Genomic DNA, 144179 nt, shown 5'->3' with positions numbered 1-144179 from the left:
GCAGACAGGCTGGGAAAGAGCTGGGTAACATGAGGACATGCAGGGGGCCGAAGGAGCACACATAAGGCAGAGGAGGAGGACACAGAGTGGGGCCGGAGGAGGACACAGGGAACAGCCGGGGACGATCGGTGTGGTGGGAAGGACAGCTGTGAGCACCGATCCTGCTGCATGAAGGAGAAGAAGCAGCTGTCAAGCCATGCAGGGAGATCAGTGCTCGTAGTTGTCTTTCACGCCGCACTGATCATCTCCGGCTTTAAACCAGGGGACCATCCATGTGTGCAGTGTTGGTCACAGTGCCCCCCCCCCCCCCCGAGACCCCAAGTGAACACCTTGCACATATGGATGATACGCCACTGGCTGCATTATACTGCTGCCATTAACGTTTGAGCTCAAACTTTAATGGCAGCAGTTAATTCCCAGATGTACAAAATAAAGGTGTAGCATGACCCCCTTGGGGACTGGTTGGATTTACCTGCTCATTTGCATCACCATGACCCTGTAAACATTCCAACCCACCAGACACTCTGGGTTCAGACATCTTTACTCCACCTTTAAGTAATAAATATTACAACTCAGTGCATTTATCTTCTATTAACGTTTACTGTAATACTTGTTGCACAGAGGAGGTAATAGATCAACTGAGCCTTAACAATCCTAGCTCAGCAGAAGAATTCCTCAATAATAATACAATTTAATGCAGTTTGGCAATAACAAAATATTATATACACGTATGTACAAGGAAATACCACTTAAACATGACCTGAAAGGATAAGCAAGAGTTAAGCATTAATTTTGCAATATTTCTAAAGGGAAACCCAGGCCAGCCTATTTAACCTTTAATCCTAATGAGAGATCAAGCAAAACAAGAATGGTATGAGGGCCCTTTAAGCAGTACTGACAGCAATGTCCCAGTTGCAGGCATGATGGTCTTCACCGGCAGTTGGAGCTCGTTAACTATAGCCAACAGGGTAATGGTATTTCTTGGAATGGTTGAAGTTAAAGGTGTCTATGTACAGCCTTCAAATTGAAGTGCAGTGAAGTGTTCCCAAAGTAAAGCTGCCTGTACACAGTCTCCCAGTGAAGCAACAAAAAAGGTTTGCAAAGGTGGGCAATTGCCCTCTCACCAACGACCAGGCCGACTCAATGCCTTCTGAACAATGATTCCCGGAGAGGTGTCCGCTTGTGACGACCACCGGCTGCAAAGCACAAAGAATGGGTTGCCGGGCTGCTGAGTTGATGCTGGATAAATGTCTGAGGAACATTAAGCAGCGCTGGGCCCTTCTCAGCTGGGTTGGAATGTTGTACACCGCGTGGTAGGCCACAACCTCTCTCTCCCTGTACAGAGAGGTACGTCACACACAAGGCCCAGGAAGATGAGAGCATGGGGCGGGTTTCTGGCTTCTTTTTTCCCAGCAACGTCCCTGATAGTAGCAAAGATCCCTGAAATATGTAGTCTGGGGGTATAATTATGTGGAGAATTAGCCATTCTGAAAAACTACTAATCCCACAATCCCTTTGGATTGTCTCACAAATATGATGTCAGTTAGTGACACTGGGCACTAGAAGGACAATAGAATATATATAGAAATAATGGGGAATCAATTTTCAATTGTAGTCCACATTGCTACAAAAGCTATAGGACTGCACGAGGAAGAAACCATCAACATAGACCAATGATGCAGTCAACACTCTAGTTGAGCCCAAAGTAGAATTCTCTGAGCTCTTTTGCTTTAAGATGTAGTGTTCTTTCCATATGCTAGACTTCATAGAGATTACCAATGGGTACCCTAAGCTTTCTATTGGTGCCCATGTGCACCATGTTTTAGATATAAATACATTTGAGGTTAACAAGGTTTTAAAAGGATTATTTTAATATGGCTGTTTCACATTCCAGTAACTGTTTATTGATGAGTTGGTTAATGCACTTAGCAGTAAAGTATTAAAAAATCCATAAATCTCTTACATTCTGGCACATTGTATGACTTCAAACAATCTGAATAAATAAATAAATAAATAAATAAAAAATACTTTATTTTATCTTGAAAGCAGAACTCCAGTCAAAAATAACAAGACAACAACGAACAGCCCCTTTACACATAAAAAACAAAGATAGCTTTTGTTACAATGTTCATCTTTATTCCAGATACATTCTCTGCCTTTGTTTTTCATTTTTTATTTTTTTTTGCTATAAGATGTCCTCAGTTTGGTGGTCAGCATCATTCAACCCGCTTCCTCCGAGCCCAGGTCACCTTGGACCTCCATCTACCAGCAACTAGACTAGCACAGTAATGAGCTCATCTGTCACTCACACTTCTTTGTCCTCCTATTAGCATTCTTCATGTGTCAGCACATGAACTGGTTCCATGATCCATGTGGTTCCATGTTCCATAGTGATTGTTTTTTGCACTGACATTTACTACTTCCTCCCAAAATCCTGCTCTGTTGTACAGGGACCGTAAGGGGCTTGTAGCAGGTCAAATGTATGTATTGTATTAAAAAAAATACTTGTAATGGTGTGTTAATGATTACAGAGCTGCATTTATTTGTGTCTTTTATATCTGCCTATAGTTCAGCTTTAAGCCATTGTTTCTCTGTGAACTAAAAAATCTGCAGATTGCTGTAACTGCTTTGATCTAAAGTAATAAAGTTTTTTGTGTCCAATAATACAGCACGAAGACTTCTGCCCTGGAGCTGGTCAAGTCTTGCTCTCTGTGAGCGAATGAGGCGGAGAGAATTTCACAGCGTGATATGAGCAATGAGATGTCCTTTAAATGGAGATCAGAACTGGCAGTGATCAGTAGCACAGCTGTCCTGCTTACCAAGTCAGCAATTTGCTAAGATAACATCATTTCTAATTATGCAGAAAAAGAAACTCAATTGGCACATATAATTGTTATTTATATGTGTTTGCTGCTACATCGAGTCTGCAGAAGTCATACCAAAAGTTCATTTTAATCTAAACTGGGTCATTCATTTGGTTTTCATTCTGAAATAATAAAAAAAAATGTTTTTTTTTTAAAATCATCTAAAGGTTGGGGTTATATTTTCCATTTCAATTTTTTTCCGATGAACTGTTTGTCAAATGGATTGCGATATTTAGAAGTAAATAAAATGAAATCAAATATTAATTTTTGTTTGCATATTTCGTTGTGATCTACTGAATGCATTTTACATTTTATATTAGCCAGGATTATGTGATGAGCTGAATGTACCTGGGTTTGGTTTGAAGCTGGTTTGGGCAAAGCTGCCAAGGAGTCCATTCAGGAATCTTAGATGAGAGTCAAAAAAGCTAATGGGAACCCCCCACAAAAAACAAATTGGACTGATATAGATTTTTAGAGGACATATCACATAAAAAAAAAATCAAGAAAAAAAAAATACTGTACATTCCAGACCATTATTTGAGCATGCAGGACAGGGTGGACATGCATGCATCCCACTCACTAAATCATACCAGGCAACATGCCCTGAATGTGGGGGGTACCCCCTAAGAAAGCACCTTGTCTCTGTGTTGATGAGGACTAGGGACCAATGGTTGTAAAGGAATGCGGTTGGAGGGCTTATTAGAATCTGGGAGCCCCCTTTAAAAATATAGGAACCCCCAGATACGTCCACTCCCCCATTTGAATGAGTAAGGAGTACCCCTACCCATTCCAAAAAAGGTAAGGTGTAAATAAAGACAGAGACAATTTTGACAAGTCCTTTAATAAAAATGTCCAATGATGTACATCCAATCACATCATCCAACTATGCAATCAATGCCATTTATAATGCCCGATGCATTCCAAAGGAAAAAAAAAAACAGGTATACAGTAGGTACAGGTTCTCTCTTGTTGATTTTCTCTAGCCAGAAGACAAAATGAAAGCTGATAAAAACAAAGGGGTGGAATCTCCCATAATCCACTTTTTTCACTTTCAAGAAACCTGCCCTGAGAAATGCCATGCAGCCATGTAGGCATAAAGCGACTGCTAGGAGTATGTATTAGGTCCAGCAGCATGGCAATGCAACAAAGAATAAAAAAAACAAAAAAACAAGTGTTTTATTTAATAAAATACATGATACACAGTGTGTTAGCAAACTTAAAGTGTAAGTCCAACTTAGCACTTAAATGTTCCCCCTGCAATCAATATTGTGAGCTAAGTTCAGACTTATGAATAAAAATGAAAAAAAATCAGTTTTTCTACCTTTATTTTGCAGTATCCAGTGCCATCACATGGCTTCAATTCTACTTCCTTTTGGAGTGTGGTCAATACACTTCCGGGGAGGGACACTGTGTGTAGCCAGTGGCCGTATACAGGATAGGAGGAGCTGATCATAGGTTCCTGCCCAGTGTTTTCTCATCAGTAAAGATGCATTGTACATCCTAATTGACGAGAAAATTAAGAAATAAAAAAAGACCCATCCACACAGGCCCCGGGGGGCCGGCGGAGGTGCAGTGCACATATACAGTGTAGGTGATGGGGGGAGGGTTCAGACATAGAGATAGCCAGTGTGGAATGTATTTCAGTGGGCAGCATTGGGGGCATTAGTGTTAGGTAGACTAAAACACCTAAACCCATAGTAAGTATAGTAACAAGTCCTATTTGCATCCTCAGAACATCCAATAAGGAGATAGTATGCGTCTGGACAAAAGTACGAGGAATGTTCACTAATAACAGGAGTCTGGCAGACAAGATGGGGGAACTAGAGCTGCTACTGTAGGAGTTTGATTTCATGGGAAATTTCAGAGACCTGGTTCAATAGCTCTCATGATTGGCTGGCAACCATTCAAGGGTATTCCCTATTTCTCAGGGACAGGGAGGGGAAAAAAGGGAAGGTTTTTCCTGTATATCAAAAATGATATACAGGTAAATGTGAGGGATGACATCACTAATGGAGCAAAGGAAGAGGTGGAATTCTTATGGGTAGAGTTACAAAGGGAGCAGAACAAGGAGAAAGTAATACCAGGAAAATGCTATAGGCTTAACCTGAGGGAGGGAGGGGGAGACGGACCTCCTATCCCAGTTTGGAATGGCGGCAAGGATGGGAAGTGTCATTATAAGGGAGGATTCTAATTATCCAGACATAGACTGTGTGGAAGGAACCGCGTATTCATCTAAGGCTCGCAATTTTCTAAATGTCTTACAGGACAGTTTCATGGGTGAGATGGTAAATGCACCAACAAGAAACAATGCGTTAATAGACCTATTGATTACTAACAATACAGACTTGATCCCGGATGCAAATACGGGGCTACTTAGGAAATGGCGATCACAGGTCACTTAGTTTTAGCATAAATCGCACAAATAGGAACACAAAAGGGGAATACAAAGACACTGAATTTCAAAAGAGCCAACTTGCAGAAACGACGCTCCTTGCTAGAAGATACTAAATGGAATAAAATCCTAGGAATGAATGAATGAATGAATGAAATACTTGTATAGCGCACAATGCGAACTGAATCGCCTCTAGGCGCTGTGGCGAGCTTTGATCATCTGCTAAAAGAGGAAGGTCTTGAGTTTTTTCCTAAAAGCCAGGTGATTTTCTTCCAGGCGGATGTTGATTGGTAGAGCATTCCATAGCCGAGGCCCTTGGACAGCGAATCTCCGATCACCCTTGGATTTATACCGGGCTTTGGGCACGAGGAGGAGGTTTTTGTTGGCTGATCGAAGACTGCGGTTTGGTGTGTAATGATTTATTTTCTCCATTAGGTATTGCGGAGCTTCTCTATGCACGCATTTGTGGGTGAGGCAAAGGGTCTTGAACGTGATCCGATTTTTTACGGTTAGCCAATGTAAGCTCCTCAGTGAAGGAGAAATGGATTCCCAGGGTTTTTTTCCTGTTATCAGCCTTGCCGCCGTGTTTTGGATCAGTTGTAATCGCGCAAGTTGATATTGTGGTAATCCTATGTAAAGCGAGTTTGCGTAGTCCAGTCGTGAATTAATGATTGTTCCAACTACCACTGCTTTGTCATTCTTTGGGATAAAAGGGATGAGTCTGCGAAGCATGCGCAGCAGATGGTGAGATCGACTGACTACAGATCCTATTTGCGCATCCATTGACATTTGTGTGTCTAAAATAACCCCGAGACTCTTCGCTTTGGTCTTTGGGGAGATAGTCTGCCCAAAGACGGTTGGTGGAGACCAGGAGGTTTTGGTTGTGGGCTTATGACTTGGGTGTAAGATAAGAAGCTCTGTCTTTGATTGGTTCAGCTGGAGGGAGTTGGTGGTCATCCAGTCCTCTATTGATTTGAGGCAGTTTTCAAGTTGTTGTTGGTGATCTTTTTTTCCATTGATCCGGAAATAAAGTTGCGTGTCGTCAGCGTAAGAGTGGAAGCAGAGATCTGAGCATCTGATGATTTGAAGGAGTGGGCGAATGTAAATGTTGAAGAGAACGGGTGACAACGGAGAGCCTTGAGGGACTCCGCAGGTGACTGCCCGAGTTTCGGAGAGGAATTTTCCTAGTTTCACTGTCTGTGACCGATTTCCTAGGAGGGACGCGAACCATTGGAGATCTATGTCTTGGACTCCGGCTACTTCTGTGAGGCGGACGAGTAGAGTATTGTGATCTACTGAACAAAGAACACTGAGGAAAAATGGGTGTGCTTCAGGAGCATATTAAATAAGGGTATTAGCCAGTGCATCCCAAAGGGTAATACATTTAACCAGTTCCCGACCAGCACACGCCGATGTACGTCGGCAGAATGGCACGGGCAGGCATATTGGCGTACAAGTACGTCCAATCTTTAATGCCCCCTGCCATCGCGAGCGCGCCGCCGGCTGGTCGGGACCCCCGTGAGTCCAGTCATGTGCAAGCTAAAATGCTGTTTTTTATTTTCCTTGCATGTCCCCCTCGGATCTACAGCGACTTTACTTCCAAGATTTTCCTTTAGTAAATAACCACCCCATGTTCTTTGAAGGGATGAGGGTGGTACTGGGCAGGAGTAAGCATGCCTGTCTAAGAACGATGACAACCTTTTCAGGAAGTGAAAGGAAGCTTAACAAATTCAGATAAAGGGAGATAGCATTGTCGTTGAAGAACAGGAAGTAGCTGATTGTCTGGCTTAGATAAAACTTTTTAAGCTGAACAATCAGCTAGCTAGAAAATATATAATATCAAAGATAACGATATTTTAGTAATAGGAAAAAAAAAATTTTGACTGGACTTCCACTTTAATGTTATTCAGCTTGTGTATATGTCTATTTAAATGTAAGTTTATAGACCTTTAGATCATCTCACAGCATCCACCTAATGTTTTGGGTGGACTTTCTCCCTACAGAGTAGTTATGCTGCAGTACCATTGCTATACTTTAACTTAACCTTCAAAATAAATTGTACATTTTGTTTTGGAGCTGTAGCCAATGCAACTACTCTTAAGCTGGTCATACATGTAAAGATCTCCTGCTGCCAGTTTTGAATTCTGACAACCAACACCCATGTCTTTCAGAATACCCAAACAGTGATCACAGCTGATTGGCTGCAATCACTGTACAGGCGATTTTTTTCTGGCTCCATTCGTTTGTCCATAAAAGTTTTTCCGCAGGAATTGGCTGAAATGTGAGCCATGTATGGCTAGCTATAATTCTTTGTAGAATATATCGAGTTCATATGGTAAGTAATGCCGTGTACACACGACCGAATTGTCCGACGGACCGCATTACGCCGGACAATTTGATAGTGTGTGGGCGCCAGCGGACCTTTTCATCATAAAGTCCGGTGGACTTAGAAAGTAGTTTTGACTCAAAATTTGTCCGCCGGACTTGGCTTTCAGCGGACAATCCGTTTGTCAGTGTGCTAGTCCGGCGGACTAAGAATGACGCATGCTCAGAAGCAAGTACGAGAAAGAAGCTATTGGCTACTGGCTATTGAACTTCCTTTTTCTAGTCCCGTCGTATGTGCTGTACGTAATCGCGTTAGAAATCTCCGGACTTTCGGAGTGTCCGTGTGTGGCCAAGTCCGTTCGTTAGAAAGTCTGGCGGTTTGTTTGCCGGATTGTTTGCCGGACTAAGTCTGCCGGACAATTCGGTCGTGTGTACGTGGCATAAGAGTGTAGTATTCTATGTACCAGTAAGAAAGGTAGATTTACTTCACTGTGACTGCAGTGGGAAATCAAAAACACCGTTCTACTGAATGGTGGCACGCACTAGCCCACACCAGTCAATATTTCTCTGTATAAATGTGCATTAGGTGGCTTTTTTAGTGTGATGTTGGTGGCTGCATATAAAAAATTACTATGGCACTTACTTGGAGCTTCAAAGTGATCAGTGAGTGGGGAGCTCAGGTGACCCAACAAACCTGGCACTAGGGAAATATAGAATGCATAGCTAAAACAAAAAGTGACTGCAGCTATGGGCTTCAGTGGCCATTTAGGGTAAGCCTGTGCCTTAATAGAATACAGTGATTTAAAATTTATGGAAAAAAAATAATACAGTGCTTTGGCAAGGATTTACCCATGATAATGGATTTTGGGACGGCTGTCATCAAGGAAAGTGAGAGAAACAGACTCATCTTCTTTTAAAGGATTGCCCCTTCCTGGACTAGATTTCTGAGCACCCCCAAGTACTTATTAGAGGCTGAAGCTGAGAGGTAGCATTATACTGCACTCCACAATGCAGATTCACATGCAGGGAATTAGCCATGATTAGGTTGTGCAAACCAAGCAGTGAATGTGTTTTTGTGATCTGGAATAGGAATGAGCTCAGGCGTGTTCGCATACTCCAGGTGCAGAACCTGCCAGGAAGTCGGCGCATCGCTGCGCTAATCACAGGCAGTGAGACATTGCCCCGATGTGCAGCTGCAGTGATCGGACAATGTCTCACTGCCTGTGATTAGCGCAGCGAAGTGCCGACTTCCTGGCGGGCTCTGCACGTGTTCCATGCAAACACGCCCGAGCTCATCCCTAATCTGGAAGATCAAGTTTTGCCTAAAGCACATAATGCACATTTAAACAAGACATCACTCTTGGCTGTGTGTGTGATAATTACTGAAAATTTTAATTATAGGGTTAATATCCTGGAGCACTGAACTTTTTAATATAAGAAAGTGTGGGATCTCTATTGTTAACTCGATTGTTACCTCAACCAAGTTTACTTTCCTGAGTTGTCTGTTAAACCCAAAAAGGTCTTACATATAAAGAACATTTTCCTACACAAGCTGGCACCTTTTTTTTATTGCAATGTAGTGCTGTATTCAGCCCCTTATGCAAATGTACGGGAGGCATGGGAGCCTATGATCACTGAGCTATGCAGTCACCAAATATCAAATCAAAGATCATAGAAAATCCTGTAGTATGCTGCAAAGCAGCTGGGAAACATATTGGGAAAGCCACATGAAAAATATTATAAACTATCAGTATTTATATTTATTTTTTATTATTATACATGATTTATATAGCGCCAACAGTTTATGCAGCGCTTTACAATGTATGGGAGAAAGGGGGGGGGGGGGGTAACAACACAATTACAGTACAGTTAAATACAAAAGGTACAAGAGGCCCTTGCTTGTAGAGCTTACATTCTTAAGGGAGGGGGTGGTGGTACAAAAGGTAATAGCTACAGAGAATGATTTGATGGGGGTGGCTCGGGACAGTAGTTGTTAGGTGGGTGTGGGATTGTGCCTTCAAATAGTAATGCAGACCTCTACAGCATTTGCTGTTTTTTGCTTATCAAAAATATATTGTCACCCCAAGTGGTGCATTTGAGGCAGGGTTCACACCTATGCGAATTAGATGCGGATTTCCTCGCGTACAATTTGCATAGCAGGAGAATGTGACTGGTTCCCTATGGAGCTGGTTCACATATCTCCGATGCGGCTCTGGGGCGCACTGCACAAAAACGCTGTGTGCCTCCGGCTAGGGCTGCATTCCAGCATAGAATCGGCCCTGATTCGTCCCTGAAATGGGGACCAGGGACGCACAGTGTACCTGTGCGATCCGCAGCGGGTTATAGTGTGAACCTGGCGTAAACTTTACATGTCTGCTTTAATTAATCGTGAGACACAATAATAGTAGAATTATACCAATAACAAGTTTGTATTAGTTCTTAGCATTAACCAACGGTAGGAACCAATTTTAAATTCAGAATTAGAAAAAAATAATTTCAGGCCACATGGGCAAAGGCTCTCTACCCCCACCAAAACAGGTGAACCCAGGGATATACTATAAACATTTGTGGTCCAGTGTAGGCAGCACCAGAAATCGTATTGGTATTTCTGCATGTGCTGATTTCTTTGTATGTGAACAAAGTACTGCACACATTATACCTATGAACAGATGTAACAGATACAATGCTGCTTGAAATCTTTGAAATTTAAACTTACAATCAAACCCTATTAAAGTCTATGGGAGGTGAATTGTGTTAGTAAGTTCTGCCAATTTTTAGGGCTAAAAGGCAAATCGCTGTAAAAAAAAAAGCATGGAAAGGGGGCATGGGGGGCATGTATCAATGGAAACACTTCATTTAAAAATACTGAGGGTCTTTGAGGGCAACATGAAAAATACACAAATCCTTTAGATAACATGCTTGGGAGATGGCTTAACTACTTAGTTACTACTGTATATCTATCAACAGTAGAACAGTAACCCTTTATTCTGTGACATTTATAAATGTCATTGGATAAACAGATCTCAGGTGGCCAGTCTACAGGGTGACCGCTGTGTACCAATCTGTCATCAGGATGCTGGGAACTTACAGACACTGTATGTTCCCAGCTGAACTGACTGGCTGGGTACCCTGTGATTGCTGTGATTGATCATTACAGTGATCACATGATTTTTTTTACTGTGCTGGCCTCTTTCATTACCCTCTCCACAGGAAAAAGAGAGAGATTAGTGCTTGTGAACGGACACAGATTGAACGAATCAGCAGCTAATGTTACAGTTACAGTTGATTCATTCATTCCATTGCTGTGACAAAGAGTCCCTAGTGACCAGTAAAATTAACCCCTTACCTCCCTTATCCTGTCAATCTGCACAATAGCCCATTTATTTCATGTATCTAGTGAGTGCACCTTTAACCCCCCAGTATGGGTATGGCTCCTCATTTCAAAAAAATGGTAACAATAAAGTAGATTACTTTGAGGTGTCTACTTTCCAAAAAAGGGTCATTTTGGCATTTTGGTACTAATCTGGCATTTTTATTTTAACAGAAAGCACTGTATTTATTGGAGTATAACACGTGTCGGCGTATAACACGCACCCCAAGTTTAGGAGGGAAGTTTAAGGAAAAAAACTTCCATTTAAATGCCCATTAATGCAGCCTTGTCAGTGTCATTTGCAGCCTTGCATTGCAGCCTTGTCAGTCATTTGCAGCCCTCCATTCAGGGCTGGTGCAAGGATTTTTGACACCCTAGGCGAAACCTCATTTTGCCGCCCCCCCCCCCGCTCCACCCCTGACTTCACCCCTTTGTCCTGCCCATGTATACCCCACCTTTTTAATGAAGCACCCATCAAATGCAGCCCACCAGTGCCCATCAAATGCAGCCTCAGCAGCGCCCATCAATGCCACCTCACCAGCACCCATCAATGCAGCCTCACCAGCGCTCATCAAAGCAGCCTCACCAGTGCCCATCAATGCAGCCTCGCCAGCACCCATCAATGCAACCTCGCCAGCACCCATCAATGCAGCCTCGCCAGCGCCCATCAATGCAGCCTCGCCAGCGCCCATCAATGCAGCCTCGCCAGCGCCCATCAAAGCAGCCTCACCAGCGCTCATCAAAGCAGCCTCACCAGCGCCCATCAATGCAGCCTCACCAGCACCAATCAATGCAGCCTCACCAGCGCCCATCAATGTAGCCTCACCAGTGCACATCAATGCAGCCTACTTGTGCCCATCAATGAATGTTTGCTTGCTTCCATTCATTCAGGAGTTGGGACACAGACACAGTCCTCCGCCGCCACTGCGCCTCCAACGCTATGTACGAACTGAGCGGTGGCTGCCTGCTGATGCTGAGACTTAGTTGCTTGTTGCAAAGAGAACAGAGTAGTAACACCAGTGGCCAGGCACCCCTAGGCAGCAGTGCGCACTAGGCGGCTTCCTAGTTTGCCTAGTGGTAGCACTGGCCCTGATGGGCAGACTGGTTGTACAGAATTTGAAAGATCAACTGACTTCAGTACAACCAGCGTGTCTTTTTTTTTTTTTGACGATCACTGCTGGCTGCTATAGCTGCCAGCAGTGATCACTGTATTCTGATGGCTCGGAAACCTTCACCTAAGAGCACACACCCACACACGGCTCTTACGGAAGCTTGATAAATCAAATGCCAGGCTTCCCTAGCATTACACCTGTGCAGCTGCGACTAAGTCTGGGCACAAGCCAGCACAGGCTCCTAGAGATGCAGCATGGTGCCTAGTAACAGGAGAGCTGGGATATGACGTTATTTACATCGTATCCCTGCCACTCCTAAACCTGCTTCACTGCTGCACCAGGCCCACAGTGCCCTTAATCTGACCCTGGGGACTGGTGCACTGGCCTTTACAGAGAGAGAGAGACTTCTCAACATTGCTTCCACAGAGAAAATGCAATATGGAGCAATCTCTCTCTCTGTGTGGGCAATGTGGAGCGATTTCTCTCTCTGTGTGGGCAATGTAAAGCGATTTCTCTCTTTCGATGTGCTTGCAATGTGGAGCGATTTCTCTCTCTGTGCGGGAAATGTGAAGCGATTTCTCTCTCTGTGTGGGCAATGTAAAGCGATTTCTCTCTCTCTGTGCGGGCAATGTAAAGCGATTTCTCTCTCTCTGTGTGGGCAATGTAAAGCGATTTCTCTCTCTCTGTGCGGGCAATGTAAAGCGATTTCTCTCTCTCTGTGCGGGCAATGTAAAGCGATTTCTCTCTCTCTGTGCGGGCAATGTAAAGCGATTTCTCTCTCTCTGTGCGGGCAATGTAAAGCGATTTCTCTCTCTCTGTGCGGGCAATGTAAAGCGATTTCTCTCTCTGTGTGGGCAATGCAAAGCGATTTCTCTCTCTGTGTGGGCAATGTGAAGTGATTTCTCTCTCTGTGTGGGCAACGTGAAGCGATTTTTCTCTCTCTGTGTGGGCAATGTGAAGGGATTTCTCTTTCTCTCTGCGTGGGCAATGTGAAGCGATTTCTCTCTCTCTCTGTGTGGGCAATGTCAAGCGATTTCTCTCTCTGTGCGAGCAACGTGAAGCGATTTCTCTCTGTGTGTGCAATGTGAAGCGATTTCTCTGTGTGGGCAATGTGAAGCGATTTTTCTGTGCGGGCAATGTGAAGCGATTTCTCTCTCTGTGTGGGCAATGTGAAGCGATTTCTCTCTCTGTGCGGGCAACGTGAAGCGATTTCTCTCTCTGTGTGGGCAATGTGAAGCGATTTCTCTGTGTGGGCAATGTGAAGCGATTTTTCTGTGCGGGCAATGTGAAGCGATTTCTCTCTCTGTGTGGGCAATGTAAAGCGATTTCTCTCTCTGTGTGGGCAATGTGAAGCGATTTCTCTCTCTGTGCAGGCAACGTGGAGCTAATTTGGTGGTTAAATGGGCTACTTGACTGGACTTGCCCCCCAGGCCTAAGGCTACCAGCCCTCCCCTGCCACCAGCGCCCTTCAATGCAGCCTCACCAGGGCCCAGCAATACTGCTTCACCAGCGCCCATCAATGTTGCTTCACCAGTGCCCATCAATGCCGCTTCCCCAGTGCCCATCAATACTGCTTCACCAGCGCCCATCAATACTGCTTCACCAGCGCCCATCAATACTGCTTCACCAGCGCCCATCAATACTGCTTCACCAGCGCCCATCAATACTGCTTCACCAGCGCCCATCAATATCGCTTCACCAGCGCCCATCAATATCGTTTCACCAGCGCCCATCAATATCGTTTCACCAGCGCCCATCAATATCGTTTCACCAGCGCCCATCAATACCTCCTCACCAGCGTCCATCAATACCTCCTCACCAGCGTCCATCAATACCTCCTCACCAGCGCCCATCAATACCTCCTCACCAGCGCCCATCAATACCTCTTCACCAGCGCTCAACAATGCCGCCTCACCAGCGCCCACCAATGCCCATAAATACTGCTTCACCAGCGCTCAACAATTCCGCCTCACCAGAGCGCATCAAAGCCACTTCACCAGCGTGCATAAATTACAGACTTGGGGGAACATTTGGCAGATCAGTCAACAGTCAATATAATAGATATATACACTCACATTTTAAAATTACATTTCATGGTCATCACATTCACATAATGTCATTCACATTAAGGCCCCTTTCACACTGGGGTGGTGCGGGCTTCAGCAGCAAAGCGCCGCTATTTTTAGCGGAGCTTTACTGTTGTTTTAGCGGCGTATGCGGGGGTTAAAACTGCCCCGCTAGCGGCCGAAAAAGTGTTAAAACCGCCCGCAAAGCGCTGCTGCAGTGGCACTTTGCCGGTGGTATAGCCACGCTGCCACATTGATTTAGATGGAGTGAAAGGGGCGTTTTTTTTCAGGCGCTATTTTTAGCGCTCTAGCGCCTGAAAACGCCCCAGTGTGAAAGGGGTGTAACAGAGAGAAAGCAACAGTTTTTTACTTACCTCACGGTCACACCAGTAAGGCTGCTTTTACACTGGGGCGGGAGCGGCGTCGGCGGTAAAGCGCCACTATTTTTAACGGCGCTTTACCGTCGTTTTAGCGGCGGTCTGCGGGCGCTAGCGGGGTGGTTTTAACCCCCGCTAGCGGCCGAAAAAGGGTTAAACCCACCCACAAAGCGCCGCTGCAGCGGCGCTTTGCCGGCGGTATTGCCGCGGTGTCCCATTGATTTCAATGGGTAGGAGCGGTTTAGGAGCAGTGAATACACCGCTCCTTCACCGCTCCAAAGATGCGGCTAGCAGGACTTTTTTCACCGTCCTGCCAGCGCATCGCTCCAGTGTGAAAGCCCTCCGGCTTTCACACTGGAGTTAAAGGGGCCGGTTTTTTTCAGGCGCTACACAGGCGCTATTTTTAGCGCTGTAACGCCTGAATACCGCCCCAGTGTGAAAGCAGCCTAACACCTGTTGCTGGCACCAACTCCACTGTATTTGCTACTAATTGCTAATTACTAATAGTAATTGCTAGCTTGTGTACCTGCCTCGTGTGGTGCGGTGCCTCTTCTCTTCCTGTTCCAGGCTGCACGTAGCTGACGCTGTATCCCATGATGCATGCATGCTGCCTCTGCCTGCATCCATCCATGATCCATCCTTCGTTCCAGGAACTTCCAGGAGAGCGTGGGGGCGGGGCCAGGGGCTCCGCCTCCATGCTATCAAAGCCTTCACAGAGGACTTACAGAGAGCGGAGGGGCGGAGCGGCTGCAACTGTGCCTGTGTGTGAGTCACACAGACAGACTGATCATCATTGCTAATGTCCATGTCCCTCTCCCAGACCGTCGGACTGACAGGTGGGGGTGGGGGGCGGGAGGGGGAGCGGCTGCAGTGTGCCGGCCTGTGTGTGAGTGAGTGTGGCATAACTGAGGCTGACAGCGTCTGACAGAGAGCGGAGGGGAGGAGGGGGGCGGCTTGCCTGAGACACTGAGAGGCGGTGCGGTGCCCTATAGAGGTCTGAACAGTGAGGAGGATTACTTTGGAAAGCCAGAGCGCGGCGAGGGGGAGGGCGGATGGCGCCGCTGCTTGACAAGTTGACATGGCACGGACAGCAAGGAGGACATTGTGCAGGCAGCCAGGAATAAACTAACCAGCGGCCGGGCGCCCTAGGCGGCAGTGCGCCCTAGGCGATTGCCTAGTCCGCCTAGTGGTAGCGCCGGCCCTGCCTCCATTGCAGACTTGTCAGTCATTTGCAGCCTTCCATTTACCCTTGCCAATCATTTGCAGCCTTGTCAGTGTCTTTGTCGGCTTGCCGTTTAAAAATGGCACCACCGAGATACAGAGCTCCTTTCCTGTGTGTCTCGGGCGGCGCTCGATAGCTCTCGGCCGTTCTCGGCGGCTTCCAGCTATTTTCGGCTGCACTCTGCCGACCTCGGCTATTTTCGGCAGCACTCGAGAGTAGCCGAGTGCAGCCGAAAATAACCGAAAGCCACCGAGAATGGCAGGGAAGCTGAGAAACGGTGGGGGATCGGCATATAACACGCACCCACGATTTCCCCCTGATTTTAAGGGGAAAAAAGTGTGTGTTATACGCCGATAAATACGGTATGGTTTTTTCTATATTTCAGGTTTTTTGTTCCTTTTACAGTAAAAAAATAAGTCATCAGTCATCAAATACCAGTTATTAAATTCCACCAAAATAAAACTCTCAAACAAAACTGTATAAAACTTATTTGTGTACAGCGTTGCATGTCTGAGTAATTATCAGTCAATGTGTAATAGGGCAGAAGACTGAAAAATGACCTGGTAATCAAGGGGTATTACAGGCTACTGGTATACTACTGGATAAAAAGATACTGGTGTTTTGGAACAGCATGATTTTTACAAGCAGTCACATGGATAACATACATTGGCAGTGCATTTGTGGCAGCGGAATTTATTTTTTTCTTTACAGTTAGCTTGGCTTATATGCAGCAGTAGCACCCAACCTTCATTTCTTTTTTCCCTTTTTTTCCTTATGAGATCACTGATGTGACTTGGGTGTTGGGTAGAGCAGAAGAGGAATGTGAGGGTCACCCAACCTTCATTTCAAGTTGAATGTAGAAATTAAAATAAAATAAAAGTATCATGGGAATCATCTTAATATTCCAACCAGACCCATATCAAGGCATGAAGACTTGGTAGCCAGGAATGGGAGGGCAGCAAACATGCAGTCTCTCTTTCTGTACCAGACTAGGTCACATGCTTTTCAACATTGAGGGTGGGGTACCATGCAAGGGGGCAGAAAAGTCTCTCCCCCTTGCAAAGTACCCCTGTCCCAATGTTGAAGGACAAGGGCATCTTCCCCATCTGTCATTCTGTGATTGGAGCGCAGCGTGTACACATTGACATGTGATGAGTCATTGCAATTGCTGCCTCCTTGCAAGGTACAGCTCAATGTTAAGGCATGGGGTTTGGTAATGTACAGGACAGGGGTTGTTTGCTTGCTTCCCTCACTTTCCTGGCCACCCAGGCTGCATGACTGGATAAGGGTTTGGTTGGAATATTAAGAGGACTTCTCTCACAGTTTTTTCCAGTGTGTTTTTTTTTTTTAATAAATGTGTGCAGTCACTGCCATTTTTAACCATATATAACTTTACGATTACACTTTATATTATTTGGTAAAAGGACCTCTTTGGCAAGCAGATGGAAATTGAGCAGTAGTTTAGTGAGGCTATGCCTGGCGCCGACCATTTTCTATCAAATTCTCTTCAAGAATTAGAAAATCACAGTTGTTAAATTGGCCAGCAGTAGGACATTTTATTAACAGCAAATTGGCAAAAAAATATATACTAGAAACAAAGTGTGCAGGGAGGTGTTTTATTACAAAAATTAGGAAACTACAGATGACACAGCAGTGTAAAATTACCCAGCAGAAGGACAATTTCAATGAGCAAAGGTAGATTGAAATTTACTAGAGACAAAGAGCACAAGTAAGGATTACACTACAAGAATAAAGATAGTGCTGAGGATACAGCAGTGTTGACCAGCAATAGGTTAGTTTTAAACAGAGATAATAGGCCTGACCAGTGTATGCCTAACTTTTATTTATCTATGGAGATGGAGGGTGCAGTGAATATGAGTTATGTAATGTGAGGTAGTTTGGCTGCACGCTGTTCTTGTACTTTTTTATTTTTTTATTTTAAGTGATGCAGTTGTATGCTGCAAACAAAACAGCTTCAAGAACAAATGTTCTGTAACAAGTGAATGTCCTCTTTTCAACAACCCAAACAAAAAGGTATCTATCAGCATTCCCAGAAAATACAATGCCTAAAGCAAAAGACTATTTTATTTTAGATTTGTAGCAAAGAAAAAAGTTTGCTATAGACAAAGCAGAGCCAACAGTGTCAGCTGACCTTAAATCAACCACAAAATATAATGAAAGACAAATAAGCCCACAATGACCATAATGCAATCTGTCAGACTTTTCTTATTCTTTTTCTGCGAGATTCCAATACACTGGCTGCTCTGTGCCCCCATTTTATATACCCGCTCCAACCCCTTTTGGGTTGGAGTGGGTACCTGGTTTTCGACAGGTACCCGCTCCCACTTCTGGCTCAGTTTGCTGCACCCCCCCCCCTTTCCTTCCTCAGCTGGGTCATTCACAAAGAGCAGTGTGATTCGCACATGCGCAGTAGGAAACTGACGGTTTCCCTTAGCCAAGATGATGGCTTAGGTGAGGACACTGCTAGATGCCTGGACAGGTAAGTGTGCTAATAGTAAACGTCAGTAGGTACTGTATTTGTAGCTGCTGACTTTTATTTTTTTTTCTTTTGGTTACAAAGAATTTAACCCAGTGAAATTCACCATAAATGTGCTGGGACAAGAAATCTTAAACCTGTAGAATTTGTCTTGAACCCATGGTAGCATCCAATCCAAACCCCATTTCTCGTTACCACAATGTGTGATATGTACTTTGAGAAAAGAAATATACCTGAGTAACTATAGGGATACAGAAGAAAGTTACTTTGTTCCTCAGGTGTGGGATAGGGTTGCCACCCTCTCTGTTATATTAGATTGCAATTTGTTCAAAACCTTTTTTGGGATTTTATCTGCAAGATAAAGTCCCAAAAAAGGTTGTGAACAAATTGCAGTCTACAGTGACACAGTATACGCTATATAGTATATGTAGAAATGCATGCATGAATGTACACCCCAAGAGACAGTGAACGCAAGGTGGAAACACAGGCAGCCTGAAGTTTTTAACACCCTGCAACTAGCTTTGTTGTATTCTCTACATCAAATGAACATGGCCAGCGTTTACAACTTCGAAAACAAATTAGTTACTCAACCTCCATGCAGGCCAGTTCCCCAAGGACTGAGGGAGCCTATTAAAGGTGGTTGCCTCTAATTTTAGTATATCTCTACCCAAAGTAAAAATAAATAAGTAAATATATATATATATATATATATATATATATATATACAGTATGTATAGTATAGTATGTATATATATATATATATATATATATATATATATATATATATATATATATATATATATATATATATATATATATTTACATACAGTATCTCACAAACGTGAATACACCCCTCATATTTTTGTAAATATTTTATTTTATCTTTTCATGTGACAACACTAAAGAAATTACACTATAATGTTAAGTAGTGAGTGTACAGCTTGTATAACAATGTCAGTTTGCTGCCCCCTCAAAATACCTCAACACACAGCCATTAATGTCTAAACCGCTGGCAACAAAAGTGAGTACGCCCCTAAGTGAAAATGTCCAAATTGGGTCCACTTAGCCATTTTCCGTTCCTGGTGTCATGTGACTGTGTAACACATGTGTAAATGGGGAGCAGGTGTGTTAAATTTGGTGTTATCACTCTCACTCTCTCATACTGGTCACTGGAAGTTCATCATGGCACCTCATGGAAAAAAACTCTCTGAGGATCTGAAAAAAAAATTGTTGCTCTACATAAATACAGCCTAGGCTATAAGAAAATTGCCAAGACCCTGATATTGAGCTGCAGCACAGTGTGCAAGACCATACAGCAGTTTAACAGGACAGGTTCCACTCAGAACAGGCCTCGCCATGGTCGACCACAGAAGTTGAGTCCACATGCTCAGCGTCATATCCAGAGGTTGTCTTTGGGAAATAGATATATGAGTGCTGCCAGCATTGCTGCAGAGGTTCAAGTGTGGGGGGACAGCCTATCAGTGCTCAGACCATACGTCACATGCTGCATCAAATTGGTCAGCATGACTGTCATCCCAGAAGGAAGCCTCTTCTAAAGATGATGCACAAGAAAGCCTACAAACCGTTTGCTGAAGACAAGCAGACTAAGGACCTGGATTACTGGAACCATGTTCTGTGGTCTGATGAGACCAAGATAAATGTATTTGGTTCAGATGGTGTCAAGTGTGTGTGGCGGCAACCAGGTGAGGAGTACAAAGCCAAGTGTGTCTTGCCTACAGTCAAGCATGGTAGTGGGAGTGTCATGGTCTGGAGCTGCATGAATGCTGCTGGCACTGGGGAGCTACAATTCATTGAGGAACCACCAATGCCCACATGTACTGTGACATACTGAAGCAAAGCATGATCCTCTCCCTTCGGAGACTGGGCTGCAGGGCAGTATTCTAACATTATGACGACCCCAAACACACCTCCAATACAACCACTGCCTTGCTAAAGAAGCTGAAGGTAAAGGTGATAGACTGGCCAAGCATATCTCCAGACCTAAACCCTATTGAGCATCTGTGGAGCATCCTCAAACATAAGGCGGAGGAGCACAAGGTCTTTAACATCCACCAACTCCGTGATGTCGCCAGGAAGACGTGGAAGAGGACTCCAGTGGCAACCTGTGAAGCTCTGGTGAACTCCATGCCCAAGAGGGTTAAGGAAGTGCTGGAAAATAATAGTGGCCACACAAAGTATTGACACTTTGGTCCCAATTTGGACATTTTCACTTAGGGGTGTGCTCACTTTTGTTGCCAGAAGTTTAGACATTAATGGCTGTGTGTTGAGTTATTTTGAGGGGACAGCAAATTTACACTGTTATAAAAGCTGTACACTCACTACTTTATATTGTAGCAAAGTGTCATTTCTTCAGTTTTGTCACATGCAAAGATATAATAAAATATTTACAAAAGTGTGAGGGGTGTACTCACTTTTATCAGATACTGAATACACACACACACACACACACACACATATATATATATATATATATATATATATATATATATATATAGTGGCAGCAAGCAGGTAAAGTCACCTGGTTGTATCCAGGATGGGAAATATGTGTGCCCTAGATTCAGGCTTTATGCAGACCTTTACAATTAGAGGGGAAGAGTTAATGAGCCCAGCTGAAGTAAGTGGGCTCATTAAGACCTCTACAAAAAAACCCAGCATGCTTAGGGAGATGCTCCATCCTGGAACCAGTTTTTGTGTTGTATAGACTGGGGAGTGTGACACCTGTTCTGTGCGGTGAGTTAACGCCTGTGTGGCAAACCTCTACAACAGGGACAGGGACAGGGACTGGGGCAGCACAAGGCTGCTCTCAGTTGTTAGACAGGGAATCTAAGTGTGTAGTTAGAGGTCAAGCTGACCAGGATTTATTTTCATGTTTTATTTTTGTTTGGCTGTTATATGTATCACTGCATGTAGCATAAATAAACCGCATCTTTTGTTTTTTTGCACCTACAACGCTGTCTGCTGTGCCTGATTTTGTGTTGTGAACCCATCCAGGGGGTCACACACACCTGCTGCCGAGCTAACCCCTCACAGTTGGTGGAGAATTTTGGCAGTTTTTTTTTTAAAAGGCCAGCATGAAGGAGATACTGAGACAGCTGGCTCTAGCAAATGCAAATCAGCAGCAAACAAATGTGGGTTTACAAAGGAGCCTTGCAGCCCAGCAGCAGACAAATGCAACTTTGCAGCAGAGTCTGGAAAATCAGCAGAAGGCTCACCAGCAGAGTTTGGAAGCTCAGCAACAAGCCCAGCAGCAATCTGAAGCCCGCTTTATAGACCTGTTGCAGAAGCAAGAGCAGAGTTTTCAACAGAAAATAGAGACATTAATACAGCAACGTCCGCAGACCAATGAAGCAGGTGGTTACAATAATACCGCATCTTTTGGTGTGAGCCGTTTATTGACAAAAATGACTGGAGAGGATGATCCGGAGGTGTTTTTGACCACATTTGAAAGGACTGCTGAAAGGGAAAAGTGGCCTAAGGAGCAATGGGCTGGACTGGTGGCCCCTCTGTTAACTGGGGAATCGCAGAAAGCTTATTATGACCTAGAGCCTGACCAAGCAAAAGACTATGTGGTGCTAAAAGCAGAAATATTGGCACGGCTGGGTGTCATCCTGGCCGTCCGGGCTCAGCGTGTGCATAATTGGACTTTTCAGGTTGGAGAACCCCCCAGGTCTCAAATGTATGATCTCATTCACCTGAGCAGGAAGTGGCTGCAGCCAGAGACTTTGACCGCACCAAACATTGTGGAACGTGTTGTTATGGATCGTTTCCTGAGAGCTCTTCCTACTGCCATCCAAAAATGGGTAAGCCATGGAGACCCAGAAAATGCAGATAAACTTGTGGATCTGGTTGAGAGGTACTTGGCTACAGAGAACTTGACCACCTCTTCCAGGGACTCACGGACTTTCCATCCTAAGACCAGATCATCCCCAGTGGCGGGTAAGATGACTCCAAGGGGTGAGGGTGGAGAGAGTGAGAGGGTGGGGGTTCTACCTAAGGTCTGGCAGGAGCAGCCCAGGAAGCCCATGCTGCAAGAGACAGTGAAAAAGATTATTTGCTACCGCTGCCGGCAAGAGGGACATATTGCAGCCAATTGCCCCGTTGTGGATGAGCCTATGCAATGTGACTTTGTAAGGGAGAGACGTCAGTCGCTGTTTGCGACAGTTGCATGCACTGCCATTCGGGGACCTGAGAAACATTTATGTAAAATGTGTATTAATGGTAGAAATGTTGATGTGTTGCTGGATTCAGGTAGCCTGGTAACATTGATAAAAGCTGAATTAGTTACTACAGAGGTCTCTGGGAAGAACAGGGTGGCTGTTATTTGTGTGCATGGGGACACCCGAGAGTATCCTGTAACTTCAGTGTTTTTTGAGACCCCCAAAGGTAACCTCTCTCATCAGGTGGGGTTAGTGTCTCACTTACCACATGATGCTATTGTGGGAAGGGATTTTCCAAAATTCTGGGAACTCTGGGATTGTCCTGAGCCCCCCACTGGTGCCCCTATAAACCAGGAAGATGACCAGAATTCCTCTGGGAGTGGTGAGGACTCTCCTGAATTTCCCTTGTCGGTATTGGCGGGGGAAACTCGAGAAACTGGGGAGGAGCCAACATCCTCAGATGAAAACATGCTGTCTGTGGAGTTTTCGGATCTTGAGGTTCACAGGGAAAATTTTGCCACAGAACAGTTAAAAGACCCCACCCTAAAAAAGGCACGGGAAAATGTGGTGAAAATAGATGGCGAGTTAGTGAACCCAGATAAGACTTGCCCTTATCCTTACTTCACTATGGAAAGGGACCTGCTGTATCGAGTGGCTCAAAGGGCAGAAGAAACCATTGAGCAACTTGTAGTGCCCAAACCTTACAGGAAGTTGGTGTTAGAATTGGCTCATGGGCACATTCTGGGAGGTCATCTGGGGACAGAGAAAACCAGAGAGAGGGTATTGCAGAGATTCTATTGGCCTGGGGTCATGAAGGAAATAGAAAATTATTGTTCCTCCTGCCCTGTGTGTCAGAAGTCGGCACCTATGCCACATTTCCGTAACCCGCTGGTACCTCTTCCTATCATTGAGGTCCCCTTTGAAAGGATCGCAATGGATTTGGTAGGTCCGATAATGAAGTCCGCCAGGGGCCATCAGTACATTTTGGTTATATTGGACTATGCCACCCATTATCCGGAAGCAATTCCTCTCCGAAATACCTCAGCCAAAACCATAGCCAAAGAGCTATCTCTTGTTTTTAGCCGCGTGGGTATTTGTAAGGAACTGCTTACGGACCAAGGTACACCCTTTATGTCCCGGGTTATGAAAGAATTATGCAAGTTGTACAAAGTGAAGCAATTGCGTACATCTGTGTATCACCCCCAAACAGATGGGTTGGTTGAAAGATTCAACAAAACCCTAAAACAAATGTTAAAGAAGGTGGTGGATAGAGATGGAAAGAATTGGGACTGTCTAATACCCTATCTGATGTTTGCCATTAGGGAGGTACCCCAATCCTCTACGGGTTTCTCACCCTTCGAGTTGCTCTATGGGAGACACCCAAGAGGGCTGCTGGATATCGCCAAGGAAACTTGGGAAAATGAGAGTTCTCCTCACAGGAGTGTGATTGAGCATGTCGCCCTGATGCAAGATAGAATTGCACAGGTAATGCCAATTGTAAAGGAACATTTAACCCAAGCGCAGTTAGCACAGCAGAGAGTGTACAACCGTGGGGCCAAGACCCGTACTTTTTCCCCGGGGGATAGGGTCTTGGTGCTAGTCCCTACGGTTGAAAGCAAATTTCTGGCGAAATGGCAAGGTCTATATGAAGTAATTGAAAAAATTTGTGAGGTGAACTACAGGGTTAGACAGCCAGGAAGGCGAAAGCCGGAGCAGATCTATCACGTCAATCTGCTGAAAGCCTGGAGGGATAGGGAATCCCTAGTCGCAGAGACTTTGTCACAAGTACAGCCTGATTGCTTAGTTCCTGAGGTTGGAATAGCAGACACCTTATCGAAAGCCCAACAACAGGAGGTTAAAGAGTTTGTACTTCGTAACAAAGAGATTTTCTCTGAGCTTCCGAGACAAACATCTGGCGTAGAGCATGACATTATCACCCCGCCAGGAGAAAGGGTAAAACTAAAACCTTATAGAATACCAGAGGCCCGACGGGAGGCAATACATGGGGAGGTTCAGAGGATGCTGGAATTGGGTGTGATAGAGGAGTCCCAGAGTGACTGGTCCAGTCCTATCGTACTAGTGCCCAAACCTGATGGGAGCTGGCGGTTTTGTAACGATTTTCGACAATTAAATAAAGTTACAAAATTTGACACCTACCCCATGCCGCGTATAGATGAGTTGATTGACCGGCTGGGAACAGCCCGATATATGACAACTCTTGATCTCACCAAAGGGTATTGGCAAATTCCCCTGGCCGAGTCGGCCAAGGAGAAAACTGCGTTTGTAACCCCAGATGGGGCATTCCAATATAAGAGAATGCCGTTTGGGTTACAGAATGCACCCGCAACATTCCAGCGGAAAATGGATAAGATTCTAAGGCCCCATCAGAAATATGCTGCAGCTTACCTGGATGATGTGATTATCCATAGCACAGACTGGGTCTCACATTTGCCGAAAGTACAAGCAGTCCTAGACTCTATCCGGGAAGCTGGGTTTACGGCCAATCCAAAGAAGTGTACCATTGGACAGGAGGAGGCCAAATATCTTGGGTACACTATTGGGAGGGGGGTGATAAAACCCCAAGTCAATAAAGTCGAGGCCATACAGAGTTGGCCACGTCCCAACAGCAAGAAACAGGTACGAGCCTTTCTGGGAATCGCTGGCTATTATCGACGATTCATTCCCCATTTTGCTTCTCAGGCTGTGCCCCTTACCAACCTGACAAAAGGGAAAGAGTCTGTCATGGTTAAATGGTCCCCAGAGGCTGAAGAAGCATTTCAGTCCTTAAAAACAGCCTTATGTAGCCAGCCAGTGTTGTACTCACCAGACTTCTCTAAGGACTTCGTGGTACAAACTGATGCGTCAGACGTTGGGTTAGGAGCAGTGTTATCCCAGGTCTGGAACGGGGAAGAGCACCCAGTCATTTACCTCAGCAGGAAGTTGAAGTCCCATGAGGTAAATTACGCCACGATTGAGAAGGAATGTTTAGCAGTGAAGTGGGCTCTAGATTCCCTTCGGTACTATCTGCTAGGTAGGCACTTTGACCTGGTGACTGATCACGCTCCTTTAAAGTGGATGGCTCAAAACAAGGAGACCAATAGAAGGGTAAATAGGTGGTTCCTGGCCCTACAGGAATTTAACTTTACAGTTAAGCATCGCCCTGGTGTTAAAATGGGGAATGTGGATGCTTTGTCTCGGATACATGCGTGTCTGACTGCTTGTGTTACAACCCCAAGGTTGAAACAAGAGGGGGGGGTATGTGGCAGCAAGCAGGTAAAGTCACCTGGTTGTATCCAGGATGGGAAATATGTGTGCCCTAGATTCAGGCTTTATGCAGACCTTTACAATTAGAGGGGAAGAGTTAATGAGCCCAGCTGAAGTAAGTGGGCTCATTAAGACCTCTACAAAAAACCCCAGCATGCTTAGGGAGATGCTCCATCCTGGAACCAGTTTTTGTGTTGTATAGACTGGGGAGTGTGACACCTGTTCTGTGCGGTGAGTTAACGCCTGTGTGGCAAACCTCTACAACAGGGACAGGGACAGGGACTGGGGCAGCACAAGGCTGCTCTCAGTTGTTAGACCGGGAATCTAAGTGTGTAGTTAGAGGTCAAGCTGACCAGGATTTATTTTCATGTTTTATTTTTGTTTGGCTGTTATATGTATCACTGCATGTAGCATAAATAAACCGCATCTTTTGTTTTTTTGCACCTACAACGCTGTCTGCTGTGCCTGATTTTGTGTTGTGAACCCATCCAGGGGGTCACACACACCCGCTGCCGAGCTAACCCCTCACAATATATATATATATATATATATATATATATATATATATATATATATGTGTGACATATATACATATATAAGTGACAAATAAATAAAATAACTAAAGCTAAATGCTAAACATGCTCTGACAGCTCTATGGGGAGTTATTACGTCTTCTTTGTGGCCTTGGGCTTCATAAACAAGCTTTTTGTTTAATCATGCATTTTCTGGGAAAGCCTATATTGGTTTTTTTAAGATGCCAGTAAACAGCACATTTTCTGTTTCAGGGTTTCCAAGCTGTAGCTCTTTAATTACATTAAGGATGACATCAGAATTAAACATGCTATTATCCCGTGCATTAACTGTATGTTTTTGCACCTAGAGACAAGACAACATATAAAGGAACAATTTAATTGTAGATTGTCTGTTTATGTGAAACCTCCGCATTTAAATCCACAGAAAGGACTGAATCTATTCATCTCCTATGGCTCATTCAATAAGCAACATTATACCAACTTGACCTTTAGCACAAACACTCCAGTTTAGAGAAACACGTTCTGCTGATTGAAATCCTTAATGATCTAAGTGAGGTAAGTGTAGTTAAATCTGTTCTTTAGGCATGATTAGCCCCCAAAGACTGCATTAAACGTGCTTTTTACATGATTAACCATATCTTTTATATACACAAAGGCAAAAAGTCAACTGGTGTAAACATAAGAAAATAGAGCAATTCACACTGGAGCTACAACAGTATAATCATTTTCTCTGGAGACAAATGTAACATTCAGCACAAAACATTAATAGAATTCACAAAAGAAAAAAATCTGTCTGTGGTGTCTCACACATATTGGAACATAAATTAATCACTGGCATTTTTATATATTTACATCGCTGTAGCAGTTCTGTTATCACAATTACCAGTATTTTATTGTAAATTATAGGGCTTTTTTACAACTAGAAAGGCATGTTTATAAATGATTAAAGGTAAAGGTATAACACAACAATAGATAAGGCAACAGTTAAAGCAGACCTATAATTAAATATTAAATTGACACTAAACTCTAGTGTAAAGAGTTTAGGAGCCGCTCCACGAGGCTCCTCACACAGGGATACCTGATGATTCCTCCTGGCGGAACATGCTGCAGGCTGAGGTACGTGGGGGCACATCTACCACAACGCCACTCAGGGGCACAGCCTCTCCAGCATCTATGGAATCCCTTGTACAATAGACTCTGCATGAACTCCTAATGTTCCCATGGCTGCAACTTCTCCTAGGCACAGTGAGCCCCTGCACAGCACTGGCCATATCCCACCACAACCTCAGGATATCTATTTTATATTCCCCAAACTTGCTGAGATGCTGGACAAGGGTTTATCCCAGACAGCTGCCAAAATTACCTCAGACATTAAAGTGGACCTCTAGGCTCTGGGTTCTTGCATTGAGATCATTGAGACCAAAGTGAATGTCATGATTGCCCGGGCCAACCAAAATATGGACTGCATCCAAGACACAACTTGATGTTGCTATGGCCAAAATCGACGACCTTGAGAACAGGCCCGGACGATATAATTTTAGGATCAGGGGGGCTACCCAAATCCATACTGATGTACCAGAGGCCATTGTTCCTTCATTAAGGAACCCATTCCTGAGATTGGCTCACACAGGTTGGAACTGGATTGAGCTCATAGGGCTCTGGGCCCTCCGATCAGAAGGTCTCCCTCGAAACATTGTAGTCAAGCCATACTTCTACGCGGTCAAAGAGGAATGGATGAAAAAGGCCCGCTCCACCCCCCCCATCTGCAGATTTTGGGGCATCCTATCCAGATTGTTTCCAATATCTCTCCCTCCATGATCCAGAGCAGATGGGCCCTTAAACCATTACTGATGGCTTTCACCCAGAAGAACATTAAATATTGGTAGCTATTCCCCTTCAGCCTAAAATTTGAAAGTAACAAGCCATTCCGATTCGCTTCCTTCCCCAAAGGAGAGCACCTCCTACAGAAGTTGGACATATCTCTAGGGATCCTCCTTCCCCGATGCAGACTTCTTCTCTCAGCTCTTCTAAGCGGTCCCCTCCAGTTAGTCCACTTATCTCCATCTGTCAAGAACCCAAAAACAAAAAGGCTGAAGAGGGCCTTCCACCCTAAAATGATTCCTTGATACCTGTTCCACCACATCTGCTCTCTTTTTGAATGGACTCTGTTTCCTATTGATCCTGTTGCAAAAAAGCTGAATGTCTCTTGTTCCCTACCAATTTACTGAGCTTCTCATTAGGAATGGGCCGAACACCCCCCCCCCCCCACCCATTTGGTTCGCACCAGAACATGCAAACAAGAAAAAAATGTGTTCAAAAACGTGAACACCTTTAAAGTCTATGGGACACGAACATAAAAAATCAAAAGTGCTCGTGTTAAAGGCTTATATGCATGGTATTGTCTTAAAAAGTGTTTGGGGACCTGGGTCTTGCCCCAGGGGACATGTATCAATGCAAAAAAAGTTTTAAAAACTGCAGTTATTTCGGGAGCAGTGATTTTAATAATGTTTAAACTGAAGCAATAAAAGTGTAATATTCCTTTAAATTTCATACCTGGGAGGTGTCTATAGTATGCATGTAAACTGGCGCATGTTTCCCATGTTTAGAACAGTCTGACAGCAAAATGACATTTCTAAAGGAAAAAAGGTAATTTAAAACTACTCGTGGCTATAATGAATTGTCGGTCCCGTCAATACACATAAAAGTTCATTGTTAAAAATGGAATGGGATTACCTCACATGGGAACCCGGAACCAAATTTTTTTTTTTAAATGTGTGGGGGTCCCCCCAAATTCTATACCAGGACCTTCAGGTCTGGTATGGATATTAAGGGAAACCCCACACCAAAATAAAAAAAATGGCGTGGGGTCCCCCTCAAAATCCATACCAGAACCTTATCTGAGCACGCAACCTAACAGGCTGCAGGAAAAGAGGGAGGGGGGCGAGAGAGCACCCCCTCACTTCCTGAACTGTACCAGGCCTCATGCCCTCAACAATGGGAGGGTGCTTGGGGTAACTCTGCAAAGCACCGTGCCCCCATGTTGATGGGGAGAAGGGCCTCATCAAATGTACCCCTACCATTTCACAAAAAAAGTGTCAAAAATGCAAAAAAAGACAATAGATGGTTTTTGACAATTCCTTTATTCTTTAATCTTTAGTCTTCTTCTTCTTCTTCCATCTTCTTCTGGTCTTCCTTCTGTGTTCTTCTTCTTCCTCCAATTTGTTCTTCCCCTTCTTCATCCTCTATCTTCCTCTGGTTTTCTCGTACGGCATCTTCCTCTGGCTTCTTTTTCTCTGCTTCGTCCTGTGGATTATCCGCCTCAATGGAAGTCTCCCGCTGTGTGATACTTCTGGTGACAGCTCTTATATAATGGAGGGAGGGGCCACCCGGTGATCCTGCCCCCCCTCTGAGGCACCAGGGACTTTCCTATGGCTTTCCACGTGGTGTCAGAGGGGGGCAGGCTCACCAATTTACGTAAACTGATGACCCTGTATATTTATCTCCCCTACCCTCCCTCCCCTGCTTTGTCCCAACCCCCTCCCCCATACCCTTACCTGCCGAATCCTCTTGTTCTTAACTTGCTTAACCCACCTAGGCATGTCTTTCCTGTTTTCTGTTTTCAGGTGATGGCGATGATGCCAAAGTTCTTGCAGACTCTTGCAAACGTTTTCCACAAGGGAGTGCTGTGGTGGGAGTGGTACTCTTGCACCTCCTCCTGCCCTTGGAGACGCAGATTTTCCCCCCTCTCCTGGTCAGTATTCCCCCTCTTGTTAGGGGGGAATATTCTCACAAGTAAAGGGCAGGGTATGGTGGGTCTTTACCCCCTATACCTTTTAGGTTTTGATATGTTCTTCTTCTTTTGTCTCTTCCTTCTGGATCTATCCTTCTGTTCTATCTTTTCTTTTTTCCTAGTGGCCGAGATGTCCTCGCATCCCTTTTGGACTTCTACTGACACCGGTTTGTACAGGCTCATTTGCTTCCTCACTGGGACTCGCATCAGTTTGGGGGTAAGTGATTGGTATTCGCTGGCATTTTCCTCTAAACTGCTCCATGGCTGAGCCACCCATACCAAGCACTTCTTTGCACAATGTACAGGGAATGGATTCACTAATCAAACGATGGAAATTTTTTCAGTGCTATCACAATCAGAAAATAGATATATTATTTCTCCAAGAAACTCATCTTACCTGCTCTTACACCCTCTCGCACATCCATCCCAAATTCCACCTTGCTAATGCGGAAACCAAAACAAAAGGGGTAGCTATATTTTTTCCCCGTAATTTTACATTTTCACTCATCTCTGAATTTAAGGATCTGGAGGGTAGATTCTTACTTGTCAAGGGTCTTATAGATGACCGCCTCTACTCCTTAGTCTCATATTACGCTCCAAATAAGGGTCAGTCACATTTCTTCAATGCCCTTATTCGTAAGGACCTGACGGAAGGCACCGTAATCTACGGAGGAGATTTGATGCAGGGCTGGATAAAAACTGCCCTTTGGGAAGGGAACTGCTAGGCCACACCAGGCAGAGTCTTAATGTAGCTAGTCAAATCTATCATCAGGGATTAGTTGACCTCTGGAGAGAGGTCAAACCGACCCAGCGGGACTACACGCACCTCTCTCAACCCCACAATTCCTTTGTGAGAATTGACCACTTCTTCTTCACGGCAACTGACATCCCTACATTAGGGAAGTCCTACATTAGGGACTCGGTCTGGTCGGACCACTCACTCCTTTTTCTGATCATAGGCAGACCCACAGGACCTAAAAGGGGGAGGCTACTGGAGAATGAATGCTTCAATCCTCAGTAACCCAACCCATGTCAGTGAGATAGAAAAGAGTATCCAGGAATATTTCTTACTGAATGATCTGGCAAATGTCTCCTCAACTACGTTATGAGCAGCCCATAAGGCCACCATCAGGGGAAAGCTCATCCAAATTGCGTTGAGGATATGCAAAGCAAGACAGACAAACATAGAGAAGCTAGAAAAAAAATTCTTGCTACTTAACAAACAGCACAAACATAACCCCTCTTTGAAAGACTAGATGCTGTGCGTACAGCCCTGAACTTAGCCCTCACAGCTATTGCGGGAAAAAACTTGCGTTGGAGTGGGGCACACTATTATCACCAGAGAGATAAAACAGGTTCCCGTCTGGCTGCCAGATTGTCCCCTATAGTGCGATCACACACCTTACCTAAGGTTAAACTAAGGAATGGTAGTCTCTCACAAAATCCCAAAAGAATCATGGAGGCTTTTCATGATTTCTACAGAAAATTATACACTACAGGCAATCCGATCCTGGACGGCTTGGTGGAATCCTTCCTCGGCTCACTCAAACTTCCTAAGATTAAGGAACACCATAGGGAGAGACTAGAAGCACCCATATTGGTTGAAAAAATTGCACAGGTTTACAATGTGAAAAGCCACTCAGCCCCTGGTCCGGATGGCTTTTTGTCCCCATACTATAAGCATTTCTCTGCCTTAGCCGCCTACTTGGCCCGTTTCCCAACTGGATAAGACCCTAAATGCAGCCTTTATATCAGTGATTCCCAAGCAGGGCAAAGACCCTAGCTCAGTTGCCAACTACCGCCCCATATCCTTAATAGGGATGGGCGAATGGTTCAGCTCGAGCATACGTTCAGGCCGAACGTTGGTTGTTCGGATGTTCGGTGAACACCAAACAATATGCGGTGTTCAGACCAAATTCGAAAGCCACCGGAACACCATTAAAGTCTATGGAACACTAACATCAAAAGTGCTATTTTAAAGGCTTATATGCAAGTTATGGTCATAAACAGTGTTTGTGGACCTGGGTCATGCCCCAGGGGACATGTATCAATGCAAAACATTTTTTAAAAAAGGCTGTTTTTTTGGGAGCAGTGATTTTTTTAATGCTTAAATTGAAACAATAATAATTAAATATTCATTTAAATATCATGCCTGGGGGGGGGGGGGTCTATAGTATGCCTGTAAAGTGGCACATTTTTCCCGCGTTTAGAACAGTACCACAGCAAAATGACGATTCTAAAGGGAAAATTGTCATTTAAAACTGATCGCGACTGTAAAGAATTGTCAGGTCTCGGCAATATAGATAAAATTGAAAAAAAGAGCATGCCCCCCCCCCCCCAGTCCATTACCAGGCCCTTTGGGTCTGGTATAAATATTAAGGGGAACCCCGAACCAGAAATGTAAAAAAGAAATTGCGTGAGGGTCCTCCTAAAATCCATACCAGGACCTTCAGGTCTTGTATGGAAATTAAGGGGAACCCTGTGGCATAATGTTAAAAAAAATGGTGTAGGGGGTCCCCCACCAAAATCCATACCAGACCCTTCAGGTCTGATATGGATATTAAGGGGAATCCTGTGCCAAAATGTTAAAAAAATGGCATATGGGGTCCCCCCAAAATCCATACCAGAACCTTATCTTACATTATATATTTTTTTTTTCAGTCCGTTGGGTGGCATGAATTTACATCACTGGACTTTTTTTTTTTTTTTTTTTTTTTAATAAAGGACTTGTCCCAAGCTATCTATTGTCTTTTTTACACTTTTTTTGTGACATGTTAGCGGTACAATGTACCCCGTTACCAATTCACATGGGGGCAGGATCTGGGGTTTCCCCTTGTTAAAGGGGGCTCCCAGATGCCGATAAGCCCCTACTCGCATACCCCCACAGCCAATGGACAAGGGTTGCGGGGATGAGGCCCTTGTCCCCATCAACATGGGGACAAGGTGCTCTGGGGTCAGACCATGTTGAGGGCATGTGGCCTGATACAGTTCAGGGGGGTGTGCTCTCTCCCCCCCTCTTTTCCTGCGGCCTCCCAGGTTGCGTGCTCAGATAAGGGTCTGGTATGGATTTTGGGGGATCCCTACGGAATTTTTTTTATTTTGGAGCAGGGTTCACCTTAAAATCCATACCAGACCTGAGTCTGGTATGGATTTTGGGGGGACTCCATGCCATTTAAAAAAAATTTGGTGCAGGGTTCCCCTTAATTTCCATATCAGACTTGAAGGGCCTGGTATGGATTTTGGGGGACCCCCACACAATTTTGTTTTAAATTGTGGCGTACTCACGACAGGACTTTTCGACCTTTGCTGTCCAAAAATCAGATGGACTGTTTCAAATTTTTGAAACGGAACTCAGTTTTTCGTAACTCCGTCAGACCCAGTTCTATCGAGAAATCTGCTCGTCTGTATGCTAGTCCGATGGACGAAAACTGACTCTAGGGCAGCTATTGGCTACTGGCTATGAACTTCCTTATACTAGTCCGGTCGTACGTCATCATGTTCAAATCTGTCAGACTTTGGTGTGCTTGTGTGTGGCCAAGTCCATTCGTATCGGAAAGTCAGTTGGAACTCTGCCGAAAGTCAGTCGGGAAGACCGTCGGACCTAGTCTGTTGAAAATTCCGGTCGTTTGTACGCGGCTTTAGAAATGTCATTTTGTTGTGGTACTGTTTTAAACACAGGAAAAATGTGCCACTTTACAGGCATACTATAGACACCCCCCAGGCATGATATTTAAAGGAATATTTCACTTTTATTGTTTCACTTTAAGCATTAAAAAAAATCACTGCTCCTGAAAAAACAGTTTTTTAAAAGGTTTGCATTGATACATGTCCCCTAGGGCAGGACCCAGGCCCCCAAACACTTTTTATGACAATAACTTGCATATACGCCTTTAAAATGAGCACTTTTGATTTTTCATGTTTGTGTCCCATAGACTTTAATTTTTTGCCTGTTCGGATGTTCCGGGGGGGGGGTTCGGCTCATCCTTAATCCTTAATAAAAAATGATCTAAAAATCCTAACCAAAATTCTATCAGACTGTATTTCCTCTTTCATTAGCCTCCATGTCCACAAGGACCAGGTTGGCTTTATCCCAGGGAGACAAGGCTCTGATCAAATTAGAAGAACAATTGACATCATCTCCATTCTGCGTACTGGTTGGGATGGCAGTCCTCCATAAACAGGCTTCCTGCTCTCGTTGGACCTCCAGAAGGCATTTGATTCTGTCTCCTGGTCTTTCCTGATCCCGATCCTACACCAATGGGCCTTTGGCCACACCTTCATGAATCTGATAGGGGTCCTCTACTCTAACCCTGATGCACAAATACTTCTACAGGGATATCACTCTGACTCCTTTCCGATATGCAAGGGCACGAGGCAGGGTTGTCCCCTATCCCCACTGATTTTCGCTACCATCATTATCGAAACACTTGCTATTGCCATTAGGGTGTGATTATGTATCATTACTGCTAGATAAAACTGTGCTCATCATATGTAGCCTCACTGTGCCCATCATATGCAGCCTCACTGTGCCCATCATATGCAGCCTCACTGAGCCTGTCAATTACAATCTCACTGTGCCCATAAAATGCAGCCTCTCTGTGCCCATCAAATGCAACCTCACTACATTCTCTGCACTCATTTAAGGTGGCCATAGAATAGATGATTCCTTTTATTATTTCATCCTAGTATGACCACCTTAAATGAGTGCAGAGAATGAACTGAGCTGATGAACAGCTAAAAGAGATACAAAGTAATCTGGGGTGGAAAGGGTGTCAGTCAGTGATGGGAATGGTCAGATCTGAAACCAGAGGATGCAGGATGTGTGTGAGCTGTGAAGATAAATGTGAGGGGAGAGCAAACGGCAGAAAGTGAAGGGGGGGGGGGGGATGGGTTTGATAGGGAAGATATATAGACTTCCATTACATGGAGAGAGGGGGAAGTAAAGTTGGAGGTGAAAGGTGTTGCTGGGAGTCAGGACAGTGACAATGACAGCATAGCAGGTGCCTCTTCCTCCCCTCAGTCCTGGCCCTGCATGTATTGTACCTTCTCTGTGTGTTTCCAGGGATCCCTCTGGGTGCACTGCTGGCTGCTCAGTCTGTCACATAGAGATGGATGGAGGACATGGATAGCTGCATGGACCTGAGCCTGCCACCGTTCTTCTTCTCCTGCTGATTCCCTCAGCACTTACTTGCTGAAGGAGGCAGGAAGTGTGTGAGCCGATTCACTCCTCCACCAGCAGTACAGGGACTTTAAACATACTATCGGCAATTGCGGCCAGTGTAAATCTGCATAGGAGCTGAAATAGAAAAAATAGTCCCTCCAGTTACAGTCTCCCCGTCTCTCTCTGGATGAACTGATGCCCTTCCCCCCAGCATAGGGGTCCCTGGATAGAGCACTGGATGGATGGCCAGTTGTATGCAGGCTGAGAAGCAATTGACCTGGGCACTTCACTGTCCAATCCTGTGTTCTCCGGGCTAGGTGGCAGCAGGCTGGGAGGTGTACAGAAGTGTCTTATGGCCAGCCAGCCTACTCAGAGAGGCTCAATCCTTGTGTTGTGGAAATTTCATAAGATGTGTTTTAATATGTATTGTCATAAGTGTCTCCCAGTGTTAGCACTCCCGCTCGCCGCTCTAAAGAGCTGACTGAGGCAGACTGACACTGGCTGAGGTTGGTTAGGTAGTGGAAAACGTTCTGGAATTGGAGAGAGATGTTTGCAGAGTGGGGGTATGTTCACCAGCGGAAGGGCCCCTGTGCATTGCACAGACGATCGTCTGAAGGGATATGTTTGCTCTGCAAGGATCGGTTATGGGCAGATGTACGCTCTTTGTCTCTGCTGTGTCTGATCAGCACATGTCGAGATTCGCAGCATGCACCTGCGAATAGCCTTCCACCTACAAGGAAGGGTAGCATAATCCAGGTATGCATTGTTCTCTGGAACAATGCATAATAAGGATTCTTTCAGCGGAATTGTAGTCATTGTTTTTTGGTTATTGTATAAATGCATTTATTCAGTGTCATGTCTTTATTTGGTAATGTCCTGTGTTGACATCTACATCCTATATTGTTACATCCTTATTTGGTCATGTTCTTATTTGGTAATTTCCTGTGAGGTCACAAACTTTGTAGGATATGTTGAATAAAAGCAGATGCACGGCTCAGGGAGTCAGTGATGCCGATGGAGCTGAGAACGTAAGGAATGGTGGTGATGTCTCTTTACTGGGGAACTGGGAGACATTGAATGATAGGTATGGTACATTATATCATTAGATGGAAATGGGTACTAATGAGCACAGGAGATATGGCTGTGTGCATAGTGCACAGTTGAAATTTCTACTACATTAAGGTGGCCATGGGACTGGGATAAAATTGGCCAGTGAGGCCGGAAGTGAAACAGTTCAGCTAAAAGCACTGCCCTATGTCCTCCACAGCTCTGCCAATCACAAACAATAATTATATAGTGGGAGTGTTCGGGTGCACAGCTCTGCGCCCTGAGGAAACCCTACAGGAAGCCAATCAACTTTTTTTTTTCAGTTTTTTTTTATCATTAGCTTTGGGCCCTCTGCCCCCTATTGACGGGCCACCACTGCTTCCCAACATTTGCAAATTACTAGAAGGCTTTGGTAAAATCTCTGGCCTCCAAGTGAACTTCGATAAATCAATGGCACGTTATATTAACCCCTTTAGAACACCTAGTAACACGACTGAAGGGAAAATTCCAATTTGTATGGAGTGATACGGTCATCCCCTACTTAGGGGTAATCTGGCAGCCTCCATTGACCGGCTATATGCAGCCAACTTTTCTCCAATATACCGAGTCAATTCTGTGAAAAGGACCCTATTACCACCTCTTCAGGTCACTCCCCATTCCGATATCTAAAGACCTACTTATGAAAATTTCATTCAAATTTTTTTTTTAAATGGCGTAGGGGTCCCCCTCAAAATCCATACCAGAACCTTATTCTGAACACGCAACCTGGCAGGCCGCAGGAAAAGAGGGGGGGTTGAGAGAGCGCCCCCACTGAACCGTACCAGGCCACATACCCACATGCCCACATGCCCCCTCATCCCCACAACCCTTGCCCGGTGGTTGTGGGGAACGGCTGGTGTGGGGCTTATCAGAATCTGGAAGCCCCCTTTATCAAGGGGACCCCCAGATCCCACCCCCCTGTTTGAAATGGTAATGAGTACATTGTACCCCTACCATTTCATAAAAAAGTGTCAAAATGTTAAAAAACCCCAAGACACATCTTGAGACAAGTCCTTTATTAAAAAATCAAAAAATCAAAAAATAAAAATCTCCCACAAAGTCCATTAATCTTCTTCTCTCACACCGCCGACAGACCTGAAAAAAATAAAAAAGATTCGCCTCCATGGGAGGCACACACCCTATGACGCTTCAGCGTGATGACAGTTCTTTTATAACTTAGGGCGGGGCCACGCAGTTACATACCTGGGTGACCCCGCCCCCCCTCTGATGCACAGGGATTCCCAATGGCTTCCCTGTGGCATCTGAGGGGGGCAGGCCACCCGTTTACGTATTTGGGTGACTCCGTCCCCACTCTGACCCACTGGGACTTCCCAATGGCTTTTTATTTTTAATAAAGGACTTGTCCCAAGATTTGACACTTGGCACCCTCCCCATGTTGAAGGAATGTGGTCTGGTATGGTTCAGGAGGAGGGGCACTCTCTCGTCCCCACCTCTTTTCCTGCAGCATGCCAGGTTGCATCCTCAGATAAGGGTCTGGTATTGATATTTGGGGGGACCCCACGCCATTTTTTTTTATTTTGGCGTGGGGTTCCCCTTAATATCAATACCAGACCTGAAGGGCCTGGTATGGAATTTAGGGGGACCCCCACGCAATTATTTTTTATTTTGGTTCGGGGTTCCCTTTAATATTCATTCCAGAACCAAAGGGCCTGGTATGGATTTTTGGGGGGATCCCCATGATGTTTTTTTCAATGACTTGTATCTGTATTGCCCAGATCCGACAATTCATTATAGCCGCGAGTAGTTTTAAATGACTTTTTTTCCTTTAGAAATGTCATTTTGGCAGGGACTGTTCTAAACACAGAAAAACTTTAAGCATTATTAAAATCACTGCCCCCGAAAAAAATGCAATTTTTAAAACTTTTTTTGCATTGATACATGTCCCCTGTGGCAGGACCCAGGTCCCCAAACATTTTTTATGAAAATGACTTGCATATTAACCCTTAAAATTAGCACTTTTGTAACGGTGTTCGTGTGGTCGAACAAATTTTTTGCCTGTTCACATGTTCTGCTGCGAACTAAACCTCATCCCTAATTATGAGTACCTCATAATGCCTTTTGGCCTTTGTAACGCCCGGCAGTTTTCCAGGAATTTATTAACGATGTCCTCCGAGAATTGTTGCAGTTATGTATGGTGGTTTATCTTGATGATATCCTCATATTTTCCCTGGAGAGCCATCACGCAGATGTTTGTCGTGTGCTTCAGAAACGAAGAGAGAACAATTTATATTGTAAATTGGAGAAGTGCGAATTCCATCGTGAACAGGTTAAATTCCTGGGTTATGTAGTTATTTCCACAGCTGGTTTTTTGATGGACCCAGAGACACTTTCTCTTCAGATGAGGATGCTGGGACTGTGACATCATAATAGGCGGGGACATCATTCGGCGATGTCCCTATATAAGTCACCGCACGTCGCGTCCGTGCCATTGTGAGCGGAGGATGCGACGAGGCAACATCTGAAGAGAAGAAGAGAAGAACAGAAGAACAGAAGAACAGAAGAACAGAAGGCGGCGACGACGACAGCGGTGACAGAAGACCGGTCCATCGCCTGTAAAAGAGCTAGAAGAAGGCGCGGTGGCCCGGCAGAAGAACCGAAGAGGGGGACAAAACCCCCGAAGTCGGAAGAAGAGGGCGGCGGCGAGGAAGAAAACCGGCTCCTCCACTAGTAAAAGAGCTAGCAGAAGATAGCGGAGGAGTCCGGCGAGAAGACCCCCGAAGACGGAAGACCCCCGGAGCTGTGCAATAAACTATTTTATCTTGTGTGTTGTGTTTTTTTTTACTTTATTTTACAGGTGAATGGGTAGGGGTACATTGTACCCCATACTCATTCACATAGGGTGGGGGGCCGGTATCCGGGGGCCCCCTTATTAAAGGGGGCTCCCGGATTCCGATAAGCCCCCCGCCCGCAGACCCCGACAACCAACATCCAGGGTTGTCGGGAAGAGGCCCTTGTCCTCATCAACATGGGGACAAGGTGCTTTGGGGTGGGGGGCCGCGCGCCCCCCCCTTCCCCAAGGCACCCCCCATGTTGAGGGCATGCGGCCTGGTACGGCTCAGGATGGGGGGCGCTCGCTCGCCCCCCCCTTTCCTGGCCGGCCGGGTAGCATGCTCAGACAAGGGTCTGATGTGGACCTGGGGGGACCCCCACGCAGATTTTTCTCAGCGTTGGGGTTCCCCTTTAAGTCCATACCAGGTGACGGGGCCAGCGACGCATTCTTCACGGGCCCCGCCTACCTGGAGACGTGCTCAAAATGAGCGGACTTTCCTCCGGGCGGGGAAAAAGTCCGCTCATTTCAATAGTACGGTGGACTGGCATACGCATGGCCAGATTGTCCCCCGAAATGCAAGGCCGTCGGGAAGATTGGAGTTCAAAACTACTTTCTAAGTCCGCCGGAGGCTACACACGGGGGGATTGTCCGGCGGACTTGAGTTTTCTGGACTTTTCCACCCGATTGTTTGATCGTGTGTACGCGGCATTACTGTGGGCAGAGTTTGGTCACAATAATGCCTTGAATTCTGCTTCCCGATTGTCCCGATTTATGGTGAACTATGGTTTGCAACCTTCCATGTTGTCTGACTCTTTTGTTCTGCAAAGTATTCCTGCATTAGAGGGGCATTTTCGTAGTCTTCGTTCAACTTGGGCACAAGTCCAGGAAGCTTTGCGACAAGCTAATGATAGGTACAGACTCCATGCTGACTGCAGATGCCTGCCTGCGCCTTCCTACCAGGTTGGGGTCAGGGTCTGGCTGTCATCTCGCAACCTCTGACTACATGTTCCTTCTTTAAAGTTTGCACCTTGGTTTATTGGGCCTTTCCATATTCTTCGCAGGATTAACCCAGTGGCTTAAGCGTTTGACCTTCCTTCAAATATGCGTATCTCAAATGTATTTCATGTCTCTTTTTTAAAACCTTTGGTCTGCATCCTCTTTACCACCTCAGTGCCACGTCCTCACCCTGTTCAGGTTGAGAATCATAAGGAGTATGAAGTACAGTCCATTGTTGACTCCCGTAGGTTCTATGGGCGCATACAGTACTTGGTGCATTGGAAAGTATATATTTTGGAGGAACGCTCTTGGGTCCCATCCTTGGATGTACATGCCCCTGTTCTCCTCTGTGTTTTCCATAGACATTTTCCCTCAACCCTGGTGGTCCTCCAAGGGAGAGGGGTCATTGAGGAGGGGGTACTGTCAGGGCTGGACCCAACTCTTCCTTCTCTGAGCTGGTAGCTCAGCTGTCGACTAATTGCCAGCTCTTATCTCTCCACAGTGACTCACCTGTGGATGATCCTGCCCGTCTGTCCTGCCTACTTAAGCCATTCAGTCCAGATGATCTCTGCTTTCTCCTTGATCACTTCTCTAGAGACGATCTCCGGTGTTCCTGTTAAAGAATTGCTTGGCTAACATTCCTTTTGGCACCGGATCCTGCTTGCTGTTCTTCTACACTGTTGAACTTGGCTATGTTTTGACTATGTTTACTCTGTTTACCTTCTTTTATTATTATTAAACAAGTGTGATTTAACTGTACTTCTGTCTCAGTCTGATTCGTGGTTTCTGACACACTGGTCCCTTCACCCTCGCTCACTGTGTTAGCAAACTAGACATGCCCATCTCTGAAAGATACCAATTTCACTAAATCTCCCATTTTATCCATACCTTAGGGACCTCAAAAACCGACTTATCAATTACTATCACGGACTATGAGAAATGGTTTGGACAGGCCACGGCCCAGAGGGGGGAAATTTTGGTGATCTACCAGTCACTGGCTAAAGTGGATTCTAAGTTCCTCTTCATGCTGGGATGGGAGAGGGACCTGAGTCACACCTGGAGCTTAGCAGAATGGCACAGGGCCTCGACCTCCTCATTCAAAGGTACTTTAAATACAGTACTAGTGGAAGCGAACCTAAAAGTTTTCTGTTTCTGAAATTACGGACACGTTGGGTCAGTGATGCACGTATGGTGGGAATGTTCCAAACGATGAGGTTTCTGCAACAACGTTTTCCACATGAACAGGAAAATCATGGACCTTCCCATCTAGAAATCTCTCCACACCGATCCCAGGGCCCCCCAAACTGGTTAGATGTCTTATTATGTTTATTTATCTTGAAACTAAATTGACGATTGCTCGAGCCTGGAAGCAACTGCGCGTTTCCTTCACTTTGGTTAAAATGAAGGTCTCCTAGATAATGACCTAGGAGAAAATGGTGAGCATTTTACTGGACACCACCTCAAAATTTGAGGCCCCGTGGGAACCATGATCCCAATATATTTGACTAAAGCCCACCGCTTAAACCCTTCCAAGCTCCACTTGGGGAAGGGGCGGGTCTCTCTCTCTCTCCCGGTCGCTGTGCTTTCTTCTCTGTTCTCTTTTTCTTACTTTGCACTCTTCCTCTATTTTTCCTCTTTCCCCTTGTACCTTTAGATTTGTTAATTTGGTCTAGGGATTCTTACATAAGGACACAGTGATTTTTTCTCCTGTAATACTTAAAATTTAAAAGGCGCCTATGTGCTCTGGGAACCCTTGAGCCATGTAAAGGGGCTTCTAGAGCTTACATGAGTTATATCCCTGTTGTGAACACTCCCCACTATGGATATATGCAGAATTTCTTTTTTTTTTTCCTCTTCTCCTCCCTGACAACTTTATGGCTCGCCCTTCTGTATATCTGGTACTACAATAAGCAATAGTTTGAATGCATGTCCCGGTTGCATTGTTCCATGTTAATTTCTGAAGCAGTACATGTATATATATATATATATATTGTAGACATGTCACTGGAGAAGTGATCGAGGGGGTGTACATCTCACCTAGGTTGCTACACAGTGTGAGATGGTAAATCCAGGATGGATCAGTTTCTCAGCAGCGATATGCTGCTGAGTTGTTATTTAATTTTGCCGGGCCTGGGTTTATATGGAATGGCAGGTAGGTTTGGTAGAGGGACCTGTCATTCCACATCCCCCGATCCAGTTCTGGGTTTGGGATCAGGTGAGCTTGGATCCTAATTAGCCTGGGAAGCTAAAGGCTCTGTAGGGTCTGCAGGTGATTGCTTCTCAGCCAGGGAATGAACAATCTGTGTGTTGAAGGAAGCTGCAAGCACAGCCACTGCTGGAGCTAAAACTCACCCTGCGATATCCAGGCGAAAGACGCTGTGTTTGTAAGTGTCAGATAGGTGAGCAGAACCTGTTAGTAAGCGCCCAGCCGGGCTAGGACTTTTATTTTTGTTGTACTTAGAAAGCACGGTGTTGCTGTATATTTTGTTTGCTGGACTGTTTGTACCACGAATAAACGCCAAGATCTGCTTTATAAATTCCAAGTCTGCTGTGAACTGTGTCCAAACACACCCTACCCCGGGAAGATCCCTTACAATTGGTGGAGAATGCGGGCAACGCGGTTGCTAGGGGCAACGGTGTGGACAGACTTGGCTACAGCTGCTGATGTCCTGGGTAAAAGCTGCAACTACACTCCAAAAACAGTCCAGCAACATGGAGGAGATGCTGAAGCAGTTTATGCAAGTGAGTTTGCAACAACAGCAGGCTCAGACAGAGGCCAATAGACGACATGAACAGTCCATGGCTGAACAACAGCAGATGATCGCTGCACAACAGCAGGCTCAGATAGAGGCCAATAGACGACATGAACAGTCCATGGCTGCACAACAACAACTTATTGAGCACCTGATAGCAAATCGAGAGGCGCCTGTGGTGATGGGAGCCGCTCCAGAGATTTTTTCTGGGAGAAGGACTGTGCAGAAAGCGCTGCAAAAGATGACTGCTGAGGACGATGTTGAGGCCTATCTAACAGTATTTGAGCGCGTGGCTGAGCGAGAGAAGTTACCAGCCGCTGAGTGGGCAGAAGTAATTGCGCCCTATTTAACAGGTGAACCCCAAAAGGCCTACTATGACCTCAGTGAGCAAGAGGTTAAGGACTATACTCGGCTAAAAGAGGAGATACTTGCCCGACTAGGAGTTACTACTGCAGTCCGTGCCCGGAGGGTACGCAACTGGAGCTACAGTCTGGACAAATCAGCGAGGTCCCAGATGTATGACCTAATCCATTTGGCAAGAAAGTGGTTGGAGCCAGACACTTCTACTCCTGCACAAATCCTAGAGAAGGTCGTGATGGATCGCTACCTCCGAGCGCTTCCTACTGACCTGCAACGCTGGGTGGGACAAGGTGATCCTAAGAATGCAAACGAACTTGTCAACCTTGTGGAAAGGTTCCAGGCGACTGAGGACTACCTCCGTGATGTTCCTGCAGCATCTTCACCTCCCCGGAGCGCCAGATCTGTGCCGTCAGCTGGTAAGAGACTTCCATCTATTGGGGGAGTGTGGAGGGGTGCTGATGGGGGGAAAAGGGCTCAAGTGGTGTCTCAGGGACAAAAGACTGGTGATGGTCCCGGGTGGCTAAGGGGCTCTGAAAAGGACTCCTTGCCAAAGAGACCAGGCCCTATCCAGTGTTGGAGATGCCATGAGGCGGGACACGTGTCGGCCCATTGCCCTCTTACCTCTGAACCCATGGAATGTGACGCTAGCCGGCGTCAGTCGCTATTTGCGGAACCATCTTGTGCTGCAGTTCCTGGACTAGAGACTGAACCGCAAATCTGTAACATCACAATCAATGACTTTCCTGTTAAAGCGTTAATGGACTCAGGAAGCCTTGTAACCTTGGTGCATGCTAGCCTGGTGACTGGGGACTTAGAGTCTAAAAAGCATATGAGCGTTGTGTGTATACATGGTGATACAAAAGTGTACCCTATAGTGCTGGCTAAAGTCGGGACTGAACAAGGCACAGTACAATATGAAGTGGGTGTGGTTAAAAACCTCATGCATAATGTAATATTGGGGCGCGATTTTCCTTTATTCTGGGCTCTCTGGGAAAAAAGAAAAATCCCCAAAAGGAGTGAGGATACCTCTAAGGTGGTTGCCTTGTCCACTGTGAATGATAAAAGTGTACAGGATGAAAATGATTGTTTTCCTTTGCAGGTCCTGGCTGGGGAGGAGGAGGCTCCTCCCACTGAGCAAAATATACTAGACTTAGAGGTGTCTAGCGATAATTTTGGGACTGCACAATTACAGGACCCCACTCTCAAAAATGCGAGAGAGCAGGTTGCTGTTATGAACGGGGTACCTCAGGAACCAGATGCTGAAAAAAGATTTCCACATTTTTCGGTGACTAATGATCTTTTCTATAGAGTCAATAAGGTTAAAGATGAGATTGTGGAACAGCTTCTGGTACCTAAGCCGTACCGGCGTCAGGTGCTTGACATGGCACATAACCATGTTCTTGGGGGACACTTGGGGACTGACAAAACGCGAGAGAGGGTTCTCCAGAGGTTTTTTTGGCCGGCCATATATGATGACATTAAAAAATACTGTGAGTCATGCCCCACATGTCAGGTTAGTGCCCCAGTGTCACATTTTCGCAGTCCGTTGGTTTCGCTCCCTATTATAGAGGTGCCTTTTGAGCGTATTGCCATGGATTTAGTGGGTCCCATTGTAAAGTCAGCTAGAGGACACCAGTATATTTTGGTAGTCCTGGATTATGCGACCCGCTATCCTGAGGCTGTACCCTTAAGAAACACTGCATCTAAAACAATTGCACGTGAGTTGTTTTATATGTTCTCTAGGACTGGGATCCCCAAAGAAATCCTAACTGACCAAGGTACGCCATTTATGTCGAAAGTAATGAAGGAATTATGCAAACTATTTAAAATCTCACACATCCGTACCTCTGTGTACCACCCCCAGACGGACGGATTGGTGGAGAGATTTAATAAAACTTTGAAACATATGTTGAAGAAAGTGGTGGCAAAAGATGGTCGTGACTGGGATCATTTATTACCCTACCTCATGTTTGCTATTAGGGAGGTGCCCCAAGCGTCCACAGGGTTCTCACCATTCGAGTTGGTCTATGGTCATCACCCTAGGGGTCTACTAGACATTGCAAAAGAGACATGGGAGAATGAGTCCACCCCATACAAGAGTGTTATTGAGCATGTAGCACAAATGCAGGACCGTATAGCCACTGTAATGCCCCTGGTAAGGGAACACCTCCAGAGGGCTCAAGAGGCCCAAAGTAGAATTTACAACCGGTCCGCAAGAATCAGGACATTCAACCCAGGCGATAGGGTCCTTATACTAGTCCCCACTGTTGAGAGTAAATTCTTGGCGAAGTGGCAAGGTCCCTATGAAATTGTTGAAAAGGTCAGTGAGGTGAACTACAAGGTGCACCAACCAGGTAGAAGGAAGCCTTTCCAAGTTTATCACATAAACTTGATCAAGCCCTGGAAAGACAGGGAATCCTTGGTGGCGACAAATACTGTTAATAATTTGTCACCACCAATCCCTCCAGTCAAGGTAGGTGATACTCTATCAGTGTCACAGAAACAGGAGGCTCAGGAATTTTTACAGAAAAACAAAAACAAGTTCTCTGACCTCCCAGGGCGTACACACCTCATCCATCATCACATTGAAACTGAGCCTAGAAGCAGAGTAAACCTTAAGCCCTATAGGATACCCGAGGCACGTAGGGAAGCCGTATCTGCCGAGGTAAAACGTATGCTTGCTCTGGGGGTAATTGAGGTGTCACAGAGTGAATGGTCCAGCCCAATTGTGCTAATCCCAAAGCCCAATGGAACTTGGAGGTTCTGTAACGATTTCAGAAAGTTGAATGAGATCTCCAAGTTCGATGCGTATCCTATGCCCAGGGTAGATGAGTTGATTGAGAAGTTGGGTAACGCCAGGTACATAACCACCCTCGATCTCACAAAGGGCTATTGGCAGATTCCACTTTCTGACGAGGCTAAAGAGAAAACTGCTTTCTCCACCCCTGATGGGCTATTCCAGTATGTAGTGATGCCGTTCGGGTTACATGGAGCGCCTGCAACTTTCCAGAGGTTGATGGACTTGATTCTGCGACCACATCGTGATTACTCAGCCGCCTACCTCGATGATGTGGTCATTTTTAGCCCTGATTGGGAAAGTCACCTCTGTAAGGTACAGGCCGTGTTGGATGCCATAAGTGATGCAGGGTTGACCATAAATGCCGAGAAGTGTGCTCTAGCCCTAGAAGAGGCCAAATATCTGGGCTACATTGTTGGAAGAGGATTGGTTAGGCCACAGCTAAATAAAATTGAGGCAATACAGAATTGGCCTAGACCCCTGACAAGGAAACAGGTTAGAGCTTTCCTGGGTATTACGGGTTATTACCGTAGATTTGTGCCGAACTTTGCCTCAGTTGCTGCTCCGCTAACTGACTTGACAAAGGGCGGAAAGACAGCAATGGTCACGTGGACCCCAGAGGCCGAGGAGGCTTTCCAAAGCCTTAAGTCTGCCTTGTGCCAACCACCTGTGTTAGTCACCCCCGATTTCAGGCGAGAATTTCTGGTCCAGACAGATGCCTCTAGCACAGGCTTAGGTGCAGTACTCTCACAAGTAGTGAATGGTGAGGAGCATCCGGTGACGTACTTGAGTAGAAAACTAACCCCGGCCGAGAAAAATTATGCCATTGTGGAGCGAGAATGTTTGGCAGTGAAGTGGGCCCTAGAATCTTTAAAGTATTACTTGCTAGGCAGGAAATTCAAGTTGGTGACAGACCATGCCCCCCTAACATGGATGAAGTTAAACAAGGAGAGAAATGCAAGAGTGACTAGATGGTTTCTCTCCCTACAAAACTTTAATTTCACTGTGGAACACAGGCCAGGGAAATTACAGGCAAATGCTGACGCATTGTCAAGGGTAAGTTGTCTGTGGGGACAAAAGGCTCAGCCCTCCGGTCTGAAAAAGAGGGGGGGGATATGTAGACATGTCACTGGAGAAGTGATCGAGGGGGTGTACATCTCACCTAGGTTGCTACACAGTGTGAGATGGTAAATCCAGGATGGATCAGTTTCTCAGCAGCGATATGCTGCTGAGTTGTTATTTAATTTTGCCGGGCCTGGGTTTATATGGAATGGCAGGTAGGTTTGGTAGAGGGACCTGTCATTCCACATCCCCCGATCCAGTTCTGGGTTTGGGATCAGGTGAGCTTGGATCCTAATTAGCCTGGGAAGCTAAAGGCTCTGTAGGGTCTGCAGGTGATTGCTTCTCAGCCAGGGAATGAACAATCTGTGTGTTGAAGGAAGCTGCAAGCACAGCCACTGCTGGAGCTAAAACTCACCCTGCGATATCCAGGCGAAAGACGCTGTGTTTGTAAGTGTCAGATAGGTGAGCAGAACCTGTTAGTAAGCGCCCAGCCGGGCTAGGACTTTTATTTTTGTTGTACTTAGAAAGCACGGTGTTGCTGTATATTTTGTTTGCTGGACTGTTTGTACCACGAATAAACGCCAAGATCTGCTTTATAAATTCCAAGTCTGCTGTGAACTGTGTCCAAACACACCCTACCCCGGGAAGATCCCTTACAATATATATATATATATGTATATATATATATATATATATGTGTATATATATATATATATATATATGTATATATATATATATATATATATATATATATATATGTATATATATATATATATATATATATATATATATATATATATATATATATATATATATATATATATATATATATATATATATATAAAAGATGATGAAAATAAAAATTCCAAAACAAATGTGATTTAAAACATCATAGCAGCGCTTGTGTCACTATAAATTTCTTACAAAGGTATAGGATAAATTAATGAACGAAATAGTCTGTGGAAATGGTTTCAAGTGAGGAAAACACAATTCTCTTACGGTGGAGAAAAGGAGAACGTTCATCAATCCATGCACCAAACCCCAGGCCTGTCACCACGTGAACCAAAACTCTGCCCTTTGGGGGTAAACTCACCAGAAAACTGGTAAACTCAAGCATTCGGAATATATATCTTTGTGCTTCCACTTCTCAAGGACATCCAGTGGTTAGCTTTGTTTATGTGAGATAAGAACAGCTCCAAAAAATCTCCTTTTTTCCACCTCAATGCCACGTACACATGATAGGAATTTTGGTCGGAAAAAAGTTCTGATGGTTTTCCCGACTGAATTCTGACGGGATTTCGCTCAAGCTGTCTTGCATACGCAAGGTGACAGCAAATTCTGACCATCAAGAATGCGCTGATGTACAACATGTATGACGGGACTAAAAAAAGGAAGTTTAATAGCCAGTAGCCAATAGCTGAATCTTAGCATGTGTGAGTTTTTGCGCGGAATTGCATACACACAATTGAGAACATGCTCTCAATATTTTGCTGTCCAAAATTTGGCCAGCAAAAGTCCGATGGAGCATACAAATGATTGCATTTTATGACCAAAAGCTCTCATCTGTCTTTTGCTGGCCGAATTTCCAATCATGTGCATAACCTGTGTTTTCCTCACTTGAAACCACTTCCACGGACCATTTAGTTCATTGATTTATCCTATACCTTTGTGTAAAAGAAATAGTTTCTAAATGTCATAAGAAATTTATAGTGACATAAGCGCTGCTATTAATTTTTAAAATCACATTTGTTTTTTAATTTTTATTTTAATCATCTGTTTTATATATTTTGTTTTAGTTTAATTAGCTGCTATTTAGGATCAAAGGACTATAAGTTATAATATAGACATCTACACACTTAAGAGGATTAATCATCCATAGCGTTGAGCGGTACATTTTGGGCCTTATTGTATGCACCTGTGTGTTTGAGTATATATTTATACCCTACAGTTCTTTGGATTTACTATACTTTTATAGCGAATCCAAAGAACTTTAACTGTTGCTCTCATCTTGTTCTTTCTACATATCTAGCATGTATTTAGTAACCAAAGGCTGGGGTGTAACGGCCCCCACCCATTGACACAGCTTGAGCCCACTGGGGGTGTTGAGAGGTGGGGTTCGTTCCCCCCTTTATAGCTATAGAATTGTGGTACAATACCCCATTCCTTAGTCCATTTTCCAAAGGCTTCTAAGTTTCTTCACATGTCAAACGTTCTTAAACATGTACCCCTGCTTTGCATCTATTAGTACAATGTAATATGTTATGGACCAATGGTCGTTTTTTTTTTGTCCTTCTGTCTGAAATGTCCAATAAAAATCGATTGAAATTACAAAGAAAAAAAAATCTATTCAAGTATGTGTTTCTAACTTAAATAATACGTTCTATTGCTCTCCGCCTTATCCACTTCTCTAAATGCTTGTTTCTTGCTGCTGTGATCTGAATTCCCATTAGAGGGTACCGTAGCTCCTTTCGCTCTCTCCATGGTCCTACTGTATGTAGAAACGTAGCCAAACTCTCTTACTTTTCCTGACTCCTAGGGACTATGGACTATGGGCCTTGTAAACTGTATAGAGCAGTCCACATTGTCACATCTATTGTGTCGGGGCTGGATAGGAATGGGCTAAAATCTAATTATATAAAATTTCCTGTTTGGATAGCCAAACACATAAAATGGAAGGGCTTAAATACCTTTCCTGCTGCTTCAGATTGCCTTCAGCACTGGTGGTCGGCAGGACTAGGCACATGGTAATGTAATCATTGTCAAAGGGTGGATCAGAGGTCAGATTGGCTGATGTTGCCCTTCAACAGGGATCATGTGTCCAAGCAGCTAGGCTTTCAGGAATGTGGACACTGGCCAGCACTAGAAAGATCCTGAATCAGATAAGTATCTTGCAATATGGGATGGGTGGAGTCTGTACACAAAAGGCACCATGATTCATATCACTGTCCTATCCTCATGCGCTACTTTTTTACTTTGCATATATTTTACAAAATTTAGAATGGATCCAAACCCCAAAATAGACCTCTTTGCGTTGGAAGGCTAACGCAGATATGACTTTTACCAGTCACATTGTTGCTGGACACATGGCTACACTTTTCTTGTTTTAATGAGAGCAACAGAGAGATACAAAAATAACATCATAATGACGGTGTTTCACAAGGAAGAAACAATCACTAGGAAAAACACTACTACTGAATGACAGAACCACCAAACACAGTATAATATACAATGGTTGTTGGACCATTGCCTGTATAAACTGCATGCTAAAACCCCTACTCAACAACCCCCATCATTTGTCTTTTTTTGGAGCTCTTCAAATTGTTATTTTGATGATGGTTTACTTACACATCTGCACAAAAGTAACATGATGGCTCCTATATCTGGAGATGTAGTGGTTGCAATGTATTTATTTATTTATTACATGTACTTATTTAGTGCCATCAATTTATGCAGTGCTTTATTACAAATTTAAAGTCCTGAGCTACTAGCCAGGCCTCAAGGGTTATGTGCCACCAGTTGCCCCACCCAACCCCGCCCCACAACACACCCTGCCCTACCCCTAGACACTCCCCACTCCGCCCCTAAACATGCCCTCATAAATTATCTCATTAAATGACACTTAAATGTTTTATGCAGAATTAAGTTATAAAAATAAATATTAACAAGAACAACAACTTTATCTGTGCCCACAAATGCAAGCTGCCTGTGCCCACCAATGCAGCCTGTGCCCACCAATGCCACCTGTGCCCACTTTTTAGCCTGTGTCCACCATCCACCATGCAGCCTGTGCTCACTATCTACCATGCAGCCTGTGTCCATCATGCAGCCAGTGCCCACCATCCACCATGCAGCCCGTGCCCACCATGCAGCCTGTGTCCACCATGTAGCCTGTGTGCACCATGCAGCCTGTGTCCACCATGCAGCCTGTGTCCACTATGCAGCCTGTGCCCACCATGCACCATGCAGCCTGTGCTCACCATGCCCCATGCAGCCTGTGTCTACCATGCACCATGCACCCTGTGTCCACCATGCACCATGTAGCCTGTGTCCACCATCCACTGTGCAGCCTGTGCCCACCATCCACCATGCAGCCTTTGTCCACCATCCACCATGCAGCCTGTTTCCACCATCCACCATGCAGCCGGTGTCCACTAGGAGAGGAGAGGAACAGAAGAGCGTCCGGATGTTCAGAGCGCAGGGAACAAAGCGATAACAGCTTTCATTTCATGTTCCCCCAGCTCAACGTCATATACAGCCGGGGAACTTTGATTGACAGATCACCCGTTGGATGTGTAATCTGTCTATCAAAGTCCCGGGACCAGGGGGCAGGGATGTACCTGACAGCGAGGTGAAATGAAATGAAATGAAAGCTAATATCGCTGTGTTCCCTGCGCTGCGATCTGAACATCCGGGCCACTCTCTCTCTCTCTGCGATTGCTGGGAGAAGGACTCCCATTCCACCCAGGCTGCCGGCGGTGTCCCCCCCCCCCACTCCAGGCAGCCCTTCTTTGCCATCCCTCAAAATGCACTCGCAAAATGCGAGCAGGCGAGTGCAATTTTTGAGGGCTGCTTTATTATACATATAGTGTACATTCAGATCAGTCCCTGCCCTCAAGGAGCTTACAATCTAAGGTCCCTAACTCACATTCATACATACACATACTATGCCAATTTAGACACGTGACAATTATCCTAAAAGCATGTCTTTGGAGTATGGGAGGAAACCAGACAACACCCATGCAGGCACAGGGATAACATGAAAACTTCATACAGGTAGTGCCGTGGTTGGGATTCAAACGAATGACCCTAGTGGTAATAACCACTTAGCCACTGTGCTACCCCCACTACCTTCCATTTTTAGGTAGGAAATCTTCTCCTTCTAACTTTAGGTATTCTATCTACAAGGGTGTGCTGATACATTCACATTCTTTTAAATTCCTAAGTTTGGAGCTGATTGAGACCTGTCATCTCTTCATCTGCAGTTTTAAAGCGGTATTAAATCCAAAAGCAATCAGTTATTATATTACAGTTTAAAAATGACTAGATCTGATGGCTGCTTTAGCTTTCTTTATGAGATGTTTTACCTGGTACTTATACATCTAAGGCCGCGTACACACGGGCGGACTATCCGTCCAACTAAGTCCGTCAGACAATCCGACAGACAGTCCGTCCTACTTTTGAATGAACGGACTTGACCACACACGACGAACAGACAGTCCGCTGAAAGCTTGCGCGATGACGTGTACAGCACATACGACGGGACTAGAAATACGACGTCCAATACACTGCAATGTAACCTTCGGCCGTGTAAATCCTTTCTGAGCATGCACCATACTTAGTCCGTCCAACTTGCCTACTCACGAGCGGACTGTCCGCTGAAACCAAGTTTGGACGGACAATATTACGGAAATTCCAAAAGACTTAGTCCGCCAGACTGTCCGCTGAAAAAGTCCGCTGAAGCCCACACACGAGCGGATTGTCCGCTGAAACACGTTTCAGCGGACCAAGTCCGTCAGACAGTCCGCCCGTGTGTACGCGGCCTAACACTCCCCTCCCAAGGCTGACAATGCTGCTCCAGTGCTCCTTCATTCAAAGTGGGGCCACTCTAATATAGGAGCTGTGTTACTGGCCAGATCACCAGGTGGAAACAGAGGGGAAAAAGCCTAAAAAAAGAAAACAAATACAGCCACCACATCTAAGGATTGGTAAGCTGCAATATATTACATTGATTTTGGGTTTATTACTACTTTAAAGAAGAACTCCAGGAATTATCTTTTGGCAAGCTTACATCCATTATCACACGCATTGGTTCATAATGACAGATTTTCTGAAAGGGCATTTTTGCTTTGTGTTCTTGCTGTTTTTTTTTCACTTATTTATCCAGAAGTGTGCTTAAACATATTCATGAGTAAGCTCATTATCTGCATGAGCATCGAGTGCTGTAACAAGTGTCTCATAGCTGTCTGAGAGACCCCTGAGTAGCAGTGCTACTATATGAAAGTCATTGTAAACAATCACCTTTTAAAACCCATTCAGTTTAGCATAGAAATGAAAGGCAAAAAATGTTTGTATAGATATAAAAAAAAAAAGCATTATAAATACCTTTTTTCCCTCTGTTCTCAGGATATGCAGGTTATCCTGCTGTTCACATCATTGGGATTTGAGTGGATGTCCATGGATCCTTCTGGAGATGAATGCTGAGCTCTTCCATCAGCGAATCTTGGATTTCACTAAAAGTACTGTTTGACCCCCCTGAATAAGGGAGGTCGCAGGCTGTCTGGTAAGCCTTTTATCTTAATGAGGTGACGGGAAACACAGTGATGAGCACTCAATCTACGTTATATTCCGCACTGTGAAGTCACATATTGGATTTCAGCAATTTATGAACAATTTTTTTCATCTATATAGTTTTGCATTTTCGTCTGTTTTTTTATGTGACTTTGGTTTCCTTCTGCATTGTCGCATGGGACTGCACTAAATTAAATATTTTTTGTTATATATACCACAATCCATCACATTTGCACTGTATAGTTGCAGTTTATTTGAATTTATGCTACTTAAGATTATGGTCACATTACACATTTATTATTGTGTTATATTTTCATCACACATGTCCTCATGCACAGTCTTTTTGTGCCCAAACTTAGTTTTGCACTTTACAATTTGCACTTTGTTTGCACTTTTATACATTTTTTATGTGACTTGTGTTTTCATCTTGCATTTGTCACATGGGATCACAAAACGAAATAGTTTGGTTGAGTATAATACAATTCATCATATGTAGACTGTATGGTTGCACTTTATTTGAATTTATGCTATTTAATGTTTATGGTCATGTTGCACTTTAATAATACAGTGTTATATTTACTTTCATATATGTTTTTATGATATATGTTTTATTCATCTTATGCTTCAGTCTAGCGCTGCACTTTAGTTTGTGCATTTTTATGTTGTGCCCTGTATCTGGGTTATAGTGCTTAGCTGCAGGTCATTAATTGACAAATGTTTCACATTGTTTAATTCATCTATCACTTAGCGCAGATATACAATTTTTATTTCTATTCAGTTATTGGTTGAGGTGAGGGCCCCGGTTTGCCATGTTTTCCCTGTGCACTGAATGATCTTGTCCTACCACAGTCCATTTGATATGCTTGCTGACATTTTCTTTTTCAGAGACTGTTTTGATGTAACTCTGAGCTTCATCTATATCAATGTTTTGTACTTTTGGCTGATAACCTATCCGGCAGCTGCTGCAGATATAACTCTTACAAGTCTGTATGTTGCTGGACACAAGACCGAGCTCTGTTGAAGAATGATAGGAATAGAGATACAGAAAATTACATCATAACAATGTAGCTCCACAAGAAAGGAAAAAAAAGATTTAGCTATAAATCTATTACTTAATAGCCAGGCCACTAATCAATGTATAATATATGAAAATGGCACCTATGTCTGTGTAAACAGCATGCCATAACTGTGTTCTAAATTAAAAAAAAAAAAACGTCTTCACTAGTACCCCTTAACCTTCTTCTATCTGAACACATAACTATTGGCATAAATAGTATGCCTCCTCTCCTCCAAATCATTTGTCATAATAATAATAGGATGACGAGTCAGGAGAGCAATCCAATCAATAGCCTATTCTATATTGTTTGCACTCGGGGCAGATCACACCCACTACTCCGCTACACTTAAAGTGACCCTGTGCTTTGCACATGTAGAGCAAAACAGCATTAACACCTTTCCATTAGCAAATACTTACATTTCCTTTGCAGGCGGCACTCCTATGTGATCCAGCGATGGACTGTGCCTCCGTATCCTCAATTCTAGTGCAGGGCCATGGGTAGGGTTGCCGCCTTTTTGCCAAGCCAAATCCGAACACTTTAGCAGCGCACACTAACATGTTTTTTTTTCTGTAGTATGTTAAATTCATTACCTCTGTAGAAAGCAATATGCTGTAACTTTTTATGTGGTATACACTATACATATATTTTGTGATTAAATAACATTTCTAATCATATGGAGTTAATCACAAGAGTCCACCTTTACATCAGATTCAACAGAGTTTCCCTTTAGATATGAATCTGCAGAGTTCCCCTTTACATCTGAATGTACAGGATTTGTTCCCCTTTACATGTGATTCTGCAGTTTCCAAATACATATAAATCTGCAGGAGAGGAGTGTGGAGGGTATGATATGGGCAGTATGTATAGGAGAGGAGTGTGGAGGGTATGATAGGGGGCGGGGCAGTATGTATAGGAGAGAAGTGTGGAGGTTATGCTGGGGGACAGTATGTATAGGGGAGGAGTGTGGAGGGGATGATGGGAGCAGTATGTATAGGAGAGGAATGTGGAGGAGATGATGCAGGCAGTATGTATAGAAGAGGAGTGTGGAGGGGATGATGGTGCAGTTTGTATAAGAGAGGAGTGTGGAGGGGATGATGTGGGCAGTATGTATAGGAGAGAAGTGTGGAAGGTATGATGGGGCAGTATGTATAGGGGAGGAGTGTGGAGGGGATGATGGGGGCAGTATGTATAGGAGAGAAGTGTGGAGGGTATGATGGGGGCAGTATGTATAGGAGATAAGTGTGGAGGGTATGATGGGGGCAGTATGTATAGGAGAGGAGTGTGGAGGGGATGATGTGGGCAGTATGTATAGAAGAGGAATGTGGAGGGGATGATGGGGCAGTTTGTATAAGAGAGGAGTGTGAAGGGGATGACGTGGGCAGTATGTATAGGAGAGAAGTGTGGAAGGTATGATGGGGCAGTATGTGGAGGGGATGATGCGGGCAGTATGTTTAGAAGAGGAGTGTGGAGGGGATGATGTGGGCAGTATGTATAGGAGAGAAGTGTGGAGGGTATGATGGGGCAGTATGTATAGGGGAGGAGTGTGGAGGGGATGATGGGGGCAATATGTATAGGAGAGAAGTGTGGAGGGGATGATGGGGGCAGTATATATAGGAGAGGAGTGTGGAGGGTATGATGGGGCAGTATATATAGGAGAGGAGTGTGGAGGGTATGATGGGGCAGTATATATAGGAGAGAAGTGTGGAGGGTATGATGGGGCAGTATATATAGGAGAGGAGTGTGGAGGGTATGATGGGGGCAGTATGTATAGGAGAGGAATGTGGAGGAGATGATGCAGGCAGTATGTATAGAAGAGGAGTGTGGAGGGGATGATGGTGCAGTTTGTATAAGAGAGGAGTGTGGAGGGGATGATGTGGGCAGTATGTATAGGAGAGAAGTGTGGAAGGTATGATGGGGCAGTATGTATAGGGGAGGAGTGTGGAGGAGATGATGGGGGCAGTATGTATAGGAGAGAAGTGTGGAGGGTATGATGGGGGCAGTATGTATAGGAGATAAGTGTGGAGGGTATGATGGGGGCAGTATGTATAGGAGAGGAGTGTGGAGGGGATGATGTGGGCAGTATGTATAGAAGAGGAATGTGGAGGGGATGATGGGGCAGTTTGTATAAGAGAGGAGTGTGAAGGGGATGACGTGGGCAGTATGTATAGGAGAGAAGTGTGGAAGGTATGATGGGGCAGTATGTGGAGGGGATGATGCGGGCAGTATGTTTAGAAGAGGAGTGTGGAGGGGATGATGTGGGCAGTATGTATAGGAGAGAAGTGTGGAGGGTATGATGGGGCAGTATGTATAGGGGAGGAGTGTGGAGGGGATGATGGGGGCAATATGTATAGGAGAGAAGTGTGGAGGGGATGATGGGGGCAGTATATATAGGAGAGAAGTGTGGAGGGTATGATGGGGCAGTATATATAGGAGAGGAGTGTGGAGGGTATGATGGGGCAGTATATATAGGAGAGGAGTGTGGGGGGGATGATGTGGGCAGTATGTATAGGAGAGGAGTGTGGAGTGTATCATGGGGCCAATATGTATAGGAGAGGAGTGTGGAGGGTATGATGGGGGTAGTATGTATAGGGGAGGAGTGTGGAGGGGATGATGGGGGCAGTATATATAGGAGAGGAGTGTGGGGGGTATTATGGGGGCAGTTTGTAGAGGGGAGGAGTGTTGAGGGTATGATGGGGCAGTATGTATAGGAGAGGAGTGTGGAGGGTATGATGGGGGCAGTATGTAGAGTGGAGGAGTGTGGAGGGTATGATGGGGCAGTATATATAGAAGAGGAGTTAGGAGGGTATGATGGGGGCAGTATATATAGGAAAGGAGTGTGGAGGGTATGATGGGGGCAGTATGAATAGGGAAGGAGTGTGGAGGGGATGATGGGGGCTGAATGAGAAGGGATTTCTTGCAGTGTCTATGGGGTGACCAGGGAGGGATGTTGGGAAGATACGGGAAGGAAAGGGACTACAGAATGATGTCCCTCAGCTGGGATGTAAGAAGCATCTCGGAGTGATGTCTGTCAGCTGGATGTATGAAGTGGTCTGGGGGTGATGCAAGCTGAGGGGCATTGGGGGCAGAAAAGTGGTCAGCTGAGGGGCATTGGGGGCAGAAAAGTGGTCAGATAGTGATGTCTAATCAAAAAAAAGTTCTTGTGCTCATCCACTAATATATGCAACAATAAGAGCCCTTTCACACTGAGCCACCTGCCGTGTTAGTGGTAGAGTACCTCTAGTTTTAACAACGCTTTACCATAGTTTTAGTGGCGCTTTTCAGCTGCTAACGGAGCGCTTTTAACCCCTGCTAGCGGCTGAATAAAGGGTTAATAGCGCCAATGTAGTGCTACTGCTGAAGCGATTTTCAGGTGCTTCGGCAGCGGTGCCCATTTATTTCAATGGGCAGGGGTGGTCTGGTAGTGCTGTATACACCGCTCCCGCACTGCCCCAAAGACGCTGTATGCAGGACTGCTTGCAAGCGCACTGCCCCAGTGTATAAGCACTCATGCTTTTACAATGGGGAGCATTGAGAGACATTTTTCAGGCGCTTTACAGGCGCTATTTTTAGTGCTAAAACACCTGAAAGGTGTGAAAGTGGTCTTAATCACATAACAGTACTACTAGATTAAATCAATCTGTTAAAAACTAGTACAGATCTATATAATCCAGCCACAAGTGCTCTGTATGCCCAGATGATGTGAAGATAATTGATGACCATTCATATAACCCCGTGTTATCCAAGCTCTGAGTCTGTACAGAGGTGTAAACTCATCGCATATATACAGGGTTACATGAATGGTCATTAATTACTTCACATTATCTGGTCTGAACAATTGGGGGATGTTTGTATAGACAGACATGTGTGCTGCTTAGGAGTTATCTGTCAAATTTGATGGGGCTGCAGACTCCCCCACACACTCACTGTCTCCTCTGATTCTCCTATCACTTTAACCCTTCACTGCATCATCTAAAGAACACATCCTCCCGAAAGTTTACAACTTTCCACCCAAGGAGACTTCTCTCAGAAAAAAAACTCAGTTTGCCTCCTCCTGCTTGTAGTGTTTGAGCAGCAGTCTGCCCTACGGGAACTACAGTTAGCTCCGCCTCCAGGTCCTCTCAGCACACCACACTGGTGATTGGGGGGGGGGGGGGGGGTCAGAGATCAGAGAGACTCTGCAGGAGACTGGAGGGGGGGAGAGACGAAAAGGAGCTTCGGATGCCAACACACCACAGGCACAGTGCACAGTACTTATTGATAAGCAATGCCGCTGCTGCTGTCTCCATAGTGGCAGGTGTGCTGATGGTTCCCCCCAGCCTGAATGGTCTGTCCCTGGTCTGGACTGAATCATGTGCCCGGGTTACAGGCAGTACAAAACCCGGGCACATGATTCAAGACCCGTACTGTCTGGGTGAGTCCTGGACAGGTGGCAACCCTAGCTATGGGCCATGCTTTGGTTTGGATGACCTAGACAGGTGGAGCATGTTAGCACCAATGTTGTGGGGACTGGTCTAGCTGTGGGGGGGGGGGGGGATGGAGGATCGGGTAAGTAAAACTCCTTTTATTGTTCCCCTAGGCATAAACAAGTAGTTACCCAATAAAGTGCAAAGGATATTGTTTTTCTCTGAAAGTGTAAAATACAGGGTCACTTAACAACTAAAAGAACCCTTTAACATTTAACTTTTACTGTGCATGAAATTAAAGATATAGTCTAGATAACCAAATGTAACATTTCTATCACAAAAACAATGTGATATACATCTATACAAATGTGTTTTTTTAAGAGTGATATTAAAAGAAATTGCTTACAAAGCTTATTTCTCTTAGAACATTATTACACTTTATATTTAAAGTAAAAGTTGAGAAAACTTAAAATACAAGTGCTTACTAAGTCATTTCGCTGTCTGCTATAGAACAGAGCTATAGAAAGAAAAGAGTCACTAATGCCGCGTACACACGAGCGGACTTTTCAACGTCCAAAGTCCGACGGACTGAGTCCGTCAGACTATTCGATCGTGTGTGGGCTGCAACGGACTTTTGATTCACCAAAGTCTGACGGACTTTAGAATATGGAACATGCTTCAAATTTTCCCGAAGGAACTCCGCCGGACCCGGTCCCCTTCGAAAACTCCGCTCGTGTGTATGCTACTCCGACGGACTAAAACCGACGCTAGGGCAGCTATTGGCTACTGGCTATGAACTTCCTTATTCGAATCCAGTCGTACGTCATCACGTTCGAATCCGTCGGAGTTTAGTGTGATTGTGTGTGGCCAAGTCCGCTCCGCCGAAAAGTCCGTCAGAACTCCGTCGGAACTCCGTCAGAACTCCGACGGAACTCCTTCGGAAGTCTGTCGGACATAAGTCCTCTCGTGTGTACGCGGCATAAGAGCTACTTTTATCTTAACGACTTACCAACCAGCTCACGTAAATTTACTGTGGCAGGTCGGCCCTCCGTACCTGTACGGAGGTCCTTGCCAGGAGGATAGCGGGCACACACATCGTGCGCTGCAGGAGCATGCCCACAGATCCCACGGACTCGATCTCTGCAGAGGATCTACGATCTCTGTGTACAGAGGCAGAATGGGAAACTGCCTATATAAACAAAGTGATTGCCGGCTCTGTCTAATGACATGTCAGATCTTCTGTTCCCAGTGATCTCTGTCATGTCCCATTGAACCCATCCCCCTTACAGTTAGAACACGCCCAGGTAAAAAAAACGTAACCCCTTGATTGCCCTCTAGTGTTAACCCCTTCCCTGCTAGTGCTATTTATACATTGATCAGTGCATTATGTCCCTGGTCCCCAAAAAGTGTAATTTGGGGTCAGATTTGTCTGCCACAATGTTGCAGTCCCTCTAAAAAACGCAGATCGCCGCCATTACCAGTAAAAACAATAAAAAAATATAAAAGCCCCTAAATCTATCTTGTAGTTTGTAGATGCGATAACTTTTGCACAAACCAATCAATGTAAGCCCATTGCGATTTTTTTTTTTTTTTTTTTTACCAAAAATATGTAGAAGAATATTTTTTATATATTTTTTGGTGATATTTATTATAGCATAAAGTAAAAAAAAAATAGTTTTTTTTTTTAAATTGTTGTTTTTTTGTTTTTTTTGTTTATAGTGCAAAAAAATAAAAACCACAGAGGTGCTAAAATACCACCAAAAGAAAGCTCTATTTGTGCGTAAAAAATTACGTACATTTTGGTTGGGTACAGCGTTGCATGACCGCGCAATTGTCAGTTAAAAGGATGCAGTGTCGTATTGCGAAAAATGGCCTTCCAGGGCTAAAGTGGTTAAAGGTGCCAGCACAAAGAATAATTATGATGGATAAATAAGGCTGTTTTAGATTTGACACCAGGAATGATTATAATCAGCAGTGGTGTAAGAAAAGTGGTGGCAACTGCATATAGTTCTGTGACTGCTGTCACCCTGGAGATCAGCTATGGCCAACGCCACCCTTTCTATTCATTATCTCCTCCAATAATTTAATCCTTAAAGTGAACCCGTGCCCAGTGGATCTGTATTTTTGTTTGCTAGATACATTTAGCTTGCCTCACTGTAACCAGTGAACCAGTGTATTTATTGTGTTAGGTAAATGTAGTTGTGCTCACTGTAATTGGTGCAGCTGTATGTGATTAGTTAGGTCTAATCAGTGTTCCAGCTGCTGTTAATTTAAATTTTTTTCCTCTGCTTTACAGGGAACTGGAACACTCTTTTGAACATAGAAACATGAAACAATGCAAATAGCAGCATGAGAATTTATTCAGCTCTGGCCAATCCCAGAGAGGATGGCCCTGAAGGCTTCTGGGAGTCTGTATAAATAATCTGAGACACAGAGCTGTTGGGTCTTTGCCTGTATAAGGGAAGTCTAGCCTGGAGGGCTTGCTGCCCTTATTTATTGTATCAATATTTTTTAATTGAACAAAATAAAAATGTATATAGATTTTTAACATTTTGTGAAATATTTGTGGCCAGTGGAGGGAGGATTTAAAATCCTACCCTATATATTTTTCTCTATGTATCAAGTTATTGGGATGATACCCTTCACTGGCACTGTGATTCTGAGAGTCCCACTCTCACACACACCACAAATTTAAGCACCTTTGCCACATAACACTCACCGGATGACCATGACCCTTCACAATACGGGTCATATAGTGATTTCCCAGAGGGTCCCAGATCAGCAGCTCATTCTTTACCTTCTACAGTCTCCACTCAAGTCCAGACAAGGCCAAAAAGAAAATAAACGTGCACGGTGTAAAATCCTCAATTTATTTAAAATGATATTCTAAAACTATAAAAATTCTCACCCACATTCATTGGTGCACAGCCTTACACCAGGATAGCAGTGCTTGCATATTTTTTCCTAAATTGTAACTATTTAAGTATCTATTTTCATGAAACGCCTCAGAAACAGGACAGAGTACAAAGACATAAGCAAGGAATTATTTTGTACACATTGGCGTGGATTTACTAAAGGGAAATAGACAGTACACTCTTAGAAATTGAGGGGAAGCTCTGCTGACGGCCATAATTCCAAAAAATGCTTTTTCATTTTCCTTGCATATGATTGGGTATTCTTTGCAAAGTGAAGCTTCATCTCATTTACTAAGCTCTGGAGTAACTGCACTTGCAAACAGCACACTCCACTTGCCTTTAGAAAATCCACACAATTGTATGTCATGGGAATAAAGGTGAAGGGTGGGGCACAATGTCCCCATCACATCACCTATGGGATCATGACAGACAGATGAATAATAATTGAAATAAAGATTATTTAAAGCGGAGGTCCACCCTAAAGTGGACCTTCCGCTCATCGGAACCCTCCCCCCCTCCGGCGCCACAATTGGCACCTTTCAGGGGGGAGGGGGGTGCAGATACCTGTACAGTACAGGTATCTGCACCCACTTCCGGGATAGCTCTCTGCGGAAAGGGGCGTAAATTACGCCCCTTTCCGCAAGTGCCCGCCCCTTTCCGCAAGTGCCCCGCTGCCTGCTGGGAAACACACAGATCCCAGAGGCAGCGGGGACCGTCCTTATTGCACAGCGCGACTTGCGCATGCGCAGTATGGAAACCGGGAAATGAAGCCGAAAGGCTCCATTTCCTGATTCCCATACCCAAGATGGCGGCGGCAGCACCCGAGGGACGATCTAGAGATCGGCTTCGGGTGCCGACATCGTGGGCGCGCTGGACAGGTAAGTGTCACTATTTTAAAAGTCAGCAGCTGCAGTATTTGTAGCTGCTGACTTTAAAAAAAAAAAAACACGGAGTCCCGGCGGACTCCCGCTTTAACCACTAGAGATCCACGCTATAGCCGAATGACCGCAACAGCGCAGACCTGCTTTGCCGGGACTACGTCTATTGATGTTGTCCCGTGCACGAGCGGCCTGTGTCCCCTGAGGGGCGCGCGGGGCGCGCGAGGCGCGCTCTGTGACCAGCGAGTCTATGAGACTCGCCTGATCACGGATCGGAGCAAGGGGTCGATCCCGACCCCTTACCACGTGATCAGCTGTCAGCCAATGACAGCTGATCATGTGACAAAACAAAGCCGGTAATCGGCTATTCTGCGCGAGGAGAAAAAAAAGCCATCCCGATCACGGCCAGCTTATCAGTGCCCACCTGCCCCCTGCCAGTGCCACCTAACTAATAAAAAAGTGCCCCCCATCAGTGCCACCCATCAGTGCCCACAGTGCCACCTATCAGTGCCCAAAATCTGCCTCACCAACAGTGCTGCACCCCAGTGCCACATATCCGTGCCCATCAGTGTCATCTACCAGTGCCCATCAGTGCCCAGCAGTGCCACCTATCAGAGCCACCTATCAGTGCCACCTCTCAGTGCCCATCAGTCCCATCTATCAGTGGTACCTATCAGTGCCCCTTAGTGCCACCCATCCGTGCCACCCATCCGTGCCACCCATCTGTGCCACCCATTAGTGCCACCCATCAGTGCCCATCTTTGCCCATCAGTGCCGCCTTATCTGTGCCCATCAGTACAGCCTTAGCTGTGCCTATCGGTGCCACCTTATCTGTGCCTATTAGTGCCGCCCTAACTGTGCCTATCAGTGCCCACCAGTGCAGCCTATCAGAGCCCACCAGTGCAGCCTATCAGTGTCCACCAGTGCCGCCTCATCAGCGCATTTCAATGAAGGAGAAAAATGACCTATTTATTTATTTTTTGCATCTTTTTTTGTTTGTTTAGCAAAAAATAAAACTCCCAGCTGTAATTAAATACCACCAAAAGAAAGCTCTATTTGTGGGAAAAAAATGATAAAAATTTCATTTGGGTACAGTGTTGTATGGCTGCGCAATTGTCATTCAAAGTGCATCAGCGCTGAAAGCTGAAAATTGGTCTGGGCAGGAGGGGGGTTTAAGTGCCCAGTAAGCAAGTGGTTAATATATATATATATATATATATATATATATATATATATATATATATATATATATATATATATATACAGTACTTACATTGATTGGCAGTTGACCCAAAAGTTATCCAATTAATGGTCATTTATCACAAGCGGGATCTACAGTATAAAACAAAGAGGATGCGTCGTTACAACAGGCAGACAGCAAAAAGATGACTGAAGATAACTCGTCCCACCCTCACTCCCTTGTCATGGCCCTAGTTATGAGGTTTTGACCCTTTCATTGAAAGGGGATGTTTGGTTGGAGTTGATTATACTTGTATGTTTGCAGGGATGTTGTGTTTGAAATTATATATATTAGCTTGAGCTTATATAGCTGAGCTATATAAGAATTGAATTAGAATGATATAATATGATTAAAATAAGATATAAGTAGTTCTTGACTTATTTTACGTAAATTAATTAATTTATTGAAGCTATTGATAATAATATTAAATAATTTATTATACCTATAATAAAGAGCCACAGCCTATTACAAGCACAGGTTCTGCAGTAATGTGTATTTATTTTAGTTTTAAGAAGTTTTGTCTATGATCCCATCCAACTACCAGTCCACCTCAAAGTGTAAACCAAAAAGGGAAGCATTGCGGTCATGAGAAAATCTATGTGTCATTACTTACTTTCCTGCACCACCTGCAGTAAGGACACATGTTATAAATATGACTATTAATTTCCCATGAGCATGGTGCCTCCCATGTTGTTAAGTTTTTACTAGGTATGAGCCGAGCACCAACCGGTTTGGTTCGCAACAGAACATGCGAACAGGAAAAAAATTTGAACACGCGAACACCGTTAAAGTCTATGGGACACGAACATAAAAAATCAAAAATGCTAATTTTAAAGGCTTATATGTAAGTTATTGCCATAAAAAGTGTTTGGGGACATGGGCCCTGCCCCAGGGGACATATATCAATGCAAAATTACGTTTTTTCAGGAGCAGTGATTTTAATAATGCTTAATGTGAAACAATAAAAATGAAATATTCCTTTAAATATCTTGCCGGGTGGGGGGCGGGGTTTGGGGTGTCTTTAGTATGCCTGTAAAGTAGTGCATCTTTCCCATGTTTATAACAGTATCACAGCAAAATTACATTTATTTTTCTTTTTTTTTAATCAAATCCTTTTATTTTATCTTATATGAAAATAACATTGACACAATACAGACAAAACCACAAAAATAGAGATCACATCAAACCAAAACCCCCCAGAGAAAAAAAAAATATATATATATAAGTCCTAGACCACCCCACTTCAACAAATCCTCCCCCCCCCCCAACAGAGTATATATAACACACACAAAAAAAAGAATGCGGCTGTAATGTATTGTTGGATCCCGGCAATATAGATAACAAATACAAAAAAATGGTGTGGCCCTTCAGGTCTGGTATGGATATTAAGGGGAACCCTGCACCCAAATTTAAATACAAATGGCATGGGGGTCTCCCAGGCACTATATACTCAGCACAGGACAGCAGTGTTCTGTATATATTATACGGCCTGCCCTATATACTCTGCAGAAAATTGGGCCTTAGGTGTTGGTGGTACCACAACACTGGAAGCCCTCACAGTTACTCTTGGTGGGCGCTGAAACAGGCCCTGCTGTGAAATATTATATCAAGAATTGTAATTACATGCCCCTATTTAACAGGGGCAGAAAAATTGGGTCCTAGGTGGTGGTAGTGGTGCCACAACACTGTAACCCCTCACAGATACTTATGTTGGGCACAGGAACGGTGAAACATGACTGCCAGTTTCTTGTCCTTCTGTGGCACCCCCTCTCTCTAGGCTCACATTACTCCCTACAGTAGGTGAGCACGATATTGTGTCAATCTCACCGCTTTTATCTGCGAGATTGACACCTTGAGAGCCCCGTCGTGGGAGCCATTGCCAAGCTGGCTCACTCATCGGGAAAGGAAAAATGTGTTTTTTCCTTTCCCAATGAGCAACAAGCATTGCTGACATTGAGGCCGGGTTACACACTGGTGCGGGGATCCAACTTGGATCCCTGCCAATACCAGGTACTGTGTTTGGTATGAATCATGAGGGGAAACTCCACTCCAAATTTTAAATAAAAAACCGCTATGGATTCCCTTCCAAGAGCATACCAGGCCCTTAGGTCTGGTACGGGTTTTAAGGGGAACCCCCTACGCCGAAAAAACGACGTGGGAGTCCCCCCAAAATCCATACCAGACCCCTATCTGAGCACGCAGCCCAGCCAGTCAGGAAAGGGGGTGGGGACAAGCGAGCACCCGCCCCCTCCTGAACCGTACCAGGCAGCAAGCCCTCAACATGGGGGTTGGGTGCTTTGGGGAAGGGGGTGCCTTGCGGCCCCTACCCCAAATCACCTTGTACCCATGTTGATGAGGACAAGGGCCTCTTCCCAACAACCCTGGCAGCTGGTTGTTGGGGTCTGCTGGCAGGGGGCTTATATGAATCCTGGAGCCCCTTTTAATAAGGGGGCCACCCAGATCCTGTCTTCCCACCCTATGTGAATGAGTATGAGGTACCCCTACCCATTCACCTGGGGAAAAAGTGTCAATAAAAAAACACACTAGACAGGTTTTCAAAGTAAATTATTAGGCAGCTCCGGGGGTCTTCTTCCAACTTAGGGGGTCTGTACCAACTCCTCTGCGCTCTACGGCCTCTTCTCCCATTCTCTGACCTCTTCTCCCGGTCTTTTTTTTTATTTTATATGAAAATAACATTGACACAATACAGACAAAACCACAAAAATAGAGATTACATCAAACCAAAACCCCCCAGAGAAAAAAAAAAATATATAAGTCCTAGACCACCCCACTTCAACAAATCCTCCCCCCTCCCCCCCAACAGAGTATATATAACACACACAAAAAAAGAATGACATATCCAGTATTACAAAGTACTAAAGGAAAAAATGTATTTAAAACTGCTTGTGGCTGTAATGTATTGTTGGATCCCGGCAATATAGATAAAAAATACAAAAAAATGGTGTGGCCCTTCAGGTCTGGTATGGATATTAAGGGGAACCCTGCACCCAAATCACCTTGTACCGATGTTGATGAGGACAAGGGCCTCTTCCCAACAACCCTGGAAGCTGGTTGTCGGGGTCTGCTGGCAGGGGGCTTATATGAATCCTGGAGCCCCTTTTAATAAGGGGGCCACCCAGATCCTGTCCCCCCACCCTATGTGAATGAGTATGAGGTACCCCTACCCATTCACCTGGGGAAAAAAGTGTCAATAAAAAAACACACTAGACAGGTTTTCAAAGTAAATTATTAGGCAGCTCCGGGGGTCTTCTTCCAAATTTGGGGGTCTGTATCAACTCCTCCGCGCTCTACGGCCTCTTCTCCCACTCTCTGGCCTCTTCTCCCGGTCTCTGGTTCTTGCCCCGCTCTCCAGTTCTTCTGCCGGGCTCCTCCACTATCTTCTTCCAGCTCTTTTGCTGGCAGTGGCCTGGTCTTCTCCATCCTTCTTCCCTCTTCTCTCCTTCCCATGTTGACACGATGGTCTCTCATGCTGTAATACTGTGTGCGCGGTGACCCCACCCCTTATGATGGCACAGTCCCAGCATGCCCCACTCCATTTTTTCGGTGTAGGGGCTTCCCCTTAAAATCCATACCAGACATAAGGGTCTGGTATGCCCTTGGAGGGGAACCCATGCCAGTTTTACTATTAGAGAGGTAACATTGTTGCTTCTTTCTTGCACTCGCTGCAATAGAAAAATTTGACATTTTGATATTACAGCCAGTGCAAGAGGTACAGTACCCCTTTCCCAAGAACCAGCGCGATGGGATTGCGCTGGAAACACATTCTCACAGTCAGGTACTGTACCTCAACCTGGGAACCAACATCAGAGCCTTCAAATTGCTGTGAATCCTCAAGCAGCATATGACCGACACTGTGGTCGAATAATTCTGGGGACTCCTCCATGCATGATGGCGGGGCTATGGAAGGAGTTACCGTGGACAAGGAGCTGGTAGAATAGGAAGGCAAACTACCCTGAACCTGGGTGACAGAGGATGAGGACGGCTTTGTTATCCACTCCACCATCTCTTCTGCATGTTGTGGCTCAATAACACGGCCACCTGCAGAGGATGCACCATGTCCATGACCACCACTGTTGACTGTAGATACAGAGGCTGCTGGCCCTCTTTTAGTGGCCTGTGAGCATCTGGCTCTCCTTGGTTGCCTTCCGGACATGATGTATTTTTTGTCTTGCAACATTATACTACACTGTATCAGATACCATGTTCACTGCCTGAAGTGTATTAGAAAGTGTACAATGGCTGCACTGTATTGTATACTGTGTACACCACCAGAAGTGTAGTAGAAACTGTATGCACTGTATTAGATACTGTGTACATTGCCTGAAATCTATTAGAAACATTCCACCAGGGAATGCACTATATAGGCTACACCGAATGCAGATTTATAAATTTAAAAACTAGGGATGAGCCCATGGTTTGAGTCGAACATAAGTTTGATTTGAACATCGGGTGTTAGTTTGTTCTAAACTGAACCGAACATATGAGGCGTTTGTGGAAATTTTGAGTGTCGCGGAAGGCCTCATAATGCACTGCAAGATCACCTGCATGCTTTGGCCAATCACAGTGCGCTCTGCTGAGAGAGCCATAATTGGAAACTGTACACACTGTATTAGATACTGTGTACACTGCCTGCACTGTATTAGCAACTGTACACCATGAAATGCACTGTAGCTATAGGCTACACTGAATGCAGGATATGGATATATATATATATATATATATATATATATATATATATATATATATATATATATATATATATATATATATATATATATATATATATATCAAATACACTGCCCCTAGCTGAATAACCTGCCTGCTTAATCTAAGCTATCTCTCTGTCCATGCCAACAACACTACACGCGGCCACTCTGTAAGCAGCCTTATATAGTGCGGGGCATGGACTTAGTCCCCCTGAGCCATGATTGGCCAAAGGCACCCTGCGCTGTAGCAGGTCAGGTGCATGCTTTAACCAATCATCATACAGCAATGCACTGTGATCTTGCAGTGCATTATGGGGCCTTCCGCGATGCTCAAAATTTCCACGAACACCTCATATGTTTGGTTCATTTTAAACAAACTAACACCCGATGTTCGACTCGAACCATGGGCTCATCCCTAGTTTTTACATTTATAAATCTTTAAACTGTTTTATATCTGTAATTAGTGTATAAAATATTTATTTTACAATATACAGTATATATACTGTACATATACCCACAAGACGTATCTAGGACAGTAATTTTGCAGAGCCTTCTGAATTTTCTAAAGAAAGCACAGCAGAGGCTTTTTTCTTTAAAATGGGTCTAATTTAAACTCTGTATGATAGAAATAGATGAAGAGTGGGTATCAGTTACTCCTATTGCAGGCAGAATACAACAATGAGTATGCATATAACTAAAATCAGAGCCTGCTGACCATGGAATGAGGAAGATTGGAGGACAAACACTAGGTATTAAGCTGTGGACGCGGGAACTCAAAAGTGGTAGATTGATGTGTCATTCATTACACTTTTAGGACTTGTTTTCACCAGATATAGTGGAATGCTTTTTTAAACACAGTACAAAGGCATATATAGGATAAATTAATATATTTCAATGACCCTAGTTTACACCATTGTAGTGCTTTGATGTCCATTTAATCACTTCCCCCAGGTAGACATCATGTGACGTTGGGGACTTGAAATGTAGATATCTGGATGGTGCCTGCAATGTAAAAGCCATCATAGCAGCTGCTTAGCTGCTTGATTGCTTTTAGAGGCAGTGAGCGGGGATGTCCCCCCTCCTGCCACCCATCGGTGCTTCTCCGGGCTCACCCGTGCAATTGGGGAGCAGGAGAATGGATTCTGCCGGCTGTGACTGTCCATCTCTATGACCCTCGGAGGCCGTCATGATTACACTTCAGCAGATGTAAACACTGCTACTGGAAAGCCTGAGATCATTTTTTATTTTAATCTCAGGCTTTCCAGCATAGGGGAGAGATAGGGGGAATTATAGACCACCAGATCTCTCAGTAAAGAGGACCTGCCATGCCCTATTCCTATTACAAGGGGTGTTTACATATAGGAATAAAAGTGATCAAAAATTAATAAGGCGACTTCCATTGAAATCAATGGGTACAAGTCGCCTAGAAGTCAGATTGAAGTAGTACGGGAACCTTTTTTGAAGTCGGAGCGACTACTGTAGTGTACATTAAGACGGCTCCATTAACTAACATTGATTTTCTCAACGATGCGACTTGGGGCGACCTGAAGTCAGATCCCAAGTTGCCCCTGTGTGAACGGGCTCTAAAGGGAAAGTGTAAAAAAAAAAAAAAATACAAATAAACCATGAAAAAATTGTAAAGCGCCCCCATCCCCTCGTGCTTGCATGCAGAAGCAAACTCATATGTAGGTCACACCCGCATATGTAAATGGAATTGAAATCACGCATGCAAGCTATTGTCATGAACTCTATACTGGTAACCTGTAAAAAAGGTTTAAAATGTAGATATGGAGATTTTTAAGTACCAAAGTTTGGTGCCATTCCACGAGTGTGCACAATTTTAAAGCATGACATATTAGGTATCTATTTACTTGGCGTAATATATCATCTTTCACATTATACAACAAAAATTGGGTATATATTATTTATTTAATTTTTTTATTCATAAAAGTGTTTAAAAAATTGCTGCGTAAATACTGTGTGACAAAAAAAATTGCAACAACCTCAATTTTATTCCATAGGGTCTCTTTTAAAAAAAATATACTGTATATATAATAAAATCTTTTAAAAAAATATACTGTTTATATAATACAGACACCCCCCCCATGGCGAAAAATTGAGCGACATATAGGCCGTGGCTCAAAGGACTTAAAAGACTGAGATTACTTACATATTGTAGAATGTAGTCATGTTAAATAGGGAATGTACAGTGGGGAGTGTCCAGCGGTGGGTAGTATGTGCAGGAGAGGAGTATGAAGTGTATGGTGGTGGGTAGTATGTGCAGGAGAGGAGTATGGAGTGAATGGTGGTAGGTATTATGTACAAAAGAGGAGTGCAGAGTGTATGTAGGTGTGTGTATAATGTGGTGGTGAGGAGTAAGGCTTATACAGTGGTAGGTAGTATGTGGAGGATTGTGTCAGTAGATCAGTGGGCGGTGTCAGTAGTTCTTTTTTTTATTTTTTACAATTACATTTATAGTATTTTTATTTTTTATTTTTTCAAAATGCTTTTTGGGGGCCAGTGGACGTTGTCAGTAGAGCAGTGGATGGTGTCAATAGAACAGTGGACAGTGCCAGTAGAGCAATGGACAGTGTCAGAATTTTTTATACTTTGTTACAATTTTATTTTCTATTTATTTTTATCATTTATTTTAGTTTTTCACAATAATTGGTGGTGGGGGAGGGGGGTAGTGGACAGTGTCAGAAAAGTAGTAGATTGTGTGAGATTTTATTATTTTTTACAGTTTGTTGTTAATTATTTTTTTAATTCATTTTTTTAATATTTTTTTCACAGTGCTTCTGGGGAAGGGGGCAGGGGATATGTGGCAGTGGTCTGTGTCAGTAGGGCAGTGGACAGTGTAAGTAAGGCAGTGGTTACTGTTAGTAGCTTTTTATTTTTACGTATTTTTTTTTACAATTTAATTTTTTTTTTTTTCACAATGCTTTTTGGGGGGAGGGGATTGAGACAGTAGACAGAGACAGTGTTGGCAGGGTGGGGGGAAGTTGTGTCAGTCATTTTTTATTTTATATATTTTTTTGACAATTTAATTTTTTATGATTTTTTTACAATTTAATTTTTAATATTTATAATACTTTTTTTTCTTATCAGCCCTGTTGGGGGGCTTTGATGATATATTAGGGTCTAAACAAACTCCTGACATCTCCACTTTGAGACAGAGAAAGGGAATGATGACACAGATTCCCCAGTCCCTTTCTCAGCACTAAAGATTAATTTACTGTCCCCTTCCTCCCCTCTCCATCTTGACACATTCCCCGCAGCTGCTGGGAGAAGAGAGGAGGGGGCTGGCTGCGGGGGACAAGGGGGATGGAGGAGGAGGACAGCAGGCCAGAGGAGAATGGAGGGGGACTGGAGAAGGAGGACAGCGGGCCAGAGGGGAGTTGAGGGGGGCTGGAGAAGGAAGACAGCGGGCCAGAGGAGAATGGAGGGGAAGACATGAGTGACACAACTGCCACCCAGGATCAGCCCTGCAGCCAGCAGATCGCAGGGAACTTGCTGGTGTCCGGGAGCCCGCTACCAAAAGTGGGAGACTCCTGCACTTTGTGGGAGACTTGGGATGTCTGATAATGTTTTTGGTTCTGGCAAGTAGTTAAAAAGAGTATTGTGCATTTTTGCACAAACGTAAACTCACCTGAATGCACCATAAATATGTACCTGGAATTTGGTAAAAAGAAAGTCATAAACAAATACTGAAAAAATGCATGCATGTAAACACACCTGTGGAATTACAGAGTAAAATGAGGATTGTGGTGTAAACAAGCCCTAAAGCGATCAGGCTCCCCTCCTCGGTTCTAGCAGCTGGGCACACTTCTTCTGGGACATGTGCAACTGCTGATTTGAAAGTTCAACTATATATAAAAAAACAAAACAAAAAAAAAACATAAGAATGGTTAGGACCACAGGGCACAAATTTGGCAACAAGAACAAAGGCAGCAATGGAAGCACACTTTAATACAGTAGACATAAATGGATAGAATCCTTGTTTCTTTTGCTGTTTTTGTCTCCATTGATTACATTTTCCTCATTCACTGTGTGTTTTATTATGTGTTGCTGATCATACTAAAAATATTATATGCTCACCTGTAATGCTTTTTTTCAGAAATCGTTGCTGTGATGCCTACCTAGCACTGCATATCCTTCCTTCCAAAATCACTACAACCAAGCAATGTGTCTGTCATGCTTACAGAGCACAAACTTCATTCACAGCAATGGAAAAATTGCTGGTAGCCTGTGAACATGTTGTTGATCTGTCCACTGCAGTAAAATGCATTGTTTCCCTATCTGCCTGGTTCATACCATTGTGTTGTGGTGGTGTGTGATAAAAAAGTACATGTTTTCAGTGCTATGCAGTGCAAGGCAGTCCACTGCCTCACACCACAAGTACGGCAATTGAACTTTATGAGATGTGTAAGCAAAAAACTGGACACAGAGTGAGGCACCGAGATAGGGGCATCTTCACTGCACTGCACTCACCTGGACCACACCGCACACCAGCTTCTGTGTTTCAATGCAGCGGCTGGTGTGAATGAGCCCTAAATGTGAGATAGTCATAGAAAATCTGCCCCATTGTTTTTCAGCTTTTTTTTTTGTCTGTTTATAGATCTATGTTTGTTCCAAGCATGTTTGCATCCACTTATTGTTGATTAACTCACTACCTCAGCTGAAAGAGGTAATTCCAAGGAGAAACTACTCTTTGGGCAATTTCATATTGCTTTACACTGTTATAATATGGGTTTTCTTTGGCAGATAAGAAAGTGCCGGACATAAAAAGTAAAAGTTTGTCTACTGAGATGTGCAACCATGTACTTTAGGTCTGTCACCCTATACTTTAAAGTCTGGGGAGTTTGTGTTTTCAGAAACTTCTATTACCTAAAGGAAGAGAAGAATCAATAATGATCCAATTAATGGCAGCTATCTGATTCCTGACTCTGTGCTTGGATATCCAGTAAGTACTTTCTAGGTGGAAACGAAGTACCAAGATGGGTAAATATACACAGAGGGCAAGCGTCCCAGATCCTATTGGACAGTCCCATCATTTTTGACACTATGCCAAATCCGCGTACACATGTAGCCAACTATCCGGCGCACTTAGTCCGGCGGACTTCCCGCCGGACTGTCCACCGGACTTTCCGAACGGGCTACTTGCCCACACACGGCACTTTTTCAGCAGACTAATACGGCATACTAAGTCCGCCGTACTATTCGCCCTACTTTTGAAATGAACGGACTCACCCACACATGCGGAGGAAAGTACGCTCATTTTGAGCACATCTCCAGGTAGGCGGGGCCCGCAAAGGAGACGTCGCTGGCCCCGCCACCTGGTATGGACTTAAAGGGGAACCCCAACTCGGCGTGGGGATCCCCCCCAGGTCCACATCAGACCCTTGTCCGAGCACGCTACCCGGCCGGCCAGGAAAGGATGATGTCCCCACCGATTATGGTGTCACAGTCCCAGAGGATGCTGGGACTGTGACATCATAATAGGCGGGGACATCATCCGGTGATGTCCCTATATAAGTCGCCGTGCGTCGGCTCTGTGCCATTGTGAGCGGAGGATGTGACGAGGCAACATCTGAAGAGAAGAAGAGGAGAACAGAAGAACAGAAGGCAGCGACGACAGCGGCGACCGAAGACCGGGCCACCGCCTGTAAAAGAGCTAGAAGAAGGCGCGGTGGCCTGGCAAGAAGAACCGAAGAGGGGGACAAGACCCCCGAAGTCGGAAGAAGAGGGCGGCGGCGAGGAAGAAAGCCGAGCTCCTCCGCTAGTAAAAGAGCTAGAAGAAGATAGCGGAGGAGTCCGGCGAGAAGACCCCCGAAGACGGAAGACCCTCGGAGCTGTGCAATAAATGATTTTAACCCTTGTGTGTTGTGTTTTTTTGTACTTTATTTTACAGGTGAATGGGTAGGGGTATATTGTACCCCATACTAATTCACATAGGGTGGGGGGCCAGTATCCGGGGGCCCCCTTATTAAAGGGGGCTCCTGGATTCAGATAAGCCCCTGCCCGCAGACCCCGACAACCAACAGCCAGGGTTGTCGGGAAAAGGCCCTTCTCGTCATCATCATGGGGACAAGGTGCTTTGGGGTGGCGGGCCACGCGGCCCCCCTTCCCCAAGGCACCCCCCCATGTTGAGGGCACGCGGCCTGGTACGGCTCAGGAGGGGGGGCGCTCACTTGTCCCCCCTTTCCTGGCCGGCCGGGTTGCGTGCTCGGACAAGGGTCTGATGTGGACCTGGGGGGACCCCCACACCGACTTTTTTCAGAGTTGGGGTTTCCCTTTAAGTCCATACCAGGTGGCGGGGCCAGCGACGTCTCCTTCGCGGGCCCCGCCTACCTGGAGACGCGCTCAAAATGAGCGGACTTTTCTCCGGGCGGGAAAAGTCTGTTCATTTCAAAAGTACGGCGGACTGGCATACACACGGCCGGATTGTCCGCCGAAATGCAAGTCCGGTGGGAAGATTGGAGTGCAAAACTACTTTCTAAGTCCGCCGTACTTTTGGGTCAAAAATGTCCGCCGGAGGCTACACACGGGGGGATTGTCCGGCGGACTTGAGTTTGCCGGACTTTTCCACCCGATTGTTTGATCGTGTGTACGCGGCAAAAGTGTTCATGTGGACTGTCCCACAAGATTTATGTCACTGTGTAGATCAGGGTTTCTCAAACAGGGTTCCATGGAACCCTAGGGTTCCTCCAGAGGTCGCTAGGGGTTCCTTGAGCAATAAACAAACTCTGCCTATCGGATACGTTCCCACAGATAATATTGATCTTTTTAGCTGTCTGTAAGGGAGTAATTCTTCCCAATGAGCACAAGTTTAAGGAACATTCTTCCCACTGACCATCACAATAATGTATCATGAGTTGTACATATAGTAATTTTTAACAGGGGTTCCCTGAGACTGAAAAGTTATTTCAAGGGTTCCTCTGTGTTAAAAAGGTTGAGAAAGGCTGGTGTAGATTAACAGCAGATGCCAGGTGATTTGAATGCTGAGCAACCCTTTTTTGCCTTCCCTAGTTCCTTCTTTCTCCCCTCATAAACATTCTAATTAAATTCTTAAATTAAGCCTTTGAGCTTTTATTACATACCTTAGTTTAGATCCAGTGATGTCACAGCAGGGTGCTCTACCTAGCTTCCTGAAAACATCACTGCACCCTTGTGAGTGGGTACAGTGTACTGCAGAAGCCAAAACACACACTCAGTTCAGGTGTAAAAAATGTAACTTGTATCGAGGTAAGGGGAAAACAGTATACAACATGCCTGATGGAAGGAGGCCCAACCTGGAACACTCACTGATGCCAACAGTATGTAGCAGACCAGGCGTCAGCCGGACTGACAGAATCTGTCATGAAGGGTGGAATGCAGTCTGGCCGGTATGGGCCCAAACAGGAAGGTGTGCAAGGAGAGAGAGCCCTAAGCTTTCCCTACTCATCTGTAATCTTTCCCTACCGCTAATACTGTCCCTGACAAAGGGGTGATCTGTCCCTACAGTACCCACATGTAGAATGCGCCAAACCCAGGAGCCAGGGTCTTAAATAGACTCTGCCACACCTAATATGGCCACCAGTGTTACATGGTCGGCCAGCATCCAAACTTATAACTGCCCCAGTGACTCAAGAAACTATAGAAGAACCATGTTCCTTTTGACTTCCTCTCCCTCTGCACTGCTGCTTTTGGGTGAACACAGTGGAGGAAACAGACTGCACCTGCCTACACCCTGCTTTAGTATTTTTCTAATGAACTCTGATCCATGAAGCGAGCAGTGAACTTCCTCTTGGGAAGAGTTATACAAATGTAAAAATTCCTTGCTGGTTGGAGAAGTGGGTATTTCTAGCAGGCAGCTTTTGCATGAAGACTTCCCTACCCTAGATCAGTTGAAATTCAATGGACAGTGGACAGTAAGGCTGGGTAGTAACGGGCTAGATGATACTGAACATTCTCCACCCAGGAAACGAGGCAGACTCTCTCTGATTTACTTCAGATTTGAATGCACCCTGTAAAAAGCTCACACCATGCTGTGAAATCAGAACAAGCAAATTCATTACAGGAGAGGAGCCTGTACAACTGCTAGACTATAGGTAAGGGCGAAGCTCAGCTTTAAACATTTCTGCAAAAGGTTTAATAGAAGAACAATTTTTAAAAAACATTTTTGGATGTCTGCAAGGGTTGTGCTCCTAAGTTATCCGCAGTCGCTATCAATAAAATGTAAGATTTATGCTTGACAGCCAAATGTCAATAGAAATTGCTTCCATAAAAACAATGTAACATAAATCTATACAAACATATTTTTAAGAGTGATATTAAAGAAAACTGCTTACAAAGGTTATTTCTCTCATAACTTTAATACACTTTATATTTAAAGTACACGTTTAAACTACAGCTGTTTATTAAAACACTGCACTGTTGTAGAAGAACAGAACTATAGAATGAAAGGAGAAACTTAGACCTAATTCTACCCTTTGGTCCGGGCACCTGGATGGGATGGTGTGTGCATGCTAATAACTCGCTTAGTGAGGAAGGCAATATGGGAATAGAGATGGCCTTGCGGTTCGCCCGGCGGACGGTTCACGGCAAATTTTGGTAGTTCGCGATTCGCCAAACCAGCGGACTTCTGCCGCTGTTCGCGTGGCGGACATATGCGTTTACATTGTGAAGAACTTTGACCTATGACACATCCATCATGGGGTACAGGACAGCCAATTGAGACATTTCAGCACATGGACAATTGGCATACCCCCTACCTTATAAATAGACCTGATCTAGAGCTGTGTGGAGCAGGGACAGTCAGTTTAATCACTAGCTATTACTATTAGGTCCACAAAAGTCCTGTTAAGGACTGGTATAGGTGTACAGTATATAGGGTTGTAATACACTTAGAATATACCTTCTTTCAAATATACAACGTATATTATGGTGTACTGCTGACTGCTGTGCTGCTGACCGATTCTGCAGCTGTCTTTTGTCAGTGTAGGGAAAGGATGCTGTGTGGAGCAAGGGCAGTCAGTTTAATTACTAGCTATTACTATTAGGTCCACAAAAGTCCTTTTAAGGACTGGTATAGGTGTACAGTATATAGGTTTATACATGTATAATATACTTTATTTAAAATATACAAAGTATATTATGGTGCACTGCTGACTGCTGTGCTGCTGAGTGCTGACCGATTCTGCAGCTGTCTTTTATCAGTGTAGGGACTGAGGGACAGTTTGGTGTTTTGGAGCAGGGACAGTCTGCAAAGCACTAGCTACTAGGTCCACAAAGGTCCCTTTAAAGAGGAAGTAAACCCTGATGAGTTTACTTCCTCTTTCATTCCCTGCAAAGGTAAAGCATAATGGACTACTATGCATCGCATAGTAGTCCATTATGTGTCACTTACCTGACACAGGAGCCAGCGAAGTCACCGCTGTCCCCTGTAGTCCGGCGCATCCATCTTCTTGGTGGGTCTCGCTGCTCGGCCGCTGTCATTCGGCGAAGCCGCGATGACGTCACTCCCGCGCATGCGCACGGGAGCCACCACGCGCGGCATATCACCGTTGACGGCGACGCGCTCAGTGCGCCTGCGCGCAGCTATCTATGGCGCATGCGCCATAGACAGCGGTGCCTGTCTTTTGGCAAATATCTCCTAAACCGTGTAGGTTTAGGAGATATTTCTTGGACCTACAGGTAAGCCTTAATCTAGGCTTACCTGTAGGTCAAAGTGTGTTATAAGGGTTTACAACCACTTTAAGGACTGGTATAGGTGTACAGTATATAGGGTTTTACACGTATAATATACTTTCTTTCAAATATAGAAAGCATATTATAGTGCACTGCACTGCTGTGCTGCTGACCAATTCTGCAGCTGTCGTTTCTCAGTGTAGAGAGGGACAGTTTGGTGTTTGGAGCAGGAACAGTCTGCAATTCACTAGCTACTAGCTAGCTACTATTAGGTCCACAAAGGTCCTTTTAAGGACTGGTATAGGTGTACTATTTGGTGTGCAGTATATAGGGGTGTAATACACGTATAAAATACTTGCAAATATAGAAAGCATAGTATAGTGCATTTCCACTGTGCAGCATTGTGACTGCTGAGCGGTTCTGCAGCGATACCACAAAGAGTGACAAACGCAATTAAAAAAGAAGTATTATAACTGGTGTGATAGACCAGTGGCCCCCCAAAGCGACAGATTGCAGCGGGGTTCTTCCACATACATATTGCACTTCGCTAGAGACTTTTGTCACAGGGTCATTTAAAAAATGACAGGCAGAGGAAGAGGCAGGCCCTTCTGCAGGGGTGGTAGGGGTAGGGCAGGAGCAACAGGCTTGAGCCAAAGTGGCAAATTGCAGAAGGTGCGTTCGATTACGTCAAAAGACACATCAGACTTGGTTGAGTGGCTCACTCAGCCTTACTCTTCTGCACCCTCTTCTTCACTTTCTGCTGTGTGCACCCTCAAAGACACTACCACCAACACCACCACCATATACCCTCTGCTTGAGTCACAGGAATTATTTTCCGATCCATCACAAGACATTGCCGATGCGCAGCCACTCTTGGCACTGGAACAGGAAGAGGAGGTAGCAACAACCGCCACTCAGCAGTCTGACGACAGTACCCAGATCAGCCCAAGGAGGAGGTTGGTCCCCGGTTTTGCTGCCTACTCTGAGATCTCTAATTATAGCGGTGGGGAAGGTGACTTTGATGATTACGTGTCTAGTGATGCCACATGGGTGCCCACAAGAGAGGAAGAGAAAGGGAGTTCAGAGGGAGATATGGACCAGCAGATAGGGAGGAGAAGCAGGCGGAACTTACATTGCACAGTAGGGACAAACCAGACTGCTAATGTATCAGGAGCGAGGCATCAACCATGTAGGGTCACATCTGGCGCTCCCAGGACGCCGGAACACGGCTCCGCAGTGTGAGCTTTTTTTAACGTGTCCGCTGCTGACAGTAGTGTTGTCATCTGCAATCTTTGCAGTCAACGCATAAGTCGCGGTAAGCCCAACACTCACCTAGGGACGACCGCCTTAAGAAGGCACATGAGCTGCCATCACCGAACCCAGTGGGAACAACGGAACCCACAAAGCCACACTCCAGGCTCTCACCGTCCAGCCTCGTCTTCTACATCTCCTTCTCCTTTCTCCTCACAATTGTCCTCCACTCCACATTCCATCATGCCATCCTCACGTTTTTCTGGAAAAAGGCAGGCTTCTATGGGCCAAATGTTCGAGCGTAAAAAAAATGATGATGCCAGATAACCCTCTTGCCCAACGGTTGACGGCTGGCTTGTCAGAACTGATAGCCCACCAACTACTGCCATATAAACTGGTGGATTTGGAGGCCTTTTGAAAATTTACAAGATACATCTGACCACAGACACGTGGTCTAGCAAACAGGGCAGGGAAGGTATATGACTTTCACTGGGTGAACCTTATGACGGCCGTCAAGCATGTAACCCGTGACATCCATGTAGATTTGGTTATATTGCCATGGATTGCATGCAGGCCTGGATCTTCTTCTCCTCCTCCTACTCCATCCTCCTTCCTCTCCTCCTCGGCTGACTCCTCCTTTTCCACTGCTAGCGTCTCTTTCGCTGTGCCACCCAAGATCCCCAGTACCTAGTTGATATTCCAGGTGAGACGTTGCCATGCTGTGCTGCGTCTGTTGGGCCTGGAAGCCAAGAGCCACACTGGCCCTGCACTCCATTCAGCTTTGCATTCACAGGCAGATCAGTGGCTAACACGCTCAATTTGACAGTTGGTAAAGTTGTGTGTGACAATGGTGCCAATCTGCTTAGCGCATTGAAACAGGGCAACATTACACACGTGCTATGCATGGCACACGTCTTAAACTTGGTTGCGCAACGATTCGTTGTCAAATACCCTGGGGTCCAGGACATCTTGCGGCAGGCAAGGAAAATCTTGGCCCATTTCAGAAGATCTTACACGGCCATGGCTCGCCTTGCTGACATTCAGTGGCGACACAATCTGCCGGACAGACGTCTTATTTGCGATTGCCCAATGCGATGGAACTCAACCTTCTATATGCTTGATAGGCTGCTCCAGCAGAAACGTGCAGTTAACGACTACCTGTACGAACTCTGCAGCAGAACAGGTTCTGGGAGCTTGTTTTTTTTCACCACGCCAGTGGCTGCTCATGCACTATGCATGCAGACTTCTGCGCCCATTTGATGAGATCACCAAACTGGTCAGTCGCAGCCATGGCGCCATCAGTGACATTGTACCTTACGCTTTCTTTATGGAGAGCGCATTGCGTCATGTCATTGATCAAGACGTGGAGGAGCAGGGAGATGAGGAAGTCGCAATGCTGGATGAATTCCCAGGGGAGGCTACTCTATCTGAGACAAGTGAACAACAGGAGTCTGAAGAGGAGTCAGAGGAGGATGGTGCCGGGGCGGATGAGGAGGAGCAAAAAGAACATGCTTTAAACCTTTCTGGGATCCCTGTTGTTGTGCATGGATGGGGAGAGGAGAACAAGGAGGATGACATTATCCTGGATGATGAGCAGGAGCCAGGCCACCACACCGCTTCCAGTTTAGTGCAAATGGGGTGCCTTCATGCTCCAGTGTTTTAACAGGGACCCCGTATAAAAAGCATAAGGGTCAAGGACCAGTACTGGGTGGCAACGTACTTAGACCCCCGGTACAAACACAAAATGGTGGAAATGTTATCACCATCACAGAGGGCTGTCAGAATGGAGCACTTCCAGGCCTTGCTTTGAGAAATGCTGCATTCTGCTTTTGCGTGCGCTGGCAGTGGAGGAATTCCCACTCCCAGAGAAAGAGTTGCGGATACCAATCTAACAGCGCCTGCAAGAAGAGGGCGGTTTGAAGATGTGTTGGTGACTTCTGATATGAGGTCATTCTTTCAGCCGACCCATCGACAGGTGTCACCCGGATCCAGCATCAGGGAACGCCTAGACCAATAGGTGTCTGACTACATCCAGTTAACGGCCGATGTGGACGCTCTGAAAAGTGATGAACCCCTGGACTACTGGGTGGGCAGGCTTGACCCCTGGCCAGAGCTTGCCCAGTTTGCAGTGGAACTGTGTTCTTGCCCCTCGTTCAGTGTCCTGTCCGAAAGGACGTTCAGCGCAGCAGGGGGGATTGTGACCGATAAGCGCACTTGCCTAGCTCACGACAGTGTTGACCACCTCACATTTATAAAAATGAATGAGGCATGGATCTCGGAGGAATTCAACGCATGTGACCAGTAGACCATGTATATGCATAACTCTATAAACAATTTATTTAATCTAGCACACGGACATTTTTTCTACCTTTGGCTCACTTCCTTGTACAAAAAAAGCACACCGTACTATATGCCCATACCCTCCTGTTTGAAGAGGTTGAGCCGTGTCATATTTTTGGGTCGGCGAGTTGCTGGTATCAGTGCTGGTGTCAGTGCTCTCTATCTCGGTGCTGGTGTCAGTGCTCTCTATCTCGGTGCTGGTGTGGTCTCAGTGCTCTCTATCACGGTGCTGGTGTCAGTTCTCTCTATCACAGTGCTGGTGTCAGTGCTCTCTATCTTGGTGCTGGTGTCAGTGCTCTCTATCTCGGTGCTGGTGTCAGTGCTCTCTATCACGGTGCTGGAGTCAGTGCTCAGTCTCTATAGAGGTGCTGGTTTCAGACAGTGAGGGAGATAGCAGCAGAAAAGCAAATCAGCAGGCAGTGCCATCACCATGGCTGAGGATCAGCACTGGACTGGCACCTCCGGACCACCGCAGTAGAGCCCTGCATAAGTGGGGGTAAGGGCTGGGCAGAGGGAGGGGCTCAAGCACAGGTTAGCACACTGGGACACTGGCACAGGACTGTGCTGCCCCGACTGTGGCACTGATCATCTCCTGCACCCCCTTCATAGCCTGCCCTGACCTTGCCTCTCCTCCATTGCCTTCATGTGCTCCTGAATTGTCAAAATTTCACAGATAAAAAAAGAATGCTTGTTGTTGTTGATCCCAGATTCACTTAATACTTTTGTTATGTTAGTGTCCATGTTGTGGGACTATGTGTGCACAGCTAGTAAGTATTTTGTGGCTGAAAATTTGACCTGGAGCTTTTTAAGGTTCGTCTGCCATTAAAGTCAATGGAGTCCGCCGGGAACCTTGCGGTTCGCAAACTTTTGGCCTCGTTCACGGTTTGCGTTCGCAAAACATCCCGTCGGAAGTTTGTCCATCACTATATGGGAATATAGTAATGCATTCCTCTGCCTGTCTGCTCACCAATGCAGGACTTTTTCAACAGACCTTTATACAGGAAGCCACTATGGCAGCTCTGGGTCTTCATGGGTATTCTGGGCTTGGTAAACACATTGACATTGTAACTCCATGATCTAGCTGCTGCACATTTTTTTCAAATCCTTTTTGCCCCCTTCCATGGTATAAGAAAAGTACTGGCCTCCCTCCTTGGAGAGAAGTAAGTTTGAGGTGCCAGTGTTGGAAGCAAGCACAGTGTCCATACATGGATCAAAATTCAGCTAGTTCATAGGCAGGTGCAGGTGGCGCTCACCCACTACGGCTTTGCATGGTTCCTCAATGTTTTCCTAGGTCACTGGGGAAACTACCGGGTTGGATGCTGCCACTCCATGTCACTTTGGCAGCCCTTTTGGATTAGGCAGAGCCTATTTAAGGCCCTGACTCCCAGTTTTATTGCGCATTTGTGAGTTGCTAGAGTAGGAACAGGTAAAATTTATAATAAAAATACAGGATTTTTGTTTGCATATGACTAGATGAGGAAGACAGTAGAGATCCACCTCATACACTTAGCAAAGTGAAAATTAACATGCTCTACTTCATTAGCAAATCAACATGTATGTGTGTGTGTAAAAAAAAAAAAAGATTCAATTAAAAAAAAAAAGATATACAGTATTTCACAAAAGTGACTACACCCCTCACATTGTTGTAAATATGTTATTATATCTTTTCATGTGACAATACTGAAGAAATGTCACTTTGCTACAATGTAAAGTAGTGAGTGTACAGCTTGTATAACAGTGTAAATGTGTTGTCCGCTCAAAATAATTCAACACACAGCCTTTAATGTCTAAACCACTTGATACAAAAGTGACACCCTAAGTGAAAATGTCCAAATTGGGCACAAAGTCTCAATATTTTGTGTGGCCACCATTATTTTCCAGCACTGCCTTAACCCTCTTGGGCATGGTGTTCACCGGAGCTTCACAGGCTTGCAAATGGAGTCCTCTTTCACTCCTCCATGATGACATCACAGAGCTGGTGGATGTTAGAGTCCTTGCACTCCTCCACCTTCCGTTTGAGGATGCCCCACAGATCAATAGGGTTTAGGTCTGGAGACATGCTTGTTCCCTCAATGAACTATAGCTCCCCAGTGCCGGCAGCCCCAGTTCATGACACTCCCACCACCATGCTTGACTTGTAGGCAAGATACACTTTGTCTTTGTACTCCTCACCTGGTTGCTGCCACACACACTTGACACCATCTGAACCAAATACATTTATCTTGGTCTCATCAGACCACAGAACATGGTCCCAGTAAACCATGTCCTTAGTCTGCCTGTCTTCAGCAAACTGTTTGAGGGCTTTCTTGTGCATCATCTTTAGAAGAGGCTTCCTTCTGGGACTACAGCCATGCAGATCAATTTGATGCAGTGTGCAGCCATCGTATGGTCTGAGCACTGACAGGCTGAACCCCCATCCCTTCAACCTCTGCAGCAATACTGGCAGCACTCATATGTCCATTTGCCAAAGACAACCTCTGGATCACATGCACTCAATTTCTTTGGTCGACCATAGTGAGGCCTGCTTTGAGTGGAGCCTGTCCTGTTAACCCAGTATATGGTCTTGGCCCCTGTGCTGCAGCTCAGTTTCAGGGTCTTGGCAATCTTCTTATAGCCTAGGCCATCCTTATGTAGAGCAAGAATAATTTTTTTTCATATCCTCAGAGAGTTCTTTGCCATGAGGTGCCATGTTGAATTTCCAGTGACCAGTATGAGAGAGTGAGAGTGATAACACCAAATTTAACATGCCTGCTCCCCATTCACACCTGAGAACTGGTAATACTAACGAGTCACATGAAACCAGGGAGGGAAAATGGCTAATTTGGCCAAATTTGGACATTTTCACTTAGGGGTGTTCTCACTTTTGTTGCCAACAATTTAGACATTAGTGGCTGTGTGTTGAGTTATTTTGAAGGGACAGAAATGTTCACTGTTATACAAGCTGTACACTCACTACTTTACATTGTAGCAATGTGTAATTTCTTCAGTGTTGTCACATAAAAAGATATCATAAAATATTTACAAAAATGTGAAGGGTGTACTCACTTGTCAGATACTGTATATATATATATATATATATATATATATATATATATATATATATATATATATATAAATGCAGTGGGGGAAATAATTATTATTACAAATTTTGTAATTTGCCCACTAACAAAGAAATGAAGGGTCTATAAGTTTTATCATAGATGTATCATAGGTATATTTTAAATGACAGAGACAGAATATCAGCCAAAAATCCAGAAAAAAAAAACACAGACACGAATGTTATAAATTGTTGTTATAAATTAAAGTGGATGTAAACCTGATTCAATAAATTTGACCTAGGCACATCTATCTGTAGTGTTTACTTATCTCCCTCTAACACCCTAAGTCCCATGTCTTTCTGCTGCTCAGTTCTTCTGTTATTAGTATGATAACTTCTCATAAGTTCTCTGATAAAAGAGATAAAACCAGCCTGAAATTTTGTTCTAAAACTTATATTGGAAGATTGGTTTCATCCCTGTGTATCGACTGAGGCTGTTCATTTTACTGGGTATATGTGAGGGTTTACCCCCCCTTTGAGTTGCCGTTCAGTGGGTAAAATAAGTATTTGATCCCCAAGATCCCCCTTTGCTTGTTGGTAGGCTAGTTTTAAATAGGTTTTACTGTAGCCTCTGGCCAGAAACCTCTGTCTGAGTTTGTTAGCCTCTTCCTCCAAAGCCTCTAAGTCAGAACAACGTCTTCAAATATGGGCATATTGTCCTATTGGAATGTCCTTAATTACATGTCGAGGATGTGCACTCTGCACATGCAATAGGACATTGCTGGCCATAAACTTACAGTACAGTTGAGTAACCATTTTATTTTCCAGATCTCTCAGATCCAGAAAAAGGGAGGCTGAACCTGTCCCAAGTGAGTGTAACAAACAGATTAAATGTATTTACATTAAGAAAATTCACAAATTCCTGCAATAAAAGTACTCGTCCTGTCCAAAAATGTAAAATATCATCTATGTATCACAAAGGTCGATGTGGTGGAGATACACAGATGCTTCTTCACATGAAAATAGCTATCGCTCCCACCCCCATCCCCCCCAGGAATAGGTTGGCATATGATGGGTCACATTTACCGTAGTCCCATCACAACCTCTGCTGCTGGAGGTAGTGGGAGCCCAAAAGGTGAACACATTATGCGTAAGAATAAAACGTAAAGGTTGCAAAATAAATCCATTATAGCTATATTGATCGGTCCCATGTTCTCTCAAAAAAGATTCAATCACTGCTACGCATTTCTCGTGCAGAATGTTGGAATATAAAGATTTAACATCAATTGATGCAATAATGGTGTTTCCTGTTACATAAATGCCATCCAATAGAATAAGAACATGTATCATTTCTTACAGATACAAAGGCAAAGCCTCCTCGTACATTTGTTCATCCACCAGGGAGATAGCATTTTCGGTAAGACAGTTATTACCAGAAACATTAGGCCTCCCAGGTGGATCTTCTACACATTTGTGCACCTTAGGTAGTGCATAGTATATTAGGTGTCATAGTGTGTTCAGCCATCAAAAAATCAGACAGGTCTTTAGTGATGTGATACACATTGCATATCAGTTGGGAGAATTCACATTTATTCCTTTGCAGAATGTGGCTACCCACCTTTTTATACCAAGACCTATTACTAAAAATACGAGCAATGTTGAAACCAAGTAGGTTAGGTCTCGGTAGTTTGGTGGGATTGGTCACAGATAGACAGATGTTTATTTGGTAAGTGGCTAGTGTTGAGTGTTTGAGTTACCGCTAATATACAGTAGGTAGTGCTCTTTTTGGATAGCAGCTGCCATTCCTTGAGTACACACTGGCCTTGCTGGTGTAAATCCTGGACAGCGTACATGGAATATATCTATCTGATACAGCATGTGGAGACCCCTTATTATGCGATTAAGGAGACACTCTGTTGAAACAAAGTTTTAATTTGTGGGTCACATTTACCCCCCCCCCCAGTACCCCCAGTTTTTAGAGTTTTAGAGAAGTTTTTGTTTTAGTGAATAATAACAGATAGCGATACCAATTTGACCTACTCATATACGTATTATATACAGTAATTGTTTTTTTCTTGCCAGATTCATATATCTTTTTTGTCATTTATTACTGTGTCCCCTTTGATGTCATCTATCTTTGGGGGGGGGGGCTTTTTTCCTGCAACCGCTGCTCAAAGGTATTATTGATCAAATACTTTTCAGTGTGTACGATTGCTGAATGGGTAAATGTGGATTCAATCTGTTTTTATGGTGTCCTTAGCTTCCTTAGCTTAGCTTTGGCCCCTCTAGTCTTTTCTGGGGTCCCCCGTTGCCACTCCTGGCCCCTCCTCTTCCTCGAGTGCCCCCACGGAGAGCCGCTTTCCATGGAGGCACTCGTTCAGGTGCGCTCCCAAGTCCTGCTTTTGCACCCATTGACACAGACAGCAGGACTCGGCACTCCGGCTCCCGTGTCACTGGATTTGATTGACAGCAGCAGGAGTCAATGGCTCCTGCTGCTAAGAATCTATCCAATGAGAACCCGAGACAGTGGCTGGATCTGCCGGGCTCATCAATGCTGGAACAATTGGGTTCATGTAAAAAAAGGAGGGGTATGGGGGGTTGCTGCAGCACAGAAGCTTGCATTAAGGTGAAAAACCCAGAGACTTTACAAATCGTTTTAATACTAGATGTGTTTAGCGCTTGAGTGATCATTCATTTCAATGGTCAGAATAAATTAATATTCTGGCCAATGGAAAAAATGAAAGCCTAAATGCTTGATGTTTTTAAATGTGCTTAAATGCATTTGCAAAACTCAGCTTTAGAAACGTTTTTTATTCACTTTTTTCTTGCCAGGAGAAAAGGCTTTCAGAATAGCTGGGCAAACGCCCAATGTGCATGAGGCCCTATAATTCTCCTTCATTTATTTTATTCTGGAAACTTCCAGCTGACTGCTTGCGGCTTATGCTGCAGTAATGCTGCTACAAATGCAAAGGCAAATTGTTCAATAATTGTTTAATTGCATAGAGTGAAGTGGAGATTGTAAGAGAAAAGTAGAAGACCTTATTAGAATATTGTTCTAGAACAGAGAAATAAGTAATTGATGTGAAGTCCTGAACCTTGCCTCCCAATATCTCATAAAAATCCAACATACATTCATACAGAAAATACAATTATTAATTAATTATAAGGTTTGATTTAGAAAAAGAAATATATTACCGTACATTGTTTTTTTTCGTTTTGAATCTTTCTATGGCAATAAAGATATGTATTAGATTGATAGCCTGCTTGACAAATTCATGTACGTTTTTATAGATTTTTCTCAGCTTGTCTAGGGTGTATCACATAAAGTGACATTGGTTCATTTAAAAAAAAAAAAATAAATAACAAAGGTGTTATACTTACCTGCTCTGTGCAGTGGTTTTGCACAGAGCAGCCTCGATCACTCCCCCCCCCCCCCGACAGCTCTCCAGGCTCCTCCTCTTCAGCCAGTGCCTCTGTTAGCAAGTCACTTGCTCTCAGGGCACTGCTGTGTACTCACTCCCAAGCCCCGCTTTATGCATCTATAAGGTACACAGAGCTGTGGCTCGGCACGCCTCTGCTGTCTCCTCATTGGCTCACTGGCTGTGATTGACAGTAGCAGGAGTCAATGGCTTCAGCTGCTGTCTCAGCCAATGAGGAATGAGAGACCTGGGAGAAGCTTAGCTCTCATGCACATTACTGGATCAAGAGAGAGCTCAGGTGAGTATTGGAGGGGCACTGCACACAGAAGGTTTTTTACCTTCATGCATAGAAAGGTAAAATACCTTGAGCCTTTAAAACCGCTTTAAGACATGAAGCATGCAAAGTAAACTGACAGCCATTGCTCTAGGATTACTGCATTAGTGCTGCTGATCAGTTCTTTTAAACTGTTGTACCAAAAATGTACCTGTTTTGCTTCTGCCATCATAGGTATGCGCAGCCTATTGCATTAGGGTGTGCACCCCATAGCTCAAACACACATGACTTTTTCTGCTGCGTCAGTTGCACTGGACAGTAAATGAAAGGGAAGTACCCTGTGCGGAGCAGCTTCATGTTTATTCACAAAATGAAGCCTAGTAAACATAGTTTACTAGGCTTCTGTTATGATTGAACACAATGAGTGAGTGTGCTCACTGTGTTTGTTTAGAAAGGGAAGGGGCATATTGATTAGCCGCTTGCCCCACTCTCCATCCTGAAACATCCCCCGCAGCAGCCAGGGGAGGGGAGGGAAGCCAGCAGCACTGCGGTGAGGGGGCAACATGTGGGCAGTAGGGAGAATCGCCATTGCACAGAATATTTAGGGTGTGCCCAGGCATGCCTGACACACCCCCTGTGCACACCTATGTCTTCTATATAAGCATTTTTAGGGAATAAATTACATTTTTAAGGGGTTTATAATAAAAATAAATACTATATACAGTATAATAACTACTCAAATAAGATATCAAGTTCTAAATCTTTTCAACATTCAATAAAAACAACCATCTTTGCATAGCAAACCTGTAAAAGTGGGAGGAAAAACCTGATTGGACTTTGGAATCCTTTCCTGGCAAAGGGGACGGGTAAATGTTTCCACCATCCACCTACTGATGTAGCTGGGGTGAAATTGATGTGAACAGGTTAGCCTGATACTTTATTATTCCTTTTTACACTTTCCTAAGCATAAGCTGCATATGGTGCTTAGATTCTTCTTTCCTCTGTCTGGTTTGAGGTCTGTGGATATCCAGAAATATCTTGGCAGCTCTTGGCATCAAGAATGCAGTTGATAGGCAAAATACTTCTCACCCTTTGGACTACATCAGGGCACTGAAGTCTCTATATGCTTCCAATTCATACAAGCTGCTAATGTTCAGGGTCTTTGCCCTGAAATGAAGCTCTCAATCTGGTCTTGTGAGCTAAAGGTAAACCTTGCCCTGCAAATAATAAGTATTTTTTATAATAGGTGTTGCTTCCAAACCGACCAGTGATCAAAAATTCCTATGTTTTCCCTTCAATGACAGAAGAGACTATGAAAGGTAACCCTTTTGCATTTTCAGTAACATAAAATACATTGAAATTCTAACAATGAGACTGATGACTCCTGTGATCACTTCCACAGGTTTGCAGACCTAGGAATTAAAGTGCAGAGCCCCACTATGCATTACAACCTGATTGTACAATCGTTCAATTTAGCAACAGCTTCCTAATTTCCTGAATATTAGAACCAATTGCTGCAGCTAAGTGGCTTGTGGGTCAGTTCCTCCGCTTTCACTCACTTGCAGCCAGCTTTGTGCACATTTGAGGATGACCATGGCCAAATAGGAGAAGAAGCCGGGGGAAACTCTAAAACGAATGCCTCGTACACACGATCGGAATTCCGGCCAGAAAAAGACCGATGAGAGCTTTTCATCGGAAAATGCGACCATGTGTATGCTCCATCGGAATTTAGCTGTCCAAATTTCCACCAGCCAAAAATTGATAGCATGTTCTCAATTTTCCAGACGGAAAAACTTTCTATCGGTAATTCCGATCGTGTGTATGCAATTCCTACACGTCAAAAATCACGCATGCTCAGATTCAACTACGAGACAGAAGCTATTGGCTACTGACTATTGAACTTCCTTTTTATAGTCACGTCATACGTGGTGTACGTCACCGCGTTATAAATGATCGGAATTTGATGTAACCATGTGTAGGCAAGACAGCTCGAGCTGAATTCCGTCAGAATTCCGTCGGGAAAACCATCAGAGCTTTTTCTGGCTGGAATTCCGATCGCGTGTACGCGGCATAAGTAGTAAGTTGGCCTGTGCCATGCTGACAGTGCTGCACAGTTGTATAGCCCTATAACTGTTCCATGCTCAGCACAGGCATCAGACTTAATTAAGTGAATATGATTATCGACCAATGTCTGTTAAAATTACCTTTATCCTATTCAGTTTTTTTTTGTTATACAAAAATATAATAAAGTCATATACTGTAAATATAAAATATAATATTCAAAGTAATAAAGAATATGTTTTCATTAAAGTTACATTTTAGTTGCTAATGTAGAATGAACCGACTTTTTACTTTTATGTTTTTATTTTTTAACCACTTGCCACCCGCCCTATAACAAATAGACGGTGGCAAAGTGGTTGCATAATCCTGACCGGACGTCATATGATGTGATCAGGATTATGAGCCGCTGCGTGCCCCCGGGGGCGCGCATCGCAGCGATCGTTGTTGCGGGGTGTCAGTCTGACACCCGGCAACTACGATCTCGGTAAAGAGTCTCCGACGGAGACTCTTTACCACGTGATCAGCCGTGTCCAATCATGGCTGATCACAGTGTAAATAGGAAAAGCCAGTGATCGGCTTTTCCTCGCTCGCGTCTGTCAGACGCGAGTAGAGGAGAGCCGATCGGCTGCTCCTCTGACAGGGGGGGTCTGTGCTGATCGATTATCAGCACAGCCCCCCCAAAGATGCCCACACTGGACCACCAGGGACGCCACCAGACCACCAGGGATGCCCAGGACAAGGTATGCCACCCTAGACCACCATGGATTCCAGTCAGTGCCACAATGGATGCCAATCAGTGCCCATAATGGATGCCAATCAGTGCCCACAATGGGCATCACTGATTGGGATGCATTATTGATTGGCACTGATTGGCATCCATTAGTACAATATATTATAATACAATGCCGCCTATCAGTTCCCATCTGTGCCGCCTATCAGTGCCCACCCATGCCACCTATCAGTGCCCATCCATGCCCACCTGTGCCGCCTACCCATGCCCACCTGTGCTGCCTACCCATGCCCACCTGTGCCGCCTACCCATGCCCACCTGTGCCAACTAACCCATGCCCACCTGTGCCACCTATCCATGCCCATCCATGCCAATCCGTGCCAGCTATCAGTGCCAATTTGTGCCACCTATCAGTGCCCATCCGTGTCGCTCATCAGTGCCACCCATCAGTGCCGCCTATCAGTGCCACATATCGGTGTCCATCAATGCCACCTCATCAGTGCCACTTCATTGGTGCCACCTCATCGGTGCCTATCAGTGCCGCCTTATCATTGCCCATCAGTGTAACCCCATCAGTGCCCATCAGTGAAGGAGAAAACTTACTTATTTGCAAAGTTTTGAAATTGAAACAAAAAAAACATTTTTTTTTTCAAAATTTTCGGTATTTTTGTATTTGTTTAGCAAAAAATAAAAACCGCAGAGGTGATCAAATACCACCAAAAGAAAGCTCTATTTGTGGGAAAAAAATGATAAAAATTTAATTTGGGTACAGTGTAGCATGACCGCGCAATTGTCATTCAAAGTGCGACAGCGCTGAAAGCTCAAAATTGGTCTGGGCAGGAAGGTGTTTAAGTGCCTGGTATTGAAGTGGTTAATATATATCCGCAGAATAATAAGAGCTCCCAACTAACACTATGATTAACATGCAATGTAGGAACCAAAAAGTGTCAGCTTTCATTAGAGGCTTCTAACACAAATATGTTTGTCTCTATTTTTCTAAGCCTTGGATTTAGAGAAAGATTAGACATATGCTTTTCTCTCACTGGGAAATGAAGTAGCTCAACAAACATTGGTATAATAGCAGCTCAGTATAGCACACCTCAAACTGGCTTACAATGGAACTAAAGGGAACTAAATGTAACTTTCCTTCAATGATCCCTTCCCCTGAAGTATCATTGAATCCCCTATTCTTCTGGGTGCCAGGCTTTGGCTATCTTCATTGGCTGGTGTGGGATTACATCACTCATGTGCAGTACCCAGATAGTAAGAAATCAGGGGCGGACTGACCATTCACGCACTTGGGCAGTGCCCGAGGGCCCCGTACCACCAAGGGGCTCCATCAGGGTTGCCAGCCTCAATAAAACCAGGGACAGTATGTAAAAATCTGTGTTTTTTTAAAAATCCCAAGCTTATAGCTGCCCCGTCTCTCCAGTACCTTTTCAGGTGTGTATGTGTATTCTGCGTGTGTATATTGTGTGTCTGTGTGTGTATAATCTATTGCCTGGGGGCCCCATCATCTCCTATTGCCCGAGGGCCCCATAATCTTCTCCTATTGCCTGGGGGCCCCATAATCTCCTATTGCCCGGGGGCCCCATAAGTTGTCAGTCCGCCCCTGTAAGCAATTGTGCTGTAAGTTTGAAAATGACTTGCTAAGCTATTAATAGACTTTGCAGGCTTCACAAGTTTGTTGCACAATTGCAACAAGTCTACATTACATGGCTCCAAATCAACTTTCTTTGCAAACATTCTACAAGTCTGCTGCAAGCTCTGGTTTAGTTATGTTGTGCAATAGTCATCTCACCACAGGGGTCACTGTGGCTGAATTTTCATGCTGTAGACTTGCAGAGTTCTTGCTGTAAACTTACCACTGCAACTTTGCTTGTGCTAGCCGTTTCCTGACCACCTCCTGCACATATACGTTGGCAGAATGGCACGGCTGGGCAAAGTAACATACCCGTATGTTACTTTGAATTTCCCGCCGCCGCCGGTGCGCGGGCACCTGCCGAGAGCTCCGTGACCATAGTCGCAGGTCCCGCGGACTCCATCGCCATGGGGATACCCGCGATCATGTCACAGAGCTCAAGAACGGGGAGATGCCAAAGTAAACAGCATCTACCCATTCTGCCTAGTGACAGCACACTGATCGTCTGCTCCCTGTCATCGGGAGCAGCAATCAGTGTGGTGTCACACACAACCACGCCCCCATACAGTTAGAAACACGCCCCTAGGAACACTTAACCTCTACACTGCCACCTAGTGGTTAACCCCTTCACTGACAGTGACATTTTTACAGTAATCAATGCAATTTTATAGCATTGATCACTGTATTAATGTCAATGGTCCCAAAAATGTATCAAAATTGTCCGATGTGTCAGCCATGTTGCAAATGTTGCAGTCCCAATAAAAATCGCTGATTGTTTTTGATTAAATAAAAATTATTAATAAAAATGCCATAAAACTATCCCCTACTGTATATTGTAGACGCTATAACTTTTGCCCAAACCAATCAATAAATGCTTATTGTGATTTTCTTTACCAAAAATATGTAGAAGAATACGTATTGGCCTCAACTGAGGGAAAAAAAATAATTCATATCTTTTTGGGGGATATTTATTATAGCAAAAAGTAAAAAATAATGTGTTTTTTTTCAAAATTGACGCTCTTTTTTGTTTATACCACAAAAAATAAAAATCGCAGAGGTAATCAAATACCACCAAATAAAAGCTCTATTTGTGGGAAAAAGAGGACACCAATTTTTTTTGGGAGCCACGTCGTACGACCACGCAATTGTCAGTTAAAACGACAGACTTGTAATTCAACACTGCCACACATTTGTGGCAAGTTATCCTCGCTATCTGAGGAGTCAATCATCTTGACAAACAGGGATCATGCCGGTGATGTAAGCTGAGCTGCACCATAGCAGTTCAGGTTACATACTAGAGAAAGCTTTGAGCATGTAGACAGGTGTAAATGTTTGCAGAAGAGAAGACATTGCATGTCTCTTCTTCAATAAAGAGCCTGCCTGCTCACACATTTGTGACAGTGGAACTTTAGTTCCACTTTAAGTGACTACGACAGGAATTATCCATGTTGTGTGCTTGTGTGAAGGAAATGAGGGGGCGGTATTTATTGAAGTCAGAGCTACTTAATTTCCCTGCAAGTGAAATTTATATGTCTAACCTTTCTCCAAATCCAAGGCTTCGAAAAATTGAGACAAAAATAATTGTGTGAGAAGCCTCTAATGAAAGCTGACACTTTTTGGTGCCTACATTGCATGTTAATCATAGTGTTAGTTGGGAGCTCTTATTATTCCGTGGATATATATTAAAAAATAAAAACATAAAAGTAAAAAGTAGGTTCATGCCACATTAGCAACTAAAACGTAACTTTAATGAAAACATATCCTTTATTACTTTGCATATTATATTTTATATTTACAGTATATGACTATATTATAGTTTTGTATAAAAAAAAAATGTGAATAGGATAAAGGCTATTTTAACATACATTGAACAATAATCATATTCACTTAATCTTGTCTTTTTCATATACCTCTTGAATATCACTCAAATAATATGAACTCCTTTTAATGAAATGTAGAATACAATACATTGCTAAAGAAATTGACCCTTTTGACCCTACAAATGTGTGAATTTTCACTTCATTTATCCAATCATACGAAAAGCATTTGCACATGATTGGGCATTCAAACTGAACAGGAATTTACTTTTTATATGCAGTAACTGGATAATTACTGTAAAGTGAATAGTCACACCAAGATTCTTAACTATTCTAATAAAACAGGCTGAGTGGCTCTGCAAATAGCACATTATGGGGTAAATCCGCTAAGAGTTAAATAACGGAAAATAAAATGCAGTAAAATACCACATGTGGTAAATCAGTTGTGAGAGTTCAATATACTACTTTATTAAATACAGAATGTGGTATTTGTTTGATTTAGCAGTAATTACTAGTTAATGCAGAAATTTACCGCTTTGAGCTGGTTGTTAAGGAGCGGGTCATTGGTTGCTAAGGATGCGGTGGCTGGCTTCCCAGCCTGCTGCTTAGCAGCCAGCTATTTGTCAAAAAATAGCCTAGTGGTCCCCCGACCCCAGGCTGTTTTTTGAAAAATAACGCATGTGATACAGCCAGAAAAACCCTGGTGGTAATTATTGCATGTTTCTTTACACTCTGGTCCGTATTATGAATTGGACTTTTTATGCTATATTTATGCAATATTTGCCACACTATTTGTTAGGTAAATACTGCATAATTGTTTTTATTTTTTTAATTGGACATTTATCGCATGCAATAATTTATGCAAATGAGTAACATGATACTCTTATCGCATGCGGTAAGCGTTAGTGAATTGAACCCTCTGTTATAGCACCAAAGTACATTACAGTTTACTGTGGTCAAGTCAGTGAGGCTCCAGGTGACTAATCTAACTGGTTAGGGGGGTAGGTGTACTGGGTGTTACCTTTTTGGGCTTTATCCCATGAGTGAAGAAGTGAGCACTGACTGGTGTATTGTAACTGACGATTGCGCGGTCGTGCGACGTGGCTCCCAAACAAATTTGATGTCCTTTTTTTCCCACAAATAGAGCTTTCTTATGGTGGTATTTGATCACATCTGCAGTTTTTTTTGTTTGCGCTATAAACAAAAAAATAGCGACAATTTTGAAAAAAAGCATTATTTTTTCACTTTTTGCTATAATAAATATCCCCAAAAAATATTTTTTATTTTTTTCCTTGGTTTAGACCAATACATATTCTTCTACATATTTTTGGAAAAAAAAACATAATAAGCATGTATTGATTGGCTTGCATAAAAAAGTTATAGCGTCTACAAAATAGGGGATAGTTTTATGGCATTTTTATTGATAATTTTTTTTTTTTACTAGTAATGGCGGCGATCAGCAGTTTTTATCATGACTGTGACATTATGGCAGACACATCGGACAATTTTGACACATTTTTGGGACCATTGGCATTAATACAGCGATCAATGCTTAAACAAATTGCATAGATTACTGTAAAAATGTCACTGGCAGTAAAGGGGTTAACCACTAGGTGGCTCTGTAGGGGTTAAGTGTGTCCTAGGGAGTGATTCTAACTGCAGGGGGGAGGGGCTGTGTGTGACACATCACTGATCAGCGCTCCCGATCACAGGGAGAACTGATCAGTGACAGTGTCACTAGGTAGGACGGGGAGATGCTTGTTTACATTAGCATCTCCCCATTCTTCCTCACCGTGAGATGGGTTTTCCCACTAACATTGGGTCCGCGGGACCCGCGATCACCGTCATGGAGCTCCCGGCGGGCACAAGCCCGTGGACCGCCTCTTAAAGGGCAACATACAGGCAGGTTAATCTGCCTGTACATGCTCTTCTGCCACAGTATATCTGCGGGAGGCAGTCGGGAAGTGGTTAATGGAGAAATCCTGCCCCTTATAAGTCAGCAATGTTACGTACTAGACACTGGCATGAGCTTTTTAGGTGATATGTTTTAACTCTTAGGACCTTTCTTGTAATATTAACTTAATGTACAAAGAATGCTATAATTGACTTCTATTCTAAAGAAACATACTTTCATACATGGGATAATGAATTGGTAGTAATGGATTGGGACGCATGGGTGTAGGAGAATATCTAACACGTTTTGATATACTGTAGTGACAGAATTGAGTCATGTAGTTATCTTGGAAACTACCTAGCATGATGAGATACCAAACTTGTGCTGTGATTATATTATCAATATCATACCTAGTTTGATAGACATCATCTGAGGAAAGGTTGAGTCCTTGTGGTTCCCACGCCTGGGTGACTTGGTCCTCGTATACACAGAAGGTCTAACCAATATTTGAACAATTGACAAGTGTACTCTCACATAGATAAAGTGGTAGTAAATAACGCTTGGTGACTTGTGCCTACAGGTAAGCTTATAATAAAGGTTACCTGTAGGTACAAAGAATATCACCAAAACATTTACCTTTTAGGAGATATTCACTATTTCTGCAGCTGGTGACATCACTGGTATATGCACACTGTTCTCTAGAGCGACAACATACTGAGTATGCCATTCCTTCAGAGTGCTGTGTTTTGGCCATGACTCCTGTGCGCATGTATGGGAGCAACGTCATTGCAGCTCAGCCATTCAAATGACCAAAGCCCATGAACATGGAAGGAAAACTGGGTGAAGATGGAAGTACTGTCAGCAGTGGCAATGCACCACTGGAATGCTTAATTTTACTAGCACATTATGACATTAACTTCCAGGGAACCAGATTTTTTTTTTTCGCAGACTTTACTACCACTTTAATATCAAAGTAAGTGCAATTAGCTAAATATGTGGCTTATTTTTTATAACAAATGTAATGTAATATATCATGTTTATAATTGTCACTTAAATGTTTTCAGATTGTTTGCCCTTTAATACTCCTGAAGAAGTGGATCATTGTGTCCATAAAATGTATCTAGGCTAACCCCACCACCAAACACCAAAAAGTTGGACTTCTGCACAATTAAAATCAGGTACACTGTGCTGCTGATTGGCTTACAGAGGGGTTTGTGCAATAATGTGATATTAAGCAATACACCAGCCTAGATTTTATGGAGAAGGTTTTATTATTGTGTTAATAAAACACTGAAATGGTATTGTGTGTTGGTTGATGCTATATGTAGTACCTTTAAACTCACATGTAGCTTTGTGTATTTATATTCAAGTAACTAGCCCTCTTGCCTTGCAGTCCTGTTTTCATTACTACAAAGGACATTACCTGCCTGAAGTCTGTATGTTGTTCTTGTATTTGTATTAGTTCATTCCAACAAGGCAAAAACATGCTGTTAGTTTGATTGGCTTAATCCCAGATTGGCTCCAAAGGATGTGACTATAGAAGACGCATTCAATTATAAGTCCTTGGGTAAATGGGCTGGTATAAATGACTTAGATAAAAAGATAAAAAAATAAAATAAAAAGAGCTTTGTTATGTGTAGAATAAGCACCCGCTGACACCATTGTGGTCCAGTAATGCACACTTGTTAAAAAACATTATGTTTTTCCTCAATATGCTTTGCAGAGATTGTAACTTGCCTTATTGAATAATCCAAACAAATTATTCTGTATGTTTAATATGTTGGTTTTATAGACTATGCACATCTGATATATCCATCAGGCTCTTTGGTTTTAAATGAAGTAGGTTCACTTTATTGATAGCTTGAATTAAAGCCAGATCTCCAAAACCCCAAGTCTCAGGCAGCTAATAGAATTTTTGGAGAGAGTTCAAGTTATTCAATTTTTTTTAGGCTGCACACCCAGTAGTCAAAAGATTGTGAACTAAGAGCTTTGTCAGACATTGCTATGCCCATCTGTATGTTTTCCAGTTTGTTTTTTTAAAAGACCTATATTTAAAGTCATTTGTAATAGAACAATGATTTTTCCATCCTATTTATGATCATCTGGGAGGTAATCTTTAATTTCATACGTAATATAACATCAAAAGGGTCCGACGTTTCGTCCACCCACACTGAAGGTCCCACCACTGTGCCAGAATAATAACACTAGAGAAATAATGACGCTACCAAATGATAATAAATCTACTGTATACTACTAAAGTAAATAGTGGTGCTGTAAATAAACCAATAAATAAATGAATCACCCAGTGACAAATGATACATGACAAAAACAAAAAGTCCATTGACTAAATAAGTCCTTCAAAAGTAACGGTAAATAACCACTTCAGCCCCGGAAGAATTTATCCCTTTCCTGGCCAGAGCACATTTTGCGATTCGGCACTGCAATGCTTTAACTGACAATCAATTGCGTGCTCGGATAAGGGTCTGGTATGGATTTTTGGGCCAACCTGGTCTGGTATGGATTTTCAGGGGGACCCCCATGCCATTTTCTTTTTTACATTTTGGCGCAGGGTTCCCCTTAATATCCATACCAGATCTGAAGGGCCTAGTATGCAATTTGGGGGACTCCCAAGCATTTTTTTACATTTTGGTTCGGGGTTTCCCTGTGGGGGAATCCCATGCCATTTTTATCAATGAACTTTTATGTGTATTGCTGGACCGACAATTCATTATAGCCATGAGCAGTTTTAAATTACTTTGTTTTCCTTTAGAAATGTCATGTTGCTGTCGGACTGTTCTAAAAAACGGGAAACATGTGCCCCTTTACAGGCATACTATAGACACCCCCAGGCACGAAATTTAAAGGAATACACCAGGGGGTAAGAATGGACGGTTCGGATCGCACCAGAACTTGCGAACAGGCAAAAAATGTGTGCGAACACCGTTAAAGTCTATGGGACATGAACATGTAAAATCAATAGTACTCATTTTAAAGGCTTATATGCATGTTATTGCCATAAAAAGTGTTTGGGGACCTGTATCAATACAAAAAGAAGTTTTAAAAACAGACATTTTTTATCAGGAGCAGTGATTTTAATAATTCTTAATGTGAAACAATAAAAATGAAATATTGATTTAAATATCATGCACAGGGGGTGTCCTTAGTATGCATGTAAAGTAGCACATCTTTCCCATGTTTAGAACAGTACCACAGCAAAATTACATTTCTAAAGGAAATAAAAAAAAAATAATAATTTAAAACTGCTTGCAGCTGTAATGAATTGTCGGATCTCGGCAAAATAGATGAAAATCATTTAAAAAATGGCATGGATCCCCCCAGGTCCATTACTAGGCCCTTTGGGGCTGGTATGAATATTAAGGGAAACCCCGCACCGATTTAAAAAAAAAAAATTTGTGTGGGGTCCCCCCAAAATCCATACCAGGCCCTTCAGGTCTGGTATGGATATTAAAGGGAACCCTGCACCAATTGTTTTTTTTTTTAAATGGCATGGAGTCTCTCCAAAATCTATACCAGACCCTTATCTGAGCACACAACCTGGCAGGCCACAGGAAACCTTACCAGGCCACATTCCCTCAACACAGGGAGGGTGCTTTTGCGTCCCCCGCAAAGCACTTTGTCCCCATGTTGAAGGGGACAATGGCCTCATCCGTCTTATTGGAATCTGAAGTCCCCTTTAACAAGGGGACACTCAGATCCCACCCCCCTATGTTAATGAGTATCGAGTACATTGTACCCCTACTCATTCACTAAAGAAGTGTCCAAAAAAATGGCAGTAGACAGTTTGGGACAACTGGTAAGTAAAACTGCTTTTCCTAGTTCTCTAGATTTTAAATAAGCATTCAAATCTTGCAGTGCGGGGACAGCCCCACGGAAAAGGAGGATATTAACTTTCCCTGAAGCTCAACATTCCATGCATTACGATTAAAAACCTTCTGTGTGCAGCAGCCCCCCTAATACTTACCTCACGATCCAGCCATGTTGCATGAGAGTCTCAGCTGTCCGAGACTCTCCCTCCTGATTGGCTGAGACACAGAAGTGGGGGCCATTGGCTCCCGCAGCTGTCAATCAAAAATCAGTGAGCCAATGAAGAGAGAGAGAGGGGGCGGGTCCAAGCTCCATGAATGAATGAACAGACAGAGCTGTGATTTGACCTCCCTCCCCCCAAAAAAAAGGAGTTTAATATCACTTTAAGAGCATGGCAAATTAGATTAGGGTCTAAAGTTGATGTAAACCCAATTTCTTGTAAAGTTTAATATACTGGTGTAATTTCAAGAGTAATTTTCAATATACAGTATTTAAATCTATTTCTTTCACTAACATCATTTGTTAAAATAATATCTGGTGGTTCTGCCATGAAGGTCCTTGTTCATGTAGTTCCTACAATGAGATGAAAACACATTTTCTCTTACTATGATTGCTCCTCTGTGCCATCTTGTTACATGGGCTTCCAACGGTGGCTACAAATGGCTACTGTTGTCACCATCAGGAAATCCTTACTGAGAAAGATTATGTAGCCATTGTTGGTATTTCATGATGTAGAGTAGCTTGAAAATAGTCTGCAAGTAATCAACAACAGTGAGATACAACAGAGCATGAAAAAAGTTGAAAGCAATGTTCTATTTAAAAAAAAAAATGTGGCTGTTTATGTTTTCTTTTGCAAACCAAATGTCATTCATTTAAGTCATGGCTTACATTGGATAATAACAATGAAGCAGAATTCCATGCTGTATATAATACACATTGCTCATACAATTGTCGTAATGTCTGAGAACTAAATATCTGCATAGTTGTAATAAATTAATAGCATTTTACCTACACAGTAGGAATACTGCAGCTTTCTTAAAAATAGACAGCTGATTTAATTTATTTGTACATGCGGCTAATTATTTCTTTCTTTGTTCATTTTTGCTCATTAAAATTATTCAGTTTGAAGGGTCGATAACAGTTTTATCTTTTAATTACCTGTTAGTTATTTCATGCTATTCTAGTTTTATTATAGCAATATCTTTATCTATATCTGAGTGGCTAACATAAGCAACATGTATGATCTTTAAAAGTCTAATGACTAAAGTTTGGATGAGAAAAACAGGAAATTGTTTTTTTTGTAACTTGTAGTGGAGTTGTCTTTTCCTTTTGGACATGAAAAAGAAGACCAACATTGATATACTACAGTGTTTCAGTTTGGGAAAATCAATTTTTTTTCCCTGAGAACCATTAAGGTCTATGGGAGCCTTCCTCCTCCGTCTCTGTATCCAGCCCTTCTTTTCCTTGGCCTAATATTGGCCGAACTGGCGCACATATAGAAGCCATTGTTATCTCTAAACAGGGTCCAGGTAGGTTGGCGGTGTGGGCTTTTTAGTGTCTCTGCTGCCAACAGTACCCTTTTGATTATCAGCCTCTGCTTGCAAGTGTGATAAGCAGAAATTTTGCTATGGGGTCTATTTTTTAATAAACCATGCATGGACTCAGAACATGCTAAATATTTTTTTTCTTTTCAGGTGTCTCAGGGACACTGGCTGCTAGAAACTCACCACTTTTAGATAACTGTCTCTCAGGGAGTGATCTTACCAGGCATAAAGATTGCAGTGCAATATGAGTTCAGATTCATAGTTTCATAGTTAGTAAGGTTTAATAAAGACACCAGTCCATCCAGTTCAGTAAGTGAGTGTCTACCCCTATCCCTGTATATTGCACACTCACATTGGTCCCTACCCTCAAGGAGCTCACAATCTAAGGTCCCCATTCATATACTAGGGCCAGTTTTGGACAGAAGCCAATTAACCTACCTGCATGTCTTTGGAGTTAATTGGCATCAATTCAGAATTTCACAGAAACCGCAAAACTGCAAGGTTTGTCTCAAACCCAAGGTGGCTCCCAACTTGAACCTCATCCCTAATAACCTAGGAGGGAATTGTGTTACTTTTATGTATGAATTGTATTTATTCTTATCACGTGGAGGCTGAAACTGCCCCTTGTAAAATGGGTCCTCACAGAAAGTCTGTCCTAGTGACTTCACAATACAGAGAGTTACACTTGAGGTTGATTTAATAAAGGTAAATATACTGTGTACTGCAGAGCAGAGAGAATACTTACTGTATGGATGAGCATATAAATTATTCCCCTGCTTGTCAAGGCCTGGCTCAGTGTAAGCTTCACGTTTATTTAGTTCTCCCATGGCTTTCTTTCACTACTCTCATTATGAGAGAGTGAATTCAATGTAGTGAAAGGAGGGCAGCTAAATGTTCACAGATTTATTTTCTAAATATTTTTCAGAAAATGTTTAGCTTAAGTAAGGTAGGGTAAAAAAAAAAGTTCTTCAGATAGTCAATTACCGGCCACTCTGGAGTGCTGTGTTAACACATGCACCTGTCAATCCACCAGCCTTCATTAAAACCAAGTAGAATACTTCCATCACATACATTCCTGGAGATGACTTGAAGCAAGTTGGTACTGTAGCAACTACAAGCTGGGACCCACAATCAATACAAGTCAAAGAATAATTTGCCATCACACCATGGATCCTCGAAATATCATCCGAATATGTATTAAATTGATCACATCACAGGAGTTAAGTGCAATGTTTCGGGTCCATGCATAGCCCTTTCATTTGGCATGTGATAAAAGTTCATGGGTGACCCCAAAACATAGGAATTTACTGCTGTAATATGATTGTTTAATACATTTTGGGCCGCTATTTTGAAGATCCATGGTGTGCTGTCAATATATGCTTTAGAACAGATGAAAAAACTGACCTAACTTTTTTTTTCCTCTGAAGTAGCATTACACAACACATCATAGCATGTTACCATTGGCCACAGTGTACTGCAATGCAGATGCATTGTGGAGGTACTTTGTGGTGACATCCAAAATGAATGACATCAGATCACATTATGTGAATAATGGGTGTTACCACAATGCAATGGTGTGAAGGAACCCTAAAAGAAACAGAAGTTATCCCATTTATGAAACAATGAATCCACAAACCACGTGCTCTAATGGGATCTTTGGCTAATAAGACTAGTTGTAGCATAATAAATAAGTATGAATAGGGTAGGACTCAAAGCCTTGACAATTTTTTATTGTTGTATGTGTCCCAATGGGTGGTTTCATCCTCTGCATTTGTCCTGGTGACCATTGTCAGCAACACAGAAAGTGTTGCGTAAAGTTGTCATAAGAACAAGAGGGGAGGGTAATGTTCCAGTGGGGCACCTGTTGTGGTGTCCAAGAGATCAGTTCCCCTGCATTGAAGTGTCAATAGTTTATTTTTATCAATAACCAAAATGGAAAGTAAATGGACAGAAGAGAACCCCAAATTGAATCAATATTTGGCATGGCCACACTCCCTTTGCCTTTAAAACAGCATCAATTTTTCAATTCTTCTAGGTACACTTGCACACAGTTTTTGAAGTAACCTGGCAAGGAGGGTCTTACAAACATCCTGAAGAACTAACCACAGATATTCTTAGGATGTAGGCTGCCTCAAATCCTTCTGTCTCTTCCTATAATCCCAGGCAGACTTGATGATGTTGAAATCAGGGCTCTGTGGGGGCCAAACCATCACTTCCAGGACTCTTTGTTTTGCCTTTTTATCCTGAAGAAAGTTCCAAAGACATTAGTTGTATTTTTGGGGTCGTTGTCTCGCGATCCCCTGATTGTATGGCATGATGGATAAGTCCATTTTAAGAAATGCAGTCCCAAACTTACAAGGAACTTTCACCATACTTCACTGTAGCCTGCAGACACTCATTATTGGACTGCTCTCCAGCCCTTCAGCATACAAACTACCTCCTTCTACAGCCAAATATTTCAAATTTTGACTCATAAGTACAGACCACCTGCTGCCATTTTCTGCACCCCAGTTTCTATGTTTTTGTGCATAGTTGAGTTGCTTAGCCCTGTTTCCACGTCAGAGCTATGACTTTCTGGCCACAATTCTTCCATGAAGACCACATCTGGGCAGACTTTCCTGGACAGTAGATGGGTGTAACCTTAGTCCCACTAGTTTCTGCCAATTCTGTGCTGATGGCACTGCTGGACATCTTGCAGTGTCAAAGGAAAGTAAGCATGATGTGTCTTTCATCTGCTGTGTTAAGTTTCCTTGGCCGACCACTGCGTCTACAGTCCTCAGCATTGCCCGCTTCTTTGTGCTTCTTCAAAAGAGCTTGAATAGCACATCTTGAAATCCTTGTCTGCTTTGTTGCTGTGCTCAGCCTTGCCATGGTGTATTACCTGTGCTATGAAACTGTCTTCCACAACCTCACCTTAGTAGCAGAATTTGGCTGTTCCTCACCAAGTTTTAAGCCTCCTACACAGCTGTTTTTGTTTCAGTTAATAATTTTGTTTCAACTTACATATGAAATGTATTATCAGTAGCAGCTGCTTGGTAAAGTGGGTTAATCATACACCTGACACTTTATTCTACAAAATCCCTGACTTTGTGCAAGTGTACAAAGTGTGCATGTGAAAGAACCTATGCTGGCTTGAAGGGTAGACACACCAAATATTGATTTGATTTAGATTTTTCTTCTGTTCACTCACTTTGGATTTGGTAAATTGATAAAAATAAACATTTGGGATAAAAAATATTAATAAATTCCCATATATTTTTGAAAGTATCTCTTCACATCTACCTAAAACGTTCTCATAGTACTGTATATCATTTGTTTTGAAGTGAAGTTAGTCTTTCATGTATAATGGTTTTGCACTTTATTTTCTTTACAAAAATATAATGAAAAAATATACATGTTGTTGCGAGCTGCGGTAATGCATTTTAACCACTTCAGCCCCAAAATATTTTACCCCCTTAATGACCAGAGCATTTTTTGCGATTCGGCACTGTGTAATTTAACTGACAATTGTGTGATTGTGTGACATTGTACGCAAACACATTTTTTTCTCCGCAAATATAGCTTTCTTTTGGTGGTATTTGATCACCTCTGTGGTTCTTATTTTTTGGGCTATAAACAAAAAAAGGCTGAAAATTTTGGAAAAAAAAACTATATTTTTTACTTTTTGATATAATAAATATCCCCAAAAAATATATAAAAAAAAATATTTCTCAGTTTAGGCTGATATGTATTCTGCTACATATCTTTGGTAAAAAAAATTGCAATAGGTGTATATTGATTGGTTTGCACAAAAGTTATAGCGTCTACAAAATAGGGAACAGATTTATGGCATTTTTATTCAGAATTTTTTTTTCGTTTCAAATATTTTATTGAAAAGTCAATCAAGGTATACAGAAGTAAGCAGAACAATTTACATTAACAACTGATACAGATTATAGTATAACAGGTTGCCACCATTGTCCGCCAACGGATATAGACCAAATAGTACTAAAGCACACTCGTGAACCCGCCATATACTAGAGTAAGCAAACATGAAGCATCCCAATAGGGGGTCTTTACAGAATACAAAAGAAAAAGAGAGTTAACCAGATCCATTGGTAAGGAAACATGTTACATACAATGTTGTGGTGGCAGCACTCACTGCAGGTGAGTTTGCAGAGTAGTGTTCCGCAGGAAGAATTTTACATTCGTAACCAAGAGAGAGAGAAAAGAACAGAGGGAAAAATAGAAGGAAAAGGAGAAAATAAAATAAAAGGAAGTACATAGAAGAAGATGGGAAACAAAGAAAGAGGAGAAAAAGGTAAGGTCGGGGGGCCCGGGCGACCCACAGAGTCCAGACTAATAATCAGCGTGAGTTAGGGGGCCATAAGACGCGTATCAAAATCTTTTGGTAGGAAATGGTCTACCCAAGGTTGCCAAATTCTATTAAATAAGGGGATCCTATCCAATACTATCGCTTCAATTTTAGCGTGTATCATCGCTTGAGTGATTCTATGCTTGGTCTCAGTTATATTCAGTGATGGGGTCCTCCAGGCCTTCGCAATCGTTTGTTTGGCAGCAGTCAGCACCTGAAGAAAAAGTCTATTGCGGGCTTTAGTAAGATCTTGGGGCAGGTAGTTTAACAATGCTGATACTGGGTCTGGTGTCACAGGATATTGCAACAATGTGGATAACAAATGATAGACCGAGGACCAGAAACTTGCCACAATGGGACAGGTCCACCAAATATGGAGGTGGGTGCCCCGCTCGTTGCAGCCCCTGAAGCAATCAGGCGAATAGCCAGGAACAAATTTAGAGATTCTAGAGGGTACCAGATACCATCGCATCAGGACCTTGTAATTTGCCTCAGACGCCACAACATTTTGTGATGAATTTTTAGTGTTGGTCCAAATATCAGACCATGATTCCGCGTCAAGGTTAAGCGACAAATCCCTGGTCCATGCGGTAGCATAGGGCGGGAGATCCTCAGCTATATTAGAGAAGCAAGAGTATAGACATGAAATGATGCCCGGGGCATGGGGGTCAGAGGAGCATATTGATTCAAATGGGGTCATGGAGTTAAGATTAGATTCAGGGGTAATATGCGCTCGAAAGAAGTGGATTATTTGTAGGTAATGAAAATATTCTGTAGGGGGCAGGTGGGCTTGTGACTGTAGGATTGGAAATGTCGCGAGGGATCTTCTCGATGAGAAGTCACAGACTCTAGTAAGGTTTGCTTGGGACCAGGCTGAGAAAGTGTTCGGTTCCACAAGGGCCGGATAAAAATTCGGATGACCCAAATATGAGAGCAGAGGGAGATGTGGGGATAGCAACTTAAAGGGAGTACGCACCTTATGCCAAATCTTAAGGGAGTGGCTGGTAATAGGGTTCGTGAGTGATCTACAGGCCTGTGGAGTAAGCCAAAGTAAGTTAGAGACAGAGATTGGATGTGCCTCCACTGCTTCTAGACTGACCCATAGCGGGATTTCAGATTTGGCATGATATAAGGTCAATTGTGCTACCTGCGCTGCATAATAGTAATTTCTGAAGCATGGAATACCCAGACCCCCGCGGAGTTTGTGACGAAAAAGGACCAACGTAGGAAAGGAGGGCCGAAGCCCCATTTAGCCAAAATATATGTAAGATAGGGCCAAGAGACGGTATCGAATGCTTTCCGAATATCGAGAGACAGGAGGTGCATAGGGACACCCCGGGCTCTAGCCAAATGTTGCAGTAGAATAACCCGACGCACGTTATCACTAGCTTGACGTTTGGGAATAAATCCCACCTGATCCTTATGTATCAGTCCTCCAATGTGTGGGTTTAACCGTGTGGATAGGATTTTTGCTAAAAGCTTCACGTCTAAATTCAAGAGTGATATTGGTCTATAGTTAGACCATACAGAATGATCAGCATCAGGTTTGGGTATCATAGAGACTGAGGCTGTAAGCGTCTCAGTACCTAAGTTTTCCCCCTTCAGCAGAGCATTAAAAGAGTTCGCCAAGAGAGGGGATAAGACTTCTATAAATTTCTTATAGTACAACCCAGTGAAACCGTCAGGGCCGGGTTGTTTGTTAGATTTGAGTAATTTGATAGCTTGAGACACCTCAGATGGCGAGATCTCTTCCTCAAAGGAACTGCGGGCAAGGGACGGAAGGGAGGGAATCGGTAAATTACGAAATAAAGCCTCAGCTTTATCATGTGAAAAGGGGGTAGGGGATCCGTATAGGTTAGCGAGACGTTTAGAAAACTCGTTCACTATTCTGGCTGGGTTGCTGGTATGGGTCCCATTGTGGAGTTTAAGCCTAATTGGCTTGTGAATACGCTCTGGTTGCCTAAAGCGAAGGGCCAAAAATGTATCAGGCTTGTTAGATTTTATGTAGATAGAGTGAAAGGCCCTACGCAAAGATTTGTCAGCTGCTTCAGAGAAGAGCAAGTCCAATTCGAGACGGACGCTGTCCATCTTAGACCTGTTCGCCTCAGAAGGTGCAGTTTGGAATAGCAGGAACTGGCGTTGGTATTCGGACTCTAAATGTTGTATACGATTAAGTCTATCTTTTTTAAGGAAAGAAGCAGTAGAAATACATTTACCTCGTATTACAGGTTTATGGGCTTCCCATAGAAGAACAGGAGAGGTACCTGGGACGGCATTGTGCACGAGATAATCACGTAATGCAACTTCAATGTCAAGTCGAAAGGATTCGTTCGTGAGATATTTGTCGTTCATACGCCAGAACCTCTCGCTAGGCTGCGGCACAAATGAGGAGATAGTGGTGATCACTGCACAATGGTCGGACCAGGTAATTGGGTGAATGAGAGATTGGAGCAGGACGGGAGAGGAAGCTACTGGGATAAATATGTGGTCAATTCTGGAAAATGAGTTGTGAGGGTTAGAGAAAAAGGAGTAATTTTTCTTTGCGGGGTTGCATTCCCTCCACGTATCCAACAGATAGTATTGCTGGAGTAGTGATCGGAACTTAACCGATAGTGAATGGTGGTCCGGCACATAGGGAGATTTATCAATAGACGGGTGAATGACTAAATTTGAGTCCCCACACATAATTAAGGTGCCTTTAAGGTGTGACTTAATTACCTGAAAAAGGTGAGAAAAAAAGGGGATGGGGTTAGAATTGGGCGCATAGTAGGAAACTAAAGTTACTTCAGATTCTTGAAGATGGCCCGACAAGATAACATAACGTCCCTCAGGATCTTGGATAACCGAGGTAAAGGTAAACGGGAGGGAACGATGGAGCACCAAGAGGACCCCTCGCTGCTTTGTAGCCGCAGAGGCTGTATACACTAAGGGGTAACTGCTACTGAAGAATTTAGGAGTATTATGTGTGGAAAAATGCGTTTCCTGTAATGCTACTATACCCGCTTTTAAAGACACAAAAGATCGGAATGCCTTTACCCTTTTGTTAGGAGAGTTGAGACCTTTAACGTTAAGTGACAGTATATTTAAGGGGGCCATGGGTCAGGACATGGACAGGCCCTATAACAAGACCCGGGGTCATCCCAGGCCCACCGACCAGAAGTAGTAAGAGGAGCTTGAAAAGAGAGTGAGTTGGAAAATAAAAGAGTTAAGAGAAAGAAGGATAGAGAGACATCAGAGTAGGTATGTAAGGCGAAACTTAGGTAAACCAGTGGGAGTCGGAAGAGACTGAATCGCCCGACTCTAAAGTGCATGGTCCCGACAGCAGAAAAATCCGCCATGGGGAGAGCGCACTTAGGTGGGGGGAAGCAGTGGCCGTTCCCCGCAACATACCGGGACAGGGAAAAGCATTGCAAGTAATAACAATAAACATGCCATAACAGCCGAAGATCATTCAAATAAGGTCAAAAAAAAAAAAAAAACATACATTAACCATAAACTGCATAGGACATAGAGCAATGTAAGAATACAGATAACTGTATGATTGGTAGAACCATTGTACAGGGGAAAGAGGGGGGGGGGAGGGGGAAAAAGGAGGGGCAAGGAGGGGGGGGTAAGGAGGGGGAAGGGAAGGGAGGGAAGGGAGTAGGGGTAGGTCAACTTCAAAAGAGACATTGAGGAAGGGCAGTAGGCTTAGCAGGCGTCTTCTCCCTGGCTAACGGAAAGTCAAATTCCATGGACCCCTATGATAAAATAAAAAGTCAACATGGCAAACAGAGGGGTCCACGGGTGCAAAACAGTAGGGGGAGAAGGAACCTGTCATAGCGTGTAAAAGCACCTCGAAAATTAAAAGCAAATGATCGAGAATCAAAGGTCAAAAATCGACAAATCAAAAATCAAAAATCAAGGATCAAGGCATCAAAAATCAAAAATCTCGGGGAGCGTATGTCCCTAGGGTCTCGTTTAGGGGTCATCGCGTGGGGATAAGGGGTGAGACGAGCAGGGGTGCGTGGGAGTGAAGTCTCAGCTGGTTGTTCTGGTGTTGTTAGATGAAGAGACTCAAGGAGGCGCTGGAGAGCTTCCGGAGAGGTACAGGTGTATTGTTGCCCGTTATAGGTGAAATGCAGGGCGAAAGGAAAACGCCACATATATTTAATTTGGTGGTGGATAAGTACTTGTAGCTGTGGCTTCATGGCTCTCCGTTTAGCAATTGTGAGGGGGGCCAAATCAGTAAATAACTGGTATGCATGCCCTTGGAATGTAAGGGTGTCTTCTTTGCTACGGGCAGCAGCTAGAAGTTGTTCCTTGGATCTGAAAAAATGAAGTTTCACAATAATATCCCGAGGGGGACCGTCGGGTTGTCGGCGCGTCAGGGCCCTGTGAATCCGGTCAAATTCCAGACGCTCAATCGGAATCGATGGGGAAAGCTCTTGGAATAGAGCTGTAGTAAAGGATTGTATATCTTGCACCGTTTCCGGAATGCCACGGAGGCGCAGATTCGCCCTCCTGGAGCGATTCTCGGCATCTTCCAGCCGGGAAAGAAGCATTGCGTTTTCATCGCGAAGTGCTAAATGCTCTTGGTCGTGTTCTTTAAGGGTTAATTCCATATCGTCTGCTCGGGTCTCAAGGTCAGCGGTGCGCTGTCCTAATTCTCGTATCTCGTGTGTCAGTTTGGTGGTTATTTGCTCTGAGGTCACTTTCAGGGCCCTGTGCAGCATTTTCTCAAAGTGTGCAAGGAGGTCAGCTTGTGGCATACCTGGCTTTTGAAGTACAGGGAAGTCCTCCTTATTGCGCCCACCTTCCTCATCAGATTCATCGCTGTGGGGATCCGCTGTGTCAGCGGGGGAGCTGGAGCGCTGCGAGAGGGCCTGAGCTTGTGCTTGTGCTTTCGCGGCCATCTTGGACGAGGCCCGCGCGAGTGCCTCTTTGATCGGCTTCGGCTTCGATTTACCCCGATGGCCTGTCAGGACCATCCCGGGGGGTGCTCGGCGGTATCGGCGTGCCGTACCAGCGGATTACCAGGCTGTGGTGATGTCGGTAGCTTTATAAAGTCCCGGGACCGTTGCGGGGAGTGCGGAGCTCTAGTGGCAGACGTCCATCACGTCGAGCTGCGCGCATGCGCCCCCTCAGAATTTTTTTTTATTAGCAATGGGGGTGATCTGCGATTTTTATTGGGACTGTGACATTGTGGCAGACAGATCAGACCCTTTAGACACTATTTTGGGACCGTTGACATTTATATAGCCACTGAGGGAAGGGGTTAAACACTAGGGGGTGATCGAGGAGTTAAATTTGTTCCTTCAGTGTGTTCTTACTGTAGAGGGGATGGGCTACCTAGGACATGATGGAGATGACAGGGAACAGTAGATATCTGTCATGTCATTAGGCAGAACAGGGAAATGCCTTTTTCTGCCTCTGCTCATCGCGATTGCAGGCCGCTGGGGGTGTGCATTCACCTGTTGGCCTGGGATTACAAAGGGACGTATGGGTACGCCCTGTTTACGCACACGTGCCATTCTGCTGACGTACATCGATGTGCGGCGGTCAGGAAGCGGTTGAGATGCAGCGGTTAAAATTTATATAGCCACTCATTACTGTGTAATGTCACTGGCAGGGAGGGGTTAAACACTAGGGAGTGATCAAGGGGGTTAAATTTGTTCCTTCGGCATGTTCTAAGTGTAGAGGGGATGGGCTACATAGGACACGACAGAGATCACTGCTCCCAATGGCAGGGAGCAGTAGATCCCTATCATGTCATTAGGCAGAACAGGGAACTGCCTTGTTTACATCTCGATGTTCTGCCTCTCCTTTTTCGCGATTGCACGCCCGTTAGCCTGGGTTTATGAAGGGACATATGGGTATGCCCTTTTACGCATTCGTGCCATCCTGCCGATGTACATTGATGTGCAGCGGTCAGGAAGCTGTTAAGATGCAGACTTTACCATGCATTACCACAATGCACAGGTGTGACTAGATCCCTAAAAATTCTTGTGATGTATTATAGAATTTTGTTTACCCACACACACACATGTGCCTGTGTGAGGTACAAAAAAAAAATGAAACATTAGTTTAAAAACGTAATGCCTGGTTTACACGTATGCACTGCATTAATGCAATAAAACACGCATTTTACGGCACATTACTGCAACACACTGCATCATGCACACTGTGGATCAATTTGGCCCCTTTCACACTGGGTCTGTGGGTGCGTTGGCAGTAAAACGCCGCTATTTTTAGTGACACTTTACTGCCAATTTTGTGGCGCTATTGAGCCACTAGCGGGAAGCTTATATCCCTCCGCTAGCAGGCGAGAAAGGGTTAAAACCACCGCAAATCGCTGCAGCAGCAGCACTATGCCTGCGGTATAGCCACGCTGCCCCATTGATTTCAATGGGCAGGTATGGTGAAGGAGCGGTGAAAACACCGATCCTTCACTGCTCCAAAGATGCTGCTAGCAGGACTTTTTTTTTAGCGTCCTGCCAGTGCACCGCTCCAGTGGGAAAGCCCTTGGGGCTTTCACATTGGAGACACAGCAGCGGCTCTTTCAGGGCACTTTGCAGGCGCTATTTTTAGCACCCCAGTATGAAAGGGGTCTTTATGTTGAATGGCAAACCAATGCACTAATATTTTAGCGGGCATCTGAACTACATCATACCACAATCAGTGAGGAGCTCAGGCACTTTTGAACTTGAGTCTGAACCCACCTGAGCTATTTTGCCAAGAAGCTGTCAAAGCCGACAGCCCGTCATAGGTGGTGATGGCATTCTTCTCCCCCACAGCCCCCTGCATAAGTGGAGCAGAGAATGCCTCTGTTGCCTATGCTTGGCTGTCAACCGCTTCCTAGCGGGATGGTCTAGCCAGGTTTAGACTGGTCTCCGAACATGCCTGAGCTCATCCCCAAGGACCACGCACATTTATGGTGTGATGTGCTGTTAGAAAAATTGGTCAACACTTTTGGCTATGCTGTGGTCCATTTTGAACAAGCTGTCTTGTTGCAATATTATTAAAGTGGTTGTAAACCCTTACAACCAACTTTGACCTACAGGTAAGCCTAGCTTAAGGCTTACCTGTAGATCCAAGAAATATCTCCTAAACCTACACTGTTTAGGAAATATTTGCCGAAAGACAGGCACCGCTGTCTACAGCGCATGCGCCGTAGACAGCGGCACGGTCAACGGCGATATGCCGCGAGTGGCGGCTCCCGTGCGCATGCGCGGGAGTGACGGCTTCGCCGAATGACAGCGGCAGAGCAGCGAGACCCACCGAGAAGATGGATGCTCCAGACTACAGGGGACAGCGGTGACTTCGCTGGCTCCTGTGTGAGGTAAGTGACACATAATGGACTACTATGCGATGCATAGTAGTCCATTATGCTTTACCTTTGCAGGGAATCAAAGAGGAAGTAAACTCATCAGGGTTTACTTCCTCTTTAAAACATGATACAAAACATGATACAAATGTGTATGAATGCACCTTTTGAAAGCACAGCAATGCAGTGAAGAGTGTACAAACATGTAAAATAAAGTAATATAAAATTATTTTAATCTCTCATAAGTGGCTGCTTGTTTGTTAAGTAAATATATTATTAAAGGTACCGTGATTGATTTTGCAATAGAGAAAATCAGGTATAGCATAGTGTGCACATGTCAGGTGATCAGTTTATCCCGTCACAGTAGTCACCATCCAGAAATCACAATGATGAGTTACCCTCCTCTGTGTTCTGCAGCTGTTCCTAACCACCTATTGATGGAACTATAGTGCCCACTTCTAGGGCTATGCTGCACATGGTGCTGACTTCTGTCTGAGCAGGAAAATATTATCTAACCAGCTGCTGAAATATGTGTGAATATATATGTAAACACATTTAAGTAAAATATACGCCTGTGCTAAAATACAAATAGCAAAGAAGGCATTTTTATTGTCAGAAAAGTTTTATTACACTAGTGATGCATCAAAGAAATTCTTAAGTCTAGTTTACATTTTCTCCACAGCAAAACAAAACACATTGTCAGATTTTATGAGTACTCTGGAGATAGCAACACAACAGCTATTTACATACAACAGATGTCGAGAATTATTTATTTCAAGAAGATGGATATTTTCCACACTCGGAGACTCTATGGCTATATAAGATTAAACAAATATGTGAAAATGTAGAATTTCTTGATAGTTTGAAAAAATATTTTAATTCAAATGATATACTTTATAGATCATGTATTATTCCATTACTATGAGTGGTTATCAACCTTGTTTAAAGTAAAAAATGTGCATGCTAAAACTGGACTTATAAAAAAAAAAAAATAGTTGAGGAAGCAGTTATATATTTTGTATCCAATCAAGAGCTTCAGGCATATGGTGCTTTAAGAAAAATGTAATGCATATATTAAAATGATACTAAACAGTATCCTTATCCTCTGAAAATAATCCATACACATCCACTACCCAATTTAACTGTTTCCCAAAACAGCTTCATCCAAGGCATTCTGTAAATGTTAACAATCTGCTTGTGCTCTCAACTGAACTATCAAACCAATGGCTGGTGTCATAACTGATCACATCTACAGCACCATGGCAACTTCAGATCAAACGGAGGCTCAGATGGCAGCTTTCTTGGCTCTAAAGCAGGTGTCTCCAAACTTTCTAAATAAAGGGCCAGTTTATTGTCCTTCAGACATTGGGGGAGACTGTAGTTCCCCAGGAGTAGAAAATTCCCCAGCGTCAGTGGGATTAAACAACAATGCCTCTGACTTGGTGGTCAGTGGGAGTGAATAAAAAAGACATAACACCTACGGTCATTGGGAGTATAAATAGTGCCCTGTCATTGGTATTGGAGGAATAGTGCCTCGTTGTTGGTGTCATTGGGAGGAATAGTGCTCCATCATTGGTGCCATTGGCAGAAATATTGCCCATCATTGGCGCCATTTGGAGGAATAGTGCCCCATCGTTGGTGTCATTGTGAGGAAGCATGCCAGATTGTTGGTGTCATTGGGAGGAAATTGGCCCATCGTTGATCTCATTGGGAGGAGTAGTGCCCCATCATTGGTGTCATTAGGAGAAATAGTGCCCCATCATTGGTGTCATTTGGAGAAATAGTGCCCCATCGCTGGTGTCATTGGGAGGAATAGTGCCCCATTATGATAGTGCCCCATTGGTGGTGTCAGTGGGAGGAATGGTGTCCCGAGGACCAGGTAAAGGCAAGCAGAGGGCCACATTCGGCCCATGGGCCATAGTTTGGATACCACTTCTCTAAAGGATAGGAGGGTTTAGTTTCACTTTAACCCTTGCTGATGAGCATATGTATATATACTACCTGACAGTGGGTCTTTATCCATTGGGTAGCATATATGTGTCGCTGTGTTTGTGCTGAGAGTGCACTGCACAGAGACCATACTCACACTGAGAGCTCCGGGTCGCCTACTAATAATGTGGAACTTAGAAGCCCAGTTTCTGATCACCTGATCACTGTAGTAGCCTCTGATTGGCTATCATATTGATACAGTCCACCTTTGTGTGTGTTTTCTCCTCTAGAATGGAGAAAAGGATTAATTGTTTATTTTTCTCCTTGCCAGAGGAGAAATGTGTAAAGCAAAATGTGTGTAAAACAAATATAGCTAGAGTTTGATCTAGCTCAGGGTCAAGATTAAGTTCAAAGATCATGGTCAAGGCCAAAGTTCAGGGTCAGTATAAGTTTAGGTAGAATTAAAACTTTTTTTTAATTTAGTATCATTGCCAGTTAGTATCACAATTAGTGTGTTTTAGGTAGTATAAAAAAGCAAGATGTGCACTATTGTTTCTAGGCACTACTCTGGGTACATTCAACAACAAATAACATACACTTATTTTGTATCACTGCAATAATCAGGAGCAGGATAATTTATTTGCTTTCAGTTCTTTGGTGGTAGGTTAAGGTAATAGTCATAGACATAAAATGAAAAAGGTGTGATGCGCTAATTTCAAAACATTCAATAGCCACAATAAAACCAGTAATGTGCGATTATAAAATTGTATAAAGTGCAACCATGCATAAAAAAATCAAAAAGTGACTCTGTGCATAATATATACAATGAACTAAAATACAAAATTGAGCTGTAATAGACCATAAAAGTGGCTATATGTGCATAGACCATAAAGTGACTGTATGTGCAAAAACACAAATTCACCATAAATATCAAAATTCATATAAAAGAAAATATGTGAACATAGTTGAATGTGTAAAAGGTTGAGCCAAAAATATTAATGTGAACAAAAAATATATAAAAAACAAAAAATTCTTGATCCAAGTGACAATCGTGATTCGTAATGAAATGTCCCATACACAATCAGATCAAATCATGCAATTCGGTAAAAACACACTAAGTTAAACGTGCGACATGCTGGACAATCAATCCATCTGTGATGATCCGTGCAGATAGTGCTAATGCTATGCAATTACCTCACTGCTGTGGGTACACAGCAAAATTAGTAATGGACACCAGGTAGCCAGGGATGATTGCAGGGATGGCTGTATATCAGGCTCTTTAGGAGACTTCTCTAACTTCCTCATGAATGGTGGATAGACTCAGGGGAATAGACCAAAGAGAACTGCCATAGTGTAGTATTTAAAATATGTGAATTTTATTGCGAAAATTAAAACTACTCACAAGCAAAGCAGGAGTATGCACATTTGACAGACAGCAGATAGACCGGATATGGACGTCACTTCCGGGTTCCTACGCGTCGTCAAGACTTCAACTGGGATGTCTATAGTCATAGACATACAACTAAATAAAAAAAAAAAAATGTTTTTTTACCGTTTTGTGCCATTTTTCCTTTGATAATGATTAAAAAAATCTGGAGATGTCCATTGCCATTTACCACCAAAACAAAGTCCAATTTTTCCAGAAAAAGAGTTAAGATGTGTTTTACTTTTGTCATGAAGGGGTTAATAGCTCTGTATACTATTTGTCATAAAATAGTTTCTTCCTGTTTTCTTCTGCCTCCTTGTATTGTTCTCCATGAGCTCTTGAACTTTCCCTTTTCTCCCTCATTTCTGTTTGTTTGAAACAAATACAGTGAATACTATTTGCAGTCACATGCATTGCCCTCAGCACACTACACATCCTATAGTCTATAGTCCCTAGGAATCAAACAAAAGAGGGTGGCTACATTCCTACATACAATGGGATCATGGAGAGTGAACATAGCCACCCTCAAACAGAAAGGCAGATCATAATAACAAAAAAGGAATTTGAAGATTTGTCTGAGAACGATTGAAGGTATTTTTTAACCACTCTCCCTCCGGGAGATTTACCCCCTTCATGACCAGGCCATTTTTTGTGATACGGCACTGTTTTTTTAACTGACAATTGCACAGTCAGGTGACACTGTACCCAAATTAAATGTATGTTCTTTTCTTCCCACAAATAGAGCTTGCGTTTGGTAATATTTGATCACTTCTGCAGTTTTTATTTTTTGTCATATAAAAAAACATGTTTTACTTTCTGCTATATAACATATTCAATAAAAAATTTTATTTCTTCATACATTTAGGGAAATACATATTTTTGGTAAAAAAAATCCCAATAAGCATATATTGATTGGTTTGCACAAAAGTTATAGCATCTACAAACTATGGAAGCTATGGGATATTTTTAAAAATATGTTTTACTACTAATGGCGGTGATCAGCGACTTATAGCGGAACTGCAATATTGTGGTGGACAAATTGGAATCTAACTGACACTTTTGACACTTTTTGGGGACCAGTGACACCAATACAGTGATCAGTGCTAAAAAAATATGCACTGTCACTATACTAATGATACTGGCTGAAAAGGGGTTAACATCAGGGGTGATCAAAGGGTTAACTGTCTGCCTAGCTGGTGTTTTCTTAATATGGGGGAAGGTGCTTGTACTCGGGAAAGGCATGGATCCTGTGTCCCTGCTTTGCAGGAACACAAGATCTATGCCTTCTGTACTGACAGGACGACAGTCTGCCTAGTTTACAGGCAGACCGCTGTTCCCTCGCCCTACTGAGAATCGGTGGGTGCCAGTAGACATCAAGTCAGGGCTGATGGCGGCAAGCACGCATGCTCCAGACCTAGACATGTGCAAAAGGAAAAAATTTGTTTAGTTTCGTTTTGTTTTAATTCGTTAATTCATTAATTTCGTTTAGTTATATTCGTTAACTTCCTTAAATTAATTTTCGGATTTCATTTAGTTTTCAACCGAATTCGAAAATCGGCCACATTCAAAAATATTTCAACCAAATTCGAAAATATTTCTACCGGATTCGAAATGATTTCAACATGATTCAACATTATTTCAACCACAATCGAAAATATTTTGTGACCCCGACTTTAGGGCCATGTATCTCGGGGTCACTTGGTGCTAGAAACCCCAAATTTGGTATGCAAGCACTACAACATATCCAACAACATATCCAAATTTGAAGTGTCTAGCACCAAGTGACCCCGAGATACATGGCCCTAAAGTCGGGTCACAAAATATTTTCGAATGCCGTTGAAATAATGTCGAATCATGTTGAAATCATTTCGAATGCAGTTGAAATAATGTCGAATCATGTTGAAATAATTTCGAATGCGGTTGAAATAATTTCGAATCATGTCGAATTCATTCAAATTCATTCGTTATATTTCTTTCGTATACATTGTAATTTGTTATTTCTTTTAAGATGCAAAATTCGGCCGAATTTCGATTCGTTACGAAACAAATTGCACAAGCCTATCCAGACCCAGAGGTGTCAGATCACACTCATTATCAAACTGATTACACCATTTCTTTATATTGAATGGTACATTAAAGTGTTTGTTGACTTAAAAAAATAAAATACAGATACTGTTCCTTTAAAGCATGTTCACATCTCTAGCACCTGAAAAACCTGGCTGATTCTGCCAGTTCCTGTCCCCCCTTCTGTAAACTGATCACGGTATATCATGGCTGCTGAGCCCTGGCACCGTGGCAGTTTACATGCCTCCATCATCAGCGGCTCTCCTCTATGCTCTCCCCCGTCCTCTCCCCCTCCACTCCCTGCCTGTCAGCTCCATGTCTGTGCCCACCCCCTCTTGCCACTCAAATTAGGGTTACATTTACATTATCTTCTCTGTTGATTCCAGAGATGTCCCTTTGCGACTGTGCTTTTTAAAAAAATGCAGCTATATACCTACTTACAGAGTGCAGATCAGCGCTCACCTAACCCGCTGCCTCTCTCGCATGACAGCTGCATCAGCTGGGGCTGCCTCTCTCCTCCTCCTCTCCTTAACCTCCCTGGCGGTATGATTCAGTCTGGAATAAGGTGCTGAAAGCGGTACAATTATTTTGCATGGAAATCTGGCTTTTATTTTGTAGTCCTGTAATTCTTAGGAATAACGCTCTGAAATCTCTTCAAACCAGAGTCTAGCGGACATCCCGGGTATGATAAAGTTTATAATATAATAAAGAATAATAAAAATTATTCAATAATGTAATCAAATCCAAAAAAAAATGAAAAAGGGACATGTTTTGGTTGCTATGGACAATCTCCAAATTCCAAGCAGTAAAAAACAGTATTTATAATATAAAAGTGCATGCAGGGCACTGCACAAACCACTAGGGACAAAGGAGGTGTGTATTTTTTACTACAGCACTGTAATCTGTAAGATTACAGTGCTGTGTGTGTTTTGTGTCTTTTTACATTTTTGAATTTGCCGCCGTTCTCCGCTCCCGTGCGTCGTAACGTCGCAGGGAACGGAGCTCGGCGGCATTCGGCACTGTGAATCGAGCGGAGGACAGCTCGCTCACACAGCGCAGGGGAGATCGCTGGATCCAGGGGACAAGGTAAGTAACGTTACCTGTGTCCTCCCCTGCATCGAGCGGTGCAAGCCCGAGTCTGGCTCGGGGTTACCGCTATTGTAATTAAAATTCCAACCCGAGCCAGACTCGGGATTACCGCTAAGGAGGTTAATGACGTCAGCAGGGGATTCTCGTCCCCGCCCGCTGCAGCTGCCATGCGAGAGAGGAGAGAGATAGCGGGTCCTGTGAGCGTGGTTCTGCACTCTGTAAATAGGTATATAGCTGCATTTTTTTAAAGCACAGTCACAGGGGGACATTACATGAATCAACCCGGAGGATAATGTAAATTTAACTCTGTGGGTTAACAATAGGGATGGGTGAACGGTTCGGCCCGAGCACAAGTTCGGGCTGAACTTTCGTTGTTCAGTCGTTTGGCAAACAGTCAAACAAATATGTCATTCAACGATTTGTTTGCCCCCCAGAACCGACCACAATGCATTTCAGAGCTGAACGGTGTATTGCAAGCCCTGATTGGCTGAAGCAGTGAAAACTTCAGCCAATCAGGGCACAGAGCACTGTCATCGTGACTTTATCCAATCATGGCTCATTTCCACCCCCACAGTATAAAAGTATTCTTTCAATGGCAGCCATTTTCAGTGTGATTTTGGCGTGGAGAGAGATAGAACAGGGCTCTGGTCAGTGCTATTAGTTAGTGTGCTATACTATGCTATTTTGCTTCAATTGTCAGTGTAGAATATTAGTTTAGTGTCAGTCTAGGGATGTGAGTGTAGTGAGGAGGACCATCATTCAGCTTTGCATAGTGTGCAGCTAGAGTAGGGACAGCTCAGATAGTTTCACTGTAGTGTAGTGGGACCATGCCATTCATACATACATTAGAGTGGAGTAGGGACAGCTCAGATAGTTTTAGTGTAGTGTAGTGTAGTGAGACCGTGTTAGTAATCTTTACATTAGTGTATAGCTAGAGTAGGGACAGTTCAGATAGCATCAGTGTAGTGATGGTTGAACACTGTCTATTTGATTTCATTACTGCCAGTTTAACACCATTTACTTCTGTGTGCGTTACTGCCAGTTTAATGCCGTATAATTTTGCGTGCGTTACTGCCAGTTTAATGCCATATAGTTCTGTGTGCGTTACTGCCAGTTTAACGTTATATAGTGGTAGCACTGACCCCCGAAGGAGCTGCTGATATTATTGGGCTTACCGTTACCTTCTTGTACCTCGTATATGTCTAGGGGTTTCCCGAGGTTGATGGCACAAGAACTGCAGAGACTGACACCAGATATGCTTGAGGGATTTTTATTTGCAAAAGACGAAATAAACAACACAGTCTCTCGATGAGGGTTAGAGGGTTTCAGGTACTCTTGGAATTTAGTCAAACAGGTAGTCTCTCACTATTAACAATCCAGGGAATAGCCATTCACAACTGGATCCTCACTCTTATCGGATAGACCTCCTCTCACTAGGCCTAGCAGCCGATAGAGTGCTCAGATAAAGTAAAGTCTCTGCCACAGACTTGTTGTAGAACACTTGTAGTAAAGTCTCTGCCACAGACTTGTTGTAGAACACTTGTAGTAACCGAAGGATATAGACCAATTTAGAGAGCTCTCATACGGTGCCAGTATCTTGCAGCCACCCCGGCGATACCGTACGAGTGTAGATTCACTTGGGGTCTTTCAACTAAGCCTCCAGGCTCTTTCTGAGAAGCCAGCCATCAGCGTGGCCTTCTCCCGAAGAGTCCTCCCCTAGTTGCTTCTCCAGTTGCTGGGCGTCTCCACAGATGAGACGGCAAAAGACCACCTCCGAATCCTCCCTCCAGTTACTTGGCCTTGGGCTAGACATCCCCGAGACTCAGAATTGGATGGATCTGCACCCCAGGCCATGAGAGCCTTGGGGGCTGGTCAGGAGGACCAGAACCAAACAGACAGAAAGCACTTCTGGACCGGAACCCCGAAGCACGTGATGTCAGTACCTTAACCACTTAAGGACTGCCGCATGGCAATGTACGTCGGTGCAATGGCACCGACAGGCACAAGCACGTACATGTACGTGCTCGCCTTCCAGCGGGTGGGGGGTCCGATCGGACCCCCTCCCGCTAGATGCGGTGGTCCGTTTCGCTGCAGGAGCGATCCGGGATGAGGGGATGGCTGTTGGTTTCTGGCCATCCTCTCTCGATCGCTCCTGGCGATTGAGAAGCTTCCCCCGCTGTGTATAGTAAACACAGGCAGGGAGGAAGTGATGTCATTCTCCTCGGGGCGGTCTTTTTGACCGGACTACCAGGAGAAGACAGAAAGTGAGTGTGCACCAACACTACACTAACATGTAGGCACACGTAGGCACACATAGGCACACAAACCCCCCCCCCCCTTCTCTTCGGAAGAAGGCCACGCTGATGCCGCTAAGTAGCTAGTTATTTTTTTAGGTTCACCGCCAGGTTTTTATAGCGCTAGGTACCCCGATATACTACCCAATAATGATTTTTACCCCCTGATTGTCCCTAGTTAACCCTTTCACCCCCTTTTGCCAGTGTCACTAAGCGATCATGTTTCTGATCGCTGCATTAGTGTCACTAGTGCCGCTAGGTAGCTAGTTATTTTTTAGGTTCACCGCCAGGTTTTTATAGCGCTAGGTACCCCTATATACTACCCAATAATGGTTTTAACTCCCTGATTGCCCCTAGTTAACCCTTTCACCAGTGATCACCGTATAAGTATCACTGGTGACACTGGTTAGCCAGTTAGTTATTTAGGTTTCCCGTCAGGTTTTTATATAGCGCCAGGGACCCCCATATACTACCTAATAAAGATTTTAACCCCCTGATTGCCACTAGTTAACCCTTTCACCAGTGATCACCGTATAAGTGTTACAGGTGACTCTGGTTAGTTCGTTTACTTTTTATAGCATCAGGGCACCCACCATTTATTACCCAATAAAGGTTTAACCCCCTGATCACCTGGCAGGTGATATCAATTAGGTTTTAGGGTCAGGGTCTGCGTCGACCCAGGCAGCACTAGGTTAGTGCCAGTACCGCTAACACCCACGCGCAAAGCATACACCTCCCGTAGTGGTATAGAATTTGAACAGATCAATATCTGATCTGATCAGATCTATACTAGCGTCTCCAGCAGTTTAGGGTTCCAAAAAAATGCATTGTTAGTGGGATCAGCCCAGATACCTGCTGGCACCTGCGTTTTGCCCCTCCGCCCAGCCCACCCAAGTGCAGTATTGATCGATCACTGTCACTTACAAAACACTAAACACATAACTACAGCGTTCGCAGAGTCAGGCCTGATCCCTGCGATCGCTAACAGTTTTTTTTGGTAGCATTTTATATTTAAATCTGGAAGGCAGTGCTTGGTTTTCAGGGTCCCGTACGTGGCTAGGCTCCCAAAAAGTCCCCCATATGTGGTATCCCCGTACTCGGGAGAAGCAGCAGAATATATTTTGGGGTGCAATTCCACATATAACTATGGCATGTGTGAGCAATATATCATTTAGTGACAACTTTTTGTAAACTTTTTTTTTTTTTGTGTCATTATTCAATCACTTGGGACAAAAAAAAATATTCAATGGGCTCAACATGCCCCTCAGAAATTTCCTTGGGGTGTCTACTTTCCAAAATGGTGTCATTTGGGGGGGGGGGGGGGTTTGTACTGCCCTGCCATTTTAGCTCATATGCGATAGGCAGTCATAAATTAAAAGCTGTGTAAATTCCAGAAAATGTACTCTAGTTTGTAGACGCTATAACTTTTGCGCAAACCAATAAATATACGTTTATTGACATTTTTTTTTACTAAAGACATGTGGCTGAGTAAATTTTGCCCTAAATGTATGACTAAAATTGAGTTTATTCGATTTTTCTTATAACAAAAAGTAGAAACTATATTTTTTTCTCGAAATTTTCGGTCTTTTTCCATTTATATCGCAAAAAGTAAAAATCGCAGAGGCAATCAAATACCATCAAAAGAAAGCTCTATTTGTGAGAAGAAAAGGACACAAATTTCGTTTGGATACAACATTGCATAACCGCGCAATTACCAGTTAAAGCAGTGCAGTGTGAAATTGTAAAAAGACCTCTGGTCCTTAGGCTGATAATTGGTCCGGGGCTGAAGTGGTTAAGTACCCTCTCCCAGAATGCACAGCAGGATGACACTTCCACTGGGCTAGTTCCAAGAAAAATAGCACTCAATGCACCCAGCTGAACTGCATTATCACACCTGCCAGAGATGACAGTGCCACTTATAGCCAAGCAGAACACAGTGCAATCCAGCTAGACTGGTACTGAGACCATCATTTGGTGTAATATATAGTATATATAGTTCTGTGTGTCACTGTACGCTTGGGGCATTGTATTGCAGTGTATAATAGTGTATCAGTGGAGCGTGTCTGTGTACTGTTAAGCCCCATACACACTATCAAATTTTCTGCTGATTTTTGTCTTCAGATTTAACAAAACCATGTAGTACAAGGGCCTGCCTGATTGCATACAAATTGAAACTCCTAAGGTTTGACCTCAAATTACAGTATATTGTTTTGGTAAATGTGAAGGAAAAAATCAACAGAAAATCTGATAGTGTATATGGGGCTTTAGTACTCATATTAAAGTGCACCAAACACCTCTTCACATTGATTAAAGTGCATCTACATACAGATTTCAACTTTTTCTTTACATTTGCTTATAAGCACCATACCCTCCCTCCCAGTAATGTCTGGGAGGACAACAAGGAGAGGCAGACATTCCCTTGGCACTGTAATGGGGCTAATGCTACAGGCATCATTCAGATATCAGAAAATATATAATGTTGCGCTAAATGTGTATGAGTGCTGTGATGCAATCAAAATTGAAAATAATTCTAATAAAAAGTGAATATACATGAATCCTATAAAGAGTCCATGTTGAATATCAAGTGCTGGAAACACACTAAAAATTGAAAAGATAAACTCATGTGTATAGTTATTCAAAAAAGTTGATAAATAAAAATGATACACAAAAATGCAAAACGTGCAAAAGTCCCAAAAAATTAATGTTCAATCTCTTTCTCTGGGTTAAATATTGTTTCTAAATCCTGAACCATTATGACTTCCCGGTAGCACAAATAAATTGGACTCTTACCGCAGCTGATGGACTCCCAAACTTACGGAGTCGGTAACGCCAGCAGAAATAACCCTCTGCGGGGATCAGGGTATCTCACCCAGGTGCGCGCTCCGCCAAGGTCCCTTAAGCTGACAGAGCGTCCTCGTGTGCGGACAGCACGGAAAATCCCGAACAGCGTCGATAACTCCCAGAAAAAGCCGATCCTCCTCACTTCATCTTCGGTCGTGCTGGGAGAATGGACAGGCCAGCCAACCAATCAGTTCCGATTTTTAGCTTAACTTCATGTCACAGTCTGAAGCGCTCGCCGATATGGGGGTGCACTCAGAGGCTCCTCAATAAGCGAACCTGTGATAAGACACAGACACTCGGGCCACCGGGCCACGAGTGAAGGAGGAGGGGGGAGAAAACAAACGGGCTCCAACCGTGAATGTACCGTTTGAAAAAGGGCTATTTGTTTATTAAAATAAGGTAAGACCAGGGGTATTAGCCACCATGGCTATATTACAAAAGGCTATTGTATAGTAAAGATACTATATAGTAAAAAAAAACGGTTTACATAAAAACAAATATACACCCGTGCTAGGGGATAATATAAATGTGGTGGTATCAGCATAAAGAGCCCGACATGTTTCGTAATACCTTACGTCCTCCTGGGGTACAGGTGATATGCTGATCCAGTGTGCACATGTCTACTTATTTTTACCAAAGATATGTAGTAGTATACATTTTTAGCCAAAATGTATGAAGAAAAATTACTAATTTGCTAAATTTTATAACAGAAACAAAGAAAAATTCATTTTTTTACAACATTTTCGGTACAAATTTCTTGTAATAAGTTGCAGGTAGCCCATCAGGGCCGGGTCATTTATGGGGCTTGAGGGACTTAATAGCTGCAAGAATTTTCGTATTGGAAATGGGAGCCTCTATTGATTCACGATTCGCGGTTGATAGTTGAGGGAGAGGTAGTGTATGAAGCAGAGAGTCAGCTTGGGCGCTAGAGAAGGGGGTGCCGGGTTCATATAGTTTGGCCAATCGTGTACTGAATTCAGATAAAATTTTTATGGGGTTACTAGTACGTTTGTCTTGTGCTAGCCGTAATCTGACGGGTTGAAATGATCTCTCAGGTTGTCGTAGGCGTATAGCTAAAAAGGTGTCAGGTTTATTTGCCTTGGTGCAAATCTTGTGGGCCGATCTGCGCATTGTTTTCTCTGCGTCCTCAGCCAGTAGTAGGTCTAAGGCAAGTTTAGTTTTTTCCAGGACTAGCTTATTGGCCTCTGAAGGGGTGGACTGGAATAGGAGAAAGTGATGTTGAAATTCTTCCTCTAATTGGCGTAATAGAGCCCTCCTATCTCTCTTGAGGTGGGAAGATACCGAGATGCAGGTACCTCGTATAACTGGTTTGTGGGCTTCCCAAAGAAGGGTAGGGGATATACCCGGGGTGTTGTTACTGGATACATAATCGTTGAGTGCAGTTTGGATATCTAGGCAGTAAGATTGGTTGGACAATAGGGTCTCATTCATGCACCAGGTCCTGTCCGAATTTCGTGGGATAATTGAGGATATAGTTGTGATCACTGCACAGTGATCCGACCAGGTTATGAGAGTGTAAGAGGGTGGGTGCAGAGGTTATCGGAATAAAGATGTGATGAATTCTTGAGAAGGATTTATGGGGGTTTGAGTAGAAGGTATAATTTTTTTTGAGGGGGTTGCATTCTCTCCATGTGTCAATGAGTGCTGCATGCCTGATTTGTGTGCGAAGGTGTTTAGACGGAGAAAAATGTTCTGATGTATATGGGGTCCTGTCTAGGTGCGGATGTAAAACTAGGTTAGTATCTCCACATATCAACAGCGCTCCTTTAGTATGTGTCTTAATTACCTGTAATAAATATGAGAAAAAAGGGTTGGGGTTCGTGTTAGGGGCATAATAGGACACGAAAGTGGCCTCTACATCTTGTATATGGCCAGTGACTATTAAATAGCGGCCCTCTGGGTCTCTAATTTCAGATGCTAAGGAGAACAGAAGGGAGTGGTGAAAGGCCAAAAGAACTCCCCTATGTTTTGAAGTGGAGGAAGTGGTATAGACCTGGGGAAATTTGGCATGGAAAAATGTGGGGGTGGAATTGGTGGCAAAGTGAGTTTCTTGCAGCGCCACTACATTAGCTTTCAGCGAGATAAAGGTTCGGAAAGCTTTGACCCGTTTATTGGGGGAATTGAGCCCTTTCACATTTAGGGACAGAATGTTCAAGGGGGCCATAGGGATCGATAGAAGAGAGCAAGAGATATCGACTCCAGGGCCGCCTGAACTGACCGACCACGGTAAAAGAGAAATAAAGGGGAAAAGGGGGAGGAAAAGGAGGGGACTAGAAAAAGAAGTAAAGGTAAAGAGTAGTGGAGATAAGGGGTGAAAAGTATTGTGCGGAACGGATGATTCCAGACCGCCCAATCAAAGGGTGCAACAACTAGCCCGTCAACTAGCCAGTCAACAGGTGGTTGCATCATCAAAGGGGGGAGCAGTGACAGCTCACCGCTGCGAACCAGACAAATACACACAAACATTTGCTGTTGGAAAATAACATCTATAATATAACATAGTTCTGAGAAAAACTTATTTGAGTAAATCTGAAGTGAAGGTTAGTGGGGCACTGGGGTTACCAGTTAGTGAAGGGTATATTGACCCCGCTGAGGGTAAATGGAGTTGGAGGGGGAGCGAAATGACAAAATAAGATGGGGGGGAGTAAGACGTAAGGGTAAAGGTAGGGACAAGGGTGGGAATAGGGGGGGGGAAGAGGGAGGGGGGATGGGGTGGAGAGGGAAATAGAGAGGTCAGGAGTACATATAGAGGTACATATAATATAAACAATACAATCTATTGTTAAATTGTGATTAGTTGCCTCTTAGGGTGATATATGGCACCGGGTTGCTAACGTGCAAGTTCGGGTCAGATTGTCAGCCCATGCAATGACAGTTAGGATGACTTTATAACATGAATACGTTTGTGTTAGCTGATCCATTACTCGCTCAAGGGTCAGCTATATTGTGTAAAGAAACCCTAAACAGCAGGTGGCATAGGTTAGCTCAATGAGGTGCTGGAAAAGAAAAAAAAAGGGGGGGGGGGGGTTGAGGGGGAGAGGGGAATAAGGGGGTGAGGGACACATACAGGGATACATATAATATAAACTATATTGTTAACAGTTAAACTATAATTAATTGCCTCTTAAGTGGATATCTGGCACTAGATAGCAAACGTGCTTGCCCGGGCCAGACAACCATAACATGAGAAAATAACTATAATGTCACTTTAGCATAAAAGTGTTAGTGGAGGCTATTCATTTGCTAGCACGCAGGCTAGCCATATTTAGCAAAAATCTGAAAATCGAAAAAAAAAAACTAAGCAATGAGTGGCATAGGATATTTTAATGAGGGGGAGCAGCTCGGGGGGGGGGGGGGGGGGGGTTAATGAGATAATGAAAAAAAAAAAGAGAAATTTGTGTCAAAAAATCAGAAAGTCGGCTCTTGATAGAAGGCCAGGGCTCCCTAAGGAATATTGGTACATCCAGGAAATGTCATGTTCAATGTCCAACAGGGACAGGTGTGTAGGTGGGTTCATGCTAGTAGACAGTCCAGTTCCTGGGGTCAACCAGGGTATGGTAAAAAAAAGGTGAAAGGGCAAAGAGGTTCAGCGGGGTACAAATACCTTGGGGCTAGGAAAGCCCAAACCCGATGGACGTTTAGGTGTGCCCTGCCGGATCGAGGATGAGCCCGAGAGGTCATGCTGGTTTCTCCTCGGGGTGGCCACGTAGGGATGAGGTGCAGCCCTTGCTGGGGTTCGAGGTAGCATAGTTTCAGCTTGGATAGGTGGGGCTGGCGGGACAAGCTGAAGGTTTTCCAGGAGGATCTGGAGGGCCTCAGGTGAAGAGCAGGTATGTTGTTGTCCCTGGTACGAGAAGTGGAGTGCAAACGGGAACCGCCAAGCATATTTGATTTGATGCTGCTGAAGGATTTGCAGCTGAGGCTTCATGGCGCGCCGCTTCGCTATGGTCAGCGGAGCCAGGTCTGTATATAGCTGATACATGTGACCTTGAAATTGAAGATTGTTTTTGTTGCGGGCTGCCCTTGTTTCCAGGTCAGATGTGCGTTGGCCTAGTTCACATATCTCACGAGTCAGTCTATCTGTTATCTTATCTGATGTAGCTTTAAGGGCTTTTTTAAGCATTAGGTCCATGTGCGCGAGAAAGTCAGCTTGCAACATACCTGAGGCCTGCATTGTTGGGGAAGCCGGAGGGTCCATCTCATCCTCGGCTTTCGCCGCCATCTTGGTGGAAGCATGCGCTAGGGCTTCTTTGATAGGCTTCGATTTATGCTTTCCTCGCTGGCCCATTAAAACCATCCCTGGAGGAGGGCGGGTTGATGCCCGAGGATTTCTGCTGGGGACAGAGCCGGTTGTCAGCTAATTAATGCTGTTTAAGGTCCGGTATCGTGGCGGTGGGTACGGAGCTCTAGTGGAGTACGTCCGCCATGGTGAGCTCCGCGCATGCGCCCCCTGCATCAAAAATTGTAATTATATGTCCCTGTTAAACAGAGGCAGAAAAATTGGGCCTTAGCCTCAAGCTATCAGTATAAAAATTGAGGAGGAAGAGGATAGTCACTCAGCATCAGCATAGGTAGTGTTGAAGGGATCTCACATTGAAAAAAAAAATGATTCGGTTACATCAGCATCAGACTGATTCATTTTTATGAAGGTCAGCCGATTGACAGATTTGGTGGACAGACGCACCCTGTGATCGGTTACAAAGCCTCCAGCAGCACTGAATGTGCGCTGAATGCTGGACAGGCCAGTAGCTCAATTGCATACTGTGCAAGCTCTGGCCAGTAATCTATCCTCAAGACCCAGTAACCCAGAGGATTTTTGGTGGGAAAGGTGTCCAAGTCTGATCTTGCCCCTAGGTATTGCTGCACCATGTAAATCAGACGCTGGGGATGGTTGCTGGAACCAATCATACCTTGGGGCTGCGGATTAAAAAATGGTTTGAAGGCATCGGTCGGAATGCCAAGAGTGTGTGGAGCAGTAATCAAAGCAAAAGGTGGCTACTTTGAAGACCTTAGAATATAAGACATATTTTCAGTTGTTTCACACTTTTTTGTTCAGTATATAATTCCACATGTGTTAATTCATAGTTTTGATGCCTTCAGTGTGAATCTACAATTTTCATAGTCATGAAAATAAAGAAAACTCTTTGAATGAGAAGATGTGTCAAAACTTTTGGTCTGTACTGTATATATATATATATATATATATATATATGTATATATATATATATATATATATATATATATATATATATATATATATATATATAGGTATATATATATATATATATATATATATATATATATATATATATATATATATATATATATTTATGGTTGGAGCCCTCCGCTGTAAGAGATATGAAAGAACACATAAACACGTCACAAGACTAACAACATAAAATAGACCTGAATTGTGCCCTTGGTCTGCTGTAAGGTAAGCCCTGGTGAGCTGGGCGGTGAGCCCTGCTCTGCTGGGCGATATGCCAAGAGAAGGCCGCATACCTTAAGAAAGTAAATGGATGTTTCTGTAGAGAAACGTGTTTTAAGTAAAGTACTCTAAGAAGGGAAATGGGTGGGTGGGTACCTTGCACTGGAACCGACACAGACCGTTGTGGGTGGTCTGATTATATACCCTCCGGGCTCCTCCCATAATTACGGGCCACCATACTGGCCCTCTTATTTATGGTTGGAGCCCTCCGCTGTAAGAGATATGAAAGAACACATAAACACGTCACAAGACTAACAACATAAAATAGACCTGAATTGTGCCCTTGGTCTGCTGTAAGGTAAGCCCTGGTGAGCTGGGCGGTGAGCCCTGCTCTGCTGGGCGATATGCCAAGAGAAGGCCGCAAAAGATTTGGTGTAGGGAGGTAATTATTAATTTATGTACAGCAAGACACTACGGGGCAAAGTTTCTGAAGGCTCAGGACATTTCCACTTGTGGATTGGAGATGTATCGAGTAAAGCAGGTGGATTCCCGCCTGCCCATCTTTGATCGCGTGGACTGGGACCCCGTTTCGTGAGGCTGCTGATGCTGCTCCAATGCAAAAGAATGTCCAAGAAAATGACCAAGGTCCTGGCCTAATGTGCTCAAAAGGAACCTGACGTGACTAATGAACTGGTTGCTGCCTGGGGTACTAATCGAGAACGGTAGTAATGGGCTGTCCTGCGAGGGATCAAACATATGGGCCAAAAATTTATCTAGGATGGACACGGGGCACCAGGCTTTGAGAGTTTGGAAAGGTTTTAGGTCAACCCCTGGACCGGACTATTGTGTTTTGGACACGCTGAGGAGCAAGATGAAGTCTGATGGCGTGTGAGGTGGTGTCTATGTAACACTTTACAACTGGGATGGTGACAGTATTCACTGGGGCGTAAGAAGCTGTAGAAAGCCAGGTAGATGGCTGCTTGAAGGACCAGGCTGAATTTAGCCAAAAGGGGAATGTGACAGGATGAGACATGTCTCGGAATATGGCGCTGGTGACGGGTAGCCGTTTGATACTGATTTGGGGTCATTGCCTGTGAATACCACACAACATGGTCTTGACCGTATGGGCGGCGAACAAGACGGTTTGTTAGGATCTCATAAGGGGATGAAATACTGGATGTCAGCTGAGTGGGATCTAAGGTATTGTGTGATAATGCCAACTGTGTGCGGTGGCATAATATGAAGACCAGGATGTGATGGAGAACTCTTGGTATTGCTCTGGGGTTTGAGGCTAGTAACCTGACATAGAACCTCTAGGCTGCCCGGTAGGCCTTCAGGGTGTTGTGAGATAGTGAAAGATTAATAAGGCAGGTAGCGTCGTGAAAGTGTTGTTTGAATCCGAGGTTAGCTACGACCAGTGTGGGATAAGAGACATGGTCGGGTCGGTTCCAGGTTCCTGCAAAAAATAACGAAGCAAAGTTAACGGGTAGTGCGTCGGCCAGATTATTGCATTTGTCTGGGATGTGGACGCATAGGACGTTAGATTGGTGCTGTGGGGATAGTGGCACCAGCCTGCACAGGAAGGCCACGATGGCCAGCTACTAGGACCTCCTTTATTGGTTTATTGGCTTGGTTGTCTGTGGCGAACGCCACTGTTTGTCCTGCCCAGTTGTTGCACCAGACTTAAGCTGCTGCGACAATGGGGTAGAGGTCGAACAAAGAGGAGGACTAACTGAACCCAGGAATCAAGAGGATTTCTGACGGCCATGGCCCTATAAACCCAATTTGACAAAATTGAGGCGAGGACCTGTGGAGGCTGCGGTGACCATGACTACCTGAGATGAAGAGAGAGATGCTGAAGGAATACACATTGGCATGCCATTCCAATTTGTGAGAAATTCGACTCTCATGGGCAGATCTGCTATAGCTGGCACATCTTAATTTAAGGATTTAGTCAGGGTCTTTGCCTGGAAGAGAAACACTAAAAGGTGGGAGGTAAAAGATCCCCTTGAGTCTGGCTGCTGCCTTGGCTGAAAATGAGCAGTGATAGTCAAAGGATGGGCACCCTGCGTACTTGTGACCTGCTGCGTGCAGATACGGGTCCAATTCTACCCTCCTGTTGGGGTTGCTCTGCCTAGCATGTCTCTGACTGTCCCCAAGGCCCGCACAAACTCTGTGACAGTGAGCTTGCGATTAAGTAAAGGGTCTCTGGTCTTCAGGATGACGGAGACATCTCCCTGCGAATATGATTTGTTCTAGGCCAAGTTGTGTACTGCTATGAGGAGGGATGCTAAGTTAACGTCGTTGTCATCCAAGATGTCCTCCTAGATGCCCTGCTAGGACAAGGTGTGCAGGGAAGACAATGGTGCATCTGTAAGTGAAGGTACGGGAATGACGGTGGTGACTGGAGCTGGTAGGGGCATGGCTGGGCGTACCTCCAGGGCTGTCACTCTGCTTGGACTTCAGGGACTGCTGCTGACAGTGTGGTTACCCAGGAGTGCAGCTGAGTAGTCGCAAAGAAGATAGACTGAAGTGGTGCCTGGAAGGGCTGCCACTGGTGGTGGAAACAGTAGCCTAAAGGCTTGGTTTCCTGGCTGCAGCAGGGTAGGATTTACTCCTGCGACACCGTTCTGTTATGAGTTTATATATATTTTTTTTTGTTTGTTTTGTTTATTTGTTTTTTATTGGTCCAAGCTCTTGTGAGACTAAACCGCCGCTTGCTGAGCCCGTAAAGGGTGATGGCAGGGCTGAGGCAAAGTCCTCACTGTCTGCCTGCGACACAGCGTCAACTAAAAGCAGGGGGGGTATGTTTGAGGTAAGTTGCAAAGGTAGGAGCGGATAGTTGCGTTGGGTAGATAAGATGAAAGGCGGAAGGAAACAAGAAGAATAGGACAAGGAACGACAGCCATAGTGACAGTTGGTTTGCGCTCGAGCGCTGTTGAGTGTGACTTTAGAAAACTCAAAAGAATGCGTAACAACCGAGGTGAGCCAGGAGGTGACTGGCTAGGTAACCGATAGCTCGGGTGTCAGTCTGTGCTCGGCACAGACTAATGAACCAGAGCGCCCCAGGGCGGACTGGGGTGGGTAGCTGAAGTCTGGTATACTAAGTAGGAATGTTGCGATCTGTAGTTAATTGACGTGGGTTCGGTCTACTAATGCTTGCACTGCCAGCAAGTATGGAGATTAGGCGACCTTGTCTGCGTATTGAAGGCTTGTGCTTCGAAAACAGAGTGAAGTGCACAGAAGTATGTGACAGTTGCTAACGCCTCAGGAGCAGGTCAAATTCTGTATGTGAAGTAAAAATATGTAGTGAAAGAGTGTTTAAGAGAAAGGGGGAATCCCATTGAACTACACACCTGACTTTATGCCCTAGTTGTGAAGTCGACTGGTTGGTGGTCGAGAACTGAGTTGACCGGGAGCCTGTAGTAAGGTGACATGAGAATTTAGTTTTGACGATGGGGATTGCAAAGAGCTGTTTGGGGCAAAGCTGGCCCCCTGGTGAAGATGCAAGCCCTCGACAATGGTTTTTATTTATTTTTTTTTTTTTTTTGGGAGATACTGTCCAAATCTGGTGCAGGGTGGACTAACTGGTGTTCTAACTGGCCTAAAAGGGGAAAGCGACAGAGAAAACGATGAGCAGCCGTGTTGCTACTGGAGACGATGAGTGGCAGTTTGAGCCATTCGCTGAAATGCTTGCAGCGATTGCAAGGAAGCGGCCTTATTTGAATTATAAATTGAATTATGAGGTGAGAATGAATGAATGAATGAATGAAATGAGGTGAACAGCTGTGTTGCTACTGGAGACGATGAGTGGCTGTATTAAGCTATTGCAGAGATGCTTGCAGCGATTTGCAAGAAAGCAGCTTTATTTGAATCTATAAATTCAATTATAAGTGTGTAGGAATGAGGAGAGCAGCCGTTTTTCTACTAGAGATGAGATTTGAAAGGTGAAAGCAATGTTTTGCGGATTCATAAGTGTGTAGGTATGAGGTGAACAGCAGTGTTGCTACTGGAAACGATTGGCAGTTTTGAGCCAAATGCAGAAAAGACTTGCAGCGATTGCAAGAACGCAGCTTTGTTGAAAGGCGAAAGAAAGGTTATAGAGGAAATGTGATTATGTAGGAATGACCGTGCGCAATACTGAGCAAATTGGTGGAGAGAATTGTGTACAATCATGTATGGATAGACTGAGAAGGTCAAATGTAAGTACTGCTGAATTCGTACAGTCGATGTGACTAGTTTGAACTGGGCTATAGCTATGGAATAGTCTGCGAAAGATTTGACTCATTTGAGTCGGTGATGCAACAGGATTTGGCTTGGTTGTTAGAGTTGCGTTTGGCAAGGACTGGAATCGTTGCGCCGACGCTGCGACTAGACTCGAATCCTCCGTAGATGCGACTGAGAGGCTCGTATATGGGATCCGACCGTATCGCTGAGGATATGGCTGGGTTCGGATTAATTGAATTGTGATGGTGGTTGAAGGGGCTGGTGATTGTCAATGATCCGAAACATAGAAGCGAAGTTGCGACTAGATTCGAAACGGCCGTAGATGCGAGGTGACTACAGGGCTCGTATGACAGATCTGCCCGAGTTGCAGATGATATGGCTGGGTTTGAATCGACTAAATAGTGATGGCGGTTGAAGGGGCTTGTGACTGCCAAGGATCCGAAACATAGAAGCGAAGTTGCGACTAGATTTCAAATCGGCCGTAGATATGAGGTGACTACGGGGCTCGTATAACAGATCTGACCGTATTGCCGATGATATGGCTGGGTTCGAATCAACTAAATGGTGATGACGGTTGAAGGGGCTTGTGATTGCCGAGGATCCGAAACATAGAAGCGAAGTTGCGACTAGATTTCGAATCGGCCGTAGATGCGAGGTGAATAAGGGGCTTGAATGTCGGATTTGACCGCATCGACCGTGAAGTGATCGGCTCGAGTAAACCCGCGTTGGGTAGAAAGGATGAAATACATGAAAGATGACATAGACTTACGGTGGCGTAAGTGCGACTTTGCAAAACGAACATGATAAGGTAACTATTGGAGTTTAGAAGAGCGGTAACAACAAAGTCCTACCTGCGACAGCGAGTGTGTAGCGGTCCGAGCGTGGGACAATCAATGAAGATATACGACCGATCTCGAAGGTACAACTACGTGGACATGCAGTGAGTAGGCAGAGTCAGCCTCTGCAATGCATTTGACACGAATCAGCTCAAAAATGTATGAGATGAATCTGATATAAATTGGCAGTAAGGAGTATCTGATACGAATTGGTTGTAGAGTGTATGCCCTTCCTTACTGTGAAACCAAACACCTATCAACCACCCATCCCCCCAGGCTAGTCAAGTGCAGGTAAGACATCAGGTGGGTTTAATTACACCTCAATCAGCCACAGAAACCCATACAAACAATACCTGTTTATCTCAAAAAAGGATGAGAACAGTGAATTTTATAACCAGTGAAGCCTATGGCGAGTGATAACGAGGAACAACTGATAGCGACTCAGCTGTGCCGAACAACGTCGGGACATGAGTGTCAACAACTCAGAGGTAGGTTTTGCAAAAGGGGTGCAGGATAGTAAGCATGATAAGCCGCAAGTTTGCACATGATATGAAAAGATTCGGATACTACTTATCTGCGACCATGAGCGGGAACCGCCGACGAAGACCACGAATGAAGAAGCCGAAGTGCACCTACGATTGGACACACAGATAGACGACCGTGAGGGAGCTGAGAAGAGTCAGCCCCTTGATGTGCAGTACCTTGCACTGGAACCGACACAGACCGTTGTGGGTGGTCTGATTATATACCCTCCGGGCTCCTCCCATAATTACGGGCCACCATACTGGCCCTCTTATATATATATATATATATATATATATATATATATACACAAGCCTGTATATATATATATATATATATATATATATATATATATATATATATATATATATATGTACCGTATATACTCGAGTATAGGCCGACCCGAGTATAAGCCGAGGCCCCCAATTTACCCCCAAAAAACTGGGAAACCTATTGACTCGTGTATAAGCCGAGGGTGAGATATGCCTGTCCATCCCTGTGTGTGTCCGTCCATCCCTGTGTGTGTGTCCATCCATCCATCCCTGTGTGTGTGTCCATCCATCCATCCCTGTGTGTGTGTCCATCCATCCATCCCTGTGTGTGTGTGCGTCCATCCATCCATCCATCCCTGTGTGTGTGTGTGTGTGTGTGTGTCCATCCATCCATCCATCCCTGTGTGTGTGTGTGTGTGTCCATCCATCCATCCATCCGTGTGTGTGTGTGTGTGTGTGTGTGTGTGTGTGTGTGTGTGTGTGTGTGTCCATGCAGCCTTGTGTGTCCAGCCTACCTGTGCCCCGAGCCTCCGTCCGGTCCCGTCCCGAGCCTCCGTGTCGTCCCGTCCCGAGCCTCCGTGTCGTCCCGTCCCGAGCCTCCGTGTCGTCCCGTCCCGAGCCTCCGTGTCGTCCCATGCCAGGATCGCCGCTCTTCGTCGGCGCCCTGGCGGCCATTCCCCTGTTCAAAAGCCGCGCCTCCGCCTCCGGCTGTGATAGGCGGAACACTCAATTTCCCAGCAGTCAGTGTTCCGCCTATCACGGACATCGGCTCATCCGAGGATGAGCCGATGTCCGTGATAGGCGGAACACTGACTGCTGGGAAATTGAGTGTTCCGCCTATCACAGGCGGAGGCGGAGGCGGAGGCGCGGCTTTTGAAAGGTAGAATGGCCGCTGTCTGTCTGCTCGACACGCTGTTCGGGCAGTCAGACAGCGGTGACTCGAGTATAAGCCGAGGGGGGCACTTTCAGCCTCAAAAAAGAGGCTGAAAATCTCGGCTTATACTCGAGTATATACGGTATATATATATATATATATATATATATATATATATATATATATATATATATATATATATATTAAATGCACTGAGCTCAGTGAGTCACCTGCCTGGCTGAAGTATATTAGAAACAATACACCAGGAATGGTCTGCAGTGAAAAAGCTAAACTGTATACAGTATATATATATATATATATATATACATATATGCAATTTTATTTTAATATTTTGGTTTGCGGTTCCCATTAATAGTCATACCAGACCTGAAGGGTCTGCTAATTGACTGTGGGGGAATCCCATGCCATTTTTTTCATGACTTTAATGTGTATTGCCGGGACCGACAATTCATTATAGCCGCAAGTACTTTTAAATGACTTTTTTTCCTTTAGAAATTTCATTTTGCTCTCGCACTGTTTTAAACATGGGAAACATGCGCCACTTTACAGGCATACCGTATAAACCCCCCAGGTATGAAATTTTAAGGAATATTTCACTTTTATTGTTTCACTTTAAGCCTTATTAAAATCACTGCTCCCAAAAAACAGCCATTTTTAAAACTTTTTTTTGCATTGATACATGTCCCATGGGGTAGGACCCAGGTCCCCAAACACTTTTTAGGACAATAACTTTCATATAAGCATTTAAAATTAGCACTTTTGATTTTTCATGTTCATGTCCCATAAACTTTAACGGTGTTTGCGTGTTCGAACTAATTTTTTTCCTGTTCGCATCTTCTGCTGCGACCCGAATCAGGGGGTGTTCGGCTCATTCCTACTCTTGTTAGGACCATGACTATTGCACATGGAAAGAATGTTTAGAGCATGATATAATTGCCTAAATGGTACTGAAATATGCAGTATATTGTTTAAGGGTAATCTGCTTTTAAACTGTGTGAAACAGTGATGTCTACACTGAAATATCTTTAAAAGTTTGAGAGGAGATACCTGCAAACAACTCTCATTTTAACTTCCATGGCTTTTTTACCAAGAGTTATAGTAAATACCAAAATGAGCATTGGATTAAAGAACAATATGTAGCCCAATGCAATACATTGATTCTAATGGTAGAATTTTAACTTCCCCAAATAAATCCTTTTCTTGTTGAGATGAAATGTATCTTTCTCTCAATGAAATTGGCTTTACAACAATGTTGCTTCTTTTTCATCTATTTTGTTTTTAAGAATGCTAGAATGTATAATGTTTTCATGTTTTGGTAAAATATATTTTTATCTGTCACTTTCACTTGTTACTCTTCATCTCACAAAAAATCTTTACCCAAACTCATACAGGTGTCTTTGCAAACCACAAACAATACCATTGCTAATGCAAATTTAAAATGAGTCTCAATTTTGTGTGGTTTTTATTTTTTTCCAAATATTCATGATTTGAGCCCAAACAATGTGATATGTGTATCAACATCAGAAATAAAAATGTAATTCCATCGCCTATATGTCCAAAGAAATTAATGATTTATGTCTATGTATGTGTAGGAGGGGTCCACGTGTGGCAGCTCAGTGGTTTAAAGGTTAGCATGTCCACCTACCAACACTGAGTTTCTGGGTTTGCATCCCAAAGAGAAGTTCTGTCCTTCCTATATTGTTAAACATAAATCCTGACTCTCTTAAAGGAGTGCTCCTAAACCCAGCTTGTTACCTGTATAAAAAGGCACTTGTCCACAGAAGCAATCAATCAATCAGATTCCAATCTCTCCACCATGGCCAAGACCAAAGATCTGTCCAAGGATGTCAGGGACAAGATTGTAGACCTACACAAGGCTGAAATGGGCTACAAGACCATCTCCAAGCAGCTTAGTGAGAGGGTGACAACAATTGTTGCAATTATTCACAAATGGAACTAACACAAAATAGCTGCCAATCTACCATGGTCTGGGGCTTCATGCAAGATTTCACCTTGTGGAGTTTCAATGATCATGAGAATGGTGAGGAATCAGCCCAGAACTTGTCAATTATCTCAAGGCAGTTGGGAACATAGTCACCAAGAAAACAATTGGTAACACACTGCACTGTGAAGGACTAAAATCCCGAAGTGGATTTAGTTTATGTGAGATTGAGGGTTTAGGTTACACTTGCTTACATCGATATCTGTAGAAAAACCCTTGGCAGTAGCATGCTGGTGTGGAATACAGTATTACCCTTAGAAATTAAAAAGGAAAATCAGTGCACCCATTGGATCACTGAGGAAGATAAAGAGTGGACATAAGTCTATGTGGAAAACAACCAAAGTTCAGCCCTTACAATTGAATGTGTATTTTGTATATTGTATTTACTACTGTTACTTTAACGTGTTATTTAAATGTATAATTTTTAAGTGCAACCAAACTCAAGAACAAAAATGTATTATTTTTCACATTACCAGTTCTTCGATGTGGTGTCTGCATTAATTTTATTTATTTATTTTTTTGCACTTGGTGATTCAGCAGTAACTCACTTTCCATCCTAGGGCCACAATGCTTACTCACAGTGCTGTATCTATGAAGGGGCAGCATTGTCATCCTAGAACAGGAAGTGTGTTAGAACTACACAACGCCTCCTATCCTCATCTCATTAACATAGAAGGGTGGTGTTCTCTAGTCCTAACACACTTTCTGATAACATTGTTTTAGATAGAACTTCACAGTGCACAGGACAGGGAATTGCTCTGGATTTCTGAAAAATTCAGCATATATTTTTTTTTTATTGAACAGATATAACAAAACACTTTCAATTTTATATTTCACATTTATATTTAAAGCAGGGGTCCGCCCACCACTGCAAACATTTAAAGCCAGCAGCTAAACATACTGCAGCTGCTGGCTTTTAATAATAGGACACTTACCTATTCTGAAGTCCAGCAATGTCAGCACTGCAGCTGATGTTTCCATCGGGTGTTGCCGCTGCCATTGCGGGTAAGGGAACCCGGCAGTGTAGCCTTATGGCTTCATGCTGGGAACCCTACTGCGCATGCGCAAGGCTCCACTCCTCTCTCCCACTTGCCCGACGACAGGGAGAAGAGGAGGGAGCCAAGCGGTGATGTCAAAAGCCATGGCTGTGGCTCACGGAAGTGGGAGCAGGATACCTGTTCCCCCCAAAAGGTGCCAAATATGGCACCGGGGGGGGGGCAAATGAGTGGAAGTTACACTTTTGGATGGAACTCTGCTTTAATTGACCAAAAGTGAGCAAATAATGATCCTTGAAAATGATATCAACAGGTAGATCACCTAAAATTGCAGCAGAATTTTCCCAAAGAACAAATTAACACTTTAAAATGATAAACTGCAACAAATATTCACAATTAAACATATAATCTTCCAGCTGTCACATGTCCAATGCCATCTTAGTTTCTTTCTTCCTTGAAAAAGGCTTGTTGAGATGAGCTTCTAAAAATATTTTGAAAGCAGATGCTATCTTCCCATCTGCAATTATAATGTGAAGAAAAAATCTGCGCAGCACACTTTTTAAATTAATCACTGTTGCAGAAATAGTTGAAAACATGAGCTGACAGTGGCCCTAAGGCTAATGGTAGCATTATTATTCAGTGATGATAAGGAATTATGAAAACATGTGTATCATAAAACAAACATCAAAAATAAAAGTTATTATTTCTGTTCGTAAAATGCCGCAAAATATATAAATGAATAAAATTAATCAAGTCTTAAACAGCTATGTAATAATGATAAAAATAATAGTGGCTGAAGGAAAGAATTTTCTCTTTTTCATTACATTTCACTTTCCAGGATATAGTCAGCTATTTGTGCCTATGGTAACCAAACCAATCAATAAAGCAAACTTGTCCTCTCCACTGAGTATCTTAAAAAAAAAAAACTTCTGTTCCAGGTCTGGCCTTCCCTGCCCTGGCTCCCCATCCTTCACTTGGAGCTAGTCCTGCACCATTATACATGAAAAAATATACCGTATTTTCCGGCATATAAGACGACCTTTTACACTTAAAAAAACTGGGCAAAAAGGAGGGGTCGTCTTATACGCCGGGTCAGCTGCTGGGATGCCTTCTGGATGTGCGGTAATACTGTATGTAGCTTTGGCTACATACAGTATATACCGCTGAGCCAATCCCAGTGAGTAATGTATTCAAATGAATACAGAGCCTGCTCGGATTGGAGTAACAATCTCTGCCAATCCGAGCAGGCTACACACAGTAGCCTGCTCAGATTGACTTTGAGAGTCAGAGAGGCATGGGCTGATGATGTTACAGCCTCTGCCAATCCAAGCAGGCTTTGTATTCATTAATAGAATACATTGCTCTCCGTGATTGGCTCCAGCTACAGCAAGAAAGAAAAAGGAAATGGCTCCAGCAAGAACGAAGAAGAGGGATATGAAGCGTCGGAAGCCTCGGAATGGTGGGGTCATCTTAAATGGTGAGTACAGGCAAAGCATTTTAAAAACATGTACAATTAGGGGGTCGTCTTATATGCCGGGTCATCTTATACACCGGCAAATACGGTACATACATACCTTTTTTTCTAGTAATGTTGGGTCTGGTGACATTGCAACCTCACCTTCTTCTTCCTCCAGAGGTGGGCAGGTCCTAAATGCTGTAGAGGAGCACCATATATCGATGTGGTGAAGCTCCTTATAACACTTTCCTGTGAGTCCAGGACAAATGGATGGAGCCTTGAATCCCTGGGCTTGAAGATGACAGGTGACATTTAACCCCAAAGAGGAGTGCAGGCCAAGATATATAACTGTGAGTCTGTGGGAAACCTGATCATGGATCCACCTTTTGCTTAAACATTTATATTGTAATTGGGCTTTTATACTAAAACTGCTGCCTAAGAGCAGGTATAACATGGTGCTATTACCCTCCTTGCCCAAAAAGCCCCCCACAAATCTTTATTGCCCAGTATATGATTATTTTCAGTTATCTGTAGACCCACCATTTGGTTCCCCCTGCAAAAAATGTGCTCTTACTGGAAGCAAGGCATCCTTATTAGACCTGGTGGTTGAGCTGAGCTTAGCACCACTGCTAGGGCTAAGGTTGTAAGTCAAGAAAGTCTCCTTAGAAGGGGTATTGAAGAAGAAGTCCCCTTGGCCATTTAGTGGTGACTAGTCTTTGTTGGTAATTTTGTTTTAGGTACTCACAGTATAGGCAGATTATTTATAGCAGATATAAAAAAGACAAATGTTAGGTGTAAATGATACTTTTCTTTGTTTCTCCTGGAAGTTCACCGGACAAGAATCCATTAAAAGCCTGTAGAGACAGGCTTACTATTATTCTCTATAATAAAAGGTGTGTATGTTTAGTAGCCAACTGAATAACATAGGCTACAGAATTTCTGTATCTGCTTTGATGTCTGTGTGGAAATATAATATTATTAAGTAGGACAAGAGGGGCTCAAAAATGACAACAAATAAGTCTACAGTTCAATTAAACAGCACTTAATTGCTTAAAAACTTTATTGCTTTGAAACTAGACCGAGAGAAGGAACAAGAGGTATAGTAGGCGGAGGAAGAAGGAAAAAGAAAGGGTTGTTTTCTGTCTATGAGTAAAGAAGTTTGAAAAGTTAGCAGTTCTCAGTTAAGCTATTTGATGTTATTTGATTATTAGCAAATATTTTTATTTGAAAACAGTCTTTTATGTATGCCTTTCATAGCATCGCTGTAGCTACAAATACATCATAGAGCCATAAATACAGTTTTATTAAAATTATTTTAAAGCTTCATCATATAGTAAACCTAATACAAATTTAACCTAGGTAACTTGTTCATTGTCATAATTGTTTTTTTGCTCCAACAGAATCCCATGAAATTCACCTACTGTATAGCATACCTGCACTTTCATACAATTATCTATAAACTACTTCAGCTCCTGAAGGTTCACCCCCCCCCCCTTCCTGACCAGGCCATTTATTGAAGTATATACTTCGTTGCTTTAGCAAAGCTTTCTTTTGGTGGTATTTGATCACCTCTGTGTTTTTTATTTTTTGTGCTATAAACAAAAAAGCCAATTTTGAAAAAAAAAAAATAAATATATATATATATATATATATATATATATATATATATATATATATATATATATATTTTTTAATTTCTGCTACAAAACATATCCAATAAAAAATGTAAAAATTGAATTTCTTCATCAATTTAGGCCAATATGTACGCTGATACATACTTTTGGTAAAAAAAAATCCAAATAAGCATATATTGATTGGTTTGCACAAAAGTTATAGGGTCTACCAACTATGGGATGTATTTATTGAATTTTTATTTTTTTTACTAGTAATAGTTACATAGTTAGTCAGGTTGAAAAAAAGACACAAGTCCATTCAGTTCAACCACAAAAAAAATAAAAAATAAAAATAATATCATACAATCCCATACACCCAATTCTATACCCACAGTTGATCCAGAGGAAGGCAAAAAACCCCAGCAGGGCATGATCCAATTTGCTAAAGCAGGGGAAAAAATTCCTTCCTGATCCCCCAAGAGGCAATCAGATTTTCCCCAGATCAACTTTACCTATAAATGTTAGTACCCAGTTATATTATGTACACTTAGGAAATAATCCAGGCATTTCTTAAAGCAATCTACTGAGCTGGCCAGAACCA

This window comes from Lithobates pipiens, unplaced genomic scaffold (genome assembly GCF_037356315.1).
Source record: "Lithobates pipiens isolate NorthernLeopardFrog02 unplaced genomic scaffold, aLitPip1_a1.2 Scaffold_3, whole genome shotgun sequence".
NCBI lineage: Eukaryota > Metazoa > Chordata > Amphibia > Anura > Ranidae > Lithobates > Lithobates pipiens.
The sequence above is the reverse complement of the archived record's forward strand: the minus strand, read 5'-3'. Positions refer to the sequence as shown.